We start from the raw sequence: 144179 nt of genomic DNA on the forward strand, positions 1-144179 counted from the left end.
TTGCGAGTTGGTTAACGAGATGTTCATCTACCCATAATAAATTGTCCAGCAGCCACCGATGCCCTAACAGGGTTTCAGCTAATGCCTTTTAAAATGCGACATGTTTGATCATCTTCAGAGTCGTGTTTGATCCATTTGTAAACACTCAGCAGGAGTCGTAACAGCTCCGTAATGATATCAATATTGGAAAATTACCAGAACCTTGTCTAGGATCCAAACGAAGAGTGAAAGTTCTGTGCGTGCCCTTGAAGCTGGCAACGACTCAGGCTCTAAAGGATAATTTGACATGATAAAGTAAGCTATTTCCTATCTAGTGAGGTGGGTTCTACATCATCTGGCAGAAAAGGCAGCTGGCAGGGAACAGCAGGGCTTAGCGGCTGCCACAGATGCTGTGTTGGAACAGCGAGCATTAAATAAAAAGCCATTCACTTCAAGCTAATACAATTACTGGACGAAGAATTAGAGGCAGCTGGAACCCAGAGAAACGGCCTGATAAATGTATCCCAAAATTATTTTTATTATGTTCTGGCAGTTCTGCCCAAATTCTCTCCCTTTTTCAGTTTAAGTTTTAAGAAAACAAAAAAACTTTCATATGAACATTCCTATCATGTCTAATTCATATAATGTGTTTTAAAAATATATATTTATATATTTTTTGGACTAGAGGGCAAAGTTGCAAATCGAATTTCATGGCGAAACCGGCGGTTTTGCTGATATCAAAAGTGACGGCAATACAATCTTTCAGTTCCCAATTCCACGCTGTTTCTGTCATTTCGGACTTTGCAGAATTTATAGCCTACAAATAAAGCTGGGAAAATGACGGTTTATTTTATTGCCTTGTGGTTGGGTTTGAATTCCCAGCGGGATATACAACACATTCCACCGAAGAAAGTCTACAGTTCAATTTGGAAAATGTGAAAATTTCCCGGAGTGGCTTTGAAAATTTACCTGAGCTTCAATTTAGAAAAATTCTTGTTTGATTTCTTAAAGGACATGTCCACGTTTGTCTCTTTACTCTCAAGTCCTTAATATTATGGAATAATAAATTGTCAATGCACAAAATAAGCAGTGAAGGCTGCAAGCAAGGTCAATTAAAGCGCTAAATATCCGCTCCGTGACGCGAAAGCACCTTGGGAATCGCTGTGCGCCTAGATTCAGCCGGGACACATGGGTTTATGGGGTACGATGGCCACATTGCCGGAGGAGCGGGGGTAGGAGTAGGGCTGGGTCAAGATGTCCCAGCAATGTATGGAGTATGTGCATCAGTCCACCTAGTTGTACAGAGCAGCAAATCTGGGATTTCACCTTAGGAACTGATATCAGTGAAGTCAGGTAACAAGGTGGGGTCATGGGAGGGCGCATTTTTTAAGGACATTCCTGGTTGTGCGCTCCCAGTGACTTTGAAATATAATTTTTGTACCACCTCAGAGGTGGCAGAAATTGGGTCATCTCGTAAATTTTAACTGGGACCCGTTTTGTGCCTACATGTGGCACTTCAGTGTAGAAGAGCTTCTAGGCATGCGCTGGGCAATGTAATATGAAACCACACACACGCAAAAGTGATGTTTCCATTGTTTTTAGTTGGACCCGTGATCCCACCAAAATAGGGATAGGGTGAATTTCCAAGGCTGCTGCGAGAGCAGAATGCATGCACGTGCGCAGGTAGTAACGTATTGCAGAGGAGGACTTTGGCTCATTGGTAAATTGTCCTTTGTGCCTCGGCATATTGTTAATCCCGACCTCCATTCAGTAAAAGGGCAAAATATTTATGTGAAATGGAATATGAAGGAGACAGGTGTGGACTGCACCCTACAACATATTGGAATGGAATTCTCATAGTCATTAATACAATATTTTTTCCCATGTAATATATAAATCATGATGTTCTTAATGCATACTGTACGAAAAATGCATTTTTATTTTCATTATCGTTTTTCTTGTTTGCAAACACATGTTTTGCCATGTAATCCTGTAGTCATCACTATCAGTCGGCACTTACACCTGCCCTGTAGTTGGTGCAAATGATACGGCCAAGAAACAACTACTTAAGAGCTGCCCAAAGCTTGAATCGGCCGCATGTACGTATGACCTCCCCTAGCACCCCCTTATTGTACATTGCCTACATTAGTTGGCGCCTTCCCTCCCCAGTCCGCCTCTCAAGTCGCAGGAAGCCGGAAGTGTCATTTGCATGTGGATGTGAATTGCATGCAATTGTGTTCACCGGTGTAAGTTCAGGTCTGGCGCATGCGCAGAGCAATTTCACACAAGATAGGGCAGGCGAATGGACTTGCGTTCGAAGATGAGTCAGACCCAGGCAAAGTTATTCAGATGCATCAGTTCTAAGCCAGGACTGAGTCAGACCCAGTTCTGGCTCAAAACTGATGCGTCTGAATAACTTTGTCTGAATGTAGAGCACTGTTAAATTGTCACAAATCTTACCTGCGCCACACTCCTGTGCTGCTAATTCCCCTGTCTCTGTGCAGAGGTCAGCACTTCCTGGTTTGAACGGTCACATGATCGTGGTAGGGAGGCGGTATATTCAAATCTGAAGAGAATATAAAGCTCAGTCTGACACTGCAGCAGTGTCAGAGCAATAGGTTTTTCTGTTATTGTGACTCCCTATTTGCTCCAGAAGCTGAGCTTACCTGTGCTTCTCCCTTGGCATGTCTCTCTGCCTGTAAACCCCTCGTGCACCAGTCACTGCTTGTTTGGACCACTCTCTCTCGGATCCTGATTTTATACTGCATGACTGCCTGTGTACCAGATACTGGCTTGTTATTGGACTTCCCTTCCTCATACTGATGATTTTGTACCTCACTATTACCAGTGTACCAGTCCTCGGCTAGCTGACCTGCTTTCGGATTTTCCTTTCTTTCCACTGTATTACGCCTAGTGGCTGATCAGAGGGTCGTGACCTGCGTCTTCCTAGCCGCAAAAGTCCATTCCGCTTCTGGGTGAATACCGGGGGACCCGTATCCATCACCCCAGGGCTCTCCTTCTGAGGCAATCATTACAGGAATATGTTGGTGTTGTATAAACATAGGACCATGACTATAAATTATATGATGATTGATATCAGTCTCCTGGCTCACCAGAGATGAACAGATTCAGTAAATTTACAACTAATACTTTTTCTCCCAAGAACACGCCATGTCCAGGGTCTCTTGCTACATAATGTCTGAGACTTGGACACTTCAATTTCATTACTTTTCATACTGATTTATTAGGATTTATAGGGCTCTGTTCTCCAGCGCTGTCTAGAAAGTGTCCAATTTTTAAATCTCCAATGATTATTTTTTTTAATACAAGTACTTTTATGAAAATTACCATAGCTACATAAAACAGACTCAAAAGAATCTCAAAGCTCATAAAACACAACTTGGTAACTGCCTCAATGTGAGGAAAGAAATATGAATTAAAAGTTGTGAAACGTGGGCCAGTAACGGTCGGTGAGAGCTGTGGTTGATTTACTGCAATCACTGCCACCGACCACCGGATGGGTCTTTTGGTTACTGTTTACAGTAAGAGTCTACAAACTATTTACAACATTACAAACTACAGATTACGCTGCCTTTCAAAAGTGTCAGCTACTTGCACTATATTTATGGTATTGTAAATTAAAGATCTTGGCTGGGAAAAAGGTTCCTCTTGGGAGAAGTGAGACATTATTGGAGCCCAAGCCCCTATGGCTTTGAGAGGGAAGTGGGTGGGTACGAAGTATATGGGTTCGAACCTCAGGGGCACCGAGGTGGCGATTATGTTGGAGACAGTTGGGGGTTTGGGGAAAGTGTCATAACAGACCACAATAGCTTCTTGTTGGTCCTCTCGGTTACCCCCTTCCTAGGCAGTGTGGGTAGCCTAGGGGTGGCCCCCAAGAAGCAGCTGACCTTGAGCCAGAAATTCCTCTCTATGACCCTAGCCAGGGAAGAGCAGGAAATAGAAGAAGTAGAAGACAGTGACCTGTTTAGTTTTACTTTTGAGTTATAAAAGCAAATCCACACCTTTCTCCTTCATTTCCTAGTACATCTTTTTCAATTCTGCGATTATTATTATTATTATTATCGTTTATTTGTTAGGCGCCACAAGGTTTCCGTAGCACTGTACATGGTACAAACAGTAGACCATACAGGGTAAAACAGTACAGAACAATAAACACAAAGTACCAGTACTTCAGAAACTCCAGGCAGGCAGATACAGTAGAGACGGAGCAGAAGAACAGTTATGGAGACAGGAGGGAAGATGGGCCCTGCTCATTTGAGCTTACATCCTAAGGGAGGGTAAACAAAGTCAGGCACAAAAGGGAGCCAGTGAAGCAACGGGGAGAGAGAAAGGGGGCAGGGTAGAACCAGAAGAGGTGAAAGGGTTAAATGGATGGTTGGTAGGCCTTAAGGAACAGGTGAGTTTTAAGTGCCCGCTTGAAGGAGCACAGATTGGGTTAGAGACGAATGGAGCGAGGGAGGTCGTTCCAGTGAAGGGGGGCAGCACGGGAGATCTGCGATGATCTGTAGCGCTAGTCTTCATGAAGAATTGAGCTGCAATCTAATCTACTTCTAATTATCTGATGTGTAGGACTGTTACCTGTTCTGTTTCTCTGTGTAATGATAACCATGTAGTACAACCCCCCTCTATCACCGCTTTGTCCGTGACCTTTGAACGTATGTGACCAAAGGATAGGGTGCACTTTAAGGCGTCCAATGCTCTGGGCCTATCGGCTCTTAAATAGTAAATCTGGCCTTAAAAATGTCAAAGAGGGTACATGGAAAGGAGATAGATCTCTCTGCCCCCCCCCCCCACCATAACTATTCTTTCATCATGCATTCATATTAGATGAGATCTAACAATTATCTCTACCAGTATGGGCAGACTTATTGGTTGTTATGAAGTGATCTCTTTCTTCGCATGCTCAGTGTATCAAGTTTATTAGCTATTCTTAAATCTGTGTGTGTTTAAGAGTTTTCAATGAAAGATAGTTGATGAGGATATCTTTTGAGGGAATCTCATAGAGTCCTTGTGTGTGTGGGTATGTTAAAACATGCAAAGATTTTAATCTACATAAAACTCAGATCCAGACGAAGGGGTAATACACTAGATAAAGATAACTTAGACCTAATGATGATGATGATGATAATGATGAAGAATAAGATAATCACACTAGAGGAACTATGGGTCTTCTATAATTTTGGATCTCTTACTAACATTTCAGGTGCTTTTATTCCACTTTGCTCCATGATTTCTGACCTGTTCAGTAACTTAAGAAGTACTTGGAAGAGTCTTGTTATTTAGAGGACCAGCTTCCATGTATATGTAGATATCTTTGTGTAGTCTCCTTTTTGGCCAGGCCTGAGAAAAAAGAAGCATTTATGTATTATGCTTATTACGTTTTACGTTTTGCAGGTGTAATATTATCTGACAGAGATAAAGATCATCTGGGCAGCACAGTGGCTCAGTGGTTAGCACTTCTGCCTTACAGCGCTGGGGTCATGTGTTCAAATCCCAACCAGGGCCTTATCTGTGTGGAGTTTGTATGTTCTCCCTGTGTTTGTGTGAGTTTCCTCTGGGTCTCAGGCTTCCTCCCACTCTTGAAAAAAATACTAGAAGGTTAATCGACCTCAGTCTCTCTCGTTCTGTGTATGTGTGTTAGGAAATTTAGACTGTAACCTCCAATGGGGCAGGGATTGATGTGAATGAGTTTCCTGTACAGCGCTGCGAAATTAGTGGTGCTATATAAATAAATGGTGATGATATAATCTGCCCATTACTCCTGTTATTGGTTTACCCCAAACTGGTTTATGTTCATTTACTATTGTTCTTCAAACTGTGATTGCCATAAGCTTGTACCAAAACCCTACTAAACACTTTTCAGCAGAGTAACCTAACTCCAGAGCTCCCTAATGTCAGAGTATGTTACGCTGTTTTTTCTTTAAAGCTCTGTGACCTTGTTAATCCTTTAATGTACTATATGTAAGTGATCCCATCGTCTCTCCACCTACTTATCTTTCTACAAAGCTGTTCTTTCAGTATTAGACTTTACGAACTTTATAAATCTTTGAAACTTCTATAACCTACTGGAAGTGAGTTCCCAGATTTAAACATAATCATCAAACACGACAATGTACACACATTTCATAGTCTACTGTCCACCAGATTTAGCTTCTTTTAAACCTATATTCTCTCAGATACAATGGAAAATGTTAGGGAGAGTTTTAAGTTACTTCTTAAGGACAATATAGAATTAAACTGGATCTGTACAGGTGATCAGGCTTCTGGGAAACCCCATTTGGGTGTTTAGATCATGTGGATATTGAATGTACTACAGCGACAGCCATGTGGGACCAATGGAAGGGTTAGGGAGAGTTTTAAGCTCCTCCTTAGGGTCAATATGCAAACAAGTCACTTCTCTTAAGGTATTTCCCAGAAGTCCATTCTTCTAAAATGGGGTGAACTAGTGGCATCTCCTTCTACTGTTATTATTACTGTCTCTGCTTATGCAGCCAAATATTTTATTTCCCGTTGATCTGTGATAATGGATCCAATCTCTTCTTCCATAACTTATAATACTAGAGGCTCTTTGCAGTCCATCCTGGGTATAGCTGTTTTTTCAATGACCATCTGTCTTGCTCCAGTCGTCTATAGCAGCCTGCAATCATTCCTACTTGTACAGAAAGTACAGAATGCCTCGTTAATATTTACTGAGTAAGGGATTTTCATGCAAGGACTGGGAGTATTGAGTTTTCTGTGATTGACACAACATGTCAGCTCTATTCAGATGTCACTCTGTGCTGTAATTATATATTGTAATCATGGACATTGTACTTCGAGTCTTTTCTGTCAGATTGCATTTAGATATATATTTAATGTTAGAGCTGGCCGCCTGTGGAACTGTACGTAGCACAGCAAGAACAATTCTGCCCTCCAGCACCTATGTATTATTTAATAGGTTTAGGATTCTTCAAATTAAGTCTGTTATTTAGGAAATGTCTTAGAGGAGTATAAATATACAGTATTTCACCAGGTACTCGGCAGCTGAAAGCTCAGAGGGTTTGATATATGTATGTATATGTATATATATATATATATATATATATATATATACAGAGATACATGCAAAATAATTAATTAATTAAATAATTAATTAATGGACTGTATGTAAGTGCAAGTTTCTGACCTATGTGTTTTGAACTCCAGAGAAAATAGTTGATATTGGAAAGACAGTTATCAAAACCTTTGGGCTTAGGTAGAAGTTAGATGCAGAGTTCCCTGGAGTGAATGGAGAGAGAGGGTTGGTCTTCATTCATTATGCCCATTTTGGGTCTTCTGTCCTGCCAGTAAGACAGCAGACTAAGTAATAGTTATACCTGCAAGGTATAGTTTAAAAGCCAGTCAGTTTACTCACTCAGTCTCTCTCATTACCTAGGGAAGGAGGATGGAGCCCTCTGTAGAGAAAGAAAAAGGTTATTTGTTGTACGTGACTACAACCCAGTGTTAAGTTCTTCACATGTATAAACACTTAGGGTTCAGCGCAATACATTTTTTGTATTTTTGACTTACATGTGGACCCTATGTTCCATACTTAAAGCTGTTCCTTATTATATCCCACATCTTCCCTGGAGGAACCCAGCAAGTCACGCCCAGGAGGAACAATTTCTCTGTGTGCCAGTAATACTTATCTGAGCTACAGGACTGGGAGATTAGTCAAAGTAGAAAATGTTCCCTTGTGGAAAGCAAATGTACAATACATATAGTTTGATTATAGAGCCAAGTTCAGAAGGGCGGTGTAAAGACATTTTAATTAAGAGCTCTTTGCACAATAAAGGCAGTCCCAATTGATACCTTAATAAGGAAGAAGTAAGCAGTGTATTGGAATAAACTGTATGTGGTATATTCTGTATTGTTTTTGAGTGGTTTATTTCCTGTTTGGAAGCTTGAAGAAGAAGAGTTCTGCAGAAACTGACAAGAGGTGCTTCAATTACAGTTCCCATCATTGCACTGCCAACATGTCCCATACCACTGTGTACCTGCTGCAGTTCTGCTGGCAGTAGGAGCCCCAGAGAAGGACTGTCTCTACTCTGTTATGTGAGACAGTCCTTATCACCGACAAGTCATGCTTATAATAGGCAACGCGGAAACCTCATCAACCATCAGGCATTTCTTCTGTACTGGATCCACCGATTTCCTTGTCTGGAGTAGAACAAATACTACAGGTATTAGATTCTACAGGTATTAATCCCCTTAGATTGTACGCTCCTCTGAGCAGGGCCATCTCTCCTCCTGTTTCCAACACTTCTAACTCTGCTCTCCAGCTACTTAGCCCTCCTCCTCGAGGGTCCTCCACCCCACGTCCACTCTCGCTCCCTCCTCCCCCCTGGGGGTCTCCCTGTCTTCCGCGCCCTCCTTCTTGGGCCCCGTCATTTGCGGATCCTCCCTCCCCCTTCCCCGCCCTCTCTAGCTGTGCATTGAGCTTACTGAGTTGCTGTTGTTACTGTTTACTGTACTGTGCTGTCTCCCATTGTATTGTAATTTGTTTGTCTCTGTACGGCGCTGCGGACGCCTTGTGGCGCCTTATAAATAAAAATTAATAATAATAATAAAAATAATAATAATAATAATACAGGTGTCCATACTCTCTTCATATCAAAGACTGGAAAAGATGAAGGAACTTATACCGCCTTCCACTATATATACAGTACAGTTATCACCCACACCTCTTACACACATGAAGATGGCTAGGATTCCTTGTGTCTTTGGCCAAACTTTTTCTTTTCTCACTTGTAGTGCTGGAGAAACATTTCTGCTTTTAGGTCAGTGTTTCCGAAACCCAGTCCTCAGGGCCCCCTAACAGTGCAGGCTTTCCAGGTGACAAGTAAAATAGTACAACCTGTGGATCTGTTACAATGTGTCAGTCAGTAATGATATACACCTGTGCTCCAGCAAAGAGATATCGAAAACTTGCACCACTAGGGGTCCCTGAGGACTGGGTCTGGGAAACACTGCTTTAGGTCATATTTTAAGGATGGTGAAATTGTTCTTGCATGATTTTCATTGTTAAAATATTTACATAAGGGAGCGAGGCAGAGAGTTTCAGTAATTATAATAATAGTAGAAAATCAAGTTATGCTCCATTTGACCTGTAACATTGTGAGGATTGTGAGGGACATTAAAAAACAGACAATATGACTCTGGCTTATATATTATACATCAGATTTTTTTTAGCCCAGGACATAGATAATGTATGGTTATCAAATTTATATGTAGAACCATTCTCTACTCACCATGAAATACCGATAGCTATATGACATTACCAGTTTTGCCAACCAATACCGAATCTTCTGTGGTTACAAACCACACACTTTTATAATGTCTTACGTGGTCTCCATCAGGAAGGTAATGGGACTCGTTATGAGACAGCGCACAATCCAGTAAACAATAGGACAAGACGCAGATGAAGTTGAAGACGGGGCGCCGTGCGGTCCGTGAGGTTTCCTGTCATTGCTCTACACAATCACCAAATATGACAATTTTGTAAGTTTTGTAATTTGGCAGATTTTGGCCATTTCACTGGGTCTAAGATTAATTTGTGAAATGAAACGCGTGATGTTGGTTCACAGTGATCTTTTATAATAATATAATATTCTACTTAAATTACTACATTGAAGGGTTTACGGAATTGATCATTACTGTTTGATCAGTATGTGCAGCATATTTCTGTCCCTCGTCGAAGGCTGACATGGAGTTGCCTCTTTCTTTACTAAACCTTCATCCTTTGGCTATATTATATAGATAATCTCCGGTGGGTCCAAACAGTTTTGCTCCCATTATTTATAAGAAACATCTTCCCTGTATATTATTACGTGTTTTATTGCTCTGAGCTATCTATAGCCATGAATATTAAACCGAGTTTAAGAAAATATTTTTGAGAACGTCCGGCCAAGGTATGTTATGTGCCCATAAATGCTGGATGCTTTTTCGTAACAAACCATAATTGTCTTTCTTTGATGTGGTGGAATATAATCCTTTAAGCTTTAAAGAAATAGGTGCAAGTAGCCCTTTTATATATTATTGTTATAGATTGCTGTTTTATTTTCCATACCGTTATGGTTTATACACAATGGGAGCAGCCATTTTGTGACCTACCCAATCCTCAGGAGAATACCGCCTATCAATTCACTAGAGGACCATTGTCATCACTGATTCATTTCATGAGGGACACAGTGTAGGGCCGCCATTTTGTTGGCTAGCGAATTGACAGGCGGCCATCTCTCTGGCGTTATAGCCCCAAAAGCCCCACCACGCTCTTCCCCATTCATCCATAAAAGATTACTCTCTGTACAAGTTTCAAAACAGTCTTTATTTCCTTCTCTATTGAAAATCATCAGTAGTATAAATATACTTTGGCATGGGAGTTGACATGACCCCCTTACAGGTATTATTTAATACAGCCCCTTGAGTTAAGCAACACGCTCAGCGTTAACAAATCATATATATATTTCACAGAGTCCTGCAATTCCTTTATATATGCAATATTTTACAAATCAATATATTTATAGATATGTATAGAGCTCTGTATATGTACACGTTTAAGCAGTGATATCTGTATATATATATATATATATATATATATATATATAGAGAGAGAGAGAGAGAGAGAGAGAGAGAGAGAGAGAGAGAGAGAGAGAATAAGTTCTATCTACGATCTATGTACATTAAGTCAAGTATCAACAAAAGTCTTTCAACTGGTGGATGACAAATGGATGACTGGTGTCAAGAGCTAAAATGGCTGACGGTCTGAGGAGACATTTTGTGCTCTCACTGTTTCCATAAGGATACGGTTTGGGGTCCGGGGCGGGGGCACAGAAAGGTCACAGCGGACCTGTGCAATCTCTAGGCGGTATTAAGGTGTCTAAACATCAACGACATGGTAAATCGATCTATGAAATGAAGCCGAGCGCTCCAGCCAGACAGAACAATAAGTTCACGCAGGGCTAAACAGTCATTCTTCTTTATTGCTGAGCGAGTGGAACGAACATGGAAAATAAATTGTTTCCTCAACAAGACTCAGTGCTGTATGACGGAGATGAGATGCAGGCCTCCATTATCAGATATACACATTTTTATAGAAGCTGTGAAGCAGCGCTGCTTAGCGTCAGTTAAGCTGGGGAGAGAAGTTGTGACAGAGGTATCAGTTTACAGCATGAGAAAAATAATACCGGGGGCATTTATGAAAACGGGTTTAAGGCTATGAAAAAAAGCTGCTGTAACCCCTAGCAACCAATGGAATCCTATCTGTTATTTTTAGGTCACTGTTTAGAAAATGAAAGCAAACATCTGATTGGCTGCTATGGATAACAATACCTTTCTTGCGCCTGCTGTCAGAAAATCTCAGGTGGAAACACGTCTATAAACAGGTGATTAGATGCCGGCTCCCAAATTGTTTAATTGTTCCAACATGAGAGTGAGTTATTTTTGGCGAGTTTTAAATAAGAGTTATTGAAAAAAGTCAGATTATGGAAAAAAACAACAACTTTTTTTTACTGTAATTTTCCATCAGGAGTTAAGATATGATGCACTGTCAGGCCATATAATAAAATGTGTGCATTTTTAACACTATGGGCCTCATTCATCAAGAAACGTAAGACAAACATAATGTGCGTTTAAAAAAAAAAGCGCATGTACATCGGGTATACGCACGTCAGTATTCAACAAGGAGCAGAATTGAAGATACATCTGTTGATGAATACGGGTCTAGGTCCGCTCTTCTAACAGACAAGACACTGCAGGGTACGTACAATACATATGTGGAATATAAAGTCCCAAAAGAACATTCAGAAAAAAAAACATTTAATTAGTGTCACCTGTTAATAATATAGTCATTAAGGATCTAGCATTAAAAAATAAAAACTTCTTCCCCCCCCCACCTCATAAAATAAATTTATTAGGATGTCATTAATGTCTACTTACATAAAATACATTTTTACAGTTGCTGCTGATTACAAACACATGTTGTAGCTGTATACACAGCCGTCAGCACTAGTAATCAGCACTTACACCTGACCTGCAGTTGGTGCAAGTGATATGACAGGAAATCACGTACCCGGATTATGTATGCTAGCAGATGAAGTGGACGTTGCTGCGTTCTCTGGCGCTCAGGGCATGCGCAGAGCGATTTTACGCAAAATATAGCATGTATCAGCATTTACGCTCCTTAATGATTCAGGCCCTATGTATTTTCCAATATCACATCCATTCATTTTCCCCTCATTTTAAGACTACTATTTAAATTTTGTTTTTTTAAACAAAAAACAAACAAACACACACGTTTTCTAGCGCACAATGCGCTCCTATATACCTATATCACAACTGACTTCAACAAAATGGCCGACTGCCGTTGTATGTCTTGGTAACATTTTTACCAAAAATTTATGACTGACAGGTAATTGTTATGGTTTGTGTATACAGTATTATAGAAACTGTGAAGTGTTCTGTTACTAAAATGAATCCAACAATTTACGCACCACAGTAAAAGTTTTGTTGTCTGGACAAAAGGACAAAATGGCTGACAGACTTGAGGCGTTTTGGGAAGATATCACACAAAAATGTTTCCAGAACAATGATCCAGATTGTTCTAGTGTCAACTCTAAATTATTTCATCCAAGAACGTACAATCACATGCACACACACACACACACACATGCAAATTCTATATTTTTATAAAAATATTTTTTGTGACAGTGAAATGAAATAACATGCCTGAGCCACTCACACTGTACACTGACATTTCACTCAACGTCTTTGGTAATTATCTAAAAAAAAAATGGCTACAGAATTAATCTCTACCCAGTACAGCTGCTATATGCTGGAGTTTCCATCTTACTGAAAGATATTTTGTATCACCCACTTCACAGGTCTCCCGTGAATGTTAACGTGGGCGAGTAAAGACACCATGCATTTATCTTCAACCCACTGAGCAGATTATTGGAGAATATTCTCAACACCGAGGTCCAAAGCTTAACTTGAGTCTGTGCTTCTTAATAATTATAATCATCAACCATACTGTGTATGTTATGTAATGACACAGAGAGATGATTGTTATGTCTTGCAAAGTACCGACGTCTATGATGGACAATCTTTCATTTCAAATGCAAAATAGGGCTGTGTATTCAATGTGGAACATCAAATCCAACTTTTGTTTCATGGGGGTTTTACTTAAAGGTGACTTTAGTTTAGCAGCAACTTATACAAAATATATTGCTTTATTTCTCAGCCTTTGTTTAGTGACTTTTAGCCATGTATTTATATCATTAGACAGAGTTTGTCGAGGGCACCAGAGATCTACTTTACTGAGCACGTGCGGTCCAATGCGTTGCGCAGGGTTGTCAAACATTTATGTTTTATACTGACACGTAAGGTGTCGGGGACCTCCAGAGAAGATGGACCGGTATTGCAGGGAACATCTCATTACCAGTACCCATAACAGCTACATTTGCTGCTCCTGCTTAAGTTCCAACACTGTATGGCTTCACTTTAGAGCCATGTGAGATTAGATTGCATTAAATACTGGACCTTTCCCTCTGTTCATTTATCTATGTATCTATCTATCTATGTATCTATCTATCTATCTATCTATCTATCTATCTATCTATCTATCTATCTATCTATCTATCTATCTATCTATCTATCCATTGATCTATCTATCTATCCATTGATCTATCTATCTATCTATCTATCTATCTACCAATCTCTAATATGTATCTATCTCATATCTATTTATCTATATATTGTTAGACCATTGATCTATCTATCTATCTATCTATCTATCTATCTATCTATCTATCTACCAATCTCTAATATGTCTCTATCTCATGTCTATTTATCTATATATTGTTAGACCATTTCTTTACATGTCACAGTAAAATCCCTGTGTCGGTTAAGGTTGTAATTTGTCGGGTGTCTTCGTCTAGTAGGCCAGTTGATGTCCTCTCGCTCTTTTCCTCCCTATCTCATATTTCTCTTTTATTATTTATATCCCAGTATGGGACTTGCCTGAGTAGAGCTTGAGGGACAGGTCATTAAAGGAGAGAGGAGAATGCAAACAGAGCCTGGTGCGGACAGGGAAGAAAATTGTCTGTGGACAAGGAAGAGATTTTATGACAGAGAGATATTTAAAGAAGAATTAAAAAAATGTAATTGAGACTTTGGTTACTATTGAAAGAAAGATTTTGAACTTATTAAAAATAATATTTCTTAGATGCTTCATTTTCCTATGTTTTTTATCATGTTTCTGTAAGAAAGTCCATGTGAGCTATGTCTGCGATCTCATCCCTTCAATAAGGGAGACGTCTGATTTATCCAGATTTTTTGGGATGTTCTCTGGAAATAGGTGAGATGTTGACTTGAGGCAACAATCAGCCATCCCAGTAACCTGACTGTGGTTATATATTGGATTAGTTGGCAACCCGATAATGTACCGCCTTACCAAAAATAATTTGGGCTTATGATCTTCCACATTAACGGCAAACCCAAGCTGGCAAACATGTAGCTATCACCATACAACCCTTATGGAACTCAACGGAATGGGGAGGCCCAGAATGAAAATGCGCCCCTAAGTTTTGGATTCTTGTCTGTAGCAATAACTGGAACACTGTGTGACAAACCTGCGTATCTAAGCGTTGGGTATTGTATTTGAGATTGTTAGTGGGCACATGTGATGGAGCCAAGGAGTGGTTTGCAGAATTGAGCTTCCTTTCAAAATGTTGGTGAGGACTGCAAGCGTTTAGTTACAGCTTTGTGCCCATGGTTCTAGACAAGCTTTCTCCGATGCTGAATGTTTGCAAATCAGTTTTCTGCGAACAAAAGATTATGTGCAGGAAACTATGGCTGATTAACAGACTACTCCAGTCTGGTCCTGATAGGTTTTGGTCTCTGGTTTTTCTAATAACTGTTAAATTCAATTGTTTGAAGAAACAATAATAGGACAGCAGGATGCACATTTCAGATCCTACTGATCACGATGAATTAATGTAGTAAAGTCTTAATAATACAGATCATTCTCTGGAATATAAACTAATAATTGGTGAATTTCCTGGATTCGGAGAGCTATAATGTTTGTTAATATTTTCATGGCTAAATATTTATATTTTTATATTTTATTGTAAGTAAAATATTTTATATTTACTGATCTTTTCAATTTTTTTACTGACTGTCTGGATATTGACAGAAGATTAGACAATGATATATATATATATATATATATATATATATATATATATATTTATATTTATCTTCCGTACTTGATTGTTTGAAGGTCAGAGCACCTATTGCATTCATCCTTTCTCAGAACTGGGTACACACAGACATGCAAAAGAGGGTGAGAATTGGGAGGGGCTAGAGCAATCCGCAGCCAATCGCAGCATTAGAAAGGGAAGAGCAGCAATGTCGAGTCATTAAGTTGAACTGAGTCCAACATGTGGTCAATCTGGCGCTGGCCAAACTGGTGCTAGAAGGTTGCGGTGTGACACACACCTTGTTTTATTATCAGCTGTTCTGTGGCAACTTCCCATTTATCAGGTCAAAGTTCTAAACCAAAATAAGTTACACATTTCAGTGTGCACAATAAAGGGTGCAGAAGATTAGGGATGACATTGATGGTCTAGTGGTGGCGATGATGATGGGATCCATCGGAGTCATATTATGGGCACAGAAATCTGACTGCGCATACCAATAGCTCCCTGTTACCATATCTGTACGTATTTTGAGTTACAAGCATGTCAAGATACGTCCAGCCTTAAATCCAGTGTATAGCTGCAGCTGGAGCAAAAATACGGTAGCCATCATCATCATCATCAACCCCAAAGCTTGCTCCCGGTTCATGTAAGAACAGAATCATAGCCACCGTATTTCAAGATCCGTGAAGCTCAAAATAAGATGCATCTCGAAGGGTTGCCTCTGAATGCCATTACTGTCATGTTATTGTACCTCCTAAACCACCTCTCCAAGCTCCAGAGTCAGCAAATGTAAGATACAAACAGCTTTAGATACGGGCACAAGTTGTGTCCATGCACAGTGCATCAAAGAAACATCGACTAACGTCACAAAGACGCACTTACGTGCTACTACTGTGCTCTAAATCAGGCCCAAGACTGAGACTGTGCTTCTTGTAGCAGATAATTGAACTAATGGAAAAAGTACTTCTCATGATTACAGAAATGTCATGTTATGGAACCTGTCCCTGAGCATCACTTTTCTGCCTCTCATTTAACAACACAGCTTTATCTGCCTGATAAAAACTGCTGCACAGTCATACATAACAAACCTTTATACTGTACAGTACAGGCCTGGACAACCTGCGGCTCTCTAGATGTTGTCAAGCTACAAGCCCCAGAATGCTTTGCCAGCTGAGAGCTAGCCAATGGCTGGTCAGAGTATGCTGGAACTTGTGGTCTCACAATAACTGGAGAGCTACAGGTTGCCCGGCCTGGTATAGAGAGTCATTTTATTTTACTTTGGATGCGCTATCTCTATATTTGTCATTAAAACAATACACAATAAAGTGTCATAAATAGTATAGAAAGATATGGCATTTAGCATCAATAACAAACGATTGTAATACTTACAGTATAATTAAGAATACATGATCCCTGGGCTTACTTGAGTGTATTTTTTATGCCAATAAATAATTTTGGACACATATAAAATACACATCCTGCATTTAGGGCTGGATTTACCATGTGGTGATAAAGAGGAATTTGAAAAATATATTTTTTTGTTAGTTTTCATTACTAGATCATAAAAGTAGGACGACAAACAGCAGAGATATGGTATAGAAAGAATCTCAGCCTTCAGAATGTGTATTTTATACTGCGTATGTCTGATTACAATTGGTGACCTGGCTTTGTCTAAATGTACATGTTAGGGTCAGCTCACGGGCTATTAATAATATTACGGGCTTGCTATTGTCCCTGAATGCTCTCCTGAACATGTGATTACCTCTCAAGACTGCTATATAATAGACAGATATTATATCATGGATTGTCAGCACATGTAATATGTGTTCCAATAATGTGTAATAAATCTGGAAAAAATTGAGCAGACTTTGTTACGAGTCCTGGAAGGACCCACAAGACAAGGATGAGGACTTGTTGTTTGTAACAGTTGTTAAAGTGTAACCGTCACCAAAACACAGTGGTGGCAGCCGCCCTGTGGCCTGGACAGATGTTCACTGGTTGCTGGTGACATTACTGAGACATGACGCACAAAAACTGTATATTGGTTCAGGCCAAAAATTGGCTTCCTCCACCCCATGACACGTACCATTTAATAAAATATAGAGTACATTTGCTTAAATTCTCTGAGTTCAGTAGGTCATTGTACTAAATGTCTATGTTTTTTTTGGATTGATTTGGACTATACAGAACTTCTCCGCTTCATGAGTCCTCTAAACGCAGAGAGGCTGTGCAGTCCCGTCGATACGGAGCTGATGGCCGAATGCTGGGTGTTGCAGATGCATCCATTAGGTGTGCCCATGAATCTCCCAGGCGAGTGGTGGTTCTGTTCAACACATGTGTCCGAGGTGGACAAGTCCCGAGGTATGATCATGGGAATGGAGTATTGTAGTTTTTCCCTACTCTTGTACCACAGGCAAGAACACATCGACTGGAAATGGAGAACCTCTGCATACACGTTTCGAAAACCACCAGTCGAAGAGCTTGAATCAGTGGTATGAATGCTGGAGTGACCATTTCTGTTCAACAAAGCCCGATGTTCAGCATCCCTCTTTTCATCCTCCGCATTCATGGTCATGAACCGTAGAACCACCAAGTTGAGGAAAGCTCCTATGACGGTAAGTCCTGTTAATATGTACACAAAGCTAAAGGCAACATATTGTGGCTTGTTTTGCAGGGCCGCATCCTTCTGGAGGGCAACATAGTCTCCAAACCCGATGGTGGTGAGGGTTATGAAGCAGTAATAATATGCATGGAAAAAGCTCCACTGCTCATAGTATGAAAACGCTGCAGCTCCAATGCACAGGGTACTTATGCAGGAAAAGAAGCCAATGATGACCATGTTGGCCATAGATACGTCAGCCCGTCTCATTCCAAGGCACTTCTTGATACGGTAGAGTAGATACCTAACCAAGGTGTTAATCCTTTCACCCAGGCTCTGAAACATGACCAGGGTGAGTGGAATTCCCAAAAGAGCGTAGAACATACAGAAGACTTTACCTCCATCTGTGCTTGGGGCAGCGTGTCCATAACCTAAAAGAAAACACAAGCAGAAAGTTAGAAATGGGAAAAGGTCTACCATACGATGTCCTGAAGTCATACTGTCCACCAGTGCTGAGTTATGGACTACATCAACCTGATGATGAAAATTATGATTGGCCTATTTCACGTTTGAATTGTTCTACTCCAGCATGGATTATTTAAAATAATAATAGATATTTTGTAATTACTATATATCATATTCCCTGGATATGTCTTCTGTTGGATGGAACGAGCCTTTACTTCTCTCATCCTGCTTCTCGTCAGACCTTTTGTGATCCTACCTATTTACAACACTGGTACTCAAGTGGATATCAACTGAATGTTCTTCAACCTTCTGCTTTATCGATTTGGAATCTCTGTGTTTGCAGATTTACTGTGTTTCTGTGAGAGCCGTCCACAACAGAGAGATCTCACCTGGTTTATTCTACAAGTCTACTACAGATTCTCTACACAAGAGGCAATACTATCAGCTAATTACTAATAACATAGCTACCTACTGTTTGAGACAAAGCAAGACATATGTAGCTATCTCCGCAGCAGTGTAATAATCTAGGGACACTTATTCCCACGATAAAAAGGTAAAGATGCAGAGGTTTCCGGAATATTATTATTATTATTATTATTATTATTATTATTATTATTATTATTATCATAATAAACATGTTTTACTTATAAATGGCCAACGTATTACACAGCGCTATTCATTGCAGGCATCAAACAATGGCCTTGGCCAAAGGAGCTCACAATCTAAGCGCTTTGGGGTACATTTGATACATAACTTCGAGGAAACACAATTATAGCTATTGGTGGGGAGAGTTTGTGACTGCTATAAGGCAGAAGTATCAGCCACCAATATTAAAGCCTCCTTTGGCCACCGGAATGTTTGTGCAGCTATCGGTGGTGTGATACGGATGGACGGTAGAGACATGAAACAACCACTGTAGAAATCTTAAGACCATCAGCTGCCAACCACCATGACTGTCCTTCATCATTTATCTAAATGGAACCTGTTTCGCCTTCTGGTCCCAGAGAAGGCGTCGCTTTTTCTTTTATTAACTTTTTACAATTTTACTGTTTTTAAAAAAGGGTATAAGGGGTACAGTATATAAAAAGGGGAGGGGGCAGTAAAAAGAGGAGGGGACAAGAAGGTGTTTAATTTTGTTCCACATGGTAAAATAAAGATGGTCCAACAGTCATTCCTCTTTCTCAATAACATAATTTAATGATCTCTGACAAATCTGTAAAACTATTAGCAAAAGCGCCTTGGCGTGGCGGGTGGCTTAAACATACATTTGCAAATGTGTGCAACTGAGACTTTTGCATTTTTATCTACAGTTAAAATAGCAGATCTGTTGCTGGCTATAGTGTGCTGGGGGATTTTTTCTGTGTGCTTGTTCCTTTTAGGATAACCCCACCCTTTCACGCACCTGCTATAGCCTATAAATTGATTGAGCAACTTTCATTTCTTTATTAAATCTCTAAATCTGGCTGCTGTTTGTGGGGTTAAACTGTACACCTGCCCGGGGCCGCTAGCCTTTTTTTTTTTTTAAATGTTAAAAAAGTTATTATCAGAATCTGTTGGCGATTAAGCCTCTTTCAGCCGTTTTGTTCACTCTTGCTCCACTCAGCTATATAACAGCTTCAAATTATCGGCAGTGTGATTGTCGATAATGCCGACATTGTAAGAGCAATGCTGGCGGGTCCGCCGTTTATACAGCCGGATTCCCCACCTTTGCCCTTTTAATGTTGGCATTGTGATTGTCAACATTGTGACATTTTTAATCTATCGTCACAATGAAAGTGTCGATGTTTAGCCTGCTGACGTCTTCATGTCAACAGGATAACTGGTGACATTTACATTGTCGGCAGAACGTACCTAACCCAAAGAGACATGTGTAGCATGTTTTTGGTCTAAAATGAAAAGATTTCAGATGCTGGTGTAGCTTTGGTAGGTGGATATCAGTCAGAAAGTGGGGCAGTCCTGGAATCATCTCTACTAGAGGGTCTGTCCTTTATAAGCAAGATGCATGCGAGTGTGAAGCCATTAATAATGTACCTTATTACTTTCTGGTTGAGGCAACTGAACAAAATATTTAAAGTTAGAGATTTATGTTCTATAATTGATACAAAGTATGATTATAACTCTATCTAAAGGCTTCTGCATCATTCAGTCACGGATCTTTATTTTGACCTTTGGTCTTTTAAAGTTCATCTCTGTCATCTGCATTAGATACAAATATATCCAAATAGCAAGTTGTTTCCAAGGGTGAAAAATGAATCAATCATTCATTCATTCAATCAATCAATCAATCAATCAATCAATAATTCGACCTGAATGATATAAATACATTTGAGAAAAACATAGAACAATGCATAGAGTACATGATACAAGGGGTCATGTAAAACCAATAAAATAAAGTTTTCCTAAGTTGGAAAACAATTTTGAAGTAGTGACAACTTCTCCACATTGACATATATATAAGAGAGCAGTTAGCACTGACGACTGTGTAACACTCTCCTATGGGAACAGTTATAATAGTTGTTTATATCAGATAATACAGAATTAAAATTCTGATGCAGGGACTCATTAAAACCTTTTACATTATGTGGCTGGGACCTGTCATTTAACTTGATGCTTTGTCTGTTGATAAACTAGGACCGACGTTTTAATGATAACTCTGAAATGGCTGATTGGAAGAACAAAAAGGTGCAATTTTGTAAAACAAAACAGAGCCTGTCTCCTCCTGACAGCTCGTACAATGAGCTTGTTCTACGGAGGGAGCACTCAGACGTTATTTCAGAAACAAAGTTATACAATGGCAGAGCCTGTTAGTGGATTAAATAGCCATATGGTTCAGAGTGAGAATAGGAAGATTTATTCGCTAAACTCTCATCAGAAACAATAAGTGAATGATAAATACAACCTGTCACCAGGGGAAAGTTTTTCTTTCTCTTAATTAACTAGACAGTGATGCAAAATGGAAAACAAATCTCATCCCTTTGGGTTCCTATGGTGGTCAGAGGCTGGAGAGGCAGAGTTATGCTGAGTGGGCAATTAGCATACTAGTCAGGTTGATTAGCATATTAGTTGTCCTACTAGTCAGTTATTGCAAAAATAACTGATGTTTCCCTAATGACTGTTTATTTTTAAGAGGTAACTTCTTATATTCAATAGGGTCTTATAACCAAAAAGAAGACCTGTACTATTCGGTAGGGTGGATGTTTTCAAACATCCTGAAAATATCATCCTTTATTTATATAGCGCCACTAATTCTCCAGCGCTGTACAGAGAACTCACTCACCTCAGCCCCCGCCCCATAGGAGCTTACAGTCTGAATTCCCTAACATACACACAGACAGACTAGGGTCAATTTGATAGCAACCAATTAACCTACTAGTAAATAGAAGCCCAGAAACTCTGTATACTAGTGCTAGCTGCAGGGTTCAAATAAATTTCACTGGGAAATTAGTGTCAGAACTGTACCCTACCGGTGAGTCACTTTAACTGTGCTGATAACACCAACAGTGACTACCACGAACCCCCAAAAACTAAACGGACTTGTCCGATTCATAATAAATGATCACTGACCTTAACAATGACACAAGTTCCCGACAGTGTAATAATAAATCCCGATCACCAGTAGGAACGACAGCGTCTTCTGACGTCATTTTAGATTGCGACCTCTATATCAGTATTTTTAAAGTGGGAACGCTGATTCTCATACCACCTGACTCTTACACTTAGCGTTAGGAATAGAGTTAGGGTTGGGGTTGGGGTTGGGGTTAGGAATAACAATAAGGTTAGGTTTAGGGACCCATCATTGCTGCTTTAAAAATACTGATTTAGAGGTCGCAATTTAAATTGACATCAAAACATGCTGCGGTTCTTACTTCTGATCGGGATTTCTTATCATATTTTCTTCTTGTGTCATTATTAAAGTCAGTCATCATTTATTATGAGTCGGCCAAGTCAGTGTCGTTTTTGTGGCTTTGTGGTAGTCACTGTCGCTTACACCACCTCCGTTAATTCGTACCACACCCAGTCCATCGGCTGTGCACTATCTGCAGTGTCACGTCTGATATTATAAGATCCTGGTTACACTGAACCATTAATGCTGGAAAATGGAAGACTCATCATTTGTTTATACAGCAGCAAATATAATAAGTACCAAAGCATAAGAAATATAATTGTTTGTAAGCACTTGAAGTATGTTAGACTTGGGGTCGCTATGATGGACAGTTGCAGTTTTAGGCCACACTGTGCTTAATCTGTGCATATTAGTGATCCTAGCAACTGTCTGTGCATACCAGCAACCAGATATGCAAGCGAAGGTGGAATCATTGTATGGCAATGTCTAGAGGGGACTATTAGCTGCCCTTTATTATTATTATTATTATTATCTTTCACTTATAAGGCACCACAAAGGTTCCGCAGCGCCGTACATTACATATACAGAAAACAGAACCAAGACACAACATGATACAAAAATATATACAAACACAGGTGACCGGGTAAAGCAAATCACTTTTACTTTTACTTGAAAAATCTCCATGGGGACTGTGGCCGTTCTGAGCTTAGCAAATCTTCCTTTGAGATTTTGAGAATATTTACATATTTGGTCTAATAATCATTGTATCACTTTTATTTGTAAATGAAAAAGATATATTGATGATCTCAGGTTTTCTGGACCGATACCATGATAGACCTGAAAGATTTAGTTCATCTGCCTCATAGCACTAGGATCAGGCATTTGATTCCCGACCATGGACTTATCTGTCTGCCCTTATCTTATCTGACCACTTTGTCACCCACTGGTCATAATATAATGGACAAGGCTCTCTAAGATCTCTGCCCATTATATCAGCGGAGTTAAAAAGAAATTAATTGACTAAAAGACTCCACATACCCTTATTCTTCTCTTTCTTGAATACAAAATTATAGACATTTTCTATTGTATCCCTCATGGTCCAAATCGGAAAAAATCCAAAATCCAAAATACCCTCCAAAAAAAAGTATCCACCCCCACACTACAGCTGACAGGCATGAATGGTTATTACTAGGAGTGATGGGTTGGCCTCTCAGCGACAGCCAATCACAAGCGTTTTCCCAGTCTTTGTAAAGATATATAAAACAGCGTTCAACAAAAAATGTTAACAGCAATAATAATGATAATGAACCACTATGCTCTCAAGTACAGGTGTCCTAATCCGTTATGTAAATATCAATAAATATAAAATATGTAGTCATATCTCTGATGCAGAAACTGTCAACAGTTGGACTGTCTACACCTAAATGTTTAAAATGTTTGTTGACATTGTGACTGTCCACAGTCACAATGCCGACATTTAAGGGCAATGGGGTCATTGGCTGCCCCTTTGTCCAGCCTAGGCTGGCAGCACTAGGGATAATCTTTTTGGGGTGGGGGGGCAAGCTGATTTTTTTCAATTTTTATTTCTTCACTGTATTGTGCTGGCTGGGTCAATGTGTTTGGGTGGTGGGGCGTTTGGTTAATGTTTGTGCCTTTTTTTTTCTTTTACTATCAACTATAGTGCCAGATCTATCGGCTATATTGCCAGTGGGTTTGACTGGCGTAATGAGAATGAATCTGTCGTCAGTCTGACTGTTGGCAGAGTCGCCATCGCCATGTCGTACTTAACCCATAAAATAGTACAAAAACACAGATTAGAAAATAGTCCTTATAAAAGGATGTTGGCAAATGGTAATATAAGAATAAGATTTAGTTTGTTTTATGTAGACACTGTGCTCAAACTTAACTAAAACAAATTACAATCCAATCTATTGAGATAAATCTCAGTCTACATTTTATATATGCGCTTGTTAATGCCTGCCATGAATAAAAGGATCTCTGTGTAAAACATTGGGAGAAAAAGGACTTCATTCCACTTGCATATTAATGTAATAAAAATCACTAAAAGGTTGAACCACGTTTACCCTTTGTAGCCTCCATATCTGCTGTGCCGAGAGTTGGACAGGTTCCTGGAGAAGGAAAACTCTCTGTAATGTACCCAGATAATTCAGAACAACCTGACAAGAGTCTAAAAAGAATGATGGATTTCAGGCTTCAAGCAGAAATGGAGAGTGAGAGGGAGAGAGAGATGGGAGTGAAAGGAGAGTGAGAGAGAGAGAGAGAGAGAGAGAAAGAGAGGAAAGAGAGAGGGGAGAGAAAGAGGAGAGAGGGAGAGACAGGGAGAGAGAGGAGAAATAAGAGAGAAAGAGGAGAGAGAGAGGAGAGAGAGATGAAAGAAAGAAAGGAGAGAGAAATAGGAGAGATAGAGAAGAGAAAGGAGAGAAGGATAGAGAGGAGAGCGGGACGAAAGAGTGTGGGAGGGAGGAGAGAGAGTAAGAAAGGAGAGAAAAGAGAAAAAGGAGAGAAAGGAGAGAGAGAAGGGAGAGTGAGAGAGGGGATAAATATATATAGAGAGAGAGAGAGAGAGAGAGAGAGAGGAGAAATATAGAGAGAAAGAAGGAGAGAAAGGATAGCGGGAGGAGAGAGAGGGAGTAGAGAGACAGAGAGAGGTGAGACAGAGAGAGGATAGACATACAAGTGAGAGAGAGGGGAGAGAGGAGAGAGAGCAGAGAGAGAGATACAGAGAGAGAGAGAGAGTGAGGAAAGAAAGAGGAGAGAGAGGAGAGCAAAATGGGGGGAGAGAGAGGCGAGGGAGATAGAAAGTGGGAGAAAGAGAGAGACAGACAGAGTGAGAAAGATAGAGAGGAGAAGAAGAGGGAGAGAGAGGATAGAGAAGATGAAGGGGAGAGAGTGACAAAGAGAGAGACAGCGAGAGAGAGAGAAAGAGAAAGAAGTGAGAGAGGGGGAGTGAGAGAACAATTGCGAGGCCACAGCAAGTTGAAAAAAATTAGATGCTTTATGCTGTAATTCGCTGGTCAGGAGTAAGAAAGTGTCTGTCGTACTGCAGCCATGACAGGGTTTAGACAAAGGACATAGAAAGGTGTCATAATCTGGAAGTTCGGAAAATAACAAGCAGTGGCGTTAATCTGCTTGGAATTGGACAGCTTCCTGGAGAAGGAAAACAGCTTGTAATGTACCGAGGAGACTCAGAACAACCTGAACAAGCAGAGCGTGAGAGAGGGAGAGAGTTATAGAGAGTTAAAGAGAGAGAGTGCGAGAGAGAGAGAAAGAGAGAGACAAACAGGAGATAGCGAGAGAGAGAAACAGAGGAGAGAGAGGGGATAGAGGGTGAGACATAAAGAGAGAAGAGAGGGAGGAAGAGGGGAGAAAGAGAGAGAGGACGGGGAAGGGAGAGAGAGAGAGAGAGAGAGAGGGAGGGAGGAGAGAGAGAGAGAGGAAGAGGGGAGAAAGAGAGAGAGAGAGAGGATAGGGAAGGGAGCGAGAGAGAGAGAGAGAGAGGGAGGATAGAGGGAGAGAGAAAGAGGGGAGAGAGGGGGAGAGGTAGGAGAGAGGGAGAGTGAGGGAGAAGAGAGAGAGAGGGAGGATAGAGAGAGAGAGACAGAGAAGGGGGAGAGAGAGAAAGAGGAGAGAGAGAGAGAGAGGGAGGAGAGAGGGGGAGAGAGAGGAGAGAGAGAGGGAGGAGAAAGAGAGAGGAGAGAGAGAGAGAGGGATGAGAGAGGGAGAAAGAAAGAGGAGAGAGAGATGGAGAGAGGGAGAGGGAGGAGAGAGAGAGAAGGAAGGATAGCGGGAGAGAGGGAGGAGAGAGAAAGAAGGAAGGATAGAGGGAGAGGGGGGGGGGAAGGGAAGGGAAGAGACAGCAATTTCCAAGGCTACCCCAGGTTGAAAATAAGCGGAAGTTATGAGATAGATGCTGCAATTCATCGGTCTGGAGGAAGAGAGTGTCTGTCATACTGCAGCCATGACGGGGTTTAGGCTAAGGACATAAAAAGGTGTCATTAGCTGGAAGTAAGGCAAAATAACAAGCAGTGACATCAATCTGCATGGAATTGGCAGGTTGCCCTCCATGCTTGTGTGATTATCTTGTGGGTGCTCAGTCCAAAAACATACTGGAAGGTAACTGGCCCTACTGTGTGTCTATGTGAATATTATGTTAGATTGTAATGAGATTTGATTGTAAGATTAGATTGTAAAATCTGCTGGAGCAGGGACCTTGAAATGCTTGTGGTGATAACATAACCAATAGACCATAGTCTTAACCTTAAGTCTTAATATATAATAAACGACACTACACCGACTTGTTGGCAAATAACTATTATTTGTTTCAATTAAATCATACCTGCAATGGTGGCGGGAGAACACAGAAGTCAGCCCAGATGAGCTGTACTTGCACCGCACCTAAGCCGCCTCTTTGAAGGCCACGGGTTCCAAACGCCTGACTAACATAAATGTGTGTTTCACCACTTTGCTTATCCTGTAGGGCCACTCTAAAGGCTGCACCAGCCGCTGGATGGCAAACCATGCTGTTTTCACACTCACCAAGCATCTCTTGTTTCCTCATGGGTTAAACCACAACTCCCGTACCATACCAAGGCCCATAGACATGTGGCATCAAGTATATCCAGAGTTGAACCACAGCCTGTACCATACCACGGCCTTCATCCACGAGGCACCAGGTACATCCAGAGCTGAACCACAGCCCATATTATGCCACGGCTTGATTACTTTGGTGGACCATTAATACCTCCGGGGTTGGACCACAACGCCTGTACTATACCTTTGGCCATATCTCCTTGTTGGTCCAACATACCTCCGAGGCTGAACCACACAACACTCATGCCATAGCAAGGCATTCGCTCCCTGTTCAACCCCGGAGGTACCAACGTAGATCCGGGGTTGAACTTCTACACCTGCACCAAACCACGAGCCCGTGCTGCAATTGGTTCCTCATACCTCCGGCCTGCACCTACACTCCGTAGTCAGGCTGGCCCCTGCATACCTTGGCCATTTGTACTGAAGCACAAGATTCTGTACCTTTAGCGAACACTTGCACCAGGACTCGGGGATGGGCGGGAGGGACTGCTGTCCTTGACCAAGAGAGTGAGCTAACTCCACAACCACTCTTTTAAATTGATCCCTTATCCCTGCACCCTCACTTGTCTGTACATTACCACCCCTACTCCTTCTATTAACCCTTAGTAATCCAAATGGTTATGCACCAACACCAAAGCTTTTAGTTCCTCTCAGGCTTAATTCATCCCTCACTTCTCAGTGTCTGAAGAAATTCTGTGATCACAGCTGTCTGCTATATAAATAAAGGATAATATTAATCTGTCAGATATCTATAAGCTCAATAAATGTTCCTGTCAGTCACCTTCTACTATTTGTCACATTTAATGGACGACCAAGTCAAAAATAACTAAATTCAACATGATAAACATTTGATAGTACTCATACACATGTAGTCCTTAGACAGGATGACAAACACCTATTACCAGGGCCATCTTAACAACATTATGGACCCCCGGGCAAAGCAGTGCACCGGGGCCCCTAGATATAGATATAGATATATAGATGTATACAGATACAGATATAGATATAGATATAGATATATAGAGAAAGAGATAGATAGATGTACTTGCTCAGTGACCCTTGTAGGTTTTTTTTGCAGGTTTTTTTCTTTTGCAGGATTATTTATTCTAAGTAAGAGCCGTGCCTATGGGGCCCCTTGTTCGTGGGGTCCCCGGGCAGCTGCCCATCGTGCCCAATGGAAACGATGGCCCTGCTTATTACCCTGATGTACAAATGTCTCCCTAAGGTAAATCTTCACTTTATACTAACAGCTTAATATATACTTGCATCCAATATAGGCTATCTACTAGATGTGAGCTGGATATGGCTGATTGATTATGTTTCTGATCAAACATGAAAATGCCGGGTGCTGTAATTACTAGAGATGGGCGGGCTCGCTTCCCCGAGAACCGAACCCACCCGAACTTTGGGTATCCGAGTACCGAGCCGAATCCAAATCGAGGCCGAACGTCATCGTGACGTCGTCGGATCTCGGGGCTCGGTTCTCGCGATACTTGAAGATTATAAATACACGCCTCCACAGCAATCCATCACCATTTGACAGAGGGAGAGAGCAGGGTGTAGTCACAGGCTGATTAGAGCAGGGACAGAGAATACAATATTCTGATTCCAATTGTGCTAACAAAAATCTCTAGAGAAGAAAGGAGGATAGAGGATTTTTTTTTCTTTCAATATTTAGCAGTCAAAGTGCTTTTGGGGTGTCCCCCATAATTGTGCATAAATATTTCTGGCTGTCAAAATTACTATCTGTCAGCAGTATCTACCAAATACTTTTTAGCACTCCCAGTGCTTTTGGGGTGTCCCCCATAATTGTGTATAAATATTTCTGGCTGTCAAAATTACTGTCTGTCAGCAGTATCTACCAAATACTTTGTAGCACTCCCCAGTGCTTTTGGGGTGTCCCCCATAGCTGTGCAGAAATATTTCTGGCTGTCAAAATTACTATCTGTCAGCAGTATCTACCAAATACTTTTTAGCACTACAAGTGCTTTGGGCTCAGAATGGATTCAAAGCAGTCCACATATGAGCAGAATGAGCAACCAGCCAGCTTCTGTCACCAGTCCTGATGTTAGTGTTCCCAGTACGTCATCTGGGCAAGGCGATGTCAAACTACACAGTGTTTCGAAATCAGTCCAAAAAACACACACCAAATTTTTTTTTACTGTGTTGAAGCGGAAAAGAAGTGTTACTGAGCAAAAGTTAAGTGCCAATCAAAAAAAAATTGCCAACATGCCAGTTTACACACGCAGTGGCAAAGAGAGAATGAGGCCTTCACTTTTCTCTATTAGTGGCAGATCCCAAAAAGTTACCGAGCCTACAATTGGTGCACAACTACTGTTACGCGTCAAAGCCGAGCTGCAAGATAACAGTGAGGCATTAGAGGATAATGTTTGCTCTGATTCACACATGACACCAATCCCTGTGGAGAGTCCATCCAACAGTGGGATGTCTAATCGTGAGCATTCTGCTGATGTGTGCCTTAATAGCCCGAGTGTAGCCGGTGATACCCAAATTGAGGATGCCACTTTGGAATTGAAGAGGATGAGGGGGAGATTTGTGTAGGCGATGAGGGCGCTAATGAGGATGTTGATGAGGATGAGGTTGTTTGTGTAAGTCCTGTACCAGTGGCAGCAGTTCTGGCACGTGACAAGAAAAAGGCCATTGTCATGCCTGGGCATAAAGCAAAAAAAAATCCAATCCACTTCTTATGTGTGGAATTATTTCTACCCAAATCGAGACAACAATTGTATAGCCATTTGTAGTGTATGTCAAGCCACAGTCAGTCGAGGGAGGGACCTTAACCATCTTGGAACCTCGTCTATGTTACGCCATTTGACGAGAGTTCAAGTGTTGGGAAAAGCTGAAAGTTCTTCCAAAAAATTACAAGCACTCCGTCATCAGCTAAGACCCTCCGGTCACCGACATCCCGACGGCTACAAAATACACCCACCACACCATCCTCATCAATATCCTCAGTAGCGCTCAGAGTTAGTCCAGCATCCCACTTATTAAGGCTAGATGACTCCTGCACTATTATTGATTCCTCTAAAGAAAGCGATAGTTCCACTGCTGCTGCTGCTATTGCTGCTGCTGGGGGTGAATCGTCAGCCCAGAGGCAGGTCAAGAAAATGAGCAGTTCTACATTTCAGCAATTAACTGTGAAACAATCATTTGCTAGGGGAAGCAAATATGACAGCAGTCACCCAGTCGCCAAGCGAATCACAGACGCCATGGATGCAATGTTAGTGTTAGATCTGCATCCAATCTCCACAATAAACGCAGCTGGTTTTTCACAGTTAATTGAGGTTTTGTGTCCGCGTTACAGAATTCCATCTCGACACCATTTCTCCCGTAAAGCAATTCCACAACTATACCAAAAAGTGTGTACAAATGTAGAGATTGCACTGAAAAATGCCATTCTGTCCACTGTCCACTTAACCACAGATATGTGGACAAGTGGAAGTGGCCAAACCAATGACTATGACTGTGACAGCCCACTGGGTTGGTCATTCACCTTCACCAGCAGGAACAGCAGCAGCATGTACACCACTACGTAACATTTGTCACAGGCAGGCCACTCTTTGTATCACCGGCTTCACTAACAGCATTACAGCTGACGATTTGTTACGCAAACTAAGAGATGTGATTGATACATGGCTTATACCACTTGGACTCTCCCCAGGATATGTCATTTCTGATAACGCCAACAATATAGTGCGTGCATTACAGCTGGGTGATTTCTAACACATTCCCTGTTTTGCTCACACCATCAACTTGGTGGTACAGAGCTTCCTACGAAATAACCGTGAGGTGCAGGAGATGCTTTTGGTGGCCCGTAAAATTTCAGGTCATTTCAGGCATTCAGCCACAGCATGTAGGAGATTACAGCAGCTCCAAGAGCAGTTTAACTTGCCCTGCCACCAACTTAAGCAAGAGGTGGTAACTAGGTGGAATTACACCCTGTACATGCTTCAGAGGATGGAGGAACAGAGCAAAGCCATCCAAGCATATTGCACAAGCCATGACATTGGGAAAGGAGGGGGGATGTATTTCACTCTTGCACAGTGGGGAATCCTTTCAGTGCTGTGCAAGGTGCTAAAACCATTTGAAGTTGTGACGTGTGAAGTGAGTGCCGACTCTGCTAGTTTGAGCCAAGTCATTCCTTTAATTAGATTATTGGAAAAGCAGCTTGAGAAACTGAAGGCGGAGCTGAAAGCAAGCAATTCAGCAAAGTATGTTGGTCTTGTCGATCAAGTACTTAATTTGCTTCACAATGATCCTCGAGTTATTAAGATCTTGAACTCGGATCAGTACGTTTTGGCCACTGTGCTTGATCCAAGGTTTAAGACCTACATTGAGTCTTTGTATCAAAATGAACGAGATGTGAACTTTTGCAAGGAGCTATTGCTCAGCAAGTTGGCCGCTGAACTGGGCCTCGGCTTGACGACGTGTCCTCTTTCACTTTCTCAAGCTGCTGCTGCTCGTAAAAAATAAAATTTCCCAAAAAGAAGCAGGGAAGACGCAGGGGGCAGACCAGAACAATTTAACATCTGGGCTGGTTTGAAGGATTTTTCAAAAAAATGTGTCACCTTGCCGATAACTCCATCCAATACGAGTATAAACATGCAAAGGATGGTGGAGGATTATTTTCAAGAGGTAATTGATATGGAAATCTCAGACAGTCCCTTTCCTTACTGGGAAGAAAAGCAGGCCATTTGGAAACCCATGTGCAAACTTGCTTTGCAATACTTAAGCTGCCCACCCTCCAGTGTGTACTCTGAACGAGTATTCAGCACAGCAGGGAACTTAGCCAGTGATCGCCGTCGAAGGTTACTTCCAAAAAATGTGGAGAAAATGACGTTTATAAAAATGAACTACATCTTCCACGAGGAAGGCCTTCACCATCAAACACATCCATGCACTGACTGTTCTCTAATGGCGGATTCAAGCAGCGATGAATTGATAGTCTGTGATGATGACGTACACACTGATGAGGGTGAGGATGAAGATCCAGATGATGACGATAACATCTTTTTAAAACTTTCTATTTAAGTCTAGGGTGCAATCTACCCCCAAAGAGGAAAGGGACTTGTGGCATTTCCATATCACGTACCGTCTTGAAAAGCTGCTGTTTGGGCAATTTCTCCTTAAGGGTAGGGTGTCATACACACAGTGACCCCAAACTCTCTTTGTCCATTTCTCTTAATATTGTACAGTCTACAATGGCTGAATTTTTTGGTATTTTCTACAAGTGAAGGGGGGCCTAGAGAGACAGAAACCAAACTGCCTTTTTCCATTTCTTTACATATTTAACTATAAGTGTAGGGTGTAATATACACCCAAAGACGATGGCTGCATTGCCAATATGCATAGATGGAGAGGAAGACAATCTGGTTTGTGTGTAGAATTAATGAAGGCCTAGCTACCAGGAATTAAACTGTTTTTTTGATAATTTATTAGCTTTACAATTAGATTACTTATCCAAGAAACAGGTGGAGCACTAAATTTGGTTTTTTAGGGCCAAAAACATCGATTTTGCAACAAAATAGCAAAACAAAACCAAACAAAACCAAAACCAAAACACGCAATAGCGGTTTTGCAAAACCAAAGCCAAAACATGACGGTAATCCAGATCCAAAACCGAATACAAAAATAAAACACGGGGGTCAGTGACCATCTCTAGTAATTACCGACATGCAGCAAATCAGACTTCTTGGAAAACTGACATAGAACAATTCCAACAAAACTAACATACATTCACTGAGATTTACATCACTGGAAATGGCCACAGTTACATTACTGTCATTAAGGGGGCAATGTGAGCACCCGGTGGTTGTATAATGATTGTTACGAAGAGTTCTACAATCTCTATGGTAAATCTCAAACTTCAGATAGTGTATGTTCACTTCTGCTAAGCTATTCTACATAGGTCTGTACATTCTATAAGCAAGTCTATAAGTAACACCTTAAAAATGCGAATGATCTAGATTTATTCATTTTTAACAGAGGGAATGAGCTATATAGGTGTCAGTGCTTTGTCTTCCACTCCTCTAAAAATATAATTATACAATCAAATCAGAAGTAGACTAAAAGAAGCAAGTTGCATGTTTGAACAAAATGTTGTATGACACCACAGTTTTCCTCTACTATCTTTTAGGACCCACATGACTATAGTCTGTACAGTTGAAAGACCATGTTTATTCCACTAACACTCAGTACTCATAGTCTGTACTGCTGGGGACCCTGCTCCTTCCACTATATAACTCTCAGTCTGTGGCTTCCTGCTGCCTCCATTTCCCTCCTCACATCATGTCACTGCCCCTGTCACATGCAGCCCTGTCCTCACTAACACATCACTCATCTCCTGATATACTCTGTGCTGCTGGGGGACCCTGCTCCTTCCACTATATAACTCTCAGTCTGTAGCTTCCTGCTGCCTCCTTTCCCCTCCTCACATCATGTTACTGCCCCTGTCACATGCAGCCCTGTCCTCACTAACACATCACTCATCTCCTGATATACTCTGTACTGCTGGGGACCCTGATCCTTCCACAACATAACTCTCAGTCTGTAGCTTATTGCTGCCTCCATTCCCCTCCTCACATCATGGCACTGCCCCTGTCACATACAGCCCTGCCCTTGCTGACACATCACTCATCTCCTGATATACTCTGTGCTGCTGGGGGACCCTGCTCCTTCCACTATATAACTCTCAGTCTGTGGCTTCCTGCTGTCTCCATTCCCCTCCTCACATCATGTCACTGCCCCTGTCACATGCAGCCCTGTCCTCACTAACACATCACTCATCTCCTGATATACTCTGTACTGCTGGGGACCCTGATCCTTCCACAACATAACTCTCAGTCTGTAGCTTATTGCTGCCTCCATTCCCCTCCTCACATCATGGCACTGCCCCTGTCAAATGCAGCCCTGCCCTGACTAATATTATCACATGAGTGGACAGGTCACTTGCTAGTGTGACCATGCCGATGATCTGATTGGCTACAGGTTGATCTATTCCCACCCACTTCTAAACTGTGGACAACTCGGTCAAGCATGAGATGAATTATGATAATAATAAGATGTTCTAACCCTATTCAACAGTCTTCACTACAGTGACAACCGTAGTGCAAATGGCTCAACCAGATAATATAATATAATACTCTGCCTTATCGACCAGCATCCAACCAGTGGGATTTACATACTTGCTGACTATTAGAACAGAGACAGGACAGGAACTTTAGATAAATAATGACTGCGGGAAACTGATGTAGATACAACGCACAGGGAACAAAATAATCTATCTGAAGAGGACAGACGTTGGCGGTGTAGTATTTATAAAACATTAAATCTAAGCAGGAACTGAACAGACATTGTCTAGGAACAAGCAAGTGACGATGATCTAACAGCGAACACAGGAGCTTGTGCTATCGATTCACTTTTACATGAAAAACAGCAGGAGAAATACACACACATATATATATATATATATATATATATATATATATATATATATATATATATATATATATATTTTTTTTTTTTTTTTTTTATTTATACACACTATATGGAGAAACGCATTTGGCCACCCCTGTTAATTATTTAATTGTGGTGTTTCAATCAAACCCGTTGCCAAAGGTGTATAAAATCACCTAGTCATGCAGTCTCTATTTGCAAACATTTGTGATACAAAATTATCTCCAGGGCAATCTTAATGTTTCAGTATACCAAGTCATTTTGGTCAATGCTATGCTTCCAACATTGTGGCAACAGTTTGGCAAGGATTACAAAGACATGGTTTGATGGGTAAGGTGTAGAAGAAATTGACTGGCCCGCACAGAGCCTTAACCATAACCCCATCAAACACCTTTGGGATGAACTGGAATGTAGATTGCGAGCTAGGCCTTCTCCTCCAACATCAACATGCTCTACAGAATGAATGGGCACAAATTCCCACAGAAACACTCCAACATCTTCAAAAGGGGACCAACTCCATATTAATGTATATTAATGCATATCTATAATATAAATGCTTAGTGGCGTGTGTTAGTCTGTCTGTGTGTGTGTGTGGAAAAAATAAAACTAAGCTGCAGCGCTACCTGCTGGGCGGAGTTATACACTGACCTACTAAATTCTTAGTGTGTGTGGAAAAAAAAATTCAGAAAGAGCTGAAATTTGGTATACTAAGATGTTTTTAATTTGTTAATTTAATTTGTTAATTGTTAAAAGTGTTTATAAAGATTTAAAAAATATATATATATATTTCTTGAAGGAGAAGTGACAGTTGGGAGTGGTTGGTGGTTGCCGGGGGTGATAGTGGGGAGTGGTTGGTGGTTCCCGGGGGTGACAGAGTGAGAGGAGTGTGATACTCAGGACCGCTGAGAGAGATCCCTGTGTCTGGATAGACATCTGGATAGATGTGGCGATGAAAATGAAGGATGAGGTGATAGAGAAGAATGATGAGGTGGTGACATGTGGACAAAACCACGTTAAAAAAGGGCGCTTACGTCGGGAAGTAACGCTCTTCCCCTGAGGAGGCCTGGGCTATGGCCCAAATGCTTGACAAGAACCTTTTTAACACCTTAAGTAGCTTGATTTGACTAGAATGCATGAGTATCATGCACGGGTTAACTGACCTACTAAATTCTTAGTGTGTGTGGAAAAAAACCTCAAAAAGGGCTGAAATTTGGTATACTGACATTATTGACGAGTTGAGGGGTCAAACTCATTTTCGCCCCCCCCCCTAGCAGGGGTTTGCTGCCGACGGCTGCACAGTATGTGCAGGTCCATTTGGCAGTGACAGTGTGCTGCCCGGCTGCTCTGATTGTGTTTTAAACACAATCAGAGCAGCCGGGCAGCACACTGTCCCTGCCTGTCACTGCCGAACGGACCTGCACATACTGTGCAGACCCCGGCAGCCTCAGAAGTCTGAAAGGGGGCGGGACCTAAATCGCCCCGCCCTAACATCGCCCTGGGGAACAAATATTTTTCATTTTAACCACATTAAAAAAGGGCGCTTGCGTCGGGAAGTAACGCTTTTCCCCTGTGAAGGCCTGGGCTAGGCCAAAATGCATGACAAGAACCTTTTTAACACCTTAAGTAGCTTGATTTGACTAGAATGCATGAGTATCATGTACGGGTTAACTTGTTAATGTATATGTATCTTAACACAATGTCATTACAGTCCCTGTTGGTGTAATGGTCAAGCGTCCAACTACTTTTGTACATATAGTATATATATATATATATATATATATATATTTATTTATATATATCTTCATTAGGCAGGAATAAATGAAGAACCCGTCAGCATACAGTGTTTATCACAAAGACGGAATAAAGGGCTTGTTCAGCATCTTCACCTGTGTGCGTTTTAGTTTCCTTTTAATTTAAACGTCAGTGTCAATCAGGCTCAAGGGTAAGGCATCTGAGGCAACTGCCTTAGGACCCAATGTGAAGAATTAGGCCACTAGGATTGCATGGAACGCAAAGAAACCAATCAGCAAACCTCCAAAAATGTCACATGTCTATAAGTTCATAAAAAAAAAAGGAACTTTACAGTCTCTCAGACAGGCGTTCTCCCTGGATTGTACTAGGGGAAAATGTCTGTGGATGCCCTTTGTGACTATTAGTAGCCCCGACTACTGTACTGTGTGTGCTCTGCAATTACTAGAAGGCGGTGTGCAGAAATACACAAGGATTTCATAGTGATCTGAAACGGCGTATTCTAAAAACACTACAAGCGGAAATCACGAAAACTGCGGCAGTGCACAGCAAATTCCTCATTGGTGATGTCACAAGCCCCGATTTACACAGTTTTCCAGGGGCAAGATAGTGGTATTTGTACTAGCCAATGGGGGAACACCAGGGCCGGATTTGCCGCTAGGCAACCTAGGCACCGGCGCCGACTCATGCGGGAGGGGGGGGGCCTTTGGGTGCGAGTGGGGGAGGGGCCACATGGAGCTAGTGTGTTGGCTGGTCTCCTCCCTCTGTGTCACATGGGACGTGCACCACATGACAGGTGCCGTCCCATGTGTGAAGGGGATGAAGACTCCAGGGCTCCTACATGGAAAAAGGTAAGTTGGGGGAGGGGTAGGGTAGTATATTAATAGTGTGTGTATTATGTGTGTGTGAGGGGCCACTGTGTCCGTGTATTATGTGTGTGTGTGTGTGAGGGGCCACTGCGTGCGTGTATTATGTGTGTGTGTGTGAGAGGCCACTGCGTGCGTGTATTATGTGTGTGTGTGTGTGAGGGGCCACTGCGTGCGTGTATTATGTGTGTGTGTGTGTGTGTGTGTGAGGGGCCACTGTGTGCGTGTATTATGTGTGTGTGTGTGAGGGGCCACTGTGTGTGTATTATGTGTGTGAGTGTGAGGGGCCACTGCGTGCGTGTATTATGTGTGTGTGTGTGTGTATGTGTGAGTGGCCACTGCGTGCGTGTATTATGTGTGTGTGTGTGTGAGGGGCCACTGTGTGTGTATTATGTGTGTGTGTGTGAGGGGCCACTGCGTGCGTGTATTATGTATGTGTGTATGTGAGAGGCCACTGTGTGTGTATTATGTGTGTGTGTGTGTGAGGGGCCACTGCGTGAGTATATTATGTGTGTGTTGGGGGCCACTGTGTGTGTGAGGGGCCACTGTGTGTGTGAAGGGGGGGTCCCAAACCAATATCTTGCCTAGGGCCCCATGAGGTGTAAATCCGGATCTGGGGGGTACAGAGCAGAGTGAGGGCTTTCTATGCTAAGTGCGGACGGTTCCTAGTTTTTCAGAGCAATATTATTAAACCAATCAGTTGTAGAGAATTTCTGGGTTTTCAGCTGAACATTTCTGCATCAGATAAATAGTAATTAATTTCAAAAATTCTTTAAGTCTTACAGTCCTCTACTTCAGAGGTCCATGGTATGTTCATGATCAGAAAAAAATCATAACATTTTTATTACATTTAAATTAACCCAAATAACTGTTTCATTTGTAAGTGTTTACCATTGGAATTTGTCAATGTCTTTTTTCTTGATACAATGTGGCACAGTATCATCTCAGTGTGTAACATGAAGCAGTATTTATGTAGCAGCCTTCTCCTGGCATTTAAGGACATTGGTTTCTAGAATCCAATGAATTCAGTGCAATTTATTATCACATCTTAAGCTGGAAACACTAATACAATACCTATAACAAATATGCTCCAAAAGTCCCTGGGCTAGATTTACTAAACTGCGGGTGTGAAAAAATGGGGATGTTGCTTATAGCAACCAATCAGATTCTAGGGCCTGATTCATTAAGGATCTTAACTTGAGAAACTTCTTATTTCAGTCTCCTATTTAACTTATGTGCAAAACAGAATACTAATTTGCACCCCTTGCATTGTAACGTGGTTTTGTCCAGGAGACTGAAATAAGAAGTTTCTCAAGTTAAGATCCTTAATGAATCAGGCCCCTAGTTATCATTTATTTAGTACATTCTACAAAATGACAGCTAGAATCTGATTGGTTGCTATAGGCAACATCTCCACTTTTTCAAACCCGCAGTTTAGTAAATATACCCCCCTGTATGTCTGGACATAGCCTAATCTTGCAGAAAGATAGCTCTGTTTAAAAAAATATTGTATTTCAGCAGTAAGCCAACACCAAAGCATAATATTAACAATTCACAAGTCACTTGTCATCGATTGAGGGACACGAATGACAAAATGAAGGTTCCCTTTAATTAAAAGCTGTTTTATACGAAAGCCAATTGTTGCTCTTTCAGTCCTATTCTGGAGAACATGGTAATTTGTCAGTCTCAGCGCACTAGTGAGGAGCTGCTGGGGGATCTGGTGCCTCCACCCCGTACTACAGCGGCGATATTTTGGACTGTGTGATGGAAAATCGCAGAAGCCGGAGCACAAGGGTCAGAGGAACTGGCAGACGTGCCTTGTGCTGGACGCCCTCCAAACTCGTCTCTTCTCAGTTCTTATTCCAGCTCTTCTTGCGTGCACTAAATGCTCTAGTTTTTATCAGTATTTTCTCTGCTTGTTGTTCTGCATTTACAGAAAGGTTTCAGCGAGAAGGCGAGAGACGAGTCTGGGATTTGTACGGTGCTCTCTGTTGCTGAGAGTGTTCAGGATTTCATCAGAGAGCGCTCAGAGTTCAGACAGACAATCCAGCTCTAGAATGTTTTCTTAGCCACAGATTATAGCCAGACCCATAAGGGCTTATTTACAATGCGGCATCACAGTGACGACTTCAAGCAAGTGCCCTTGTCATAGTGAAATTCTATTTGCAGACAGGAAAGGTCATGTATGAACGTGCAAAGGTGCAGAGCAAATGCTCTGACTTGTCACCTACAGAATATATAGGTGCAGACCTGCATCGGGTTGGGTACGCTTTACTGATGTCCACTACTCCGACATGGAGAAGTCCTACAAAGAAAATCCTAAATTATGAAAAACCAATTGGAAAATAAACAGACTTACCTTTAACCCAACGCTGGAGATCTCCGATGGGAGCACCAGGCTGACAGCAAGTGATTCCGATTGGAGAAGTGTTCCGCACAGCAGGGTGACGTCATCGCGACGTCTGTCAATAGAAATTTAAAGCGGCAGTGTGGGGACCGCTAAGGTTAAGTGTTTATACACTTAACCCAACATTGCCGCTTTAAATTACTATTGACAGACGTCACAATGACGTCTGCCTGCAGTGCTGAACACTTGTTCAATCGGAATCACTGTCAGCTTGGTGCTCCCATCAGAGATCTCCAGCGTCGGGTTGAAGGTAAGTCTGTTTATTTTCCATGAAAATCAATACGCTTCTACTTTCATGGGATATAGGCTAGAAATAATACTGAAATGGTAAAAACGTCACATAAAGTTCCAAACCTCCTTCCACCCTAGGACAAGTCTTATCATTCATTTCAAAGTTTCTGTTTTTCTCCTAAGGTACTGTTCATATTAACCTTACTTTTGACTTAATTAACCATAAGAGTGAGGGGACCCTGGGCATGTCTCTATTATGTGTGGACCTTTTGTGTGTTTAAATGTGTTCATTGCATTGTTTGTAGGATATGAAGAAGGCTTCCTATTGAAAGTATGAAACAACTCCCCATTACCAGGACTAAGCACCTGTCAAGGTCACGTCTTTTTGTTTGCGGAAAATTCAGTGCGCCCCTCACCCCGGCCATGTCTGGAAGATCAACCTAAATGCACCTTCTCTGCACATTGATCTAATTTATATAATGTCATCTTACCAAATGAAATCTATCATTTGTTCCTCTATCATTAGCTTCGCTTGCACTAAAAATATCACCCGGCTACTCCCATCTAAACAAACAACATTTTGGACACTGTCTTCATATTTGTCACAAGCAATGACGCAGGGAAAGTGCTTGATTATGAAATAATTGCCTTTCATAAGAACATACTGAAGAATCTAACGTGGATTATAGAGGTCAATTTTCACATGTCTGTAAATTGCCGCAATTTGATATCTATGTCAACTGTCATCTTCCTGTCATCAGACGTAATGTAATCGTTTTACAATATAAAGTAACATTGTAGTTTGGACACAGAGCTCCTCTAACTGAATGTATAACGCAATTACCATGCTTAATCATGTTATTTCAAGTCGCTGTAAAGCTTATTCATTTGAGATATGGGTGGCAGACATTATATTATCCCTGAGAGTATTTATAGACATAATATTCATATCTCTGCACTCTGATGATATAATACATCAGTGCTGCGATTTACTATGGAAAGCAAGAATTACCCATCATTCTCATGAGTCATCCTGGCTTTGGTAGAACTTTGCATAATAACAAGGCTCATCTCCGGAGTTCGTCACTGCTCCGTCTGCAGCTTCAGTGTAAGGATGGAGGTTCTGAAAGCCCATCATGAATTCTACGCATCACTTTTTATATGACGTCATTAATAAATGACTAACAGCGCTGACATTAAGGCACATTATAGGGTTAGTCATACATCAAATAAAGCATAACATCTAATAGTTCTCCAGTGTTACAACATCTATCAATGGGTGGGGTACGGAATAATGATAATCATTATTCCGACAAGACTTTCCCCGACGTGTTGAGAGCGAACGGCTTCTTCCTGACCAGGCTCCTTCCCGACTGCTGTGAACCACGAAGGCATCGTGACGAATGAAGACGGCAGCGACAGATGATGACGTCACGTTGTACATTGTCCATGGCCGCATACTTACATTACCCCCTTAACAGCACTGATAACACTGTCACGCTCGTCGGTCTTCATCTGTCGTGATGCCTTCAAGTTGTTGGTCACAGCATTCGGGAAGGAGCCTGATCGGGAAGAAGCCATTTGCTCTGAACAGGCGGGGTAGTCAGCATAGTATCTATTATAACCTATCTTTCTACGATATTGATACCCCAAACTTGCCATTGAATATATCAGACTCCAACCTTATCGGAGTAACTACAATTATTATTATTATTTATTAATAATAATAACCGTTATTTATAGAGTGCCACAAGCGCTGTACAGAGGGCACACAACAAAACAGCACAATGTATTACAGGACAATAAACAAATAACAATACAACTCTCAGCACAGCTAACAAGAGCCTAGATGGGCAATGGGGTGTAAGGGGTATATTCAACGCAAGCTGAAACCTGTGCCCAGGAGCGTCGGCATGACTAAAAGGACACATAATTGGAGTGCAGTGGATGTTCCCTCCAATCACATGAATGAAAGTCTCTTTTTTGGGAACATACAAGACAGGGGCGTGGAAGACGAGGGCACTCCTGGATGCAGCAAGACGAGAAAATAAACGCCCGTCAGGATGTATCCTTGTATTACATACCGAATCATTCCATACCTGAGTACACACCGTGAGATGGAGACTATTTTAGGGCGAGATGTGTACATTTATTGTGTGCTTTTGATATTGATGTATTTGTATGTAAGTTACATGTATGCAATGATTATACAAAGTCTACAGTTGAGTGTGAGCTTTTGTTCTCTGTTATCAGAAAAATTCAAAGATCAAATTCTCACCCAGACATGCAGCAATTAGATGTTGTGGTTCTGATTTCCATCTGATGATGGATTGAAACCAAACAGAAAGTGTCTGAACGCTGCACAGTCCTCCACCAATGTACAGTTGTGTGAGAGTGACCCTCGCTCGTGTGCATGAGCCCTAAAAGAGTGTAACTGCAATGTCCTCCAATGGGATAACAGTCTTCTGAAACCACTATACCCCATCCACCACACACACATACACGCCCAGGGCCTGATTAAACTAAGGCTGACTAGGCTGCTGTCTAGGGCGGGACGCTTTTCAGGGGGCACAAGATTTCTGCAGATGCAAACTTGTGCCAGGCAGAGGTACAAACCGAAATTCATTTTAAAATAGAAGAGAAAAGTTGTTCTATAAAAAAGAGACAACAGAAAGGAGAAAAGAGAAATGTAGTAAGGTTTTAATTCTGACGTATTCCCATGGTAAAGACTGAAAACAATGGGTCATCCTTGGGCGTGCGGTTGAGGATAAGCGAGTAGGAGAGACAAGGAAGTGACAGTCACCCCTCCACCTTCACCCGCAGTTGTGCTGCCTCGGTTCCGCTATACAGTTCTGAATGTAATGAATGAGTGACAAAGATTGCTGGGTCCCAGTCGAAAAGCCAAGTGCAGCTGAGTTTCACAAAACATGTGAGTGTACTATGTGTAGGAGGCCAGATATTAAATTAAGGACAAGTTTATTTTTACCTAAAGCCTGTTAGCCAAGGATATACCCTCTGCCGGTACCCTCCACAATCACAGTCTTGTTCTGTAGTAGTCCTGGCTGTTGGAAAAGTAGGGAATACAGGAGAAGATGGGGGACTATGCGCACAGAGTACCGGCGTTTCTAATTCATCCCATATGTTCATCAAATTGAGGTTAAGTTTTGCAGAAAACATGACCTGCGGCGGATCAGGTTGTTTCGCAGAGGTATAAAGTTCTAGCAATACCGTTTCCAAGTTCCACCATTGTGTCACAATTCCACACAATCTGATTCCACGCTGTCTTTGCAAGTTACATATTTCATGGAATTTTATAGTCTATAGCGTTGGGATGACGGGGGTCAGTTCATTCTGCTGTGTGGTGTGTTTTAGGTAGGATTGGAAACATTTGCGTCCAAATTCCGCCAGTGTTTCAGTCAAGTACAGAACGAGGTAAATGATTCACACTTTAGTTAGAAGCAACTTTATATAAATGCTTATTTGTCTACCACAAGACAGAAACAAAATGTTTCAAAAAGCAATTCCCCTATCCGTGCTACTCTAAAATAGTTATTTGGGAGCAGCAGCTGCTATCAACGGGTAACCTTATTATCAATGTTTTGGTAGAATTTATCCCTAATTGAGATTTGACGTGATGATACTAATGAACGTAGGACATAACTAATGCATAAAGCTTGTTATTATGTCTGGGTCCTGACAAACATGTGATGACGATATATGATGCAGAGACTGAGGACATTTCGGAGAACGTTGAGAGCAGCGTTATATATAAATGTTTGCTTTGTCCAGCTTTTAAACCGCACGAGGCTCCCATTAATTCTCCTCTAAATGATGTGACAATCTACGGCTGATGAACGGCTTTATTTCTGCGGAGAGAATTAGATTGTGTTTGCTTTAGGGACAGTCTTTTCTCTGTCTAACGCTGATTAATTTGTCTGATAATAACTCTGGAGTGCATTAAACATCAACAACACGACTTCTATACATCTATCAGTGTCACGCTGGGTAACACTCTCGTTTATTTTACTGGAGCAAATTCTCCCTCGGAGCCATCCAGTCCCAGCTTGTTGCATGAACACTGCAGCTTGTTGCATGAACACCGCAGCTTGTTGCATGAACACCGCAGCTTGTTGCATGAACACCGCAGCTTGTTGCATGAACACTGCAGCTTGTTGCATGAACACCGCAGCTTGTTGCATGAACACCGCAGCTTGTTGCATGAACACCGCAGCTTGTTGCATGAACACCGCAGCTTGTTGCATGAACACCGCAGCTTGTTGCATGAACACCGCAGCTTGTTGCATGAACACCGCAGCTTGTTGCATGAACACCGCAGCTTGTTGCATGAACACCGCAGCTTGTTGCATGAACACCGCCGCTTGTTGCATGAACACCGCAGCTTGTTGCATGAACACCGCAGCTTGTTGCATGAACACCGCAGCTTGTAGCATGAACACCGCAGCTTGTCGCATGAACACCGCAGCTTGTCGCATGAACACCGCAGCTTGTCGCATGAGCACCGCAGCTTGTCGCATGAACACCGCAGCTTATTGCATGAACACCGCAGCTTGTCGCATGAACACCGCAGCTTGTCGCATGAACACCGCAGCTTGTAGCATGAACACCGCAGCTTGTCGCATGAACACCGCAGCTTGTTGCATGAACACCGCAGCTTGTTGCATGAACACCGCAGCTTGTTGCATGAACACCGCAGCTTGTTGCATGAACACCGCAGCTTGTTGCATGAACACTGCAGCTTGTTGAAGATTGTTTTCAGCCTGATCAAAATAGGAATATTTGCTGTGACCATGTCCTAAGACTTATGGGTTAATGAATCCCGAGCCTTGGTATAGACTGGTGAGGGGTCCTAGTGCTCTCCGTGAGCCCCAGGCAACAGGATCCAAACTGGCAACATACGGCAGCACGGTGGCTCAGTGGTTAGTACTTCTGCCTTACAGCGCTGGGGTCATAAGTTCAATTCCCAAATATGGCCTTATCGGTGAGGAGTTTGTATGTTCTTCCTGTGTTTGTGTGGGTTTCCTCCGGGTGCTTCAGTTTCCTCCCAAACTTGAAAAACATACTGGTAGGTTAATTGGCTGCTAAAAAATTGACCCTAGTCTCTCTATGTCTGTGTGTGTCTGTGTGTGTGTGTGTGTGTGTGTGTCTGTGTGTGTGTGTGTGTCTGTGTGTGTGTGTGTGTTAGGGAATTTGGACTGTAAGCTCCAACGGGGCAGAGACTGATGTGAGTGAGTTCTCTGTGCAGCGGATTTAGTGTCGCTATATAAATAAATGGTGATGATGATGATGATGATGATACGGCATGATTGGGGCCTGTTAATGTTATTGGTAGATGACCCCACACACACAGATAGTGGTCACTAGGTGTCATTATAAGACATACTTGCCTACATTGGCAAGGACTCCTCTAAGGGAGGTGGGTGTGTTGGGGACGGGGCACAAAGGGTCACGTCATTTGGCCACGCCCACCAACCATCAATCACAGTTTCCGGCCAATTACAGCAGGGGGCCCCGCCCCCACCACTTTACTATAGGTGGTGATTACAAACCCGGAGGTTGCCTCGCTCTCCTGGGAGTCAAGCGGACTACCAGAAATTCGGGAGTCTCCCGGACATTCCGGGAGAGAAGGCAACTATGTTATAAGACCACATTTACCAAAATGTCCAATAATGATCTGATTATAACCAGGCATCAGTGCTATGTACCGGACACATACTCTGCGATGTTGGGCCAATCGCTCGATATCGGCTGTTATATGAGAGTGCGTAGCCAGCATTGTACCCAATTTATATAGGTACCTTCGCGCATAACCGCACCCTGCACTAGAAGATGAGGACGTCGGACCTGTGTGTGCTCATAACTAAATAATCCAGCCATTTGGGGCTTTGCAGTGTCCTCCTCATTCCATGAGGAACAAGCAGACCATATAATGTTCACACACATATTCTAGATATCCCTGATGACATACAGGTCAGATGGTATTTGTGGCGGTCAGTTTGGGGTCACAATGCTCAACAATTTGGTGCCAGTTAGGTAGAATCACTTAGTGTCTGCACTTTGTATGGCTCATATGTCCTGGGTGAAGTTCCTCCCGATGTGAAATGTCTGTCCTGAATCAGAGACCAGGCTGGTCCTAGTAGGGTGCCCCTAACCCATTCACCCCTCCCCCTCCACCCACCGTTACTTTGACTAATAATATAATCCATAGGGCCTGATTCATTATAGGCACCAATTCTGAGCGCAACCCGCGTTCAGTATTCTAGACATATATATAGGCTCTGCGTACGCCAGTCAGCAAAGCACAGATCTCTAGATACGTCTGCTTTTGAAATTGGTGACTTTTCTCTACTACACAAGTCACTGCAGGATACGTCCAATACCTATGTGGATCATAAATTCGTAAAAGAAAACACAATAAAAAAAAATACAGAATTAATGTCACCTGCTAATAATATAGGCATTAATGATAAAACATTTTTTTTAAAAAAAGGGGTTTTTTTTAATTCCCCCCTTCCCCCATTAAAAACATTTGTTAGAATGTTGATAATGTCTACTGAGCATAAAATACATTTTTACAGTTGCATGTGATGGCAAACACATGTTATAGCATGAATACGAGACTGTCATCAGTAGCAAGTGGCACTTAGACTAGCCCAATAGCGGGAGCATGAGATACGGCAGAAAAACAAGTAACTTTCATGCGCTCAGAGCTCAGTTCAGACGTGCACTTGAGCTTGCACGGCCTTACTGTACATTGACTACAGCAAAACGCCCCTTCCCCGCTGCATTCACTCCCCCAAATCATAGCCTGTAGTATGTATCCTTTGTGTTCACGGACACAGCGGAGAGGGGTGCGTTCACGGCCGTATCTCCTGGTTCTGGATATGCGTGGGTGATTCTGTGTACTCGGCAGGTACGCGTCTTGGTGAATCAGGCCCATAAAGTTTTGCAGAGATGTTTGGAGGACAACAGACCGCTACATTTTGCAGTAATTTAGAACTTTTGCAGCACACAATGTAACCTTTTCTTACCACAGGGAGGTAACGTGTTCATACTGTAATAATGCCGGTAACTGTAAGAACAGAATGCTCTATGGAACGAAGACGAATCCATAGTGAGACACGCGACTGGCTGCTGTTAATCAAATATTTATTAAATGAACATATTGGTTTTCTGTTAAATAGCTCACTGTGTATGAACTTCTTCCCCTTTACAAGACCTTTACATACTTAACTATCTTATCTAAAAATAAAGACATGGATACATAAATAAAGTGGCTAAAGAAGGTCACAGTTTTCTTAATTAAATTTGGTGGCGGAGAAAGATCACTGCGGGACACCTACCAGACTGATACCCGAAAACAAGCATGGACATGGCGAACCGCCGTGCATCCACTTAATACGGAAATAGCCCTTAAATGCTTGGCCGGTGCTAACCTGGAGTCAGAGTGACTGCACCCCCTCTAAACTCACCTGCTCTCCCTCACTGAGCCGGACAAGGACTCTCCCCACTGAAGGACCAAGAGTTACCGTTGCTTCGAAGGGGACAGAGACCTGCGACCAATCACGATAGTGCCATATGTATCAGCCGCTGATCGCAGTGCCGTCCTACCAACTGTGCCTGCTCTGTGGCGAGGAGAAAATTAGGTTAAAACAGGCACTAACTATCAAATCGGCAAAAGGCGTGGGTGGGTGAGATCTTGCAAAGCAGAATGAGGGAAACCAGGAAATGAGAGGATCTATAAAAAAACCCAAGACCCTCCCACGAGACATTCATTGGTCGGACCAGAAACCAAGTTAACCCCTTCAAGGTAAGTGTAAGTTCGAATGCAACACTGTCACTATTTAATTGCGTTAGTCTATAGGGACTCTCTTGTAATAAGTAACGCCTTGTGCATGCATTGTATGTGACAATTTCTGCTACAGTATGGAGGGATATACTGTAGAGAGTGCATGGGAAGGATATGTCAATAATGTATTAGGGTGCTTGTTCCTTTCTATCCCATGTACTTGAGTTTTAATTAAACAATTAGTTTTCCTAATTATAAAGGCTGGTAATTACTATATGAAGTTTGCCAATTATGAAGCTTTGATGATCCACAACATAAAGTATTAAGCTCTCTCTTTGTACAGTAATTCAGAAACGGCTTAGAGAGGATGATCAGTGAGCTGAGGATAATTAGCTGCAAGGAGATCACAAAGGTCCGTGCGCGTTTTACTCTCAAGTGTATGAATGGACTTACAGGTATAATACAAACATGCATGATCGCACAAGTCATATCAACTTATACGTGTCTGGGTAGGACATATGTGAACCCTATACATACATGACTGCAAATAAAATATTACATTATAGGTCTGCCCCACCTTTATCAGAACTGAAGATTTTGTTTGATAATGTTATGATTGTAGCACACCTGCCTGTCGTGAATTGGCACAAGTTGTGCAGACCAACTAGTACATGAAAAGGGGCACGTTAATGCCACATAGAGGATGTGGCATCTGCCTATGGGGTATTACACTAGGCCATCCTGAACCTCCTTCACCATGGCCACAGCGGCAGTCAGGACAAACTAATGACAAGACAGTGGAACAGTCCCGCCAGATTGGGACTGTCCCACCTAAATCAGGACAGTTGAGGATATGTTGTAGTTTTTCCTTCCTACAGATATCCTGAGGCTGATTCATTAAGGAATGTAAATGCCGATATCTGGCGTTGTTTCACATAAAACGGCTCTGCGCACGCCCAAAAGCTAACCATACGCCAGAGAAGGCAGCAATGCTCAATTCATCTTCAAGCGCAAAGGACCCTTAGTGCCGCCTACGATTTCATGAGCAGAACGGGGAGGGGACAGGACGTATGCAGGTAGTCAGTGTACAGTAACGGCGCGCCAAGCTGGAGAGCACGCAGCAGCGCCGATTCAAGCATTAGGCATCTCTTAGGTACGGGATTTTCTGCTGTATCACTTGCACCAGCTACAGGTCAGGTGTACATGACGTGAAGAGTGATAGTGATGACGGCTGTGTATACAGGTAGAACATGTGTTTGTAATAAGGAGCAACTGTAAAAATTGCAGTACCAGCCCTGTCATCTAACTCAGCTTCCCTGTGACCCGATCTCTGCCATCTCTGAGCTGCTGAGCAATTCTAGTGTTGCTTACAGAGCCATCATTTCTGTGCTCCCCTCCACCGTGCACGAGACTCCCCTCAATGTGCTCTCTGCACTTCTCTAGCTCATGTCCATAGTCTCGCTCTGCATAGTCAAATCTATTTCTTTCTCCCGACCCCCGTGAACGGCGGCGTTCTGCTCCACAGCCCATGCATGGAATCCTAAGTGCTCCGAGGCACAGTGCACTGCCGGAGAAGACTCGCACTGTGCAGCCATTATGCACTCTTAGTGAATGATCTCCAAAGTCACAGATCTCAGCGTCTGTGAAGGTCTGGGATCACACATGGACTGTATTAATACTATAAACTGCCTTTTCCACGACTATTTTAGTTCTTAATGATATGAAGTTTGTGTTTATTATAACTTGCCCCCAATTCGCCCTCTGCTGCAGACAGAGCTATAATACAGGAGATAGAAGAGAGCACAGTAATCCCAATCACGTTACCCTTCCTGTGCCTCTCTTGGCAGACGTGGATCGCTCCAAATGTTGCTTGTTTTACTTGTATTTCTTACTACGTGTGAAGCAAATATGTCTGATACGTTTCTGTAAAGTAACTTTTGCGGTTGGACTTTAGGCCCCTCGCCAGGGACTGATAGGGGTCACGGTGCTATTTAAGGTCTTCTGATGGGAACTCGCAGCCATACACCAAAGCTACCGTTATATCTAACAAAATACATCAGGATTATCAAACAAATGCTTTATCGTGGAGATAGATCTAATTTTTTAACCGCCACTAAGAATTAAAAAATTATTTATCGCTGCAGGTGATTAAACATTATTTCGTTGCCATGAAAGACAAGCAAAGCTCAAACTAGTCAGAGTGGTAAGGGTTAATGACCACGCTACTGAGCGTGTGTGTTTGCGTGGTTTCCTTCGGGTGCTCCGGTTTCCTCCCACACCCCAAAAACATAGTGGTATGTCAATTGGCTACTAACAAATTGACCCTAGTCTGTCTCAGTCTGTGTGTGTATGTTAGGGAAATTAGACTGTAAGCTCCAATGGGGCAGGGACTGATGTGAGTGAGGTCTCTGTACAGCGCTACGGAATTAGTATATAAATAAATGATAATAATAATAATAATAATAATAATAATGTAAAGTGTCATAAATCACATAAATAAATAAAAAATGAACTATAGCTTGTATATATATATTTTTGTTATATAACAATATAAGGTCGACTTAACGGGCCTGATTTATCCATGGACGTAAGTGGCGTTTTTGTGCGTATCATCCGTGAAATCACTCAGTTAACATTCATTTTATTTAGAGTAAACATTAATCCTAATAAATGTATTTCATGGGGCAAAAAGCTAAAACCCCCCAACTTTTTATTTTTAATGTTTTATCAATAATGACTATATTATTACTAAATGACATTAGTTGATTTTTTTTCTTCTGTGCGTTCTTTTGAAACTTTATATTCCACACAGGAATTGGACGCATCGATGCTGAGCTGCTCCCTCCCTCTTTGCGGTTCCCGTTCCCCTCACTATTATAAGAGAAGGGGTGAGACTGAACATGATGGGAAGAGTCCCACCCCTTTAAGGGGGGTCTGCGAAGGAGAATGCCATCATTGGCCCCCTACCCAATGAGACTGAGCCATCCACTGTTCCACCCCATGTCCACTCTTTCTGTAAGTGCCGTCCTGAGATTAAATATCCAGCAATACTTCTTGTTTCAGCGCCATTTACAGCTCAGTCCTGAGAGTACGTTGATTTCTGGGCAATGTGCAATTTTTCCATCACATTCATACACAACAATAAGAATAAAATACTCTTTTGGTGTACCTCTAGAAATGTACCCTGAAGTTTCACCGGTAAGTTCTCCTGAGTATGTGTACTTATTAAAGGGCCCGGAGACAAAGTTCCACTGAGCAGCGCTGCCCTTCAAAAGTTCCAGCTAACTGCAGCGGATGGTGAGGGCCAAAGGGCCCAGCTCCAAAGTAATATAATTAAGGCAAGACAAGGGATTTAGTAAAATTCATCTTTGAGCTGGAAACCTTCATTGATGTGGTTTAGTAGGACAGTTTATTTATTGCCCTAAATCAGTGCAATATGGCAGTGGTTGGTGGGCAACTTAATTATGAGTAGAGAGAACCGTTCTGATATCCAAAGGAAAGTGCAATAGTTCACTTTAGGGTCTTAACATTAAGGAATAAGTTAAATTTGACAATAAGGCAAACCAGAAAAATGTGATATATTAAAAAAGTTAATATTTTTTTAGCTTCTTCAGTTAATGTGTAAACTGTGAATCTACTAAAAGATAAAAAGTAATAATGTAGAACTTTTTATAAATAAATGTTACCTAAGCTGCTACACCAAACAGAGCTCAGGCTGTGATAGTAAGAGCTGAGCTCATACTTGTAAACCTTTGAAAATTTAATTCCGGGAGATTCTGGGCAGGGGGCATGGTTGGAGGGAGGGAGGGGCGGACCGCGGTCATTTGCAGCATTTTGACCCCGCCCCCCGCGACAAAATGCCAGTTTTTGTCGTGGGTGCGGAGCCAAAATGCCCCGATTCACGGCGAATCGCGTCATTTTGACGAGCAGGTTGCAGTATGCTGGATACTTGCCTGCTCTCCTGGGAGTCCGGGAGACCTACCTGAATTTCGTGAGTTTCCCGGACATTCCGGGAGAGTTGGCAAGTATGGCTGAGCTACACAACTTGTGAAATAATTTACTTTAGCTGAACTGCTATCTCTGGCATTAACAATCCTTATTGAGGACTTTTGCCCTTTACTTATTAAGATAACTACAGCAGACGATGTACCACACATCTGGCTGAAAAAGCTTTTTTTATTTTTACTAAAAATGCCTTTGCTGGAACGACCGTATAATGTTACATCATTTTCTATAAAAAAAAATGTAGGATGGAAAATCATGTTTGTTATTAGTAATCTTTCTGTGCTGACTGATCACCTGGGACAGAAAAATAAAAATTAACAGCTGTAAATGACAGCGTGTCTGCTGCTAGCGGCGGAAGCGGCTGTGTTACCGGGACGCTGACGGTGGTCTCCCCCCGTATCCCCTCTTTGTGACGCCACAAAAACCGGGATCGCCGGCTGGATCCGATCCACGTAGTAACAGAACGACAGAGAGGAGCTACATAAATAATTATTATTACAGTGTGTGACAATATGGGGTGCAGTACACGTTGTGGGGTGTAGTGTAATGTCGTTACACCTTCCTAATACTATATAACATGAGGTACTTGAGCATATATGAGAATAAGGTAGTTAAATTAGTGTAATATGTGATTTTTGTAAGGAGTTCAATTGTACAGTTCATTATATAGAATGGACTATATTGCAATATTTGACATGATGGAATAATTATTCCCTTTAATGTATGTCACCATTATGGGGTGAGTAATGGTGTAGAATGTGGCAGTAATGTGTGTGTATATATATATATATATATATATATATATATAAAAGTTAACCCGTGCATGATACTCATGCATTCTAGTCAAATCAAGCTACTTAAGGTGTTAAAAAGGTTTTTGTCATGCATTTGGGCCTAGCCCAGGCCTCCTCAGGGGAAGAGCGTTACTTCCCGACGCAAGCGCCCTTTTTTAACGTGGTTTTGTCCACATGTCACAACCTCATCATTTTTCTCCATCACCTCATCCTTCATCTTCATCGCCACATCCTTCATCAAGCTACTTAAGGTGTTAAAAACTCCCCACTGTCACCCCCGGCAACCACCAACCACTCCCAACTGTCACTTCTCCTTCAAGAAATATATAGGTCAGTGTATAACAGTGTATCGCTGCAGCTTGTTTTTTTTTTTCCACACACGCCACTAGGCATTTATATAGTAGATATATATATATATATATATATATATATATATATATAGTAATTGTAAACTTCCAATAAGCTACTTAGGAGATATCATAGACTGGAGATAAATAAGTGCCAGTACATGCTTACCTACTAGATAATACATAATATGTAGTACAAGTAAATTAATAATATTATTCTGTGCTATTAAAAGATTTGGGATATTGGATATAATCACTGTACTCTATGACAATTCCAGTCTGTGTTCAGGTTCAGCGATGACTCTCCTGTATCCCAGATACCTCGGAGCAGTCACAGTAGTTCTGACATAAAGTCTAATTGGAGATCGCAGCCTCATCCCACATGTCCTGGTCTTCAGTCTAGAACATTGCTATCCTCACATAGATTGTACAGCACCATCCACACTGACAGCTCCCTCTCACGACCACTACGACTGTGTAACTTGTGTGATCTCATGAAAGCCCTTGTATCACTTCCATGTGAATAGAGAGCGCTGACCTGGATTATAAAATGACTTCTTTCATTTATCTATTTCTGCTGTAACCCTCTGAGTGCCAATGCCGAAGGATTTAGGGCATTGGATGGCTCACACTTGGCATAAATCCTGGCAGCAAATGGCTTAAAAAAATTCTCACAATAGGATCCTTAGAACAAAAATGCTGAAAATAGCCACATTTGGAGGCAATAAGGAGCTGACTAATGGTCAGACGTACGTCCATTAGCGTAGCGTGTCCTGCTGCAATATCTCTGCGCATTATGAAAAACGGACCCAATGAATGCTGCAGCCAATTCATATCTGAACACAAATGACACCTACGGCTGCCTACTGCTTGAGAGGCGGAACGGGGAGGGACGGGGAGAACTAGCGTAGTCCATGTACAGTAAGGATGCTCTGGCGAAGATGTGGCTGATTGGAGTCCTGGGTATCTCTTAGGTGCGCCTGCCTCAGCTGCATCATTGGCAACAACTACAGGGCAGCTGTAAGTACCGCATACATGCCATCTCTCCCGGTATGCCCAGGAGACTCCCGAATTCCGGGTAGGTCTCCTGGACTCCCGGGAGAGCTGACAATTCTCCCGCATCTCGCACTTCCTAGTGAAGTGGGCAGGTTTGAAGCCTCCATGATGCGATTCTCCGGGAAAGAAGATAAAATGATTACATGACAGGGGGCGGGGACAAAATGACACAATTTGCGTATCCCCGCCCCCCTCACACCCACCTCTACACTGAGACTCTCAGAGGCCAATCACTAAATGTTGGCAACTATGAAGTACCGACTGATAGTGATGACTGACAAGGTAAAGTCTTTGTATTAAAATCTGTATGTATGTGTGCCACTAGATAGCACTGAACAAGTGTATGCATGAAAGATACTGTATAACACATACTATAAAACAGGGTTAGGGTTAGTGATCACTAACCCAATCCCTAACCCTAACCTGATCCCTAATAATAACCCGATCCCTAACCCTAACCCGATCTCTAAACCTAACCCGATCCCTAACACTAACCCGATCTCTAACCCTAACCCAACCCTAACCCTGACCCGATCCTTAACCCTAACCCGATCCCTAACCCTAACCTGATCCCTAACAATAACCCGATCTCTAACCCTAACCCAACCCTAACCCTGACCCGATCCCTAACCCTAACCCGATCCCTAACCCGATACCTAACCCTAACCCGATCCCTAACCCTAACCCGATACCCAACCCTAACCCGATACCTAACCCTAACCCGATACCTAACCCTAACCCGATCCCTAACCCAACCCCTAACCCTGACCCGATCCCTAACCCTAACCCGATCCCTAACCCGATACCTAACCCTAACCCGATCCCTAACCCTAACCCGATACCCAACCCTAACCCGATACCCAACCCTAACCCGATACCTAACCCTAACCCGATCCCTAACCCAACCCCTAACCCTGACCCGATCCCTAACCCTAACCCGATACCCAACCCTAACCCGATACCTAACCCTAACCCGATCCCTAACCCAACCCCTAACCCTGACCCGATCACTAACCCTAACCCGATCACTAACCCTGACCCGAGCACTAACTCTAAACCTACCACCGTAACACTTACCTTAGATGACAGCCATTATTACCATTTTAAAAGCGGCGGTCGCCATTTTATACGGCGTTAAAAACTCTGTGCCGTCATTACTTGAGCTCGGGATTTTGCACAACACTGTCGGATAGTTCAGTTGTCATTATTCAGGTCAGTCAGCTTTTTTTTTTATGTCCCTCAAGTCATTTTTGGTCGTTAAAGTAAGTGTCGGTCTGTTAAGGGCCGTAAATATGACTACCACCGACTGATTTATGTATTTAATATAATAAAATATATATAATTTTTTTAACAATCCATTTTTTATAGTAATAATTATACTGTTAAGAGTTGTTCATTTATTTTATAATAGAAATCTTTTTTTCTGTGTTCTGATGTGACCTCTATTACACCTAAGCTTGTACTTATCCTGCAGTCTGATCTGTCTGTCTACATACGGCAAGTAACGTTTAGGCGGAGTGTACTTATACCCAACGCAGCATTCCTAAACAAAGGAAACAATATCATACAGTGATTATCTGTCTTCCCCAAATAATTGGTATTAATGAACAAGAAATGTTTCAGATATTGAAGTAACCTTGTTCCACAGAGACACACACAACACCCATGGAGCAACACGGTGGCTCAGTGGTTAGAACTTCTGCCTCACAGCACTGGGATCATGAGTTCAATTCCCGACCATGGCCTTATCTGTGTGGAGTTTGTATGTTCTCCCTGTGTTTGCGTGGGTTTCCTCCGGGTGCTCCGGTTTCCTCTCACACTCCGAAAACATACTGGTAGTTTAATTGGCTGCTCTTAAATTGGCCTTAGTTTCTCTGTCTGTCTGTGTGTGTGTGTGTTAGGAAATTTAGACTGTAAGCCCCAATGGGGCAGGGACTAATGTGAGTGGGTTCTCTGTACAGCGCTGCGGAATCAGTGGCGCTATATAAATAAACGATGTACTTTAAGCACAGTGCCCATTATAATGAATAAATCACTCTCACTATAAATAGGGAATATCTATCTTTTAAGTTGCTTAATGACCAATTGGAAACCAACCAACTTCCAGCGCATCCAATCCCAGAGTTTAAAAATCCACATAAAATATTCACAATTTCTCTGCCAAGAACAGAGGACGGAGGGCTTTAAAGAAGTAGGTGCAATGAGACAATATGCAAATGACACGGAAAGTAATCAGAAAATGGAATGTTTACTCACAATGCATATTTATCACTTCCCATAAGTACTGAAGCAGGAGACCTTACAGCCTCCGGTAATGGAGAGATCGTCACCAAATAGATTGATTTGATTTAGAAGGAGATATTGAGCAGAATATAAATAAGCTTTCTAAGAAAATTCAAACATTTCACTTGTTATCAGGTTCGATGTTTGCGGTTGGTTCTGGTATCTAGAATGTCCTGCCAGGTTGCTCAGTGCACCTTTGCACATAAAGAGCACCTATGTGTAGGGTAAGATTGGCAAAGGTGATGCGATCCCATCTCAGACGCCAGAAAATGCAAGAATATCTATGAATTTTAAGCTTGAAATTATGTATGAGCGCTGCATAAGTGCTGGAATAAAAGGAGGTGCACATTTTTGCAGTTTTTCTGCTTTGATAACCACATTTAAAGAGAATTTTACAACAGTATAAATGAAAGACATTGAACTACTGAGCTAAATACTATACATGATATAACTTCCACACTCGTATTTAGCTAAATATGTCGACCATGTACTCTTTTACTCCTATGCAGGAGGTTGCAGAGCCGTAACTTAGAATTCTAGCGCGTGGGACGAGAAAGACAAATGCCGCTTCCCTACCACTCAATTTTAACAAAATTAACTTAAAATATTCATAACTTGCGCCCCCCTTCATCGTTGCGCCCTGGGCGATCGTCCCTGTAGCACAACCCTAGTTACGGCCCTGGGTGGTTGCCATGTTAGGTGGGAGGTGCTTTTCTATCTGAGCAGACAAAGAGCTACTGACAGATTTGCCGACTTGTTCTGTAGAAATGCACTGTGTAGAGTGGCATGGCTAGTGATGTCTTAGCAGCGCAAATGACTGCAGTCTCAACTTTTTCATGTATCAGATTAGGATACTGTCCTAAAGATGTGGGAGAGTCTTAGCTGTCAGTAATCGGGATGACAGTTTGATATACCTCCCTGGTTTGTTCTTTTCCTGCCTTACTAGTTTGACTGGTGGCTCCAATGACCTGTTCCTGTGTGGTGTATTACGTCATCTGACCCTAGACCTGGCTTGCAGTTTGTATGGACCGTACTGACCTTTGCCTGTTATCTAGTTTATACTGTTACTGTACCGCCCACCCGAACTTGGACTACCTTGACCATTCTTCTGCCTCGACCTTGGTATTTTGCTGTGGACCTAAATGTCGGATGGTACTCCTCCACACTCTAGTGGTCCTCTTCCATCTCTATGACCTCAGTGTAGGTGAGAGATGTAAAGACAGAACTATCTGCTACTGGTTCATTGCAGGTAAGTGGCAACGTTTAAAAGGTCACACTGTATGAACAGATTAACTTACAAATTCAGCGAGAGGTCCCGTAGGAGCCCCGTGTGACGTGTGGCTGCGCCTGTTTCTGGGAATTAAGGTAGCTAAATAATTGCTGCATGAGGTACAAGCTAAAATCAGAGATGTTTTAGGTGCTGAACATCCTGGGGAACCTCGTCACAGGAGGCTCCAGAGGGTCTTTACCTTTAATTGAATTCCCCCCTTATATGTCCAGTGGTAGCAATATACTGTGATGCTTTTCATTTCTGAAGATCACAGAACCCACCAAATATTCGCTATAAGTATGAGAAACAACCCAAAGCAACATAAGGGACCCTAAGTACAGCGAGCAGGAGGGACCAGAAAAGGAACAGTCGCCAAAATGAGGCAAAGTGGAATATTGCTATTTACAGTTGGAAACCCTTAATAAATGTAAATTTAGCTGCATACAGAGAGGGGTCGTTGTTTATTGGAAGTAACCTGCTGAATACATCTAATCACAGATGACAAACCACACAGTGGTAACGATGCTTCAATTAATAATGAAATTAAGTACTAGAGAGTCCCCTTTTAGACGAACGAAATTAAATAGTGACAGTGTTGCATTCGTGTTTGCACTTACCTGAAAGAGTTAACGTGGGGTGTGGGTCTGGCCAGTGATGCTGAGGGGAGGTCCTTGTGGCTTTGTAGGCGATGCAATTTCCTGGGTGAGTCACTCGGCTGGCGAAACGCCGCCAGTTTTAAAGAAGTGTTAGTGTATTATGGTGGTTAAGCATAATGCTGGTTAGTAGTCTACAGATTGGTGGGGAGGAAGGCACTGCGATCAGCGGCTGATATAGACGGCTCTATCGTGATTGGTCGCAGGTATCTGTCCCCTTACAAGGCAATTGGTTACTCTTGTCCCTTCCGTGGGGAGGGGCCTCGCCCGGCTCAGTGAGGGAGGGGGAGTGAGTAGTGAGGTGAGTGCAGTTTACTCTGACGCCAGGTTAGGGCCGGCCAAGCAGTGGGGTTATGAGAGAAGTGGGTGGACTTAAGGCTATATTGCCATGTCCACGCTTGGTTGGGTATCGCTGGAGCTGATCTTCAGTGCCCTTTCTCCGCCACCAGGTTTTAATAGGTTATAATAAAATTGTTTTTAGTGCCACTTTACTCAAGTCTCCGTGTCTTTATTTTATACAAGTTGTTTATATTATTTAAGGTATTGTGTAGAACGAAGAGCATACACAGTGAACTATTTATCAGAATGAATAATGTCACATAAGCTAAAAATGCAAAATATCTGATTATATCTCAGGTATTGTCATTTGTGTGACTCTGGTGGAGTCTAATCTTGATTTATGTCTGTGTAAAATTTTATAATCTCCTCCGCAGTTCGCCCTTAATCTCATCGCCCCCCCCCCCCCCACCACCACCCGACACAGTTTACCACATTCACAACTCTTGTGTCTTCCACTGGTGAATATGGGTGTAGGTGCGCTCTGCTCTAACAGACAGGTCACTGCAGGATACGTCTAATACATATGTGGAATATAAAGTCTCAAAAGAACACACAGAAACAATATATATTCAATGATTGGCACCTGTTAGTAATAATGACAAAACATTAAAAAATAAAAAGAGTTTTTTTTCTCTCCACAAAATACATTTATTAGGATGTTATTAATGTCTACTTGGATGTACCGCCTATGCCACCCTGTCTGTTGTTGCTGGAAACCGGCTGGGCTTACTTTGCCACCGTCCCCATTTGTTATTCCTAATAGCCCCCTCCTGCCGCAGCAGGAGGAGCCTGCTGCCACCACTGGGTTCTTTTATGGCTCCGAGAACCACGTTCCTTCGGGTAACTGTCGCAGCTAGTGTACTCCTGTGCTGGTACACTTGGGCTGGTGCCCCTGACCGCTTACTATGGATCAGAATAAATCCATACTTTATTTTACTATGGATCAGGTTGCTGTGGATGGATCCCCCCTGGCCTATCACACTGGCCAGAGCTGCTGGGTAGCGGTCAGAGCGGTGGTACTAGGAGCTGTGTCCAAACCTCAGAAACAGCCGGAGGACAGATTAGATTTAGGGTCTAATCTGTAGGTCACAGGGATACAATATTGAAGAAGCTGTCAAGCAGGGTCTTGAAGCAGAGTGATGTTTATTTAGCTCAAGTGTCCTGACAAGGACAGTTTCACTGATTAAAGGTATCAGTGGTCAGGACAGATGGACCATCAGAATGATACATTTCAGTGTACAAGGGATCTCTTTTTATACAGTTTTAGAGACTAGTCTTGGCAGGGGGTCAGCCAGCCCCCTGATCATAGAAGGCTCCCCACAGAATGCAATATATCATTCAAAGATTAACATCAGGATGTTCTCTTATCCTGCATCTAACACAACTTCCACATCAAACTGATTTCCTCAGATTTCCATCAGATCTCAGGATGTTCTTAGATTTTAAATGCAATTTATACTTAACAAAACTTACACTTCTGTCATATCCTAAATCACGTGATGTTTACAATATTCAGACAGGTTCTAACACCCTTAACAAAAGTAAATCAGGAACTCACAGTAACGACCTCCTGTGGTGTGTTCAAGTGTTGGTCACTCACATTGAATAGACTTAATTAGCCTTAACGAGGACATGTTCTAGAAACTACACACACAGACTTCCTAAAATAAATGCTTATCAGAAATGAAACATATACCTCAGACATGAGCGCATTTCCTCTAGCAAAGTTAAAACAAACGAGTTTCTTCCCTCGTCTCTGAGATAAAGATTTCCCTTACCACAGTATACACAATATCAAAAATAAGTGCATTTGCAATTATATAAATAAGTGCCCTGCGCTATTTCCTTTAAATACATTTATACCATAAGTTACTTATAAGTGATCCAGTGACACTACTGTACATTAAATACATTTGTTACAGATTCTCCTGATTGCAAACACATGTTCTAACATGCCTACACAGCCGTCACGGCTAGTAATTGGCACAAGTGATGATGGCATTTAACGGAATGTACGTTCCTTGATGATTCTGGCCCCATGGGTCTGAAAGGGTCGATAATACCACAGAAAGTGGAAAGAGGCTCAGATAGCGTAGATTGCAGCTGCTGGGAAACATAATCACAGCACTGTTTTCATGTCACTCCGCTCAAACACATTAACATGTCTATTTTAAAAGGTGCGTGCCTCACATCCAGCTGGAACTCCTCCGAACGTGGGTCTTACTTTATTACAAAACAAATATATATATATATATATATATATATATATATATATATAGAGGAGAAAGTGTAGAAAAATACAGATATGGTGCCTTTTAACTGAGTGCAATTTGATTTAAAAAAAAACATATGAAGTAATTCCTCCTTCATTATTACAAAAAGAAAGAGACAGCTTCCAGCCAATAACAAAAAGGTCAATATAGGACAAAAAGGTAAAATAGCAAAATCTAGCATGTCAGTTACCCTTACACGGAAATCGCTTACCAGGGCCTGGTACATAAATCTACCAATCTGTACAGAGCATTTTGGAAGCCTGGGAAATCAGGGTCGGCACAATCTTGTCACAATTGTTTGTTCTTGCACTGTTACAATATCCATAAAGAAGTTGTATAGACGATTATAAGTCCTCCACAGATTGCAAAGCAATAAATATGATCTAGAGAAAAAGCAATACGTACCATGAAATTGATGCGTTATTTTTCTAATGCACTTAATTGCAACAATTATTATATTTAATTTGGCATAAAATGCTCTAATCCAGGCCTGTCCAACCTGCGGCCCTCCAGGTGTTGTGAAACTACAAGCCCCAGCATGCTTTGCCAGTAGACAATTTGTTGCTAGCTGGAAGGGCATGCTGGGACTTGTAGTTTCACAACATCTGGAGGGCCGCAGGTTGGACAGGCCTGCTCTAATCTAAGCTGCAGTTTTGCTTTAAACTACCCAATTGCAGAATTGAATGACAGAAAATGACTGCAGGTGGTGAGCACATATCCCTCCACAGTCCTGATTTTTCTGTCACAGTCCATGTTTCAGCCACCAAAATCTACGAGGCTATACATAGGTATGGCCTCTTCCAAAATAGCTCTGATTCGGGCGTATCGGGGTGTGTCTTGCTTATCCCTAATGTACATATCTTGGCTCTTCCTTAAGGACACAGCAGCAGTTACAAGTAATATCTCTGCCAACTCTGAACTATTAACAACAATTTCTAGATACATTTGAGCTGCCTGATTGATCGCTGATGCGGGGACATAAATGACCAGCTGGGAATGCGCTTTGGACAGGTAATTAAGCTAATTAATAAAAGGAAGCTGGGCACAGCTAACAGCTCTCCTCATTAAATAGGAATTACGTTGTGTGATCAGCTGCGCACAATTGAGACGTATAATCAGCTGTGATGTGTTTGAGTTTTGATTCACAAAATCATCGGTGAACAATAAAGGGACAGGGAGCAGTCCCAGGGATTAGACAAAGACGATGCTGTACAGAGGAGCAGTGAGGTGACCTGCAGATACCTCTGCACAGATAATACCTTCCTTCTGCTACAATTGAATGGGACACATAAGGATGTTTGGCAATACTGTATCACCCAGAAAAAAGTTGCCTGAATGGAGAGATCCTTAATCTATAGTCACAAGTTACAGAGGACAGACCCCAGACTATGAATGGATTGGCAATAGCACCTTGAAATAGACATTTCAAGAGATTTTATTTATGTTACATAACATCCATAGACCTATGGGGCAACTCTTAGGGGCATATTCAATTAAGTTTCCGGTCCGCGGAACCTGCGCAGTATTGACAGTAATATAGTACCACAATAACGCATATTTTCCTACGCAACCCTATGGGGTGCGCACGAAAATCCACAATATTGTGGTAACACAATTGTAAAGCGCTACGAAATATGTTGGCGCTATATAAATAAATGATGACGATGATGATGATGATAGTGGTCTACAGTTTTTGGCGTACTGTTTACTTCCTAAATGGGCAGAACATGGCGCTAATAACGCATTTCACGAAGAATAACGGGGTCAAAAGTTATCAGAATTGCTGTGTTGACCCCCCCCCCCCCCCCTCCCACCACAGCTGCCAACTGACTTCGAGATCCCGGAGGGGAGTAAGAAAAAGTGGTCAAGTGTGGTCTTAGAAACGTCTGAGTCTCCCCTTCCCACAGCAAACTCCTTTGTGTGTTACCATATCTTCAGCTGTGTTAGCGCTTAGTGATGATGTCACCGGGAGAGGCCTCTACTGCAATGTATTACTGCATATGTGGTTGTCTGCCACTATCATGGCGGATAGAGCAGTGATGAAACTAGCGGCTGCCCATCAATTACATTTGAAGAGACACATAAATTGCAATGGGATGTAACTCCAGAAGGCAGTGCATTATATTATGTTAAATTTACCATTATATTATATTGACTCATATATTATATTGAGCATTATATAGCAGACTTACCATTACCATTATATTAAATGAAAGAAAATTACCTGTTTCTGTGTAAGACGCGGCTCTGCTGGCTGCGTATAAACAGGACAGTGATAAATGCATCTGTATAAAATGAAGTCTATGACCACAGAATTACAAATAATTCATAAAAAAATGTACAATGAAAAGAGCGATGTTAGTAATTATTTCCCTGGCAGATGAGTCAGCAGCGTTCAGCAGTCCGGAGCGCAGCGAGATCCGCGTCTCCTGTGATTACCCAGACACTAGACTCACCCGTCTGGCATCTAGAAGTGAACTTTCCATTCCCTCCATCTGCCTTATGATGTTACATTAGTCTCTGTGATGGGGAATCTAAACTATCGTCCTTATTACTAACAAAGTATAAGCTGCAGCCGGAGCCAGGAGTCACTTTTCTTTTACGGGTTTTGTCCCCGGACAAAACCCGTGTAAGATCCGAATGTCCTAAATAGGTACAGTAGAAAATTTCGTCGTTTTCCATAGACAGAGGGAAAAGACCGGTTTTCAAGGGGCGATACTCAGACCGCACATGTGTACTGCATTATACATGGCGTGGGTTGTGGGTATTGCCGCTTTAAAACCGGCCTATTCACTCTTTGTATGGAATTTACTACTGTACCTATCTAGGACGTTCGGATCTTAGACGCGCCGCTCATTGACACCTTCGGTCAAAGTTAGTATCTGTCATATAGTCAGTAGGCATTTTATTAGTATCGCTGTTATACCAAACGCTATGCTGGGTTCGTTTAAAACTATGTCGGCTTTCCCAGAGCCATTAATCCGTACCCCACCCACTGGGAAATGGGTAATGGGGCTAAGAGGCAGACTAGTGCTTCTGAAGCCTTAGGCATGGCCCTGGGGTGTGACCACACCCCCTGTCATGATGTGGCCATGCCCCCTTTCCCAATTCCAGGACCTACACAGTTGGAAGGTATGGAACATCACTGTAGCATTTGTTATTATTTTTATTATTATTATAATTAACATTTATTTGTTAGGCGCCACAAGATTTCCGCAGCACTGTACACAAAGCAAACAGTAGACTATACAGGGTATAACAGTACAGAACAATAAACAAAAATACCAATGCTTCAGAAACTCCAGTTAGGTCAATGCAGTAGAGGCGGAGTAGAAGAACAGGTGTGGAGACAAGAGGGAAGAAGGCCCTGCTCATTCGAGCTTACATCCTAAGGGTGGGTGAACGAAACAGACAATTGGAGGAAGTTGAAGTGTGGGGAGAGGGACCGGGAGGAGAGAGGGTAGAACGTTTGGAGGAGATGCAGGGTTAGGTAGAAGGTTGGTAGGCTTTAAGGAACAGGTGAGTTTTGAGTGCTCGTTTGAAGGAGCACAGATTAGGAGAGAGACGGATGGAGCGAGGGAGGTCGTTCCAGTGGAGGGGGGCGGCATGGGAGAAGTCTTGGATTCTGGAGTGGGAAGTGGTGATAAGAGTGGAGGAGAGGCGGCGGTCATTAGCTGAGCGTAGGGAGCGGGCAGGAGTGTGAATGGAGAGGAGGTTAGAGATATAGGGGGCAGTAGACTGAGAGAGAGCCTTGTACGTGGTGGTAAGGAGTTTGAAAAGGATTGAGTATAGAGCGGAGGGGTGCGAGGTGGGAGGCCACTGAGTGTATAGGCACCTGCAGAGCGTGCAGTATTGTACTGAATGTTGCATGCATCTCTTAGTCCCACAGGGAGCTGCATAGTAGCACTGCTCCTGCGTCGTATGTTGGCTGAAATCTCTAGCAACTGCTATTAGGTCTCCGGCTGTCACACATTATACTAATCTCTGACCTGATTTGATGTGCTGTACAAGTAGGGTGGTAGAGTTAGGAGATGGAGTACTACAATGCACTTGTCTCCAGTGTGCACTTCATAGGTGCCTAGATCTAATTTTTCACAACATCTGTTATACCGTGTAACGGTCTTTACTCCCTTTTACAGTTTCCTAATATGGTAAAGAAGTTTCTAATAAACATCCTGAGATGGCGTTAGCTATCGGGGTCAAGCTCGGAGCTTGGTAATTTGCTCCAGACTGCAGTCCTCATTGAGAACTAAGGGTACTGCGGTATACTGTGTTAGTTTGCTCGTCTCCGATATCTCCTGTGTTTGGAGTTTCTTAAATACCCTGATACCTAAATTTTCCCAAACCATTTATAAATAGACGTTTCCACGTGGTTTAAGGCTTGATAAATAGCCCTCAAAGAGCCTGAACTTGTGGTAAATTGGAGAGGAGGGTTAAATCTAATTTGTTGTGCCTTCACCTACTGCAGTGAACACTTTACCTTAGTGATACAAAAATACATGTACAGCGTAATAATTGCACAACTTTGCAGAAAAGATTTACAACATAGTTGCCTACTCTCCCGGAATATCCAGGAGACTCCCAAATTTTTGTGAGCTCTCCCGGACTCCCGGGAGAGCAGGGCACCTCCCTCATCCTGCCGGCTTCATTGGTGAAGTGGGTGGGGGCAGGGCTAATCGTTTCATCCTGCCCCCCTCTCGCTATAATAGGCTTAAAATTATATTGTATATCAGGGGGTGGGGCCTAATGATGTAATTAGTTTGACCATGCCCCCAAGACATGGACAACTTTGGAGATCTGCCACAGGGAATTGGCAAGTATGATTTGTAAACATAATTAGAAATGTTCACTGACCCCCGTGTTTTGGTTTTGGCTTTGCAATAACTTTGTGTTTTGGTTTTGGTTTTGGTTTTGGCAAAAACTGCCCTCATGTGCTTTGGATTTGTTTTTGGATTCCTATTTTTTTCTAAAATCCCCATTTTTTTTCTAAAATCACATAATTTGGCTCTTTTTTTATTCCTACATTATTATTAATCTCAATAACATTACTTTCCAGTCATTTCAGGTCAATTTTTGTCAAATGACAAGAACACAGCTACCCCTTCTGTTTCTGTGTGAGCAATGGCACTGAGCAATGTCACTGGAGAATGGAGAGTGACAAGAACACTGCTACCCCTCCTGTTTCTATGTGAGCAATGGCACTGAGCAATGTCACTGGAGAATGGAGAGTGACAAGAACACTGCTACCCCTCAATGGCGCTGGATCTCCTTGGGAGGGAGGTACTTATAGAATCCAACAATGGCAACAATGCAGTTTTGCCTCGATTCAGATCCGAGGATGCTTGAAAGTACCAAGCTGGCTCACGAGCCTACTCGGATCCCCTAAGTTTGGGTGCACTATATAAATAAACAACGATGAGAGTCAAGCCGGTAGCGGTGCCCACCCTGGGAGACTTGTGTTCACCCCTGGCGTGACCATAAGTCTGAGGCCCCCCAATAATGCCACCACCTCACTTCCAGCTGGTGTGCAGTGATCAGCTCTGGGTGCAGGTAAACTGTACAATGCAGCATAGGCAGAGTATACAGATTATCGGGGCCTCCACTGGCAAGTAAGGTATTTTTTTTCTAAAATGACTTTTATTTATCTGACTGTGGATGGTGTACATCCGTGGGCGTGGGGGGGTGGGGTATGTGGGTCTATGGGGAGGGGGGAGGAGCTCTAAATCTTGGGGAGGGGGTTTAATGATGTGTTGGGGGGGGTACTGATATCCCTGGTGGGGTTAATGATGTGTTTGAGGGATAATGATGTTCCTGGGGGGGTTAATGATGTGTTTGGGGGGGGTAATTTTGTATTTGGGGGATAATTATGTTCCTGGGGGGGTTAATGATGTGTTTGTGGGATAAAAATGTGCCTGGGTGAGGGGTAATGACTAATGATGTTCCTGGGGGTTTAATGATGTGTTTGAGGGGTTAATGATGTTCCTGGAGGAATTAATGATGTGCCTGGGGAGGGGTTATGATGTGTCTGGGTGGATGGCGTGATGTGTCTGGGGGGGGTGTGGTGATGTGGCTGGTGTTTGGTGTGATTTGGCTGGTGTTTGGCATGATGTGGCTGGGGAGTGGCGTGATGTGGCTGGTGTTTGGTGTGATTTGGCTGGTGTTTGGCATGATGTGGCTGGGGAGTGGCGTGATGTGGCTGGTGTTTGGTGTGATTTGGCTGGTGTTTGGTGTGAATTGGCTGGTGTTTGGTGTGATTTGGCTGGTGTTTGGCATGATGTGGCTGGGGAGTGACTTGATGAATGTAATGTTTAATTATAATGTATGTATTATATACTGCGTGCTCTGTGTTATGTACTATGTTCACGGTGAAAAGCGTGCAAACAGATGGCTCCTCAGACAGGTTTTTGCTGAACTACTTTGACGTTTATTTACTTGTCAGGATGGATAAACAGTCTTGGCAGTGTCTTCAGCAATCAAGGGATACATTCACTGAAATATACATAGTCCCATAGCCCTAAACACTGGCTATCACAGTTAGGTCCCTAACTGGTCACTGGCCACTTTTTGGCAGCAGTCTCCCACCCACAACACAAGATAGCTATTTACGCCTCCTCCCCAGCACTGCTCTAGCTGATTCCTTGATTGCTTAGACCCATGTGCTCCACATGGTCCGCTGTGCTGTGTGTCTGTGTTCCTGTAGATTTAATCTTCTCTGCACCTTTAGGCTGTGGTTTCCCAGGGAAACCATCATTCTTTCTATCACTAGAAGGTGGCAAAGTATCCCAATTGCCACATCACTTATTGCCCGATTTTCAATATTTCATGTACCTATACATTTCTCAAGCAGGTCCCAACATTCCAGGATCCAGACAAGAATCCAGTACCAGGTTGTGAAAGCTGCAATAACAGTTAGGTGAGAGCAACACTGTTTTAATACATAATGGCGGAGATTCAAGAACATTGTGGCTGCACATTTTTACTGGTAGTGCAGTAAAGACAGACGCTCATTTTTCCTCGCACCTCTATGGGGCGCAAGCAAAATCAGCGGATATTTCACTGAAAAATATGCACAAGGTCTCTACGTGGCTGATCTGGAGATAACTTGAGCATATTTTCTTCTAACTGGATTTCCCTCAATATGTTATGTGTAAAGTGACACAGCCATGCCCCATGTTGGCCACGCCTCCAAGATTGTGGCTTTGTCCCTTTCATCGGTGCCTCCGCTGTGTGGCGGCGGCACACAACCCTTTCCATCTCATTTATGGTAAAGGAGCCCAAAATGTTGCTGTACTGGGGCCCCAAATTCCTCTTAGCAGCCCTGATCACAGGACTCTGTCACTGAGATTTACACTGGGCAGCTAGCCCAATACCTAACCCCTTCCTGCCATCTACACTGCGTTCTGTAGAGTCGGCTGTATGTGGCTCTGGTTCCCAGCAGCTGGATCTGTGTAACAGAGGGGTTTGCTCTTATCACTTTGAGTTACTAGAATTGACATTCGGGTGCTGTTGTTACATAATCACTTTCCACCACATGTATGTTATGAATGTAGACACGTATGACACGGACATGCTGCCTGGAGATGTCACTGAGATTCTTGCTGGACGTCTTCAGCGGTTACTATTCAGCATGTGAATCCTTTATGTCTGGTTACATATAGCTAATCCAACAACCCAGCTGTAAAGGACAATTACAAACTATGGGCCTGATTCATTAAGGATCTTAAGTTGAGAAACTTCTTATTTCAGTCTCCTGGACAAAACCATGTTACAATGCAAGGGGTGCAAATTAGTTTTCTGTTTTGCACATAAGTTAAATACTGACTGATTTTTCATCTAACACACAAATATCAACTTTAAATTTCAGTGTACAAATAACCTATCAAGTATTTGTGTGCTACATGAAAAAACAGCCAGTATTTAACTTATGTGCTAAACAGAATACTAATTTGCACCCCTTTCATTGTAACATGGTTTTGTCCAGGAGACTGAAATAAGAAGTTTCTCAACTTAAGATCCTTAATGAATCAGGCCCTATGTCTCTCTCGGTATGCCCACTGTTTTTTGATATCGTCTACACTGCATTGAATGTTTTATTATATTACAAGCCTCTGTGACCTTAAGCAACAAACTCTCAACGAAAATATATTTTGAAAGTTACATTCACTGTCCTGTGTAATTATAATTAATATATATATATATATATATATATATATATATATATTCCTTTCTTCTTTTTCTTTTCCTTTTTAATTCTTTTATATTTATTATTTAATGACAATAGTTCCAATGTCAGCTCTCCCCTACTGTGAGCACTGGTGGATTCGGTGTAACCTGAAGCTAGCAGTAATGAGCCTGTGATTGACAGCTGGGTTCAAGGGGTAGAGCCGTGTGCTGCAGCATGCGGCTGCCATATTGAGCAGACTTTTATAGACGTCAACTCGGTACACGTCCACGTGCCAACATGTACATGCAAATAAAACAGGTCAAGGAGAGCCGTAAAGCCTTATCGCTCCAATGATTCTAACTACGACGAGGGAACCTACAGACCTCCGCTCATTCCCATGGAGTTGTCATACCAACAAGTTCAATGAGACAAAAATTTGAACTTCTGTAATAAATACCAATCTTTCTGCTAGTTGAGTTTTGTAAATTTAGATCAATACAATACAATATATATATATAATATATAATATAATGAAATGAACAGATAACATTTATACTATATCCCATATGTCGCTTCTGTAGTTAAATCATTCTTCCCGATCCCCTCAGACCCCTGACGAGGGGCAGATTGAAGACTGTGCCCATAGAAACATAGAATTTGACGGCAGATAAGAACCACTTGGCCCATCTAGTCTGCCCATATTTAACCTATGGTAACCTCAAACCCTATTTGATCCTTAGTTCTTTGTAAGGATATCCTTATGTCTATACCAAGCATGTTTACATTGTTCTATTGTATTACCCTCTACCACCTCTGATAGGAGGCTATTCCACTTATCCACTACCCTTTCTGTAAAGTAGTTTTTCCTCACATTTCCTCTGATCCTACTCCCCCCCCAGTGTCAGTGCATGTCCTCGTGTTCTAATACTTCTCCTCCCTCCAGTGTCAGTGCATGTCCTCGTGTTCTAATACTTCTCCTCCCTCCAGTGTCAGTGCATGTCCTCGTGTTCTAATACTTCTCTCCCTCCCCAGTGTCAGTGCATGTCCTCGTGTTCTAATACTTCTCTTCCCCCCAGTGTCAGTACATGTCCTCATGTTCTAATACTTCTCTTCCTCCCCAGTGTCAGTACATGTCCTCATGTTCTAATACTTCTCTTCCCTCCAGTGTCAGTGCATGTCCTCATGTTCTAATACTTCTCTTCCCTCCAGTGTCAGTACATGTCCTCGTGTTCTAATACTTCTCTTCCCCCCAGTGTCAGTGCATGTCCTCGTGTTCTAATACTTCTCTTCCCCCCAGTGTCAGTACATGTCCTCATGTTCTAATACTTCTCTTCCCCCCAGTGTCAGTGCATGTCCTCGTGTTCTAATACTTCTCTTCCCCCCAGTGTCAGTACATGTCCTCATGTTCTAATACTTCTCTTCCCCCTCAGTGTCAGTACATGTCCTCATGTTCTAATACTTCTCTTCCTTTGTAGAATGTTTCCCTCCTGCACCTTGTTATAACCATTGATATATATGAAAGTTTCTATCATGTCCCCCCCCCCCGTTCCCTTTTCTGCTTCAAACTATACATATTAAGGTATTTTAGTCTTTCCGGGTAAGTTTTGTGCTGTAGGCCATGCACCATTTTAGTTGTCCTTCTTTGTACAGTCTGTAATGTATTTATATCCTTCTGGAGATATGGCCTCCAGAACTGAACACAGTATCTAGATGAGGCCGTAGCAATGACCTATACAGTGGTATTATTACTTCTTTCTTTCTTCTTCTGATTCCTCTCCCTATGTAACCAAGCATCTGACCTGCCTTCCTCATTGCTTTGTTACATTACTTACCTGCCTTTATGTCACCTGAAATAGTGACTCCTAGATCCCTTTCCTCCTCAGTAGTTCCCATTATAGTGCCGTTAATACTATATTTAGCCTTTTGGGTTTTTGAGACCCAAGTGCGTGATTTTGCACTTTTGGTATTAATCTGTAGTTAACACTCTCTTGACCATTCCTCTAGTCTACCGAGATCATGCTTAGCAAGTTGCGCCAAGCTTCCCCTTGAACGAATGACAGGAAATTTTAGAGGTGTCCCGCTCCTACACGACCTTGCGCTGTCTTTAGTGCTTCTCTCCCTTTCTCTTCTCTTCCTGATTTATCTCTGTTGTTTCCACAAGGTCCTATAAGCAAAGTCTAACAAGCAACGTGTTCCGCGTTCCCCGTCTGGTTAGTTTGCACCCATTTTCCCAACTGCATTAGCCGTGAGTGAAGTAGTAACACAGCGACATGTCAGATAAAGGCTGAATGCTCTTCTTCTCCTCTGATCTTACTTTATAATGGTTCAGTCTCAGAACAGATGTATCTCCGGCATCTGTAAATTGCTTTATTGGTGGCAGCTGGGGGTCTGTTTCTGACATCTATTATTCTTTCAGGAAAACAATATTGCCTGACATTACTCCTGCACTTTCTCAATTAATTACAGTTACATAAGTAATTCGGAGATAAACATCAATTACGTAACTCAATTATATAAGAAAAACAACAGATCTGTGTTAAGAGTAAAACTGATTGCGTGTAGTCGTATAAGTGTCGGTGCATCTGTTTGCTGTACAGGAAATTAAAATTGTCCTATATGTCGTACAAGACACAATACTATAATAAACAAGCTGGCAATCAATAAAGCACTTAGTATATGAAACAATGTGTAAATAATTAGCTCACATATACACCAAACAGTTGCGTTATAAACAGAGAGCGTCGAGCTTGAGCATATTTCCAACCGTATTCAAACCCAAGCGTATCCCAGATACTTCTCAATCTGAATTTGGGAGTAAGTGTGCTCTGTGTAAACGTTACTTGCCGTATGTAGACAGACTGCAGTATATGCACAAGTATTTCTACACTATAAGGTCACACTAGAACACATAAAAAAGAATATATTATAAATTAAATAAACAAATCTTAACAGAAGAATCATTAATAAAAATATGGCTTTTTAATTATTATTTTTTACATGAAATATATAAATAAAGATTCTTTAAATGTGTACTGTATAGACAATGGGCCTGATTCATTAAGGAAGGTAAGACAAAAAAAATTGTAGGTTTTCTCCTGGACTAAACCATGTTACAATGCAAGATACAAATGTAAATTAGTTTATTATTTTGCACATAAGTTAAATACTGGCTGTTTTTTCATATAGTACAAGAATACTTGTTAGCTTTATTTGTACACTGAGATTTTAAGTTGATCTAGGACTTGCCCTACCTCAACTATAAATCTGCCATCACATTTTAAATTTACCTCCCCCTCCAATGTAACATCATAATTGCCAACTTTCCCTCGTTGGTTTCAGGGAGATCTTGGGGAAGGTGGGCATGCGGGGGGCAGGGTTTGACAAATCGTGGGGCTAAGCCCGGAAGGTCTCCCAGAAATGCAGGAGTCTAACGGACATTCTGGGAGAGTAGGCAACTATACGTTAAAGAAAAGCAGCTAATGAATCTCTAGAGACTGAAGTATCTTTTACATTTCTGTCTCCATTACTGAAGTCATGTGGTCTTACCTGTCAGTCTTTGATTAAATCTTGGTCTGCATGAAAATGGCCACCTCCATAGGCATCAATACATGGACATAGGACACAATTTCTGAACTGTGTCATCATGTCACAGATGGCGAAGCCAACCACGTCTTGTACTGGCTCAGCATCAGGGAGAATGACAGACTCTTCAGGGAGGGAGGGAAATCACCCCTATTTCAGGGAGTCTCCCTGACATTCAGGGAGAGTTGGCAAGTATGTGTAACATAGTTTGGTCAAGGTCCAAAGTTACTCATTTTTTTTGCTTTCCTTTCCTTAATGAAACAGGCCCAATGTGTGTTTAAATTCTATCTTACTTGTGTATACATGTTCTGTGCCAGCTTGGGCCACACATACGTGTATTATCTAATACAAAGGCTACGCCTTGTCAGACATTACTATCAGTCGGCATTTACACCTGCCCTGTACATTGTACATTACCTACGTCTTCATCCTCGGCACACCCTGACTGTACATTGCCTATGTTCCTCCAACCCCTCCCTCCCCCATTCCTCACTCAAATTGTAGACAGCAGTGTCATTTGTGTTCAGAGATGAATTGCACGTAATAGCAATCATTAATATAAGGTTTGTTTCTGAGTATGCAAATGAACTTATGTCCCAGGTCCTAAATGTAAAACTACAATAAGATGAGGAACAGAAAGCGACTGTACCGCGCGGTCTGCTGTTACGATAATGCCGCTCTGGACTACAATAGTGTTATAATACTGTACGAGAGAGGGAAACCTGTCACTCATCTGGTGAATGTTACTAGGGGATCAGAGAAACACTTATTGTGATGCCACACGTAAGGGGACTGGATTTTGGGGGACATTTATTAAAGCCATGGAATGAGCAGAAATAGAGTGCACATAAAGTCTGTAACGTGGGCCTCTTCCCTTCTATTTCTAGCTATTTTCCGTTTAATGACTCTCAGTGTTTGCCCTGTGTCAAGTCTATACTGATGCAACAGGATTTAGTTTCACAAGTCGCAGGTCGGTGCAGCAATAGTATCTGCCACAGAAACTTTAAATAGACGTTCCACACACTGTTAGCCCATCCAGAAATACACAGCATTCTGGGCCTGAAATAGAGCTGAATCCAATTTATAGTGACAGCTTAAGTTTAAATTATGTTCCGTACTTCAGTATTCCAAGCCACACCTATCCTGCGATACAGGCAACTAGGAATAGAAAGTCAAATGCGTATAACCATGGATCCTACAGCTGGTCCCAGAGGCTTATCCGTGACTACTCCCCCCCCAACATCAGAAGGAGCGTTAACACACCGGTACTCAGGGGGGGGGGGGGGGCTGGCAAATTTCAGCCCAGGGGGCAAGACTCCACTCTGCAGCCTATTAGGAACATTTTAAAGGGAAAAAACACAAGTGGCCCACTGACCCAGCCCAAGGTAGCTGGATCACTGATCAGATGACCCCCTGCCCCCCAGCCCAGTCTGTCCTTACTGCGTCTTCGTCTGTGATCCCACTACCTCCCCCGTTACATTTCTCCAAGCTTTAAAAGCCGCAGGGGGAGATATGTCTCAGAGCGGGTCTAGGGCACATGCACGGCTGTAAAAAGAGATTTTTGCTCTTACGAGTCAGGTTGATGTCCGACTCTACATGACCCCCTCAGTGTCTGTGGGTTATTCCCTTAGTGAGAGTGTTGTGAGTGGGATATGGTCTTCTGTCACACTCAAGTGGCTGAGAGATGGATTTTACAAAGCATCGGAGCATGTCATATACAAGTGTGACATCAGCTTTAAATAAAGCAACAAAAAACAAACAAAATAAACAATAAATGAAAAAAAAATGCATAAAAAACAACAGAAAGGAAAAGCCTGCACTTGGTGCCAGTGGAGTTGTCTATAATAGAAACCGTTTGTAAATATTATTTTATTCTATTTTGGATTACATAAGGAAAAGTAGTAAAGTCCTACAGCTATCCGTTCATTGTGATCATGGGTTCTATCATGCAGGCGGTACCCCCAGATATATACATGAAGGTTATTTAGCTATTTCTCATATTTAATCAGATAATTCTCCAATCCTTACACACACAGCAGCCCCTTCCTCATGAACATCCTGCCAAAGGGTCAGAGCCTGATCATCCAATATGCTACAGAATAGGGAGCAAGACTCTTTTTTTTGGCAGGGGAGCAACATTTTTACTGGGTGCAAAATCGTGACAGGGAGAGAAATAAACTAAAATCATAGTTGTTCTCCAAAGTAAAGAGAAATGAAGGACTTTGAAAGTAAAATGTAGTAAGGTTTAATCTTGACAAGAGGTGTTCACTGACCCCCATGTTTTGGTTTTGGATCTGGATTAACTTCGTGTTTTTGTTTTTGCTTTGGATCCCAATTTGTTTTTCTAAAATCCCAAAATTTTTTGATAAAATCACATAATTTGGCTCTTTTTTTGTTCATACATTATTATTAACCACAATAACATTAATTTTCAGACTTTTTCAGTCAATTTTTGTCAAGTGACAAGAACACTGCTATCCCTGTTTCTGTGTGAGCAATGGCACTGAGCAATGTCACTGGAGAATGGAGAGTGACAAGAAAACTGCTACTCATGTTTCTGTGTGAGCAATGGCACTGAGCAATGTCACTGGAGACTGGAGAGTAACAAGAACACTGCTACCCCTGTTTCTGTGTGAGCAATGGCACTGAGCAATGTCACTGGAGAATGGAGAGTGACAAGAACACTGCTACCCCTGTTTCTGTATGAGCAATGGCACTGAGCAATGTCACTGGAGACTGGAGAGTAACAAGAACACTGCTACCCCTGTTTCTGTGTGAGTAATGGCACTGAGCAATGTCACTGGAGAATGGAGAGTGACAAGAACACTGCTACCCCTGTTTCTGTGTGAGCAATGGCACTGAGCAATGTCACTGGAGAATGGAGAGTGACAAGAACACTGCTACCCCTGTTTCTGTATGAGCAATGGCACTGAGCAATGTCACTGGAGACTGGAGAGTAACAAGAACACTGCTACCCCTGTTTCTGTGTGAGTAATGGCACTGAGCAATGTCACTGGAGAATGGAGAGTGACAAGAACACTGCTACCCCTGTTTCTGTGTGAGTAATGGCACTGAGCAATGTCACTGGAGAATGGAGAGTGACAAGAACACTGCTACCCCTGTTTCTGTGTGAGTAATGGCGCTGGATCTCCTGGGGAGGGAGGTACTTATGGAATCCAAAACCTGCGAGATCCGGCAACGCAATAATCACGTTTTGCCTCGATTCAGATCCGAGGACGCACGAAAGTAACGAGCCGGCTCGCGAGCCTACTCAGATCCCTTAAGTTGGGGTGGGCTCGGTTTTCAGAAAACCGAGTCTGAGAATCTCTAATTAATTATTACCAGGGAAGTATACGGAGGTGTTTCCTGAATCATCCCTGGTACATTTATCTCAAGTATTTACCCTAAGTGTAGTATAGAATCAGATGGAGGCGCTAACCGCTCAATAATACCTAGTAAAAGAGTGTTATATATATATACATAGATTAACATGAAACATTGTAGAATGCAATATAAAACATACAGCGAGACATTCTGGAAAACTGATGCACATTGTACAAACAAGGTTTTGTAACCCATAGCAACCAATCTAATGCTAGCTGTCCTTCTGTTAGTACAGTTTATAAAATGAAAGCCAACATGTGATTGGTTGCTGGGGAATACAGAATTTGCAACTCTAAGATTTTTAACCATTAAATGCGATTTCCCTTGATCTCTCTCGCTGCATTTGACTTGTTCTTCTTCTTGTCCCCAGCTGTATTTATTTGACTGTTCATTCGTATAGTTTTACCAACCCGTCTCCTATTTATCCTCTTCTCGCAATTATCCATTTCACAATGTTATACAACCTAATCTTCCCCTCGTGTAGTTTCTGTTCTAATCGGATTATACCTGCGGATTGTGGGCGACAGGACCCGTCTCTCAAGCTCATTCATTCTGTTGTGTCAGACATTACTACGGATGATCAAAATAGAGCTTTTGACAAATAGCCTTTCATTTTATAACGTGCCAGGTCACAGAACAGGGAGAGAACTTACCTTGATAAAAAAAAATGACATTGAGCGTGGACATAAAGTCACTCAAAATGAGCTATATGCTGAGAAAAGAGTGATAGGTGATCATACAGTATGGCAGCGTGCAGGAAGCAACTTCTAAGTAAGCACAACTGTTCTGATATTCAAACCAAAAATTTTTTTTTCCTCCAGGATGTGCTACGGAGTTCCTTCAGTCATGAAGGTTACAAACAGTGATGTATCTCCTCTGATTTTTGCACCCCATAGAGATGCACAGGACAATCAGCAATGTTTGGGTACCGTAGTTCATATTTCAATGAGGTTTGTAGCCTGTGTGCTACATGTGGAAAGCAGTGGTACCACCATAATGACACTGAGGACTCCTCCAATAAAAATGTGACACTGTAAATAAAGGATGTAAAGAAACAGACTTACCTTCATACCGACGTTGGAGATGTCCGATTGGTGCAGGATACTGACCGTAAGTGACTGTGACCACTGAGGTGTCCGTCAGGAGACCTTAACGCGAGTGCGACTTGTATCGCTTTTAATTTAAAGCGGCAATGTTTGGTTAAGTGTTTAAACACTTAACCTGCGGGGTTTGACATTGCCGCTTTATATTAAAAGGGATAGAAGTTGCACTGATGTTAAAGTCTCCTGACGGACACCTCAGTAGTCGCAGTCACTTGCGGTCAGTATCCTGCGCCAATCCGACATCTCCAACGTCGATATGCAGATAAGTCTGTTTCTCTTGACATCGTTTTTTTACAGAGTCGCATTTTTATTGGAGTAGTCCGCGGTGTCGGAATATTCAGCCCTGATGACTGGTACCCAATCCGTGGAAGGGTCATTAAAATGAATGGGATCACTTATATAGAATGTAAATAATCACAAAATTGGGCTGGTTGCCTCACAAATCCCTGAACCAGCTCCAGCACTAGACAGCCCGAACTGGTTCCCACTAAAACACAGGGCAGTCAGTGTGAGGTCCCTTTGTTAGAATTCAGCACTGGGCTCTTGATTTAGCACCCCTGGGCTTGTCAGGCACCGGTAATAAAGAATTTAGCGATCCATGAAGTGGAAATTGCGCCACTTAAGTCGCCTCTGTATAATGGTAACTGCTCCATAAGACCTTGTTGGATTATAATAAAATAATACTAACATATAAAATGCCCCAAACCACCGTTCACCAAATTATCAATCAAACAGAACAAATCTTCTTTGTATTCCAAAGCATCTTCTTCTTGTAATGCAGTGTAAATCCTTCCTGTAACCCATAGGAAACGACCTTAATTTGTTATCCAACGAGAAATGTTTTTTATTTGTCACCCAAGGGATATTCTTGTCATCCGTGACAAATGTTCAGAATATGTAATCCACAGCAAATTAGAAAAAGCAAATATACAAACTACTCTACCAGGAGCCATATCACAGAATTATCATCATCGTCATCATCATCATCGTCATCATCATCGTCATCATCAGCTATTTTTATAACACCCCTATGACTGTGAAGTGAATTGTAAAACAACCCCCCCTCCCCCCTGGATCATCCTTCTTTGATCCCTCATCAATAGAGATTACTTGGACCTCTAAGGATTTAGGGAAAAAGCAATTAACAATTCTGTGAAGCTCCGTTCGTGTCAATGACCCAATCAATACAGGATGCTATGTTCTGGAGACGTTCAGACTCCACTGGCTAGTAGACCTTGTTATGGGACCAACACTAGACTAAGGTCTATGGAATTAGGGCTAAAAAAATAAATAAATACACAAATATATATTAATAATATATAAAACTATACACAGAAATACAAACTATACACAAACAAACAATAAAACTGACATCACAATGAGCTGACCTGATAGATCGCTAATCTGTTTTCTAGCCTCAAAAGTTTCTTTGTTTCTGTAAGTTTCTCCACAGTCTGTAAACAAATTCCAGAACGACACGATGTTGACGGAACGTTGTTAAAAGAGAACGGAAAGGACTGGGCGGTTATATTCAATATTTGCCATGTGATACTATGAGGTTTCATGTGTCAAACCAACTGTATTAGATGTTTACACATTCTCTTGACAGACCTGGCACTCTACGTCTGCCAGTAAATGGAATATAAGCCAGGGCCGTCCATCAGATTTACATGAACAGGTCCCAGCAGAGACTGTTCCCGAGCACCCGGGCGGAGGACCAGCAATGCCAGTATCAGACGTACACTAATAAAGTTTTATAAAGGAAAATGTCATTTGTTATTCCAGCCCGGCTAGAAGCACAGTTCATTTTCACAGCATTTATCAGTAATGAACATTGAGTAACTCATAGTTGCCTACTCTCCCGGAATGTCCGGGAGACTCCCGAATTTTTCTCAGTTCTCCCGGACTCCCGAGAGAGCAGGCAAAAATCCCGGATCCAGCGTCTCCCCGTTGTTGTAGATGGTGGGGGCGGGGCTAACCGCGGCATCGTGGTCCCGCCCCCTGCTGCGATTGGCCAGAATGTCTCATGATTGACAGGGGGCGGAGCCAAACGGCGCATCCCCGCGTGGCCACGCCCCCTCAACGGACCCCCTCCCGGACGGCTGTCTTTAAAAGTTGGTAAGTATGGAGTAACTGAGAGTTCCAGCATATCTTATACTAGCTGAACACAATGTACTGCTATATATTTATACTGCTGGGGCTGAGAATGATTCCATTAATCACATTCGTCTAAGAAACAACAACAAAATGTTCATTAGATGTTGGTTGTAAATTATATCTTAGATTAATGGTTCTTTTTAAGTTCACACCATGCATTTCGGATCATCATCATCATCATCATCATCATTTATTTATTTAGCGCCACTAATTGCGCAGCGCTGTACAGAGAACTCATTCACATCAGTCCCTGCCCCCATTGGAGCTTACAGTCTAAATTCCCTAATATAGACAGAAAGGGAGACGAGCAGAGACTAGGGTCAATTTTTGATAGCAGCCAATTAACCTACTAGTATGTTTTTGGAGTGTGGGAGGAAACCGGAGCACCCGGAGGAAACCCACGCAGACACAGGGAGAACATACAAACTCCACACAGATAAGGCCATGGTCGGGAATCGAACTCATGACCCCAGTGCTGTGAGACAGAAGTGCTAACCACTGAGCCACTGTGCTGCCTATGCCTATATGATTTTATAATTATGTGATAATTTAACTAACGTTGATTCAATTTTGATTTTATAGACCATCCCTATCAGCCTTATATTATGCTTTGGACTTGGGGGTTTTCTGCATAAGAAGCTCCTCTATCATGTCAACAGTCATGGGCAAAAGTTTTGAGAATGACACAAATATTATTTTTCACAAAGTCTGCTGCCTCAGTTTTTATTATTGCTATTTGCATATACTCCAGAATGTCATGAAGAGTGATCAGGCGAATTGCAATTAAATTCAAAGTCCTTATTTGCCATGACAATGAACTTTATCCCAAAAACAACATTTCCACTGCAATTCAGCCCTGTCACAAAAGGACCAGCTGACATCAGGTCAGTGATTCACAGGTGAGAGTGTTGACGAGAACAAGGCTGGAGATCACTCTGTCATGGTGATTGAGTTATAATAACAGACTGGAAGCTTTAAAAGGAAGGTGGTGTTTGGAATCATTGTTCTCTGTTAACAATGGTTATCTGCAAGGAAACACATGTAATCATCATTGCTTTGCACAAAAAGGGCTTCACAGGCAAGAATAATGCTGATAGTAAGATTGCACCTGAATCAACCAGTTATCGGATCATCAAGAACTTCAAGGAGTTGTGAAGAAGGCTTTCAGGCTCGTAAGAACGTCCAGCAAGCGCCAGGACTGCCTCCTAAAGTTGATTCAGCTGCAGGATCTGGGCACCAACAGTGCAGAGCTTGCTCAGAAATGGCAGTAGGCAGGTGTGAGTGCATCTGTACGCACAATGAGGCAAAGATTTTTGGAGGATGGCCTGGTGTCAAGATGGCCAGCAAAGAAGCCACTTCTCTCCAGGAAAAACAGGACTGCTGAGGACTGGGGTAAAATAATTTTCTCTGATGAATCCCCTTTCAGATTATTTGGGGCATCTGGAAAAATGCTTGTACGGAGATGGAAAGGTGAGCGCTACCATCAGTCCTGTGCCATGCCAACAGTAAAGCATCCTGAGACCATTCATGTGTGGGATTGCTTCTCAGCCAAGGGAGTGGGCTCATGTACAATTTTGCAGCCATCAATAAAGAATGGTACCAAAACATCCTCCAAGAGCAACTTCTCCCAACCATCCAAGAACAGTTGGTGATGAACAATTCCTTTTCCAGCATGATGGAGCACCTTGCCATAAGGCAAAAATGATAACTAAGTGGCTCGGGGATCAAAACATCAAAATTTTGGGTCCATGGCCAGGAAACTCCCCAGACCTTAATCCCATTGAGAACTTGTGGTCAATCCTCAAGAGGCGGGTGGACAAACAAAAACCCACAAATTCTGACAAACTCTAAGCATTGATTAGATAAGAATGGGCGGCCATCAGTCAGTATGTGGTCCAGAAGTTGATTGACAGCATGCCAAGGCGAATTACAAAGGTCTTCAAAAAGAAGGGTCAACACTGCAAATATTGACTCTTTGCATAAACTTAATGTGATTGTCAATAAAATTGTAATTTTACTTCAGTATGACATAGCAACATCTGACAAAAAGGTCTAAAAACACTGAATCAGCAAAGTTTGTGAAAACCAATACTTAGTAGTATGGGGCCCAACAGTAAAGTGAGGCCCAACCAGCCCTTGGCCCAAACAAATTTATTAAGAGAAATGGCCTGCGCAATGAATTAAGGGAGGTAGAGGTGCTGTGGGGAGAGAGGAGCCGAAAGGAGACAGCAAGAAGACACAGAGAGGTAAGTAAAGTAGTGCAGTGGTTATATGGAACCAATTATGGGTGGTGACTGTAGAGAATGGGGGGGGGGGGATATTGGGTAGAGAATAATGTAAAATGAGGGTGGGGTTAGAGAAGGAAGGAGGGGGCCCTGCCTTTTACATTTGTACTGGGCTCCGCAATTTCTGGTGGCAGCTGTCAAGGTCAAATAATTGGATGAAAGTATATTGATTAATATTGTTTTACAATGCGATTGCATTCAGTACGCCACATGTCCTGACGCAATCGCATGATAAATAACACAGGAATACACTTACACTTACACATTCACTTATATATAGTACATATGTATTAAGGTTCCAATCCACATTTATTTATTAGTAAAATGTATTAGATTGTTTATTTATGCATATATAATACTGTAATAAAGGTATTTATGGTTCAGGTGTTTTAAAAGGTAAAGAGTTTGGTCTTATATTAAAGCTTATTTCACCAGCATTAACCCAGTGTGGACAGAGTAGCGATCGCATCTAGCGATCGCAAGATACAAGCAATATGAGATCAATACTCAAAAGTACTTTTATGTGGGTCAGTTTGAACTGGTCATTTAGAGTGAAAACATGTGGACAATGGTTGGGGGAGGTTGCCCCTCACCCCTTTAAAATGATCAAATGAACTGACCTATATCTTGCAAGGAACTAGAATATCATCAACCCTGGACCAATGAAGACCTCACTAAGTGTTATCTGTACACTATATACAAGCAGGCTGGCTTTTGTTCTAGCTCTCTTTGATATTGGCAACGTGAGAGCATGGCTGTAGTCACAGGACCTGGGTGAACACTATAAGGAAGATATATATTGCAATTAAATATATTTGTGCGTTGGAACCACAATAATCGCATTGGACAATGTTTTATTGGTAAGCGATAGAATGACTTTAATACAGCCCTGCTTGAGTTATTCTCAAAACTTTGGCCATGACTGTATAATGTATGGAAACAAATGACTCCAGTCTGTTTCCTACTATTTAACAGAGCTCCTCATAGTATCTAGGAAGAAACACTCATCTTAGTATATGACAAAATCACCAAAATTCCTTCTCGTATTTCAACACATCCTGGATTTATATATATATATATATATATATATATATATATATATATAAATATACACCTTGACGATGAGAGGACCAGATCACGTTCTTGTTCCCTGTCTGATAATCATTGGATCTGTGTTAATTGCTATAGACATCTCTTTATACTGTTACCACACAGGGGAAAAAAGATAAACAGACATGAGACATAGGATACAGCGGTCCCTGCCTGTGAAGGCTTACATGTCTAACTCAAATCCTTGGTTACATACATTCTGTAGTAGAAAGTATCTAACAGATACCTGAAAATGTAAAAAATCCAACAACCTACTCTCTTCATGTCTCTTCATTTACCTCAACTGCCGACATCAGTGGGTTTGATTTGTAAAGCGCAATCAGCGACTAGTTTAAGGAGTGGGTAAAACTGAGGTAATAGTGGGAATATTTCTCACAGAAACGGTCATAACTTCATGGAATAATGTCCCAATGGTAGGAAATCTTACAATCGACTAAGTCACAAATGATGAGTTAAAGACTATTATATAGGAATGATTTACAGGAAAAAAAATAACCCGAAATCAGTAAAGAAAAAAAACAAAAAGCAAAGAGTGCGAATGATGCAATGAACAACAAATAGTGACATTACAATGAGCGTGGATGATGGATCGGACTTGATGGAGCTTTACAATATGATCAGGTGGCCATTGATAGATTATGTGGTGGTGGCGGTCTGCAGTGTGTATCCGCCTGATGGGTACAGCAGTTTCCTCCACATTCAGATATGTGTTAGATACTCTATAGCAGATGTTTTCTAAGCATCGATTCAGGCTATGCATTGTGTTCTATTTGGAAAATAAATTGTATGTGTCTTTTATGTTTAATTATTTGCAAAAAAATATCCAGAAACTTGGACTTATTATTTCAATGTATATTTTGCTAGGACTTATGTTTTAAATCCATTTGGTTATATTTGGTCGAGGCAATGAACTATGCTCCCTCTAACAAGAGTGATCCAGAGATAGTTAAAAGCATAAAATAATGAGGACTCCACTTTCAAGAGCTGCATTGAGAATCTGCTGTTCAGCGCAACCCGTCACAGTAGGCATTTCCTAGCAAGCCGCAGGTATAGCACATTCCATGGGAATTAGAGTATGTATACCTGTTACCTACATAGAGTGGAGTCCGCCATTTTGAGGGCCGAGTCAATTTTTATAAGAATGCGGCCTATTAATTCCCTAAAAAAAGCCAATTCTGCATATATATATGGTCAGCCTTTGCCACCATAATTTCATTACTTCCTGGTGAATTGATTGGCTGCGGTGCCATGGACATTTGCTCTTGCATCTGACACTTAGATCCTTTACGGCTTGTGAAGTGTAACGGGGGAGGGAGTATAGTAAGAGTGTGAGCTCATGCAGACCTGCAGATACACCCTCCACTAGGCATATTACTTACGTGTGCAGGGCCTGATTAAGCCGCCCTAGGCTGTCAACGCCCCTTCGCCATCTATGCCAGGCATACGTGGTAGATGAAAACAAGCTCATCCTCAATTTAAAATCTGTCTTCCTCCGGCGCCTCCCAATGTTAATGTTTCCGTGTTTACAAAACTCTGCTCCACTTGGCTTTTCAAAAGGGGCAACGGCAACGGCAATTGTCACACAATTAGTTTTCATTAAAATCAGAACTGTATAGCAGACCGAAGTCATGAACGAACTCTACTGAGGGTGAAGGTGGAGGAGGCTATGACGGCTGTGCCTGTCGCCATCCTGGCCTCTCCTAAACGCTTATCCTCATGTGTTCGCCAGAGGATCATTTTGTCAACTTTTACCATTGGAATATGTCAAGAATAAAACCTTGCCACATTTATCTTTCATAATTTATTTTTACTTTGGAGAACAACTAGTCCCTTATATTTGAAAATGGCATTCATTTTATACGTGTCACAGTTTTGCAGCTCCACCTGCAGCCTAGGCAGCTTATAATCAGGCCATGTACATGTGCCTGAGAACTGGTGCATCTATCCGTTATGCTGATGATCATCATCTGAATGGACCTTTGCAGAGTTTGAAATGAAGAATAAACATAAAAACAGCGTGTACCCCAATACCCAAAAGAGTTGCCAGCAGGATCACAAATAGCCAAGGTGGTTAGTTCTCCGAAAACACACGGCTAATTACTGAACTAATCAGATACTTGCCAACTCTCTCGGAATGTCCGGGAGACTCCCACATTTTGGGTGAGTCTCACGGACTCCCGGGAGAGTATGGCAATCTCCCGAATCTGCCCACTTCCTAGTGAAGCGGGCAGAATTTGGTGCAAAATGCCGCGATTCTCTTCGAATCGCTGCATTTAGCCCCGCTCCCTGTTGTAAAATGTCACCAGGGGCGGGTCCAAAATGCCGCGATTTTGGCACCCCGCCCCCTGTCCCCCTCACACACCCCTCCCCCGCCAGGCTCCCGTAAGCCAACTTCAGAAAGTTGGTAAGTGTGATTAATCATTAACGATATAAACCATATATTTATAGTGATATGATGCAACTGAAACAAAGATTCTAATCGTTTAATTTGTCAAACAAATGAATATGCACAATTACTACAAATACCCTATATGCAGAGACATAATCAGGGTCGGACTGGCCCGCCGGTGGACCGGACTATCCACCGGTAGGCCCCGACCCTGAATCGCTCCCCTCTTCGTTGGTGGGGGGAGCTAGAAACTTTAATAGAAAAAAACCCCAAAAAAAACCTCACGTGACCGCAGCGCCGGCTCCGTTCGCACTGAATGCCGGGCGTGACGTCATCACGACCGACGTTCAATGAGGAGCGCCGGCAAGACAGAGGAGAAGAAAAGGAAGAAGCAGATAGAAAAGGTAAGTGATAGGGGAGCATGGAACAGAAATAGAAGTATGGAACAGAGAAGGGGGAACATGGAACAGAGAAGGGGGAGCATGGAACAGAGAAGGGGGAGCATGGAACAGAAATAGGAGCATGGAACAGAAATAGGAGCATAGAACAGAGAAGGGGGAGCATGGAACAGAGAAGGGGGAACATGGAACAGAGAAGGGGGAGCATGGAACAGAGAAGGGGGAGCATGGAACAGAGAAGGGGGAACATGGAACAGAGAAGGGGGAACATGGAACAGAGAAGGGGGAGCATGGAACAGAGAAGGGGGAACATGGAACAGAGAAGGGGGAGCATGGAACAGAGAAGGGGGAGCATGGAACAGAGAAGGCAGAGCATGGAACAGAGAAGGGGGAGCATGGAACAGAAATAGGAGCATAGAACAGAGAAGGGGGAGCATGGCAGAGTGAAGGGGGAGCATGGCAGAGTGAAGGGGGAGCACAGACAGTATGGCAGTGTGTGAAGGGGAGCCAGGAGAAGGGGGGAGCAAAAGCAGCATGGAGGGTGCAGTGTGATTATAAGGAGGCACAGCATGGTGATGAAGGGGCGCAGTAATGTGTGTGTGATGGCACAACGGGCTTGTGGCAATGTAATGTGTGTGTGGTAGGTGGTGGCTAAATAAGGGATGCTATTTTCTTTGTAGGGTGAAGATGGGGCAATTTAATTTTATATTGGGGACTATTAATTTAAGATGGGGTGGTTTGGGCACTATTAATTGAATGTGGGGCTGAGTTTGAGGAGCATGAGGTATATTTATTAAATGTGAATATGAATTATTTAATGGCAGTGACGGTTGCAGGAAATAGGTATATTTATTATATGTAAATGTGATTAATTTATTGCAGGGGCTGTCTGTTGGGAGGGAAATAGGTTTATTAAATGGGAATACTATTACTTTTATGTTGGGGCTGGAGGAAGTCCTAAGTATTGAATGTGGGCCCTATTGATTTAACGCCGGGGCTGGTTGGAATTTTCTAAATGTACCCATTATTTTTTCCAAATAGGACCCCTCCACATTCCAGGATCCAGACAAGCCGCAGCTAAAGAAACCAGCAGCCACAGGTGGTGACAAGAACAGGTAGGACAGTCTGTCAAATGTTCTGAGTCTAGTGCAGGCTTGGCTAACCTGTGGCACTCCAGGTTTTGTGAAACTACAAGTCCCAGCATACCCTTCCAGCAATAGGCTGCTATATATTGGCAAAGCATGCTGAGGTTTGTAGTTTCACAACACCTGGAGTGCCGCAGGTTAGTCAAGCCTGGTCTAGTGGGATAATCCCGATTTTTGGTGACTGTTTTGCCCAATCTAAGGTGCAGATCAAGACTGTACTCTTTATACACACTGCATTCTTTATATACTACACTATTGTGCTAGCTGTCCTTTGTGGGCTGACCACTCCCCCTCTAGTGTCTGGTCTCGCCCTTTTTGATGGTTGGCCACACCCCCTCTGGTGGGCCCCTAGCGTTGCTGTCCCCTGGTGGGCCCTTCATGCCCCAGTCCGACACTGGACATAATGCAATAATATCAATTAATGCACTGGCTGGTATAGCATAACATTACTACTACTAATAGTAATACATATATATATAATCAACTCGCTAAAAAAATAAGTTCTTGTTTACTATATGACTAAAAAATATATTACCTCCATGGATAATAACTTTCCTTAAATCCACATCAAGATATAATCCCAAGGATGCAACGCTCTTGAATTTCTGCATCCAATAAATGTAATCATCATCATCGTCAATATTTATTTATATAGCGCCAGCAGATTCCTCAGCGCTTTACAATTGGGAACAAACAGTAATAATACAATACTGAGTAATACATACAGAGAGGTCAGAGGGCCTTTCTCACAGACTTACAATCTATGAACAATTTCACTACCTTCAGTAGCCAGTCTCCCCCTTTCCTGGGATTCGTTAAAACATGTTTAATACCCATGAAATATAACCCTTCAGGAACACAGTGATGGAATAACCTGATGTGGTTTGATACACTGTGTGCCTCAAAACCATGCTTGATATTCCTGATATGCCTCTCAATACGAGTAATGAGGCCGACCGATATATATTAGAGCCTATAAGGACCATTAAATTAAATATATATCAAATGAATTGTGACAATTAATGAATGACTTGCTATTCTATCATTTATTCTTAGATTATTGAGCTTACCGCTAGCACCATATTTCATATAACGGCAATTTACTCATCTACCGCACTTGAAAATCCAACGCGTTCTATTTAATAGTGACATATCAGATTAGAATATGACAACAGATGTCTCTGCGTAGAACAGTAGGTGTAAGATATTCGTGGTGCTTTTGGATTTCCTAAACACCCCATTAGGTTTAGTGTCCCAAACTATTTTCAGTTTTGCACCCTTTTTCAGGATGTATATTTAATTAAAATATTAGTAACCTTTTTGTTCAATTTTATGTTCATTCTGAATACAATAACTAAATGCATTATATAACCCCTGTTTTCCCTTTGAGGGTTCTAGATTCACGGTGCAGAATATTGAAGTGGACGCAGTCTGGACAATGTTAGGAGAAGGGAACAGCGCGGAGGAATCAGTCTAGGGGATTTCATGTTATATCATTGTTATCCGAGGGAGTTGTGAGCGCGTTTCACTTAGTGATTCATAATGTGGAATATAAACTTGTAACAATAATGAAAAAGTTATCATCTGTTACTGCGTTAAAAAAATATCTAATAAATCCCCATTTGGCCATTATATAATATCCATTAAGACACATCTGCTGCTCTCTGTCTCTATAACATTGGCTTATGGTGTTTATATTACCTTTTATCAAGTCCCAACTAAAATCTCATGAAGCAATTACACGTGTGCAATTAAGTTCTCTTAACAATGTTAAAAAGCTCAAATCTGATAAAAAAAAAACTAGAACAGTCAGATTAGATTTAGAGGCATTGAACTGTTATCGGCTCCAAGCCAGAAAACGCAGGATAACAACATCGGCCCAGATGTCTAAACTCTTTTATTAAATGTAGGGAGACTTCAAGGTTTCCTTAATACCAAGAAGTTATGCTCTATTAACTAAGAAAGTGCATTTTTATTTCTAATGGTAATTACTTCAACCTTATTGCACCAGTGTTTGAACTGAATTAAGAAAGTGCATTTTTATTTCTAATGGTAATTACTTCAACCTTATTGCACCAGTGTTTGAACTGAATTAAGAAAGTGCATTTTTATTTCTAATGGTCTGCTGTCCTTTCACTGTTTGTTTGTTTGTTTAAACCTTTTATTGCTAGTGTTTGTTGGGGGAGTTTATCTAGGGCTTGATTGAAGAGCACTGATCACATGTGTTTGTTAACCATATATATTCATTGTAGAATTGCTGCAAAGCCAGTGATGGCTGCATAGTTAGTGTGTATAGCTCTAAGTGTATAGTTACAAGTGTAAAAAAATTTAAATAGCATAATTCAGAATTATACCGTAGGATTCAGGAGAAGAACATTCTGCTTATTAACACAAGGACAATAGTCAGTATTCACCTGAAAAACCATGTCTCCGTGGCTACAAGCTTCACACCACAAGAAGACTGTTTTGGAGTCTGCTCTTATCTTCTACTCAGCTCATGAAAGTTTGTTGTATCGGTCAGTTTATTTTCCCTGCAAAATCCCCTCTGTTTAATCAGCCTGCTCTGCTACTTGCTCAGCCACTCCCTGCCCATGCTACAGCTATGTCAGTCCTCTATCTCATCATTGTGCTTACAATTCTACTCATGGCTTTGTCTCCCATCACAAGTAGGAAGAAATGAAACTGACTTTGAAATTACTCTTCTCTCTCATGACTCTGCAAGAACTCAGCTACTCAATCACCTGTTCCTTATAACTCTCCATTCAACACTTCCACCCACTCCACCACATGGCTCCCCCACATCATTACTCCATGCTGTCCAGACATCCATGTATAAGCTACATCTACTACAGCCTCACTCTGCACTACTTCTCTGATTACACAAGATATTGCAATTAGGTAATTCTTTTAATTCCCCCATTGTTTGCTCTTTTACTCACAAATCCCAATGCTTGCCAAAATATTTTTCTTTCTCTCTTTTCATGGCATTATCTTTAGGACTATATCATCCCTCACCTATCCTGCAACACAAACCTCTGTCCACGTTGCCCCTTCATTACTTCACTCACCTCTAGTTAACACTCATGAACTCTTTTCCAATTTAAATTCAACAGTTAGAACAGCCTCACCCTGCCGCCAGAAACTAAAAGGACACACATCTTACAATCATCTTACCTACTGCTTCTATTAGCTGGTGATATATCACCTAATCCAGGTCCCCCTCAATTCTCCCACACACATATATCTGAACACTACAGAAATCCAGCAAACCTTAAACGCATCACCTGTCTCCCCTCTCTTCTAAAGTCCTTTAAATGTGCCCTTTGGAATGCACGTTCTGTTTGTAACAAACTTACCTCCATTTATGATCTCTTCCTCTCAAACAACCTCAACCTTCTAGCAATAACAGAAACATGGCTCACGCAGTCAGACACTGTCTCACCTGCTGCCCTTTCACATTCTCTATGCGTGCTGCTGTCATCTGTTGCCCCCCTGGACCACATCAACAATTTCTTGAACACTTCTCTGCATGGCTCCCTCGATTCTTATCCTCTGACATCCCCACCATCATCATGGTTGATTTAAACATCCCTATTGCTAACCCACGTTCCAATGCTGCTTCCAAGATACTCTCTCTAACCTCCTCACTTGACCTCTCCCAGTGGATTGAATCCGCTACTCATCAGGATGGCCACTGTCTTGATATAATTTTCTGTAGACTATGCTCAGTTTCTGATTTCCTCAACACCCCTTTCCCCTCTCAGATCATCACCTTATTAGCTACTCGCTCACCCCCAGTTCTTTATCCTCCCCAGTGTCAAACTTTTCCAAGCCTCCTCACAACTACAGGAATATCAACTCACAACTACAGGAATATAAACTCTATTGATCTTAAACAGTTTTCCACCTCTCTCCAACACCTTCTCTCCCCAATTTCTACATTCTCCTCTCCTGATTGGACAGTGCCTCATTTTCACCAAACCCTATCAACTGCCCTTGATCAAGTGGCTCCAGCGACACCACATACTCTGCATAGACTTCGTTGCCAACCGTGGCACACTACAGTAACACGAAATCGACAAAAACTTTCTGGAAATGCAGAACGTCACTGGCGTAAATCTTGTACCTCTAGGGCCTGATTCATTAAGGAACTTAAGTTAAGAAGTTTCTTATTTAAGTCTCCTGGACAAAACCATGTTACAATGCAAGGGGTGAAAATTTGTATTCTGTTTTGCACATGAGTTAAATACAGACTGTGTTTTCATGTAGCACACAAATACTTGATAGCTTATTTGTACACTGACATGTAAAGTTGATATTTGTGTGCTACATGAGAAAACAGTCAGTATTTAACTTATGTGCAAAACGAAAAACTAATTTTCACCCAGGGAAAGAAGTTCGAATCCTCCATAGGGAGAGAAAACTACTATTTGCTGTAAGTGAACTAAAGTTGACATCTGCGGTAAATGTATGAAAGTCCGATTTTTGCAAGTCGCCCCCCGCTGTTTGTTTGCCAGTTGGATAATAGGTCCTTCCACATGTAGAGGGACTATCAAATGTATTAGTTAGAGCCAGACAGGCCATGATATATTTTGATGTTTCATTTTGTATTTCATCTTTAATAAAACTAGCTGAGGCTAGTAGTACTATAGCACTGGACTGCTGTGAGTCTTTATAGCTGCTGCGGGGAAGTGCTTCATCTACCCCAGGTGCACTAGTCTTGTGACTCTTCTCATGTTCCTCAAACCAGTCCTGAACAATGATTGCAGTGTGGCAGGGAGCATTATCCTGCTGAAAGAGGCCACTGCCATCTGGGAATACTGTTGCCATGAAGGGGTGTACTTGGTCTGCAGCAACATCTAGGTAGGTGGTACATGTCAAAGTAACATCCACATGAATGCCAGGTCCCAAGGTTTCTCACCAGAACGTTGCCCAGAGCATCACACTGCCTCCGCCAGCTTTCCGCCTTCTTCTTTGAGACAATTCCTATGCTATTTTATTATTTAAATATGTTGCTGAAAGCCTTAACATTTGCTTTGAGTCCCATTATGCATCTCCCCCCATCTTCACCAGCCACACAGTGATTGGTGTTTGGTATTAGCCATTTACCAGGATAGTGGGAGTTATCCACACTATGATTGGTGAGTGTTTGGAAATATCCACCAATCAGAGTGCAGGATGATGTCACATGGTGAGGGGAATCAAATAAGGGTACATGTAAATAGAAAACAGCACAGTATATACATATAAATATATATATATATATATATATATATATATATATATATATATATATATACATATATAGAGGGTCATTATTGAGAAATACTTTACTGGAAGCTAATTAGTGCAGTATAATTTAGTATAGCAATGTACGATAATGTTACCTTAACTATAATAGCAATAAAAAGACTGTTATTGGAATAGTTTCTTCCTGAGGCAGGAGATACAGTTTAATCTAATATGTTTACTGGCAATAAAATATAATTTTGTTTTGTATAAAACACGCACAGTACAAAACCCAGCAAATGATAATTAATGATTGCAGCGCATGTTTGCTGATTTAACACGGGAACAATTTTATAGGGTTGTTGAAATTTATAAGAAAAATGATACACAAACGATGTGAAACTATAATAACTGTATATGGTTTGTAGAAATGTTTTCATGAGTAATATAACATTTGGTTGCGGTGTATAAAGATATATTTAGAAAGACTAATTTGGCCACATTGCTAGTATTGAATCACTAATTAATCTAATTGTAGTCTGTAGACAATAATATAACTTTAACCTTGTTCATTTTAGATAACCGGCATTTAGGTGATTTTTTTTTCATTCCGCCTGTCTAGGGTTGAAACACAATATTCCTAAAACAGCGAGGAGGACGATATAGTAATACTGTCTTCTCCTCTTACTAGAAGCAATACCCCCCTAAACCAAATGTCTAGATAGTGCCTTTATCAATCACCCCCATTCAGCATGGTTTCCCTTCATTCATTGTGGTCCCACCAGCATTCCTCCCCACTATAATCATATATCCTGTAGAATTGTACTCTATAATAAATTATATCCCCCTGTAATTATGTATCTCCTCTTGTAATCATATCTGCTCCCCCTGTAATTTTATACAGCTACTACCGGTAACAATTTTTCCTCCTGTAGCCACTGATCTCCCAATAGCATTATCACCTGTAGCAATGAATCCCCTTATAGCAATACCCCCTGTAGCTATTAATCCACTGTAATATTACCCCCTGTAGCCATTATTCTCCTGGTATCATTATCCCCCAATCCCAGCAGCCACTGATCCCCCTGTAGCATTATCCCCTGTAGCCACTGATCCCCCTGTAGCATTATCCCCTGTAGCCACTGATCCCCCTGTATCATTATCCCCTGTAGCCACTGATCCCCCTGTAGCATTATCCCCTGTAGCCACTGATTTCCCTGTAGCATTATCCCCTGTAGCCACTGATCCCCCTATAGCATTATCCCCTGTAGCCACTGATCCTCTTGTAGCATTATCCCCTGTAGCCATCGATCCCCCTCCAGCATTATCCCCTGTAGCCATCGATCCCCCTCCAGTATTATCCCCTCTGTAGCCATTCAACCCCTGTAGCATTATCCCCTGTAGCCACTGATCCCCCTGTAGCATTATCCCCTGTAGCCATTGATCTCCCTGTAGCATTATCACCTGTAGCCACTGATCCCCCTGTAGCATTATCCCCTGTAGTCATTGATCTCCCTCTAGTATTATATCCTGTAGCCACTGATTCCCCTGTAGCATTATCTCCTGTAGCCATTGATCCCCCTGTAGCATTATCCCCTGTAGCCACTCATTCCCCTCTACTATTATCCCCTGTAGCCACTGATCCCCCTGTAGCATTATCCCCTGTAGTCACTGATCCCGCTGCAGCATTATCCCCTGTAGCCACTGATCCCCCTGCAGCATTATCCCCTGTAGCCACTGATCCCCCTGTAGCATTATCACCTGTAGCCACTGATCCCCCTGTAGCATTATCCCCTGTAGTCACTGATCCTCTTGTAGCATTATCCCCTTTAGCCATTGATCCCCCTGTAGCATTATCCCCTGTAGCCACTCATTCCCCTCTACCATTATCCCCTGTAGCCACTGATCCCCCTGTAGCATTATTCCCTGTAGCCACTGATCCCGCTGCAGCATTATCCCCTGTAGCCACTGATCCCCCTGCAGCATTATCCCCTGTAGCCACTGATCCCCCTGTAGCATTATCACCTGTAGCCACTGATCCCCCTGTAGCATTATCCCCTGTAGTCACTGATCCTCTTGTAGCATTATCCCCTGTAGCCATCGATCCCCCTCCAGCATTATCCCCTGTAGCCATCGATCCCCCTCCAGTATTATCCCCTGTAGCCATTCATCCCCCTGTAGCATTATCCCCTGTAGCCATTCATCCCCCTGTAGCATTATCTTCCACCTCTGTAGCAGCATCCTCCCCCTGTGGCCACTGATTCATCCCTGAAATCATTCCCTGGTAGCAAGGCATTCTGGGACACACAAAAGACATCGCAGATCACTCTGTTGCATCTGGTGCTACTTACATAATCAGTTCTGCAAACATGTTGGACGTAAGAAGTTGAGTAATGGCTTAAGCATTACATAAGGTTTAAGTAAGAGATGTGACTCTGCCAATTTGCATAGAAGGTTGCTATTCAACTAAGTTATTTTTGAACATAGTTGTCCATTAGGTAAGTGCATGAATTGCCATTATTCTTGTAATTACACAATGGTCACTATATTTTTATTTCTTTGTTTTATCACATCACTGGAAGTAGAGAATCTTTTTGTATCACGGCTGCATTTCCCCATACCGAGATAAGTGCACGCTACTTCACTACATATATTAGATCATTTCAAACAGTGTGTGTGTATTTATTCTGTTTTTCCTGCTCTTAGTCCCCTGCGGAGGAGATAAGATTCATCGCGCCAGGGGGGAGAGACTCTCAATATAAGACTCACCTTGTCTACAACAAACATGCGTTGGGAGGAAGAGAATATATCTTACACTTCATTTCATACAGGATCAATTTCACAGGGTCACACGGTGAGCATAAATTATCATGGATAAATATAGTTCACACAGCGTGCACTATTATGTTATTTTCTTTACTAATGTATATGTTCCAATGACAAAGGGGTTATACATGCAAGAAGATCATCTTTACACTTTTATGGGGCTCAGTTCTCACCGGTAGGGGAATACGAACATGACACAAATTATTATATTAGAATATATCAGTATAATACACACTAAATATTTCTCCTGCTTTTCTGCCTTCCACCTGCACCTGATTTTACAATTTAACGAAATCTTTCAGCGCCGGGAGCACCCATTAAATGCTTTTCTAAATACCCAGAGCTGTTCAACACAAGACACTGGGTCTGATTCATTAGCGCACGCATACTGACCGCAATGTGCAAAGATACGTTATGACTACGGGCGTAGGTGCCCTCTGCTCTACTACAAAGGACACTGCAGGATACGTCCAATACTTATGGGGAATATAAACTCTCAAAAGAACGCACAGAAAATTATAATAACTATACAAATAATGTTCCATGTTAATAAGATTTTTTTTTAAAGTTTTTTCCATGAAATACATTTATTATGATGTAATTAATGGCTACTGTACATAAAATACATTTTTACAGTTGCTCCTGATTGCAAACACATGTTCTAGCATGCACACACATGTTCTAGCATGCAAACACATGTTCTAGCATGCATACACAGTAATTGGCGGTTAGACAAGACCAGTAGCTGGTGCAAGTGATACGTACAATATACAAGGACCTTTGAGATGCCCAGAGCTTGAATCAGACGCTGCTACGTGCACTCGAGATTGGCACGCCCTCACTGTACAGTGCCAAACGCCCCTACCCCTCCCCGTTCTCTCCCCAAAATCATAGGCTGTAGTAAGCGCCCTTTGCGCTCGAAGATGAATTAAATGTTGCTGCGTTCTGTGGCATAATGGTCTGTTTCTGGGCCTGCGCAGAGTAATTGTGTGGATTATACTCACACAATCGTCATTAACGTCCCTTATTGAATAGCACAGAGGGTGTTCGAAGTAGCTCACCGGGTGGCCATGGTTCTCTCTTTGGCTCTCTCCCTGTAACTAAAGCTTGTGTTCTCTGCAACGTCGCATCAAGCAAAATGATTAAACTGCAAATCCATTCATAGTGGTCAATAAGTGTTATAGGACAGTTTCTATAGAGCTATGGATAGATTTAGTCCCCCAACGTCGACTAGCTCTTGGCACTGGGGGCCCAGGAGAGATGGCACATTTTGATGACACATGGTGCCATAATTAATTACCGAAAGCTTCACTAAGGAGGGGCTGTAAGTTAACTCTTTAACTGTATGGTATCAACCATGAGATACAATCTTTTTTGTCTTATTGTCTTCATAATACTTGTTTTACTTCTGTTCACACAACATTCACGCGCACCCAGACAGCACAGGAAAGAGGCCAAAACCAGGAGAAAGTGAATGTTTTCTGCAGCCGTCTCCAGGAGAACGTGGCAGCAACATTGTCTTAGACTTACTGACACTGAGCTGTGTTTTATGACCTTCCTTAGAGGCCTTAAAGGGAGCAGTGGATTGAAGTGTCCGCAGACATCTCCGCCCCTCGCAATAATTTCCATCTTTATAAAGTACAGACTTGTTCTCTGATGAGGGTCCTGCCGCTCTGTCCCCCCATCAGCTGTCAGACACAGCAATGAAAGATTAGATGTATTTTATTGTCTGTTTCTCAGTACTGTGACTGTGTATCTGGGCAGATTAACTGTACCTGTAAACTAATTAACTCTGCTTATTGTGTGACTGTGATGCAATGGACGGTAAGGAAGTCTAACAAGGTGCGTTGCTGGTAGCGAGATTTTCCATTGAGCAATGCTAACACGTTGTTAAGGGTCATTTAGGCACTGGAGAGAATTGATTGACAGGTCAATGACTTTTCTTATTATGTAAGATCCAGCACCTATTTTTGCAGGTAAGAATATAGCAAAGTATGAGAAGATATTCTGGTGGACTTCTGTCAGTGGAGATTGTATATTCATCATCATCATCATCATTTATTTATATAGCGCCACTAATTCCGCAGCGCTGTACAGAGAACTCACTCGCATCAGTCCCTGCCCCATTGGAGCTTACAGTCTAAATTCCCTAATATAGACACACAAACAGAAAGAAACAGACAGACAGAGACTAGGGTCAATTTTTTTTAAGCAGCCAATTAAACTACCAGTATGTTTTTGGCGTGTGGGAGGAAACCGGAGCACCCGGAGGAAACCCACGCAAACACGGGGAGAACATACAAACTCCACACAGATAAGGCCATAGTCGGGAATCAAACTCATAACCCCAGTGCTGTGAGGCAGAAGTTCTAACCACTGAGCCACCGTGCTGCCCATTCAGAGGGGCGTTCTCAGTTTAGTGGGTGTCTCTAGAGTGGTTTGAGCCTTGCCACTCAACTTGACTTTTACACGTTCTCCGGTCAGTAGACATCAGCTATTTTTTTTTCAATAAGAGGCCTCTGTCACCCTCCAGGAATGATTCATAAGGGGAAGTTCATTCCTATGCAAGCAAATATCAATGCAACTGAAACATAATAATACACAAACTTGACACGTAAAATAAAAACAGCCCCAATGTCCGCTCGCCCCCGATGCCTCTCTTATGACCTAATAGGACTTTAATGTGATGTTTCTTATTTTGCTGCTATCCAAAGTCTGCAGCTCTGCACACGATCATACGCAGAGAACAGGAATGGAACATACAGCTGTGTGTGCACATGGGGGCAAAATAAGAGGTATATTAGGCTGTAAGACCAGAGCTTTGCACTCACACTGCTGGTGAATGTAGGAAGAGTAATGAGCACGGACAAAGCACTTTCATAGGTGAGGGATCTAACGAGGCCGACCAGAGAGGATTTAACCAGATCATCATCAATTTACATAGCGCCACTAATTCCGCAGCACTGTACAGAGAACTCACTCACATCAGTCCCTGCCCCATTGGGGCTTACAGTTTAAATTTCTTAACACATTTACACTAGGGTCAATTTACTGGCAGCCATTTAACCTACCAGTATGTTTTTAGATTGTGGGAGGAAACCGGAGCACCCAGAGGAAACCCACGCAAACACGGGGAGAACATACAAACTCCACACAGATAAGGCCATGGTCGGGAATTAAACTCATGACCCAAGTGCTGTAAAGCAGAGGTGCTAACCACTAAGCCACCGTCCCATTGTAAGAGACAGATAACGTCATCCTGAAATGAGCTTTTCGCAGGTTAATAAATGAGCCAGTGCTACTGTCCCCACAGAGGTCTATAGGGACAGCGCTAAGCTCGGTTAACGGGTTAAGGTCGGAGAAGTTTCGGATTCCTCGCATGTTAACCCTTTCTTAAAAAGCAAAAATGCAGTGAAAGAACCTTTCACTGGCATTTACACATTTTGCTTCTTCACCAGTTGTTAAATAAACCCCTTAAACTGGTTCCATTAATCAGTGACATTATTGACACCACCTCGTATAAATTGAATTTTGCGAATATTCCCCCAACCTAATGTTTACCTTGGTATCACAGAAAGCACCCAAGTGACTTTCCAGAATGAATATAGTTCCAGTCTCTAAGACATGTATCATAGGTGTTGAGAAACTGCTGTTTCCTTGCTCAGAATGGTTTACTAATATGGTCTGTACCTCATACTGCTGTTAATTATTTATAGACTTAACAGTAATCAATACAGGTGGTCAGACAAAAACAGCCTTTTACAGGAAAGAGGCCGTAAACATTCACGTATTACAATGTGATTCAACATCTACCACATCCCGAAATGTAACCATGTCCTTCTATGGCGTATTATTTCCAGGTAATTACAGGCCTGAAGCTTCCAGGCTAATTAAGATCTGTGCGTGAGGGTTACAAAGGTAGCCTAATATTTTCTTCATAGATCTAGTTACCTTGTTCATATGTATTGTGACACATGGGAGGGACAACGCTTACAAATGTAGATGGCTATATAAAGAAACATACAGTATCATGTTATTGCCTCCTGGGAGAAAGTCATGCAGGTTGGGTAGCTCGTCTCAGTCTCGGGAGATTCAAGCGCTCTTCCAGAATGTACAGATTAACTAGGACACCAGAACATTGTGACGCGTCCTCTTTAGATGTCTTTGGTGGCAGATCCACTGGCATAAGTGTGTCAGGAACAGTGGTTGGAATTTCACACATGACAGTGCCACAGGTGTATCAAGAATGGACAACCACCCAAATGGCATACAGCCGATGGTCGTCTTGTGATTATAAACAAACAAGCCAGAGAACTAACAGATGAGTAAAACAGTCCATAGAATATCACAATGTCTCATCACACACATGGTATGGCAGCCGTCTACTCTACCAAGGTCAACTCCTGTCAGTGTAATACAGAACGGTGTCATTGCAGTGGGCTAAGGAAGACAGACACTGTGCATTTGGAAGACCGTGGCCTCATAAACCACTTTTTAAGATATATCTCCTTGATGCATGTACGAAGATATATTCAACCCATTAGTTGTTGGAAACATAAGTTTCAATACTGTAGTAAGATGGTGCTGGATAAATATTGTGGTTGTGTTTTTATAGCACAGAATGAGTCTATGATCATGAACAACTCATGCCACACTATTAATGGGCGGCTCATAGTTGTCTATCTTTTTTTCTGCTTCAAGTTCATGCACACATAGACACACACATACACTGGCACACACACAGACACACACACACATACACTGGCACACGCACAGACACACACACTGACACGGACACACACATACACTGGCACACACAGGCACATACACCGACACACAAACATACACTGATATAGACACACACACTGATACACACAAGTGAACATTCAGTTCTTGAAGTTGATGTGTTGGAAGCAGGAAAAATGGGCAAGTGTAAGGATCTGAGCGACGCTGACAAGGGCCAAATTGTGATCACTTGATGACTGATTCAGAGCATCTCCAAAGCGGCAGGAGTTTTTGGGGTGTTCCCGGTATGCAGTGGTTAGTACCTACCAAAAGTGGCCCAAGGAAGGACAACCAGCAAACCTGTCATTGATGCACACGGGGAACGAAGGCTAGCTTGTCTGGTCCCAACCCACAGATGAGCTTCTGTAGCACAAATTGCTGAAAAAGTTAATGCTGGCTATGAAGGGTGTCAGTACACACTGTGCATCACAGCTTGCTGCGTAGTCGCAGATCGGTCAGAGTGCCCTTGCTGACCCCTGTCCACCTATAATGGACATGTGAGCACCAGAACTGGACCATGGAACAATGGAAGAAGGTGGCCTGGTCTGATGAAACACATAATTTGGATGGCCCAGTGGGTGTGCATCGTTGACCTGGGGAAGAGATGGCACTAGGATGCACTATGGGAAGAAGGCAGCCGGTTGAGGCAGTGTGATGTTCTGGGCAATGTTCTGCTGGGAAACCTTGTGTCCTGGCATTCATGTGTATGTTACTTTGACACATACCACCTACCTAAACATTGTTACTGACCAAGTACACCCCTTTATGGCAACAGTATCCCCTGATGGCAGTGACCTCTTTCAGCATGAGAATGCGCCCTGCCACACTGCAAACATTGTTCAGGACAGGTGTGATGACGAGTTCAAGATGTTGACTTGGCCTCCAAATTCCCCAAATCTCCGTCCGATCGACCATCTGTGGGATGAGCTGGAAAAACAACTCCGAGCCATGGAGACCCCATCTCACAACTTACAGAACTGCTACTAACGTCTTGGTACCAAATACCACAGGACACCTTCAGAGGTCTTGTGGAGTCCATGCCTCCACAGGGCAGAGCTGTTTTGGCAGTGCGAGGGAACCTACACAATAATAGACAGGTGGTTTTAATGTTGTGTCTGATCCGTGTATAGAAAATGTAAAATGTGGTATTACTATTTACTTTAGTTCTGGCCCTTTGAGCAATAAATAATTTGTTTAAAAACAATACAAAGATGGTGGCTTGATAACAGTTGTTTCAGTCAAGGTTCCTTCAAACTAATCTTTTTAAAATGGAATAAGTGTGAGTGTGACTGATAACTAAGGACTACAATACACACTTAATGAGTGCACTAGATAACTCCGGGCTCCTAACAATACTTAGTAAACACTGACATCAATGAATGTGTGGATATCCATTAGGATCATCGACACCTAGACTTTATAAACACTTTATAACTAACTGTAACTATAGACTTTATAACTAACAAAGAAGATATGTAACATCATATAGCGTTATTATTACCATTTGCGCTGCTATTATTGGGGAAAGCAGCTGTGTTATCAGTCACAAAGTTACACATACACTAATATTTGTCCTCACTAATGTCTATTGATTGCTTCGCATTTGTGTTCTATTGTTTGATAAGAAGAGTTAAATGTATTAGCTATAAACAACTACAGGATAAAGACCAGCTAGTAAAGCCTATGCTTAGGTCCCTGAGTCACTGAGGTCATCAGGCTACACGGACAGTACGTTTATACCCACGTGTACACGGACAGTACATGTATACACACGTGTATACACACGTGTACAAGCCTCACGCTGAGAGACGGAAAATCGGTTTGGGCACTTTTGTGTTTCTGGTTTGTGTTTTGCAGAGAGGAACAAAAAGATGTCATTTATAGACTGGGGAATGACAAAAGATATCGAATGGTAACAGGAAGCAGCAAAATCAGACACGAACATTGCTCACGATGGGACTATTACTATAGTCACTGATTTGGTTTGTTGGGGAAAATGATGACAAATTGGTGCGTTTGCTGATCTCTACTAATACTCTGTTCCCCCTAAATCACACACAGTTATCTCACATCTGCATTAATGTACTTACAAAGCCTAAATGTAAAATACAAGTCATCTTCTATAAAACAGTCACCAATAAAAGACCAAATGAAGGTGCTGTTTGATATTAATACACCAAAGGTTGTGTTTTACATTGCTGAATAATAAAAATTAAATCACTAAGGAGCTGACCAAAAAATTGGTCGCAAATTGGTCTTCTCCAGTCGTCAGGATGTGCAAATGCCGTGTACGTGAAAGTCTACATAGGCCCATTATCTATGTTGGCATGAGCAGGGCGAATTTGTACACTTTACACTATGTAAAGTGACCTAACTCTGCAGCAGTCCCTGAGTGTTTATTACTAAACTAAATATGTTAGGCGTTTCTCTTAGACAGTAAGCAGAGAATGACTGACAGATTGACATACTTGGTTTGTAGCCATGCTCTGTCTGGATTGGTGGATTCATAAAAAATGGGCAGTGATGTCACAGAAGCTCAAATGACTGCATTCTCAGGTTTTAGACCTGTATGAGATCCCAGTGTTCTAAGTATGTGAGAGCAGCTTCAGTTGCCTCTAGTGGAGTGGGGTGATGACAATTTACCATTCAACGGGGCTGCAGTGGAACATCATAATAACCAGATAAGAATTACCCCGGACTACTTTGGATCTCAGGCCACTTCTTCTTAAGAGATGAGTTTGAAAAATAATACATTCTAATGTCTAATCAATAAAATGAGTATTAGAATAATAATTTCATTATATTTTGTGTTGGGTAAAACAATTGCAACACAAGGTAACATTTTAAACTTAAAAATGTAATGATATAGTCTACAAAAAACACTGCAGCTGAAGCCTGATCAGGGAGCAGCCGGAATCCTGAATATCTGGTTCTAGATGGAAAAATTATATTACATTAAACAAATTGATTTGAAAATGCTAATTCATGTTCTATTGATAATACAGCCAGATTGGTAAGTTTTTCTTGTATTAATGTGGATCTGAGACGGTTATTAATGTGTGAGTCTGCTGAACCCCCCAGTCTACATTACCAATGCTGAGTGCAGAGCGCAAAATAATCTAAAAGTACTGCGAGGTCTGAAACACAGTTCGCAGCTTCATTTACTGGTTCTCCGTCAAAAGTGTTAACGGGAGACTTTTACTCTGTGTCCTTAGTGCTCTCACAAGGTGGGGGTCACTTCTGCCCCATTCTGAACATGATAGTCAAAGGCAACCACCAGGGTTAGCATGTAGCCCCCTTTATCAAAAGTTTCTTCATAATGTAAGTTCTTGCCAAAATAGCCACGGCACCCCGAGACCAACAAATCCAAAAATGTATCCCTCCTCGTCACCTCCTGCGGGCGACGATGATGGTTACACTGAACATTTAAAAAGTATATTTTAATGTTTGAAAATATTTATTTTCAAAGCCTAAGACTATTCTTTCCTTTACCCCGGATATATGACACAACTAAATCTGCCTCTCTGACCTGGTTACAATATTATCTAGAGAGCAGCTTCGTAAAACAAAACTCTGATGATATAAAGAAAGGGCTGAAAAACACAGATAAAGCAATGCGGTTAGTAAAAGCTGCAGGGTGGCGCAGACGAACGGATAAATACAGGTCATCTTCAGATGGAATAACCCTATTCAAAGGTTAGTGTTTTATAAGTTACTAGTCCCACAATTTGTAAAGGGTTTTCAATCTAGATTTATAGACCAAGCGATATGAATATTGAGAAATGCAAATGGGCAAATGATATGATGTCCCTTACTGTCACAGCCAATCAATAACTGTCAGTCTATTCAAAGAACAAAGACCACACAATCACCTGACCAATAGATTTAAAGGAACCAATATCCATCTTGACCTCAGACCTCCACCCTATAGAGTGTACCCCCTCAGCCACATACAGAAGAGGCAGCCATTTCATTGGCTAAACCAATATCCAGCCCATCAATTTACTAGGGACTTGTATCACCATTTAGTGCCTCACGACTCAGCGATGACTCTAGCTCTTAGCGATTTGATTGGCTGCATTCAAATGACAAAATGGCTGCCTCCATTGTTTACAAGAGATGCAAATCCGCTTAAAAGATCTTTTATACCTCATTTATTTTCTTTAGAAGTTAACAAATAGCCACAGAATTCAGCTACCATTAACCTGAGCACAGGATGTTGTGATTTTGTATTATACATTTAACGACCCTTCATCTGGGTACATGAATCAACACAAGAAAAACAACATTGAGGAAATGTTTTGTCACCTCTTGATAAATAACAAATGTTCACACAACTCTGAAGCGTGAAAACTCCAAGAGCTGTCAGCACATATTAAATTTTCGAGGTAGTTTATAACTGCAGTGAGGATTTTACCCTCTGATGCGAATAGGACTAAATTGTGGAATATTTAATATTCATTTTCAAGTCATTAACAATTCTCCAGAACACAAACTATATAATGAGTAAAAGAAATTCACCAACTAAAATATTTCAGTCAGGGAGGTGAGAGGAAAACATATTCTGGACCTGAAACAAAGAAAATGACTTAATGCTCTAAAATATCAATTTTACAGAACATATTTCAGGACACAAACATCTCTAAAGTATATTTGTACATGTACTATTTATCAGTTAAAATAGTTTTTTGTTTTTTTTTTACAAATAAATCTATTTACATTTTAAACTGAAAGTTTTGGGTTATTCATACTTAGCGTTGCAGAACATTGATCCGTCCCAAACTCCCCTGCCAGATACATACTGATATATTCTACCAAACATGCCATATATCACAGCCAGCGATAGATATAAATTAGATTTATCGTCACCACTTACTCCCTGAACATCTGCAGATCTTAAAGAAACATTATGCTGTAAAGAAAACTACCAGAAACTCAAGTGTTGCTTGTGACCAAATATTTGCACCATCGCATGTCACAGAACACTGCTTTTTGTGCATAATTAAGAGGGACTATAGTATAGTATAATAACTATATTCAGGATACACCCACAGGATTTCATGCTCTAGACATATATGTTGCATTTACTGAGTATTTTAATTGTAGCCCTGTCCTATGCAACTAAATTATAGGTTGAATGTAGCAGTAAAGCTTTGCTTGTAACTTAATCTGCAAATGAATGGTGTGCTGATAAATTGTGGATTGCTTGTGAATAAATGAATGATGTAACAGCTGAAACAATCAAAGAGGAAGTAACAATGCACAGAAAGTCTATCAGAACAACCCTAGGGAACCACAAGTACCACAAGCTGGCAATGCATGCTGGGACTTGTAGTTGCACCAAAGCTGAAAGAGCCACAGTTTGCCTGGTAATGTCCCTTTTTACTTGAAGGTTGTGGCTCCAGCTTCTATGTGAACATCTTGTGTGTCCCAAAATAGATGTCATACATCATGTGCAACAGTGGCCCGTGGGCTTTCTCTGTAACATGATTTCTATTTTCTCTCTGTAATCACACTCAGCTTCTCAGCTGAAAGCCCTTTTTCCTAATGTGTTACACTGCGCTGAAATCTGCTAGAAAACCTTCCTAAATATAGCAGGACTAGTATTCCTCAATCAGAGCCTTGTACATTGTTATTAGCTGTGCATATAACCACCGTTATTTACATACACGCTGGACATGCAATGACCAGAGACATCTGCACCAAAGTGATCAGAAAGCATGTAACATACTGTGTCACCCATGTAGCACACAGGACATGTCACTAATGCCATGATCACATTGTATGGATCTGCAGACTGGAAGTCACAGGGGTACTGGAAGTTCTCTGCAAGCTGTCAATGAACTGGATGAGATTTGTGGTGAGCAGGACACATATAAGAAGGTAAATGACACAACTAGTGAATTTGACGTGCATTAAAGTTCTAGGGAACATGCTGCTGACACAACGGTGCGTTATGGGGATGCAACAGTTAAAATGAGCTTTTGGAAGCAGGTTTCCTACCTATAGTGGTGATCACAGTGATTGCAAAATAAAAGGAGCCGGCGAAGGTCCACTGCACCCCGGCTTTGTGAGGTTTGAGTTTGATGACCACCCACTCCAGCTCCTTGTAGTTCTCCTCCGTTAGGTTATACTTGTTCCGTAACTCATTCCTCTTGTCCTCCAGCTTCTTCTTCTCAGTGGTCTCCTCATCTGACTCCAGGACATCAAAGACAGCGGCTCCCACCAGCAGGTAGGTGAAGGTGCAGATGATGAGGGCTAAGGTCCTGACGTTTTGCCTCTTCATGGTGCGACTGTGGGGGTCTCAGGGGCTTCCTGTGGGTGTGTGGTGGACCCCCAGGTCATGGCTGCACCAAAGGTCCATGGAGGTCTCCTCTGCTGGGCTTCCTGGTAGAGGCTACTGAGGTGGCTGCTGCTGGCACTGAGTGCGCTTCTCAGGGAGCTGTCCTTTCAGCACCACCCTCAGGAGGCTTTGTGACAGCCAGCCCCGGCCATATAAGGCTCTCTCCTCTCAAAAGGGGAGGGCGAGTGCTTCAGCAGACACAGGGCGATCCACGGCCACCAAAATGACCTCTTGAGAACTCTTATCAATGGGACTGGGGCAGCCTGGACTGAGAAGGACCTTCAGTCTCTTGGAGGACCTAGCACTGATTTTGGACATGTGGAAAGGGGTTATCAGAGACCCTGGGGCTGCAGAGACGACGCAGAAGCTTGTTAAGTAATTTGGCTGCCTGGGAATAGACGTCAGAAGCATCTCAGTGTGTTGTGTCACTTCTCAAAGTGCCTATATCGCTGGAAGAGTCAAGGTCACCCCAGAGGAGAGCACCCCTCCACCTGCACAGCAGAGGTGCTCCAGGTACCCTCTGACCCCCTCTTCTGAGGCCAAGGATGGGGCCAGTGGACTGCAAGGATGGACACTTGAAGGGGTCCCTCTAAAGTGCAATGCCCAGGAATGGGAGGTGTAAGTTTTACTAGGGTTCACCAAAAATGTGCAGGCTCCAAGAATGGGATGTGTGAATTTGACTAGTCTTCACCACAAAGGGAGGGGTAGGACAGGGCAAATAGAGGCTGAGAAGGAGAGAGCAGACACAGAGACAGAAAGAGAAAAACTGAGAGCAGGGGAGGTAGAGGGAGGGGGCTGGAAGTCAGTGAGCTGACAGAATCTTCAAAGCTCTAAAATTATCAGTGAACTGTACACACAGAGGGGGGGGGGGGGGGGGGCTGTCAGTGGCCCTCCCCCAGACAGCACATGTCATTTATTTCCATTTAGCTGGTGGTCAGTCACAATCAATAGAGATGTAATTTAAACTCTCTCTCTCTCTCTCTCTCTCTCTCTCTCTTCATGTGCTCAGTACATACAGCAGCTCTCACAGTGGGGGGACAGGCTAAACCACCAGAATACAAATAATCCTCTTGCAACAGATGCAGGAACACTTAGGGCTCACCAGCTGTTGTAGAACTACAAGACCCAGCACTGTCTGACAGTTTTAATAGAAGTGGCATTAAGAGCAACAGGCTTGCAGGTGTGGGTGGCATTGGGAGACAGTGGGAATAAATAAAAGCAATGTATTCACCAAATATATCTTATATTCATCCTGCCAGAAAGATTTGGCTGCCAGCGTGAGGAATTTATAAGTCAGATGTTGCATTATTTATAGTGTGCGATAAATATATACAGTGCAATATTAGAATATTTGTATTCCACTGGGTAAACACAGTCTATATGAAAGTGCTAGGCGCTGGGATTATTAGCATTTTAAATAATATATAACATGCAATATTATGCCCGGTGCTGTTCTCCTTCTTTGAAATAAATCTGGTGCTACATTTGTTAGTAAGTGAAATATTCATCAGCCTGACTTGCAGCAATTGATAGTTCTTAAAGTCACACAGCACTGTGTAGAGCAATGTACAGAAATCCAATACCTTACTGTGCGCCCACAGTCTCCCTCTAGTGGCTATTACGTGTCATGTTCAGTTACTGTGTTCGCCTGCTCAGCATTTTTTGAAACCAGGTAGAGTGGTAATGGTACCTAAGAATACCACAGGCACTGTATATGTGATTATATTACTATTATTATCATTGCTGAAGAGCAGACAGGCACTTTTAGGCGTTACTACTATTACTCAACTAACCTGGTAAACCAATTTAAATGATCTTAATATAAGATGAATTTATGATTTATAAACAGTGGTCGGTATATTCATGCAGCTGTGGATCCTTGGGTTGGATTAAGATCAGAACACTATATATATATAAGCTTAAATATATCTGAGATCAATACTGAGATTTGTTTCGAATGGAAAAAAAGGCTTCACCAGCAATGTAGAAGGGGTTCTTTACTGTAAGAGTGGTGCAGGCTTGGCATTCCTAACCACAAGAGGTGATGATAGAAAATTCAGTAACACAATTCAAACAAATAACTGGTTGTCTTTCTTAGAAGCAGTGTTGTTTGTACATATAATTAGTACTGGACATTATGGATAAGATTGATAAAGGGAATTTATCCAAATTGCCATTTTGGGGGATTTTGTTCTCCTAATGTGAAGATATAATGGCAATTACCAGAATGTGGGTTATGTTTTGCCTTACTCTAGATCAACAAAGCTAGATTTTATGAAAGGTTGAACTTGATGGACCTTTCTCTCTTTTCATCCTTACTAACAATGTAACATTGATAGATATAACATATTTTCATGTCTATAACAACAACTTGTTGCTTGAAGGAGTACGGACATATGCAGATAACCACAATCTTTGTAGATTCATCTGAATCTTCATTTCTATGTTTTAGTTCACCGTGGACAGTCTTGTTTTTTGCTATCAGAAGTTTCCACTATGATCCAATAATTGTATCCCTGTGTGTATTCATCATCATCATCATCATCATTTATTTATATAGTACCACTAATTCCGCAGCGCTGTACAGAAAACTCATTCACATCAGTCCCTGCCCCATTGGGGCTTACAGTCTAAATTCCCTAATACAGACACACACTCACACACAGACAGACAGACAGAGACTAGGATCAATTTGATAGCAGCCAATTAACCTACTAGTATGTTTTTGGAGTGTGGGAGGAAACCGGAGCACCCGGAGGAAACCCATGCAAACACGGGGAGAACATACAAACTCCACATGGATAATGCTATGGTCGGGAATCAAACTCATGACCCCAGTGCTGTGAGACAGAAGTGCTAACCACTAGGCCACTGTGCTGCCGTATGTAAATGGTACTAACTATTGCTAAGCTTGAACCTGGCACTAGGAAATGGCACTTGGATGGTGAGAGGTAGCGCTGCAAATACTGATTAAATGTAAAACCCCAGCCATTACCCCTAATATCAATGTAGTTCTGAGATAAAGATTTCCAGTGGCAAAAAACAAAACTGTCCACGATAAACTAAACAAAGAAATGAAGATTCAGACGAATCTACAAAGATTGTGGTTATCTGCATATGTCCATACTCCTTTACGCAACAAGTTGTTGTTGCAGATATGAATATATGTTATTTCAATCAATGTTACATTGTTAGTAAGGATGAAAAGAGAGAAAGGTCCATCAAGTTCAACCTTTCATAAAATCTAGCTTTGTTGATCTAGAGTAAGGTAAAACATAACCCACATTCTGATAATTGCCATTATATCCTCACATTAGAAGAAAAGAATCCCCCAAAATGGCAATTTGGATAAATTCCCTTTATCAATCTTATCCATAATGTCCAATACTAATTATATGTACAAACAACACTGCTTCTAAGAAAGACATCCAGTAATTTTTTAAATTCTGTTAGTGAATTTTCTATCATCACCTCTTGTGGTTAGGAATGCCAAAGCTTCGCCACTCTTACAGTAAAGAACCCCTTCTACACTGCTGGTGAGACCTTTTTTTTTCCATTCAAAACAAATCTCAGTATTGATCTCATACATTTATATACATTATTTAAGTCACCTCTGAGGTACTTTTCTTTGCAATATATCCACATCTAATTGTGTTAACCTTACTTTACAATGTAATCGTTATATTTCCTTTATTAATTATTAATCATTAATTAGTTCTCCTATGGTCTTGTCACAGTGAGATGCCCAAAACTGTATCCAATATTCCAGATGCAGTCTAATTAGTGACTTAAACAATTGTAATACTGTGTTTACATCATGGGAATTTTTCATGCATCCCAGGATTTTAGCTGCCTCTACAGCTGCTGCCTGGCACTGTGCTGCCACTCTGCTTTCTGCCCATTAGTATTCCTAAGCTCTTCTCAGTCTCCCTCCTTTTATTGTGAACGTAGAACGGTTATTACCATGGCCTAAGTGCAAAACTCCATATATACCTCTATTACATCTCATCTGTCATTTCCAGACCCAGTTTGTCCTCCTGTCTAAATCTTTATGCAGCAAATAATTATCCTGTTACTGTCCTGTGCCTTATATTTAATCATTAATGAAGAGAGTAAAAAGGAGTCCAGTGGGCAGCAAGGTGGCTCAGTGGTTAGCAATTCTGCCTCACAGCACTGGGGTCATGAGTTCAATTCCCATTCATGACCTTATCTGTGAGGAGTTTGTATGTTCTCCCCGTGTTTGCGTGGGTTACCTCTGGGTGCTCCAGTTTCCTCCCACACTCCAAAAAACATACTGGTAGGTTAATTGGCTGCTATTAAATTGCGCAAAACTCAAAACGATATAAAAATTTATTACAAATACATGTGTATCAACAGTGAAAGTATAAGCAAATTGCTTCAATATATATTCTGGTTAGATGGATGAAATATCAAAGGAGACTTGGCAGTCATGAAACTAAGTCATTGGCATAATATTGTTACAAATGTCATAGTGAAAGTATATATGTAACATTGAAACACTCTGTAAATAAGTTTAAACCTCATAAGAATGCTAAACTTATTTACAGAGCGTCAATTACAACAATAATAACCTTATGGAAGTTAATTCCTATGATGCTGATGACATCTATTAGTTTCTGAGGGTTTTCAGAACCAGGCTACTTGTTTTGTGTGACACACTTTACAAGTCTCTAGTGTTACTGTTTCAATGTTACATATATACTTTCACTATGACATTTGTAACGATATTATGCCAATGACTTAGTTTCATGACTGCCAAGTCTCCTTTGATATTTCATCCATCATCATCATCATCATTTATTTATATAGCGCCACTAATTCCGCAGCGCTGTACAGAGAACTCATTCACATCAGTCCCTGCCCCATTGGAGCTTACAGTCTAAATTCCCTAATATAGACACACACTCACACACATAGACATATACATACAGACAGAGAGGTAGAGACTAGGGTCAATTTTTGATAGCAGCCAATTAACCTAACAGTATGTTTTTGGAGTGTGGGAGGAAACCGGAGCACCCGGAGGAAACCCATGCAAACACAGGGAGAACATACAAACTCCACACAGATAAGGCCATGGATGGGAATTGAACTCATGACCCCAGTGCTGTGAAGCACAAGTGCTAACCACTAGGCCACTGTGCTGCCCCATCTAACCAGAATATATATTGAAGCAATTTGCTTATACTTTCACTGTTGATACACATGTATTTGTAATAAATTTTTATATCGATTTGAGTTTTGCGCAATCTTATCTTATTATATTAGTTTTTCTACTTTTGACGGGTCCAGATCCCGTCTAGATAGCTGCATCTTGATCTATTGATATAGGGTAACCAGCGCCCCATATATGTGTGTTTGTTTTGATATGCTATTAAATTGACCTTCGACAGTATGAAATGTTTTCTCAGAGTCCACCTGTTGCATTAACAATTTTAAACTACATCTTAATAAAAACATTTTAGGCCATGGTGACACGTTATCAAATTACTTGTGTAAGAAAAGTGAAATAGCTGATAATAACTCTTCTTATTTCTAGATTTGGGGTTTCCAGGACCAAGAGAAGTGTTATGCTGAGTCTTCATAACTTACAAACCCTTGACCGTATCATAACCCCAGCCACGTCCATCCTGATGACCACGTCAGTAGGACTGTGATTGTAAGACCTCGCTTCTCATGGGAAATGAGAAACTTTGAAACTTCATGGTTCCTAACCTTATAATATAAAAATAATGTAAAATTTATTAATTAAATTTTAATTGTGCTTGTTTCTTTTTAGATGGATTGCAGGTCGTCGTTGAGCATGGAATTTGGCGTTAGTTTGGGCATACCGCAGAGCAGATCAATGCAATTGTCTCAGTCAAAGGCATTGGATTGATTGAAATCAATATAATCTATATGCAAGGAGGTCAATAGATGAAACCTTCTTAATTACAAATCTCTGGAACACCGTTAACATTTTGAATGTCCATTAGGAATAAACATGATGTTCGATAAACCAAAAATGATGGCACTTGGAAAGCCAACGTTGAAACCACGAGGTGTGATAACCCTACAACACTACAACAGGTAATTAGAGGAGGGACGATAGACTGCAATAAGTTCATCACAAAAGGTTTTAAACGTCTATATGTTATATGTAAATGATATTAGGACAGAAAATGTACAGCATGTAAATTATACAAAGACTAATAAGTTTATGAGAACTATACAAACACTAAGAACTATACAAACACTAATAGGCTAACACTACATGAATGATATAAGGACTAATAAGTTTATACCACGTAATGTATACCGAAATTTGTACATCTCTAAGTAAATACATTTTACAATGAAATAAGTAAAGTATATGTACGTGCCTATAAATAAATGAGATTTTATAACACTGTAAGTACATTTTACCAGGCTTTACTGCAGGAATATATTATACAAGAAATCAGAGTTTACTGCACGGAATGTTTCCTGTGCCTGAGATGTAAGTGACAGTTCTCTGCAGTTAACTCAAACCTCCGAAGCTATGGAGAGATCCTCTCTCTGCTGTGCCACAAAATCTGCTTCATCTATACAAAGTTCTCCTGACGTCTGACTGCGTTATGATGCTTTGATTTTGTTCCACTTTCCACAATGAAGCACTTTATAAAAAAAAAGCCCATTGGAATCTTGTAAATGGAATGTTTCACTACGTCACCACCGGTCCCTGGGGAGACAGGATACGGTCTAGCTTTCTGGAGGCCTTAAGACCCACGGAAAGGTTAGGTTTTTATGGCCCCAGGGACCGGCAGATAACGGGGCCCTTCTCTGGTTTGCTCTTTGAGCACAGTGACAGAAACCTTGGGATTACAAAAGGAACAAGACATTCTACTTTGCTAGATTCTCTGATAGTAAAATATATACCAGTGAAGGGCGACCTGATAAAATGCATTTGCAGCGTGTTGCGGCCCTCTCTCGTCAAACGGGTTGCACCTCACCCTTAATCTCAGTAATAAGTTAAAGTAATTTAAAAAAAAATGAAAAGGAAGATACACCTATCTGTAATAAAATTTGAACAGCATTTTAAACAAGTGTTATATCCTCTAATAAACAAATATGAGAAAAAAGCAGGAAGGCTCGGAGAGCCACATTCGGCCCTAGGGCCACGTGTTGCCCATCACTGATGTATACTGTAATGAAGGACTTGGGTGTCAATGAGTTTATGATTCATTGTGCAGTTATTAGATGTATACTGGTTTATAATTAAAAAATGCACAAAAATAGTTCATTGTAAAAAATAATACAACATTGCATGGTATTGTGGTCAAGAGAGGCCGACTGAAGCAATCTGTTCATGTAAGTTGCTGGCTCATTACAAATACCACTCGGGACCTATTGCAAGACTCCGGGGAAATCTGCAATACGTTTCATCTCCTAATCGCTCTCTGGTAGATGAACTGAAGAGCCTAATGGAAGCTGGACGGCCCGGCAGCTGAAGACAACGTAATAGGCCTTTGAAAGCTGAGCGGTAATTACATTAGTTCCGTACACGAGTGCGCTGTGCTGGTAGCAGATGGCTGCAGCAATTACCTGATAATTGCAGAGTAATAATATTAATGAATTAGACCTTATTGGAGGAACTGAAGCCAACACCACTACGCCAGGTTTGTTTTATGGGATCTGCAGGGTTAGCTGGGAATGAGAGGGGAATCTGAGTGCACGTTTGTATTACTGCAGCTAATGAGCATACATAATGATACAAACTAATGAGTGCAAAATATTATACGAGTCCTCGGTAGTCATAGACTAGAAGAGAGCAGGGATGGGTTAACACGGCAACTTCAGCCCCCGCTCATCCCCATTCCCAACTCGTCCCATTCCCACGGCAAACATCAGATCCATCCCACCACGGATGGGGCTAGTTATTCTGCTGCATGATGGGGCAAATGAAATGACACCGTTTCTTCCCCTTGTACAAATTATCATTTGTGCTGTACACTAATTGTCTCATTAATTATTATTTACCGTCAAGGCAGAAACAGAAGACAAAGGCATTTTTGAAAACGTATTCCTTAAACTCTCAGACAACCCAAAACCTCAAACGTTGACACATGTACACATACAACAATAAATATATTACATACAGGGGGCTTTCACCATTTACTCTATCTGAATGACACATATATCCCCCCCCCAATATTCTCTCCAGCTCCTCTGGCTCATCAGGACCCCCCGTAACTATTGTCTTTAATAATTGCAACACTGAAATAGATGGACTGTGATTGGTCACAGAAGAGGTGAGGAAATTTGCATGTTCTCCCTTTTCAGTCCCTCACCACATTCATAATACAGTGATTGCAGGAGGAAGCCCGGGTGATTGTGCGTCACGCTGCACTTCCTCAGTTACTACAGAGCACAAGGCCTGGGGTTACTGGGTCAGTAGAGGAGGAATGCTGGGGGCCAGGGGGTGAGAGTCTCGTTTCTCAGGCCGCTTAGACTAGGTTCTCGCCTCACGTGGGAGGAATGGTCCTGATTACAGAAGAGTGCTTGAGGTTAACAAGGTGATCAAAATAACAGATAATGGCGTTTTGTTACAGATTAGGCGTCATAAATGAATTGGAACAGTGTTAATTCAGGAAACACAATCTAAGAAGGTCACCATGGGGATCATGAGTAGATCTATGACTTTGTACTGACACTGTGTTGTGAAAGGTTAAACCTGAACGTTACTACATCCAGCTTCTCTTTCCTGGGACAGGGTAAAATGTTGGCACATCCTCACATAGATGGGCAAATTAACTGATGGCAATCAGATGAGAGCTATTGGTTTGATTTCGCAAACCAATAGGGAGTTTGCCAGCTGGAAGCCATAAATCCGGTAAGTGCTACGGTGAGAGTCTGAGAACGGCAGAGTGAGTGCGAGTCTATCATTAATGTGAGGATCACACATCTGACAACTCTGCATAAAATATATTATTAGCAAAGAATCAATACCGGGTAGCACGGTGGCTAAGTGGTTAGCACTTCTGCCTCACAGCACTGGGGTCATGAGTTCAATTCCCGGGTGCTCCGGTTTCCTCCCACACTCCAAAAACATACTAGTAGGTTAATTGGCTGCTATCAAAAATTGACCCTAGTCTGTGTGTGTATGTGTGTGTGTGTGTATATTAGGGAATTTAGACTGTAAGCCCCAATGGGGCAGGGACTGTTGTGAGTGAGTTCTCTGTACAGCGCTGCGGAATCAGTGGCGCTATATAAATAAATGGTGATGATGATGATGATGATGATGAATACTGGCTGTGACACCCCAATATTCCTGAATCAGTGTGACAGGTACCTCACATTATTACTCTGTGCTGCTGGGGGACCCTGTTCCTTCCACTATATAACTCTCAGTCTGTGGCTTCCTGCTGCCTCCATTCCCCTTCTCACATCATGTCACTGCCCCTGTCACATGCAGCCCTGTCCTCACTGACACATCACTCATCTCCTGATACTCTGTGCTGCTGGGGGGACCCCGCTCCTTCCACTATATAACTCTCAGTCTGTGGCTTCCTGCTGCCTCCATTCCCCTCCTCACATCATGTCACTGCCCCTGTCACATGCAGCCCTGTCCTCACTAACACATCACTCATCTCCTGATATACTTTGTACTGCTGGGTGACCCTGTTCCTTCCACTATATAACTCTCAGTCTGTGGCTTCCTGCTGCCTCCTTTCCCCTCCTCACATCATGTCACTGCCCCTGTCACATGCAGCACTGTCCTCACTAACACATCCCTCATCTCCTGATATACTCTGTACTGCTGGGGGACCCTGCTCCTTCCACTATATAACTCTCAGTCTGTGACTTCCTGCTGCCTCCTTTCCCCTCCTCACATCATGTCACTGGACCTGCCACATGCAGCCCTGTCCTCACTAACACATCACTTGTATCCTGATATACTCTGTACTGCTGTGACCATTCTGACAATCTGATTTGCAGCAGGTTATTCTTTTCCTGCCCACATCAATACTGGGTTTAAATTAAATCTGAGATTTGACTGTTTTTCTTTTCCTTTTTAAACTCTATGTGAAACTCTGTACTAATCCCATTAAGAGTGTTTGAAAACTTGATTTCATTGAAGCCAGCCCCCAATATTTAGTAGAGCTCTACAGTGAATATACAATTATTCATATTAGTCCCTGCACCAAAGAAGCTTACAGTCTAAAATTCTCTACTAGATGCACACTAGGCTTTATTACGACAGAAGCAAATGAACCTACTAAGCTGTTTCTGAACTGTGGGAGGAAACACACACAAACTCTACACATATATAACCCTGGTTAAACTTGAACTTGTAGCCTCAGCGATCTGAGACAGCCATGCTAACCAGTGTGCCACCACGCTGCCCGTAAACAGTCCACAATTTATGAAAACAAATGCTTCCTGTAGGAAACAAACCCATCTCGCTAGAAGAGTCCACCGATGTCTGCTGGGACTCCCAATGGAGAAAGTGCTGAAATACAGCCGAGGGGGGAGTCATTCCCCCCCCCCCCAGCTGCCTCTGTAAGAGGGAAGATAAGTGTGTTGTGTTCACAAGGAAGGAGCGAGGAAATCCTCTGCGGAACGCTGCAGACTGCGGAACACCCACCGGAACGTCCGGAACTCCGGATCCCATCTAAGTAACATACAAGATTAATGTTTATGCTTTGGAACCACAACCAAAACTACATTATCAGGTTTTGTTAAAGTTATCTTATTTATAAAATATTTCAGTACAATATTAATAAAAGACAACTGCTATACTACCACAAAGCTCTACAAGTAGACGACAGGTTGTGTTTTATATATAAGTAATTTACCATGTGACAATAACTGAGCTCCTGCGACATTATAAGATCACTGACTATTAGCCTCACCAGAGAGAAAATATTTCTACACTTGACAATTTCAATATATTTAATACATTCCTATTGCAATTTTCTGTTTGGAAATGAACCGTTTACTCCAGCATAAAGGAAACAATGAGCATTTATGTTTTGTTATTCTCGGTTAGTTTATTATTCCAGAATATTATTGTCGACATTAGAAAATCTTAGGAGCAGGATATGTAGCAAATCTCCATTAGGTGATAGAGGAGAGTAATTGGATTTTTTCCTTATGAAAATACACTGAGTTGTTATGTATTTATAACTGATACAGTGTGTGGGACTTCTCAGAAGGCAGCCTATTCAGACATGTATGAGAATGAGGATCTAAATAAAAGATTATTATATTTATTACCATATTTTCCCTTTACGTCATTCTGTTTGGTGGTTGTTTCTGCACAGAAACTTGAGTCATGTCTCGGAGATAAAGCAGTAGTCCCCTAAAAAATAATGTGTGTTTTATTCATAAATAACTGTGACGGGCTATAAAAAGAATCATAGTATTTACCATTATCCTTGTGTAACACCCCCTCACGCCAATCTTGAGTGGGGCATTACATGCCGTGGTCACCGTACACACGGCTAAGTGCAATACCTACGCCCAAGTCTTGTAAGGTGCCCTCTGTGATGGCGTTGGTACCTGATGCTTGCAGGGGATGACTTAGAAGACCCACGTGAATCTTCACAGCCCTCTCGGCGGTAACACAGCGTATATGTAAAAATCATCTTGGAATGTTTATTAAGGGGAAGGGTGCTGGGAAAATGGTGTTTGAATATAGCCGGTGGAACAGTATAACATGCAATAGACAGTTTAATCTTCAATATAACTCTACATAGGGCCAGTGCTAGGTGTCTCGGCGCCCTAGACAAAGTTTGAAACCACCTCCCCCCCCCCCCCCCCCAACACACACCAAATACCTACTTCCCAGACCCTCACAAACTTGATTTTGTAAAAAAAAAAAAAATAAGCCTTACCTCCACCAGCGGTCCAGATCCAGTGATGTTTCATGCAGAGCACTGTCCAGAATACACTGCTGTCGAGTGGCAAGCACCGGATTTCGAGAGTAGTGGTATACAGGTATTAGATTTCGGAACAAAAAACTTGACACAATAAGCCGATAACACAATTTTTTTGATTAATTGAGTTCTTTTCTATGTATTATGGCCTGACATGTACCTTCATCACACTGCTCCCCCTACATCACAATGTGGCCCCTCTGCATCTCAATGTGGCCCCCGCAGCACCCCCCCTGGTTAACAATGCCCCCCCTCAGCACACCGGCCATGCCCTACTTAACAATGTCCCCCCTTGCAGCACTCCTGCCCTCAGAGGCGGGCTGGCGAATCTCAGCCCAGGGGGCGCACAGGCGGCCGCATCACATGACAGGCATTGCAGCCGCCTGTGCGCTGACGCGGCCACATCGCGTGCTTTGCGATACGGCTGCAGGTAAATATTTTTAAAAAACGTCCATTCACGGGGGGCCGGCCCGAACAGGGGTCAGACGGAGCGGCCCGGGGGTCCGTGCTCTCCCCCCTGCTAAACAATGCTCCCCCCTGCTAAACAATGCTCTCCCCCCTGCTAAAGAATGCTCCCCCCTGCTAAACAATGCTCCCCCCTGCTAAACAATGCTACCCCCCTGCTAAACAATGCTCTCCCCCCCTGCTAAACAATGCTATCCCCCCCTGCAAAACAATGCTTCCCCCCTGCTAAACAATGCTATCCCCCCCCTGCAAAACAATGCTTCCCCCTGCTAAACAATGCTACCCCCCCTGCAAAACAATGCTCTCCCCCCCTGCTAAACAATGCTATCCCCCCCTGCAAAACAATGCTTCCCCCCTGCTAAACAATGCTATCCCCCCCCTGCAAAACAATGCTTCCCCCCTGCTAAACAATGCTCCCCCCCACACAGCACACCACCCAAATCCTTCTTAGAAATTACAACAAATGTCTCCCCGCCCCCCACCCCCACAGCACACCACCCTGCCATACCTTTTTACTTACTTGCTGGACTTTTCCTTCATGCTGCAGCTGCTCTTCTCTGCCAGGCTTCTCACTGACTGTCGGGGCGTGAAGATGACGTCACTCCCGACAGTCAGTGAGGGGTGAGGGGCGGGAGGCACTGTGCGTCCTATCGTTGGTGGGGGGCAGCGATCAATCACCACACCACTACCATGGACCTGCAGCTGTACGGTGGCCATGGAAATTAAACTCCGTGGCCGCCGCACAGCATTATACAGCGAGGAAGATTTCAGTGGCGCCCCCCAGAGCCCTAGGCAGCTGCCTAACCCTGCCTAATGGAAGCGCCATGTCTGACTCTACATCAAAAAATCCTATTCCATGAATCAATATTTGGGAGTAAGAAGAAAGAGGATACAAGAGAAGAATGAACGGAAAGACCCTTGATTGAAGTTAGCCTGTTACCCTGAATCAGCCTAATCTTGACTGATCTTGGAAGCTACGCAGGATTAGGTCTGGTCAGTACTTGGATGGGAGACCATCTGGAAATATGATATAGAGATGAGGTTGGTTTATCAATATTAGAAAAAAGAGGATACAAGAGAAGAATGAACGGAAAGACCCTTTATTGAAGTTGATTGTCGTCTGCCTGTTGATGTAACATAACACCTAGAGGGGATCAACAGACACCTATCCTTGTAGGATATATGACACAGGAGTGCTTTAGAGATTTTATGGAACTATTTTGATTCACTTCATTAAATATGTTACATGTGTCTATGGGGAATTTTCCTATATGTTTTTCTGACATTTAGTTTTGCACCTTGTATGGCAAGTTACTGAGCGCCATTGTACAAACCATTGTATGTTCAAATTTATTTAGTGGTTTAGTGGTATTACATTCAGTCTGTGCAAGGCAGCTGTGGCTGTTGAAGCGCCCTAGATCTAATTTTATTTTGCTCTCCATCAAATTAGGCTGCACCTCTCAATCTCCGCCACTAAGAGACACATCTCTCAAACAAAATGCATCTACCTACAGGCTTACCGCACTGACAACTCAACTGCGTCCATATATTGCTTATTTCTTTAAGCTGCTATTAATGATTTATAATTATGCACAGTTATCGGCTGCCGTGGCAACCACAGTCACATGACACATGCGGTAGTGATACAAGAGGCTTTCGAACACCCTCTGCTCTGTGTACACGTAATATCATTCACTCCTTTTCTTCTGCCTTCATATGATATGATGATAGCTGTGAGCCTGTGTGTGACTGGCAGCCATACATTGCGGCCGAGAGATTTTGAAAAGGAGTTAATGCTTTGTAAGTGGGCAGCTAAGATGCATGCTTAAACAGTATTTAAACTGCTATTTAAAAAAAAAAAGTCTGTGTGGGATTACTGCTTCAAAAGATGGATCAAGAGTCTGAATACTTGCACGGAATGCACATCCATGTGTTTTGTGGCTGTATGTCTTCCCAAACAAAATGTTATGAAAGTTCTTAAATTAACACTAAACTTGAAACCTAGCTCATTCCTGACCCGAGAGTTTCTCCTTTCATGACAAACCCAATTTCTACGTTTCTGGGTGAGTACTTTTCGAGGGGATGACTTTTTCTTGTCTCTTTTAGTTTACCATGTGAATGCCGTTCTCAGCAGACATAGGGCCTGATTCATCAAGGAACGTAAGCGGCGACTTTGTGTATACATTCTGCATGCCCAGAACCACGCCAAGGAACACAGAAATGTTCAATTCATCTTTCAGCACAAAGGGCAATAACTACAGCCTACAATGTCAGAGAGAGTAAGGGACGGGAAAGGAGTCTCTGCCTGTAGTCAATGCCAATCCCAAGCACACGCAGCCACGTCAGATTCAAGCTCTGACCATCTCAAAGTTACTGGTTTTTCTGCCGTACTTCTTGCTCCAGCCACAGGGCTAGTCTGAGTCCTGATCAGTAGTGATGACAGCATCATATACATGCTATAACATGTGTTTGCAACCAGGAACAACTGTAAAAAATATTTTTTATGTACATTAGACATTCATAACATCCTAATAAATGTATTTCATGGGAAAAAATAGATAAAAAACACTTTTTCTTATTTTTTAATGTTTTATCACTAATGGCTATATTATTAAAAGGTGACATTAACTGAATATTCTCTTTTTCTGTGTGCTATTTTGGGACTTTATAATCCACATAGGTATTGGACGTATCCTGCAGTGTCTAGACCCATATTCATCATCACCTGTATCTTCAGATCCGCTGCTTGTTGAATTTGGGTGTATGTTTACCTGATTTACGCGAGGTTGTAAAGCAAACGCACATTGGCCCTGATTCATTAGGGAAAGTAAGGCAAAAAAATTAGTATGTTTTCTCCTGGACAAAGCTATTACAATACAAGGGGTGCAAATTAGTTTATTATTTTGCACATAAGTTAAATACTGACTGTTTTTCATGCAGCACACAAATACTTGATAGCTTTATTTTTACACTGAAATATAAAGCTGATCTAGGACATGTCCTACCCCAACTATAAATCTGTCCCCAAATTTTAAATTTACCTCCCCCTCCAATGCAACATGGTTTTGCCCAGGTGCAAAGTTACTAGTTTTTTTTTTTGCTTTACTTTGTTTGATGAATCAGGCTCAGAGTTTTCTTCTGGCAGTATATTGAAATGAATAGCTTTTTATTTTATAATATATAATAAGCAGCACCTGGTGATCTCTGTGCTATGTGGTGAGATTGTTATGCTAAGAACCGTATGAGACGTTTCCTGTCACCCTCTCTAGACTGGAACTAGCGGTGTCAGGAATCTCAGACTGAAGTGTCTTTTACGTTTCTGTCTCCATTACTGAAGTCATGTTGTCTTACCTGTCAGTCTTTGATTACATCTTGGTCTCCATGAAAATGGCCACCTCCATAGGCATCAATACATGGACATAGGACACAATTTCTGAACTGTCATCATGCCACAGACGGTGAAGCCAACCACGTCTTGTACTGGCTCAGCATCAGGGAGAATGCCAGACTCTTCAGGGAGTGCGGGAGATCACCCCTATTTCAGGGAGTCTCCCTGACATTCAGGGAGAGTTAACATATGTAAAAGTTCCCATACCTTGACAGATATTTAAATGACATTGTACTTGCATATGCTGGATACTGAGTGCAAGCGATTGTGCTTTGTAATCCACCATTACAGATAAACAGAGGCTGACTGCAGTGACCCGCTATGGTATTATTGACAGGAAGTCCGGTGTGCGCAAGAAAATATCTCCCCCACTGGATTTTTTTTAAAATCTCTTTAGCTCTGATATATATATATATATAATTTAATAAATATATAGGTATCGTGTAAAGCACAAAGGGCATTTTTAACACTGATGTGGGCAATTGCACACGGCCATAAAATCTTCATTCTTGACTTGAAATTTTCTTATCACCTCCATAGTAAATATTCTCCCTTAAATTCTATTTCACATTTTGTCAGACACTGGTTCTCCATTAAATGAGCTCATCCTCATCGCACCTCGTGAATTATTTATGAGCAGTTTTGCTAAGGCTAAGAGAAAATTGTACTTTTTATAGCCAGGACATTTTACGGTTCAGTGACCACATTTTGGAAGCGAGTCCTTGAAACCATATTACTTCCTAACAAGAAAATTGCATATGGATTTGATACACCCGGCGTCCCTTTAACACCACGCGTTTGTTTTACCACTTCAGCTGGCAGGGCCTAAATGTACTTACAATTTATATTAATGATTTAGGGAGATGAGTTCTGCAGGTTAAAAATAGTCCTTTGTAATGTTCATGGTGTTAGTATAACTGTGATCAAGGAACGTCCAGCGGTCACAGGCATAAAACTCTGCACTGGTGGAGAATATTTTCCAGTGTGATTGTCTAGCAGATACTGGGAGAAAATAGAACATTTATACTTTGGTATTTGTGCAGTTTATTTGGATTTGGATATGTAAGATCTCCAGAAAGTCTGTAGCCAGCAACGAAGGAGGGCGGAGCTGTGGCACAGTGGTTAGCATTGCTACATCGCATCACTGTTGTCATGGGATCGATTCCAGGAGCCCTATCTGTGTGGAGTTTGTATGTTCTCAGTTCATACAATATATAAACCAAAATGTCACATCATTGCTTTTATATTTTCAATTTCATGATTTAATAATTTGTTATTTCCGTATAATACACAATGGAGGCTAAATAAGTATAAACACCTAAATAACATCTGTATAAACAGTGCGTTCTGATTCATATGTTCTTTGGGCATATTTATAAAACCAGAATATGGGATACATTCTCAGTACTTGTTTGTAGTCTGTGTATGGAGATCTGCACAGTACAACTTCTCTTATCCTGTATGTTGGGAGTGAATTATCAGTATTTGCTTCTATTCTGTGTGCATGGACATCTGCACAGTACTACTTATCTTATCTTATAATGTATGCTGGCTAAAGCTCTCAGTATTTGTTTTTGTTCTGTGTTTATGGCCATCTGCACAGTACTACTTATCTTATCCTGTGTGTTGGGAGTGAATTCTCAGTAGTTGTTTTTAGTCTGTGTATGGACAACTGCACAGTACATCTTCTATTTTGGAAGTGAATTCTCAGTATTTGTTCTTATTTTGTGTGTATGGACATCTGCATAATACTACTTCACTTATTCTGTATGTTGGTTGAAATTCTCAGTAGTTGTTTTTATTCCGTGTATGGACATCTGCACAGTACCACTTCTCTTGTTTTGTATGTTCATTCTTTGTCCTCATTTGTTCTATATAGATTTATGCACAGTGCCACTTCCCTTGTTCTGTAAGCTCGAGCTTTGCCCTTATTTCCTATATGTAAATATATCATACTTACCTACTTTTGATACCAGCCGCCCGGGAAGGGGTCCTCGTGATGCGCCGTTAGGCCCCGCCCCGTCAATCTTAGGAGATTCTGGGCAATCGTAGCAGGGGGCGTGGCCACAATGCCGCGGTTAGCCCCACCCCCACCATTTACAACAACGCGGAGATGCTGGATCCGGGATTTTTGCCTACTCTCTCGGGAGTCCGGGAGAACTCCCAAAAATTCGGGAGTCTCCCGGACATTCCGGGAGAGTAGGCAACTATGAAATATATATACGCATAATACCACTTCTCTTGTTCTGTATGCCCAGTCTGTGTGTTAATATGTGGATATCTCTATACATTTCCAGTTTATAGAGAAGCACACAGTACCACTTCCCTTTGTCAGTATGCCAGATGTAGTTCTTAGTATCTGTTGCTATAATATTATTAGCGATGCTTGGGGCTTTGCTTAATGTTGGGTGACTAAGGATTACATGCTTCAAAAGGATTTACATGTTTATGTTTAGTTTCAGGCAAGCAGACAGGCATCTTATAAAAGGATAATTCCACCCAAAATGAAACATTGAGTTATGGGTGTAATTAGCTACAACAAGTTACTAAACCAAATAGTACCTGTGCTAATACGAACACTTGATTTGTAAGGTCCCTCGATAGCTTTGACACCCTTGTGTCGGAGGTCCTCTCTATTGCTGGGGTGTAGCTTCCACATTATTTTCCAGTGTCCAATCACCAGCATATGCTTCATCATGAATATGAGTTTAAGGAGGTGACTGGCAGGTATGATGGAGGGGAGAGTGCATAGAGGGCTGAGAATCACCTCAATGTGTATATAACAGTCCTCTGCTCACTCCCCCCTCCCTCATACCCTATACTCTGATACAGCACAAGGCCTATGGCGGGTGATCGGGAACTGAAACTCCTGCATTAGTGTATGAGGACTATGTCAGGGACTGGCAGCTATGACAGAGGGAAGGGAGAGTGCATAGAGGGCTGTGAGTCACACCAATATGTATATAACAGCCCTCTGCTCACTCCCCCCTCCCTAATACCCTATACTCTGATACAGCACAAGGACTATGGTGGGAGATCGGGAACTGAGACTCCTGCATTAGTGTATGAGGACTATGTCAGGGACTGGCAGGTAAGACAGAGGGAAAAGAGAGCGCGTAGAGGGCTGCGAGTCACATCAGTGTATATATAACAGCCCTCTGCTCACTCCTCACTCCCTAATACATTATACTCTGATAGAGTACAAGGCCTATGGTGGGAGATCGGGAACTGAAACTCCTGCATTAGTGTATGAGGACTGTGTCAGGGACTGGCAGGTATGATGGAGGGGAGAGTGCGTAGAGGGCTGTGAGTCACACCAATATGTATATAACAGCCCTCTGCTCACTCCTCCCTCCCTAATACATTATACTCTGATAGAGAACAAGGCCTATGGTGGGAGATCGGGAACTGAGACTCCTGCATTAGTGTATGAGGACTATGCCAGTGACTGGCAGGTATGACAGAGGGAAGGGAGAGTGCTTAGAGGGCTGCGAGTCACATCAATGTATATATAACAGCTCTCTGCTCACTCCCCCCTCCATCATACCTTATACTCTGAAAAGGGAAATGCACAGATTGTAGTTACTAGAGATGCTCACTGACCCCCGTGAACTGGTTTTGGTTTTGGATCTCATTTAGCTTTGTGTTTTGGTTTTGGTTTTGGCAAAACCGCCCTCATGTGTTTTGGATTTGGTTTTGGATTTTGTTGAAAAAATCCTAAAATATACTAAAATAACATAATTTTGCTATTTTTTTGTTCCTACATTATTATTAACCTCAATAACACTAATTTAAAGTCATTTGCAGTTAATTTTGGCCACCTCACAGTTCACAATATTATGTTCATACATTTTCGGACAAATACTGCAGTGACCTGGCTGGATGGTAAGCGACAGAGCAATGACACAAACACACGGCAGTTCCTAGCACATCTAGGACAGTGGCAGAAAAGACAAATGGGGGTCCGGCTCGGTACTCGGATCCCCTAAGTTCGGGTGTGTTCGGTACTCGAGGAACCGAGCCTGACCATCTCTAGTTTTTACCAGATTTGCACACGACCCAGAAGACTGATACTCCAGAATCAGATTACTACACATTATTGGAATATACATGTCTTTGTGTAACTTTTACTAAACATATGACTTTGTCTTTATTGCTTCTTTTTAAGCGTTTCAGCCATGGATTTATAAGCGTCATTTCCAGTTTGAATCTTTCCGCACAACTGACGGAGGATTGTAAATGGCACAAGAATATTCTCACAGTCTCTATGGCGTTAATCAACTGGAGGGAAGTGCAGGAGGTCACTGGTTAAATGCAGGAATATAATATTATAACTTTCATTAAAAAATTAACAGAATCTTAAATTCAATATTTAAAGACCTTGATTTAAACAGAAACACGACCTGAGCGTGTCACATTTAGATGGGATTCGGTAAAGAATAATTACGGTGCAGTAAATTACTGAGCATATCTATAATTCATGTGTAAGTCCAACATTACTTTGATAAAGATTCTTTCTCCAATACCCCATTGACTTATTATTTCAAAAGAATTACAAATGTTAAGATATAAAAAAAAAGATGAATCAAACGATGATGTGTATAATTAATATCAAAATGTAAAGGCGTTAATGCTGATGGAGTGTGAGATGGTCCTAGTGGGAATATCGCCTTCCGTTTATATATCTCACAGCGCAGAGAAGTGGAACAGAATTCCTCAGAGTTCCGTCCTTTTATCATTACACTACAGATTGGACAATGTTTAAATCATTGCTGAGGGGATCACCCCCAATGTAAAGCAAATATCTGTTTGCTGTCAGTGATATCTAAGAACATATATAAGGAATATCCATGAAAAGTAGAGATGCTCACTGATCCCCGTGAACTAGTTTTGCGTTTGGTTTTGGATCTGGATTAGCTTCGTGTTTTGGTTTTGGTTTTGAATTTTTTAGGAAAAATCCTAAAATATGCTAAAATCACATATGTTTGCTCTTTTTTTGTTCCTACATTATTATTAACCTCAATAACACTAATTTCAAGTCATTTGCAGTCAATTTTGACCACCTCACAGGTCACAATATTATTTTCATATACTTTCGGACAAATACTGCAGCGACCTGGCTGGATGGTAAGCGACAGAGCAATGACACAAACACACGGCAGTTCCTAGCACATCTAGGACACATCGGCACACAGCAGTGGCAGAAAAGAAAAATGGTGCAAGATGGAATTGTCCTTGGGACCGCCCTCCCTCCCACCGTTATTTTGGATCTTAAAAAGGAATCCAAAAATCACAAGACCCGAGGACGTCACAATGACGTTTTGCCTCGTTTTCGATTCTGAGGGCGCGTGAAAGTACCGTCTCAGCTCGGTACTCGGATCCCCTACTTTTGGGTGTGTTCAGTTCTTGAGGAACCGAACCTGAGCATCTCTAATAAAAAGCCATGATATAGGCGTAACAGTTCCATGTTGCGCATCTCAATAGGGGCGGATTTTAGGGACGGGTAAATCCCTATGAATTAGGAACTTGGGTGGGACAAATTGGGCATGACAGCCATCAAGCGCCTGATTCATCAAGGAGCGTAATGTTTTTTTAAACAGACTGGAAGAGCACACACATACACCTGTATTCAACAAGAAGAGGATCTCAAGAAACGTTTCGGGTGTAAGTACGCTCTGTCTATATGGTACTTGCTGTATGCAGACAGATACAACACACTGCAGGATACGCATAATGTATATGTATATGTAAAGTCCCATCAAACTGCACAGATGAAAAATAGAACTATTAAATACATTAACACCTGTTAATAATATAGGACCTGATTCATTAAGGGAAGTTAAGCAAAAAATTCAGTCCGTTTTCTTGCTCAAGTTTTCTGGACAAAACCATGTTGCAATGCAAGGGGAGTACATTTGTTTATTATTTTGCACATAAGAAAATACTGTCTGTTTTTTGGTGTAGCACACAAATACTTGATAGCTTATTTGAACACTGGAATTTAAAGTTGATCTAGGACATGAGCTACCCCAAATATAAATCTGCCATCGCATTTTAATAAATGACTCACCGTGTATGTCCCCCCACCTTCACAAAACCTTTATAGCTTACCAACTTAACTAAAATAAAAATACAGTCACGTATAAGGTTGGCAAAAATGGAGGACAGAGTTTATTAACTTAAATAACCTTTTAAATAACCCTTGGTGGCGGAGAAAGGGCACTGCGGGACAGCTACCAAGCTGATACAACCAGATAAACGTGGGAACTGGCGAACCTGCCGTACATCCACTAACAGGGGATCTCATCCCAAAACTGCCATGCACTAAATTGGCGTCAGAGTGACTGTACCCCTTCTAAACTAACGATGCCCCCCCTCACCGAGCCGGACAAGGGACCCTCTTCACCGAAGCACCAAAGAGTTACTGGTGCCTCTATGGGGACAGTGACCTGCGGCCAAACAAACACTAGCGCCCACTAATCAGCCGCTGAACGCAGTGCCTTCCAACCGCGAAAAATTGGTCAAAACATCAACAACTACCACAGTAAACCAGGAGTGGGTGGGCGGGATCTTGTGACAAAGAGTGAAGAAAACCAGGAAGTGCAGCCACCTATATGAAACCAGGACCCTCCCACAACATCTATCATTGGTCGGGCCAGAACTGATGTTAACCCTTAAAGGTAAGTGCAAGTTCTGTTGCAAACACTGTCTCCTTATAAGTGCGTTCGGCCAAGTGGCCTCACTTGTCATTAAATGTTCCTCCCCCTCCAATGCAATATGGTTTTGCCTTACTTGCTTTACTTTAGCTTATCTTTCCTTAATGAATCAGGCCCATAAACATAATTAAAGAAAAAACATTGAAAAAAGCAAACAGATGTTACTCTTGATTGCAGACACATGTTCTAGCTGCATACACAGCCGTTGTCACTAGTAATCAGCACTTACACATACTTGTCTTCTTTCGTTAAGTGTAGTCCGGGCGAGGGGTGTGACTAGATGCATAATTTTGACCCCGCCCCCAGCGACGAAAATGCCGTTTTGTCACGGGGACGGGGCCAAAATAACGCGATTCACCGCAAATCACGTCATTTAGGCTACGCAGTTGCGGGATGCGGGAGACTTGCCTGCTCTCCCGGGAGTCTGTGAGACCGACCCGAATTTCGCTAGTCTCCTGGACATTCTTGTAGAGTTTGAAAGAATGCACCTACACCCGACCTGTAGCTGGAGCAAGTGATACGGCTGAAAATCATGCACCTCAGAGATGCTCAGAGCTTGAGTAGGACAAATGTGCGTTTGCTCCACCGGGGCACGCTCTTACTGTACATTGCCTATGTGCACCTGCCGCAACCCCCCCCCTCCCCTGTTCTGCCCTTAAAATCGTAGGCAGTCGGAAGTGTCCCTTGCATTCGAAGTTGAATTGGACATGGCTGCGGTCACTGGAGTATAGTCCGTTTCTGGGCTTGCGTAAAGAGATTTTTATGCGAAATATGACTCGTTTCAGCATTTATGTCCCTTAATGACTCAGACCCCGAGTGTTCAGTGTTCAGTGTCTCAGGCACATCCCATATAAAGTACTGTGTCTCCTGATTGGCAGAGGACAGAGACTTTGGGTGCAACTTCAGTTGAGTCAACCTTGGTAGAAGTTCAAGTGAAGAAGATGGAGAGAAGAAAACCAGAGATCAGTAAAATCATTTGGGGGTAGATTTATTAAAACTTCTAAAAAGGAAAAGTGGGAGGTGTTGTCTGAAGCATCCAATCTGATCCTAGCTATCGTTTTGTATTATGTACTGGAACATGATCGTTAGAATCTGTTTGGTTGCTATGGGCAACACCTTCACCTTTCCTTTTAATAAGTTTTAGTAAATCTACCATTTGGTGTGAAAATTATAGGTGAACATGTTAATGCTGTTTTAACATATAGTAATGTCACTGACCGGACCGTGAGTGCCTCTGCGCTGGTGCAAGGTTCTCTAGCCTTCCTGCCGGCGTCTGTCCTGAGCCGCTACCGTCCGCCATCTTGATGGACTGCGCATGCGCAGCACCCAAGAACTCTTATGACCTTTGCTTTTAATCTAATTGGAGGATCAGGCACCTCTCCCTATTTAAGGCACCTGTGCTCATTACCTCATTGCCTGATCTTGAGTCTCATTCCCTGTGAGTCTCTGAAGGTGTCTCCTGTGTCCTGCTCGTGTTTTCAGTTCCCTGCTGATTACCTGCTCTACTCATCGGTGGTTCCCATACCTGCTACTGACTCCTGTGTCCTGCTCGTGTCTTCAGCTTCCTGCTGATTATCTGTTCTACTCATCGGTGGATCTCATACCCGCTACTGACTCTTGTATCCTGTTCTTGTCCTCAGCTGTCTGTTGGATTACTTGCTCCGCTCATCAGCGGTTTCCATACCCGCTTCAGCCGTTCACCGCTCCTGCTGTGCCTGCATATCCTCGTGGACAAGCTTCTCTACTCATCAGCGGTATCCATACCCGCTATAGACTATTAGCTATAACGCTGCATATCTGTTTGGAGCAAGTTCCTCTGTGCTCTCATTGTATTCATACAATTATTGACTCTATTCATTCCTCCACTTATCCTCACCTGGACAAGTCCTCACCTCCTCGCAGTGGTACAACTTGCTGTCCGCAGACCACTGACGCCTCCTCTACCTACCTGCACCTGGACAAGTCTTCTTATCACAGCAGTGGTACAACTTGCTGAACGCAGACCACTGACTTCCCGCTACCCTACCTGCACCTGGACAAGTCTTCTCATCACAGCAGTCCTAAAACGTTGATGAGGAGGATGTGGTAGGACCACACAAGCTGCAGCCTCACACCCCTGTCCAACGAAAACGGCCACATGTAGGGTCTCAGGCTCAGGGAGTACCACCATTTACTAGCTTTAAGGAAAATCGAGTATTGATTACAAGAGAAACAAACCACAATTAGAATGACATTATAAGATTTTGTTGTCCCAGGAATGATTCAATATTACAGGGAAGAGCTAGAATGTGAAGAGACATTGAATACATCGGTGAGAAACTGAATGTTGCTACATATAAAGATGTCAGATATTGTTGTGACATTTCTACAGAACAAATAGATATATTTGCCTGCAGATCACTTGCCGGGTAGATCTATAACACAGACAGCGTAAGATACTTTGTGAACGTATTGTGTCTGGGGACAACAAGAAGGGATGTACATTGAAATGTATTTGTTTGAATGAACCTTAAATACAAATTGCTTTCAGTACATTTAAACAGGCCTTCAATCTACCAGAATGAGTCACTTTCTGTACATTACATATATAAGGGCCACAAAGTCAAATTCAGGCCCAGGTACAGCAGATACTTGAATCCCACAGTGTACTACTCACGTAGCCTTGGCAAAAGTCACTGCGACCTGCGCGGATTGTGGGGTTTTGACTGCATAGGCCAATCGGAAGCTATTGGTCTGTGTAGTCACATGACCTCATTTTCTCCAACCTATAATCCAGCTCTGCACACACTTAGATTAGATAGGGCCAGAGCCGGGGACCCAAGACCCTGGGTGGCAAGGTCTTCAGCCTGCACTATAATCAGTCATTACTGAGCCTCTAAGGCAGGCCTTGGCCCAGGTAACTTGTACTTCCCTCTTCATTGTTTTGATAGATGATCCAGGATTTTTGAATATCTTTGTGGATCAGATGTTAGGTTTCATGGCAGCAGTTACTCATCTGAGTATGGGCGTTTCCAGCTAGATAATGTTCCATGACAAAGCTAGGAACCTTCTAGAGTGCTTGTAGGAACATGACAGTGAATTTAGCTTCATCCAATGTTGTCCCATTCTCCAGATATCTAGCCAATCAAGCCTCTGTTGGATCAGATGGAGCAAGCTATTCAGAGCCACTATTAACCCCGCACATCTACAGTGCACCTTAGAGACGACATGGACCACAGTTTCCATACCCTGTTGAGATCATGCTCTGATGCATGCAGGCTGTTCTTAGGAATCAAGTGGTGAGTGGGGGGCAACTCATTATTAAGAGATTGTAAGCCTGCAAGCAGAACCCTGTTACCTGCCCATCTGTCTGTTAATACCCAGTCTAGTTAATGTGTTTGCTCCCAGATGTAGAGTATGCTGGCTTTATATAAACAAATGCTAATAACATACATAATAAAAAGTATAACTTCTGTGCCCTGGAAAGGACGTCCCTGGCAGGAATACTCTGATGCTTCCTGAAATATTTACAGAGAGGAGAAACACGATTGACTGCAAGTTACATTCATTACAATGACTTTTAAATAATGAAAAGTTATCTGTCTCTCACTATATAAAGAGACTGAATGTGTCTACAGCTTTTCACAGATCTATTATTAATAATTTATTTGATATTTATCATACACATTATTGTGAAATCTAATAAAGAATGTTGAAGAGATGACACTGGTTAAGTTTGATCACAGGGAACGGCTAATCATCTTCTGTAGACCAGTTATTTTTAGGAACTTGTTAGAGCAGAATGTATTTCAGGTAATTTTTTTTGCTCCATGGGATTATTAATATTTATACTTAAAATACTATTAACTGCGTAGCGTAAGATAAAGACATGCACTTGGCCAAGAGGATTAGATAAATATTTTATCATCAGTCTCAGATGGATCAAGTTTTGAATAGAATGGTTCAGAGAACCAACCAGAAATTCAGAGAACTAAAACATTCATAGGACTAGACAAACCTGTAGCCAATCAGATAATCAGAACATTGACAGGGATAGAGCAACCTGTAGCCAATCAGATAATCAAAACATTGACAGGGATAGAGCAACCTATAGCCAATCAGAGAATCAGAACTTTCACAGGGATAGAGCAACCTGCAGCCAATCAGATAATCAGAACATTGACAGGGATAGAGCAACCTGTAGCCAATCAGATAATCAAAACATTGACAGGGATAGAGCAACCTATAGCCAATCAGGGAATCAGAACTTTCACAGGGATAGAGCAACCTGCAGCCAATCAGGGAATCAGACCATTCACAGGGATATACCAAATTGTAGCCATTCGGAACCTCAGAATGTCCACAAGAAAAGACCAAGAGAGTCAGCACCTTCACCAATATAGATGAACCTGTTGCCAATAAGAGAATCAGAAGTTTTACATGGATAGAAAAACCTGTAGCCAATTGGAACATCAAAATACTCACAAGGGTAGACCAACCTGTAGCCAATCAGTGACTCATAACATCCACAAGGATAGAAAAACCTGTAGCCAAATCAGAACTTTCACAGGGATAGACTAACCTGTAGCCAATCAATGAATTAGAACATTCACAGGGATAGACCAACCTGCAACCAATCAATGAATCAGAACATTCACAGAGATAGACCAACCTGTAACCAATCAGAGAATCAGAACATTCATAGGGATAGACCAACCTGTAGTCAATCAGAGAATCAGAACATTCACAGGGATAGACCAACCTGTACCCAATCAGAGAGTCAGAACATTCACATGGATAGACCGACCTGTAGCCAATCAGAGGATCAGAACATTCACAGGGATAGACCAACCAGTACCCAATCAGAGAATCAGAACATTCACAGGGATAGACCAACCTGTAGTCAATCAGAGAATGAGAACATTCACAGGGATAGACCAACCTATAACCAATCAGTACAGTACAGTATAAAGCTTTGAGAGTCAACTGCCAACTGCAGACGCAACAGCTATAAAGTAGATATCTGAAACATTTCCCTACATGGAGCAAATTTCAAGCATTTATTTGGTTTAAAGTGCATCACACTCATATAAAGTGTTCTAAACCGACATTATCTAGAATCCTCAATATGATTATTTCCGCCGCTCACAGCAGTCAAAGCAAAATATAAAAAGTAAATGAAATAGACCCTGTGATGCTGGTTACACATGGAGCGGGATAAAAGGTTTTAGAGTTTCTGCAAATTTGCAGAACTTTTGTATGAATAACAATAAGTGATTTAATTGGGAATCTCTGTGAAACACAAATTGACTTGTTCTTTAGTATATGCTGTTGTACAATATAAACGCGATGGTTTTGTGAATTGTCTGCACACAGTAAGCTGAATGTTATCCTGGTGCCCACTCCCTGGAAAAAAACGTTTCATTTTTTTTTCTCTAGAAAACACAATAAAGGAAAAGATAATGTTATTTATGGCCAAAGTAAAAACAATACACACTGTGTTCCTCCATTTCTTCTGTGCATCCGAGCTTGACATAGGTCGTTATGCTAAAACCAAAAGTGTTTAATAAAAAGTGTCATTTACGTTATTTAACCATTTCCTCTATTCATTGAAAAGCAATCTCTGAATTCATTAGCACAAAACTCCCATAAGGATTGAATGTATTTCTTGCCCAGTGAACTAAACTATAATTTAGGAGGAAACTAGGCCATAAATAGCACTCACATTGATTGGAACACACAGTAATGTTATAGATAAGTCATTTGCAGCTTCGGCTGACTGTGTATTGCAAGAGTTATATCATAACAACAAATGTACAGTACATTTTATGGAGTAATATATATATTTCATAATTATGTCTGAGTTCTACACACCAATCACTCAAAATGCCACCACAGATAAACCTTATGTCATAATCTCAATTCACACGATGGATACGTTTGACTACCTGTCATTACCACAGTCACACCTCCCTCTAGATTGTAAGCTCCTATTATATGTGAAGCTTTTTATTACATTGCTTGGCGTGTGTCTACAAATATCGTCATCAGGTGAAGAGCAAAATAGAGGCACAAAATTGGTTGCAATAAAATGATTGGATGAGACCCGCAGACCGAAAACTCTGAGCTGGAACAACACTCAAGTCCTATTGCGGAGTGAAAAAGGTTGTGTGCGTAGAGAAAAGATGTCTCTTAAAAATATATGGAAATAAAGACAGCGCTGGATCTGATCAAGAATAAACACACATGATGATGAAAAGTAAAACACAAATAGAACAATTTATTTAATACACACAATATAGATAATTCAGTGTAGATTCTTCAAACAGTTATATCTCATGACAATAAAAATGCAAAACTAGGTCTTAAAAAATAAAATAAAATCACCACAAAATGCCATGTGCTTTAATCAGATAGTATTATATCAGCCAAATCAGCTATTATCAGTAATATTAAAAGCTCATTATAAAGTCACTGCACAGAATAGATGGTAATAGAAGCCCAAAGAAAACAGCATCGTTGTGCCAAAAGTTCATATACCGGGTTCTGGAGATAAGATGATAATAAAGTCTTTGAACCTAAAATATCGGCAAATCTCAGTCCAGAGAAGTGAACAGAAAGGGATCTGCCTCTCCAACATTGACTAATACAATTGTAGACACTCTGCAAATCAATACAGGTGAACTGCTATTACAGCCTTTACACAGATCGTTAATATTTCAATGCTCTCCCTCTCCTAGTCACAAACAAGTCTCTTCATGGATCACAGATTCCAGGCTACAGGGGAGAGGAATCAGCTGTACAATATCAGCCATCGAGGGCTGGCAAATGTCAGCCTGATGGGCAATACTCCACTCAGCAGCCTGTTAGGGACAGTTTAAAGAATAAAAATTCAGGTGGCCCAGTGAGTCAGGCCAAGGTAGCGAAATATGGGGCCGGCCTGTGGGGCAGATGCCTTCCTGCCCCCCAGCCCAGCCTGCCCCTGAACATTAGCTAAAATATGGACCATTACCACAATATTTCAGGAGCCAGCATCACAGAATCTCAACCTAGTTTCATTTGAACCCAGGAGCTTTGCATTCTACCCTTTGCTGCTTGGCCTATGTACACTGTGGTTTACTCCTCGGTACCAGACCCCGGTCTGTCTGCTTGTTTGTATTTCTGGCTGTTTTTTCTGTTTCGTAGTTGTTCTATCCCTTTAATCGCCATCACTACTCACCATCTACTCCGTCCTATTCTTGTATAATCCCTGTGTTCTTATCCAACAAGGGCACCATCTGTGTGTGATCTGTATGTTCTCCCCGTGTTTGTGTGGGCTTCTTCTGGGTGCTCCAGTTCCCACAACTTCTCTGCAAAGTGCCATGTTGGCACTATATAAAGAATGATAATATACCAGTGGGCATTCTTACATGTCTTTTAAAGAAACATGTTTTGGCTTAAATATGGTACTCATGCCTTCTCAGCCACATGGCATGTTCAGGAGGCAGGCATTACATTCCCGGCTGCACCTGTCTGATATGTTCATATAAATCACCTTGCCGTTCATAGGGTATGTCTATTCCATACTGTGCTTAAAAACAGTCCAAGCAATGAGTAGAATGCAGAGATTCTGAATGCCTTAGAAAGTGCTAAAAGTATCACAGGAAGACTATTAGAGGAAGCCTAGCCTCCAACAGCTCTGGGTAAAATTGTAATCTTCTGCAGGGAGAAAAATGCTCTGCTTCCGTCCCTGCTAAACAAGGGGGAATCCTGCTAAATGCACCTTCTTCACCCCTTGAACCTCATTTAAATAAATTCATCTTACAAAGTGAAAATTCTCCGTTTGATGAGGTTGCATTACTAAATTCCATCCCTCAGTGAGAATCTGCCCAGCTTATTACACCAGACAGTACTACCCTTAGTGGCTCTGCAGATGCCCAAATGGTTATATGTGAAATCCGTGCACATAACATAACATCAGAGACATAAATACATTGGTCATCGCACTTTGGAACATTCTTAAATGGCCCTTAATGGTTTTGAAAATAAAGAAATGTTTCTGTATAATTTGCTTTTAAGTAGACCATGAACCAAGTAATCCTTTAAAAAGATCATTGAGACACAAATGGTTGAATCAGCTCTTAATTTGGTTTATTTGCACTCCTCCACCCAATATCTGAAATCAAAGCCTGACTCCAATACCAAACTCCAGACTGGTCTATAATAACAACAAGGAAAAAAAATGTACCAACTGGAGCAAGTATGGGTGCAGAACACTGAAACACACCTCTCCTCCCTTCCAAGTATGAGTGAGGAACATTGAGACACACCTCTCTTCCCTTCCAAGTATGACTGAGGAACACTGAGACACACCTCTCCTCCCTTCCAAGTATGAGTGAGGAACACTGAGACACACCTCTCCTGTCCAAGTATGGGTGAGGAACAGTGAGACACACCTCTCCCTTCCTAGTATGGGTAAGGAACACTGAGACACACCTCTCCCCTCCAAGTACGGGTGAGGAACACTGAGACACACCTCTCCTGTCCAAGTATGAGTGAGGAACATTGAGATACACCTCTCCTGTCCAAGTATAGGTGAGGAACACTGAGACACACCTCTCTTCCCTTCCAAGTATGACTGAGGAAGACTGAGACACACCTTTCCTCTCTTCCAAGTATGAGTGAGGAACACTGAGACACACCTCTCCTGTCCAAGTATGGCTGAGGAACAGTGAGACACACCTCTCCCTTCCTAGTACGGGTAAGGAACACTGAGACACACCTCTCCCCTCCAAGTATGGGTGAGGAACACTGAGACACACCTCTCCTGTCCAAGTATAGGTGAGGAACACTGAGACACACCTCTCGTGTCCAAGTATGGGTGAGGAACAGTGAGACACACCTCTCCCTTCCTAGTACGGGTAAGGAACACTGAGACACACCCCTCCCCTCCAAGTATGGGTGAGGAACACTGAGACACACCTCTCCTGTCCAAGTATGAGTGAGGAACATTGAGACACACCTCTCCTGTCCAAGTATAGGTGAGGAACAGTGAGACACACCTCTCCCTTCCAAGTATGGGTGAGGAACACTGAGACACACCTCTCCCCTTCAAGTACGGGTGAGGAACACTGAGATACACCTCTCCTGTCCAAGTATGGGTGAGGAACAGTGAGACACTCCTTTCCAAGATTTTATCATTTAACGCAGTGGATTCCAAATTTTTTCAGTTCAAGTCACCCTTAGGGTCTCCAAAATTTTTTCAAGGCACCCCTAAGACAAAATAATTACCAAGTAGTCTCCCACCTTGCTTACCACTGGCCCTGGCCGAGGCACCCCTTTGAGATCTCCAAGGCACCCCAGGGAGCCTAGGCGCACACTTTGGGAACCACTGATAACGTTCTAAATGAGATATCAACTTTCCCCATTATTAGATAGGGAATCAAAAAATATATATCACCATTCTGTAATATTAACAGTTCAATGAGACAACGTTCAAAATGTCTAAGGAACAACTTTTATTCTCTTCCGTTGAGTCACGACATTATAAACCTTTAGAAACACATTTCTTGGGATGATTGGCATGATTTTATTACTCAATGAATAAAATATATAGCTCATCAAGCAAGTATTGTGCTTTCCTCTGACTATGGCTGGCTGGGGAGTTTCTAAGTTGTACTTGAGGTATGTTTTGTATGCATTATACAGACATTTCTCATACCCACCGGTCAGCTTGTAGCACATTCAGGCACAAGGCGAGAGATTACCATTCCTAGAGGAAATGAACATGTTCATATAATTCCGTTCCATTTACTTATAAACAGAAGCCAACATAAATGGAGCCAGTTTAAGAGAAATGGTCTTATTTCCCATATGTTTAACAGCTCGGAAACACACGTCTTCAATGTGATTTTCTGAGAAAATGGTGATCAGTTCCCAGAACAAGTTGTGTTCTATTTATTAAAATGCATTTTCTCTTGTATATGGTTACAAGTAATGAAGCCTCAGACATGATTTTTTAATGTAATTTGTTACAGCAAAGAAAGACTTAATATAATTCTATCTACTATTATTTTCTTTTATTTATAAGGAGCCACAAGACTATGGCAGAACCGTACATAACGGGTTGGAATATACATCACAATTACATAAGTACATACAGATAAGAACATTGGCTACAGAAAAGCAGAATAATAAATGCATGGATGCAACTAACAGAACAAATTACATGGCACAGAAAAGCAATTCAGCATAAGAAAAAACAGAGACATAGAGGACGGAGAGTGGGCAGACTTGACACATAGGGTACATACATGAGACATTGGGTACATACATGAGACATAGGGTACATACATGAGACATAGGGTACAGATATTAGACACAGGGTACATACATGACAAATAGGGTACATACATGAGACATAGGGTACATACATGAGACATAGGGTATATACATGAGACATAGAGTACAGAGATGAGACATAGAGTACAGACATGAGACATAGGGTACAAACATAAGAAATAGGGTACAGACATGAGACATAGGGTACAGATATGACACACAGAGTAAATGAGACATAGGTTAGAGGACCCTGCCTGTGAGATCTTACATTCTAAAGGGGAGGGGGTAATGAGAGATAAAAGGTGCAAATGTGAACATTAGGCATATTGGGTAGAGGTCTGCAAGATACTGAGGCCATGATGTAGAGAGGCCTAGATGGGGCCACAATGGTGCAGGAGCCTATGTGGAGTCCAGGAGGGTCCAGATGGTGCAGAAACCTATTTGAACAATGTCCAGGATGGTTCAGGAGCCATGGTGATGTCTGGGCCGAGGTAGTGTGGAAGCAATGTTATGGTAGAGCAGTACAATAGCAAAGAGATAAGAGCAGTAGTCACAGAAGTAATGGGAAAATAGAGAATGGGAGTTATTGGCAGGAGATCATGAAGAGTTTGTGGAAAGCAGAACTACCCAGTGAAAGGTGGGGTTAGATAGAGAGCAGGAGCTGAATGGTGAGAATTAAATAACTACTAAGTAACAATGTCCAGAGCATGAAATAAGAAGTGCGGTGGCAGCTGCAGCAGGTGCAGCTCCTTACTGGCAGCATCAGAAGTTGTTCTCTGTGGGTCTGATTCATTAAAGAACTGTCGATACACGCCGCATCGTGCGTAAATTCTCTGCGTATGCTCAGAGACGGACCATACGCCAGAGAACACAGCAGCGTCCAATTCATGCTTTGGGCGCCTCTCAGGTACGTGACTTTCTGTAATATTGCTTGTACCAGCTACACGTCAGGTGTAAGTGCCGAGTAATAGTGACAGTCACATAAGCTGTCTAGAAAATGTATTTCATATACGGAGCAACTGTACAAATGTATTTTATGTGCAGTAGACTTAATAACATCATAATAAATGTATTTGAGTGAAAAAAAAAAAAAACAACACATTTTTTTTAAAACTTTTTTTGTCATTAATGACTATATTATTAGCAGGTGACAATCATTGAATACTTTATTTATTTCTGTGCGTTCTTTTTGGACTTTAAATTCCACATATGCATTGTAGGTATCCTGCAGTGTCTGTTAAAGTAGAGTGGAGCTAGACCCGTATTCAACAAGAGTAGTTTTATCAAATCTGCTCCTAGCTGAATACGGACGTGTGTTTGCCCGATTTGCACCTTTTTTTAATTTTTTTTTTATTAACAACGCATTTTACATTCATTCTGCGTGCCTTAATGAGTCAGGCACCCCAACATGTCTCTCCTTAGAGTGAATACTAAGATATAGAAGAAAAAAAAGTAGAATCGATATTAAAGAAAACCCAATTAGCTAGATCTGTGCTTATTGGTCGGCTGGTAAGAGAAAAATCTATTGGTCTCAGTCCGGCTATATGACAACCAAGACGGATAAACTGCACTTTACTGATCAGCGGCCAAACTCAGATTATAACAATAGAAGACACGTTCCTGTGTCATACTTTACAAAACACAGTTGCACAGATGTGAAGCGCAAGTTACAATGAGATGAGGTTCAAACTGGGATAGGATGAGAGTAGGAGCATTAAGATATGTCTAATAAAAGTGCATCGTCTTCTAATGAATAATGAATTGGATACAAAGTGTCACCTTTGACATAAATTATATAGGGCCGATGAACATGACATCCACGTAGTAATAATATTGTCACAAAAAAGAAATTCTTATGCTCATAACAAAGTCCACCTTACAAAGGTTAGCACTGACACACCCACTGTTACATGAGAGATGTGCCAATATTGTTCCATCAGCCATGTGTTAAATTGGCACACAATGTGTCTGGTTTAGTGTTGAATGTACATCAATTTCTTTATGTATTTCTGTACTGCACAAGTGATCGCATATTGTTGACTTGCGTCTCCTTACTCCTGGAGAGATATAACATGGGATGTGATGTGTATGTTAGAGGAAATGCGACAAAATTAAATGAGGACGCATCCACAGATGCGCCTTTTAGGAGGTGGATCTTTCACGGGTAATTGAGGGCTGGTGCAATGATATGCAATGAGGAATAGCTACTTCTGATTGGTTGATTGCATCATGAACCCTGCACCTGATTGGCTATGTTATGTCAAGTCTCAGCCATTTATTCTAATCCCTTAATTGATGTTTCAATTTGGAAAGAAAATGCCCATTTGATTTTAAGGTTGAAAAGAAAATGTTTTTAATTTAGACTAATTTTTACTTTTTTATTGACATTTTATATTAGATATTAGGTGTTATATTGTGTGCAAAAAGGGTAATGCAAGGTTAGCATTTACTATTAACTCTGTAAAGCCGTGTTTACAATATTGTGTGGTGTAAGTGTCCATGCTTGTTATGCTTGACATACGCCTGGTGCAAATACATTGTAAGCTGGATGGACCATACTTGCCCGCTCTCCAGGAATGTCCGGGAGACTCCCGAATTCTGGGTAGGTCTCCCACGAGAGCAGGCAGACCTCCCGCATCCTGCCCATCGGCTACCAAAATCACACGATTTTTCAGGGGAATCGCATTATTTTGGCCCCGCCCCACAACAAAATGATTTTGTCACAGGGGTTGGGCCAAAATGATGCAATTGACCCACCCCCTTCCGGCCTCCCACCCCCTTCCGCCCTTCCACCCCCTCTACTGGATCTCCCAGATCCCAGCAAATGAAAGTTGGCAAGTATGGGATAGAGTATGTGAAGATCTGCAGCTGAGGATAAATGAGATGCATCAGGCTCAACATATGCATGTAAATATGCATCTTTTAAAGCGCATCTTTTTCTATGTACTTTCAGGCTGCATATGCATTCACCTATAAATGAGTCCCTATATTTAGGTGCAGGCTCTATAGATTCATGTTTTCTTGTGTAAATTGTCTATTTATGCACACGTGTGATCATGCATCAAAGCCCTGCAATATCAGGTGTGGCCACAAGATGCCCTCGCTCCAGGTATGGGAGAAGTTTAGATACAGATAAGTAGCCGGAGAAGGAAATCACAGACCTACTATGGAGGGAAGTATATCTCCTGCAGGGAAACTGACACTTTCCACATCCTCCACCAGGCATGCGGGGCCGGTGTTTACCTCACTTTGGTAAATAGTTTATCCACTTTCTGGACAAAGAAATTACCAATTCAAACTATGTCATCCATGGATAAATGAGTCACCCAATAGAATTCAGTAAGGAATCTCCTCCCAAAAGCAAAGTCTATAGGGAAGTTCAATCAGTCGCGAGATATTACCCCAATGTTAAGAAAGGTCAAAATGTTTTGAATATTTTTGAGCAAACCATTGTTGACACCGAGGGGAAATTCCCACACCCCACATTAGCATGCACCCTATCCTTCTGAATTCCATCCCATTTCATGCTTAAAAAGCCAGCGTGTGAAGGGGCAAATTGTCAGCTCTTGGGGTCTCAATCTAATTGAAGGACTTTCCATCTCTTCTACCTGCCCCAGGAAAACAGTTTAGTATACGTAAGTTTATTCTCTGCAATTTCATCCCATTGGTTTTTATAACTGTCATGCATTTATTAATTGTATGTTAATTGCAATCTGATTGTTTTCATATCCAAATGCCCTGTACCTTTGTATATGAAATCTAAAATGCAATGAGTTTTGTCCTTGATATTCTAACGAATCCCCATACAGTAAACACCCAAAGTCACAGATGCTGGAAGAGCATTCGTGACAGAGTTTTTTTTAAAAATCATGTGAAAATGATTATCCATTTTCAGTCTTTGTGGTGGTCAATCTGATTGAGAAGCTGTCCCTAGTCTTTCCATCCACCAGGTCAATAGACAACATGACTATATGAGAGTATTAGTTTTTATGTTATTTATTTTCATTTTAAGAAACTGTTTTACAATATGTTACAGTATGCCAATTTAGTTTCATACCTTAGGTATAATGACATTTTGCACCATAGTAAATTCCATTTAATAACTTTTGTCTTTGTTCTTAAGGATTCATGTGCTAGATAAGTTCGGTTAGTTATAGATGCTACATAACTAGTTCTAGTGAACTGTTTGGTTTACAAACATTCTGATTAATTTAAGTTGTGAGTACATAGTGAGATAAGTCAGAGAGTAACCAAAGTCTTCCTGTAAGTGTGTCAGCTCTTGAAACAAATCTTGGTGGTTGCAGAAGGAAGTGAGTAATAATGAGGGTAAGATTATACTTTGGGGAACTTTTGTCATTTTTAGACAAACCATGAGATTTGCTATTGATTAACTCTTTCACATCCTCCTGTTCTACAGGCTGAGATGAGTTTTGCTGTGACAGCCTCCTGTAAGCAAAAAAGACGTAAATCACAAAATTGTACCATTTAAAATATTTATTTGGAATCCAATTGCTTCATGTCTAGTACAGTATAATGGTATGGGGAAGAATATTTTCCTATAGTTTATTAGAGGTCACTGAAATATTTGGTTTGTATTACACCTCTGCCTCTGCCATTGTTTATAGTTGTTGCCTTATGGTATTTTTTAGCTCTGATTTTTCTTCTATGCTTCCATCTATTATCATCTTCTAGTCTATAATCAAAATCATCAATCTCCAAGTGAACTTCAACTGATCAATATCCTATTGATAATAAATTAATTTGCTGTGTCGGATCTCTTCTCTGCCTTTCTCACATGTCCTCATGTCTATATAATAAACACATCAATTCTTCATTATTGTTTTTGTATACAGTACAATGAAACATATATTTTTGTCTGCATTTATTTTTTTGTCTCTCTCTTTTTGCTCCTCTTTCCTTTTTCTAATATGTTTTGTTTTGTCTTTTCAGCTAATAAAATGAAGTGTGCTCAAGTCGTTTGGATTAATTAACAACTATTTCCTGTCCCCTAACCCATTCCCGAAAATAAACGTCACAGAAAGGGGTACATATAAACGGACAGAGTCTAAAGCTTGAGAGATTCCAACATCACAATAAGAGGATGTTTTGCATCCAAAATATATAAAAGCCGTTGCTGCACGCGCTGTCTAGCAGGGGTGTGACCGCGTAGACCAGTAGGAAGGAATTGGTCCTTCCCCTCCCATTACCCTGCCCATAATCCTTTTCAGCTGAGTAAGTAGATGAGTCAGAGCCCCCTGACCATGACATGTCTGCACTGTGCAACCTTTCAGCACATTTATGGTGTATGATTAGAACTGTGGTGATGATGATGATGAATTCACTGCGCTATGCATTGTTGTTGAGGTAGAACAGTAGAAGACTTAAGGCCACATTCCACTAGCAAAATGTATGAAATAATGCGACCAAACATGGAAAACGGCAAACATTTTGAACAATAGTTTTGGAAATTCCACTCATTAAAGCCCCAGGATTTGTATATCAGAATACATGTAGAAAATGGATTTTACATGGCATGTAATCCCAGAGTAACCATTATAGAGGTCTGGCAAAATCAAGCAGTGCGGCCTGTCTCATATTTGTGACAGAGAGAGGGCTGATAGCAAACTAAGGACACTCCTGATATTGTCCACTCATCAGTAATTTTATAGGCTCAATCAATATGAGGGAGAGAACAGATATCAATTCACGTGATGTCTCTGGCTGAATATTGGTCTTCTCACAAGATGGTTGTCTCTGCTCCGTCTAGGTGACTGGTCTCAGTTCTTAAAATTGGCCCTTGCTATATTTTATTGAAAAGTGTAAAAAAATATTATCAGTAGTTTGGTTAGAAGACTAAATAACCATATATAACATTTCAAAGTAGCATCCTTCCCAACAGCCAACATCAAAAAACTAGGATACATTAGGCCATTCTCCAGCTCCACCCAAACACAACCCTATCTGCACAAACCACTTCATAATATGCCCAAATCATGTCATGATCTGCCCAAACCAAATCCTAATCTGCCCAATCCATACCCCAATCTGCTTAAAACACACCAAGGGCTAGATTTACTAAGCTGCGGGTTTGAAAAAGTCGGGATGTTGCCTATAGCAACCTATCAGATTCTAGCTTTCATTTATTTAGTACCTTCTACAAAATGACATCTAGAATCTGATTGGTTGCTATAGGCAAC

The 144179-nt window shown here is 41.8% G+C and overlaps 1 protein-coding gene and 1 long non-coding RNA gene across 4 annotated transcripts; one reads left to right on the forward strand and one right to left on the reverse strand.

Annotated features, from left to right (window-relative positions):
* Positions 1-10326: 10326 nt before the first annotated feature.
* Positions 10327-105285, reverse strand: KCNK3 (potassium two pore domain channel subfamily K member 3). Of its 3 annotated transcripts, none has more exons than XR_012689512.1 (3): positions 104854-105285; positions 13833-18248; positions 10327-13609 (listed from the first exon to the last, which is right to left on the reverse strand). XR_012689512.1 is itself a non-coding variant. In XM_075201134.1 (2 exons), exons 1-2 carry the CDS (start codon positions 105134-105136, stop codon positions 17398-17400), a joined length of 1134 nt encoding a protein of 377 aa, XP_075057235.1. In that variant the 5' UTR covers positions 105137-105285; the 3' UTR covers positions 13794-17397. The 3 variants fall into 3 exon arrangements, 1 of the variants encoding a protein (XP_075057235.1); XR_012689511.1 differs by having other exon boundaries at positions 10327-13613; XM_075201134.1 differs by lacking the exon at positions 10327-13609 and having other exon boundaries at positions 13794-18248.
* Positions 105286-105317: 32 nt separating this feature from the next.
* Positions 105318-111118, forward strand: LOC142143347 (uncharacterized). Its single transcript, XR_012689513.1, has 2 exons — positions 105318-105811; positions 110754-111118. It is a non-coding gene; the product is annotated as an uncharacterized LOC142143347 (long non-coding RNA).
* The last annotated feature ends 33061 nt before the right edge of the window (positions 111119-144179 follow it).

Source organism: Mixophyes fleayi, chromosome 3 (assembly GCF_038048845.1).
Source record: "Mixophyes fleayi isolate aMixFle1 chromosome 3, aMixFle1.hap1, whole genome shotgun sequence".
Classification (NCBI taxonomy): Eukaryota; Metazoa; Chordata; class Amphibia; order Anura; family Limnodynastidae; genus Mixophyes; species Mixophyes fleayi.

Coding starts and splice junctions, on each gene's coding strand:
- KCNK3 (XM_075201134.1), bottom strand. CDS start 105,136: ATGAAGAGGCAAAACGTCAGGACCTTAGCCCTCATCATCTGCACCTTC. Junction 18,249..104,853: donor CACTGTGATCACCACTATAG/GTAGGAAACCTG, acceptor GTTTTCTTTTAG/GTTATGGACACGCTGCCCCA.